The 122,281-nt window shown below is 48.8% G+C and overlaps 3 protein-coding genes and 1 pseudogene across 13 annotated transcripts; 2 read left to right on the forward strand and 2 right to left on the reverse strand.

Moving 5' to 3' along the window:
• Positions 1-14,232: 14,232 nt before the first annotated feature.
• Positions 14,233-16,781, reverse strand: LOC102399191 (annotated as a pseudogene).
• Positions 16,488-37,208, forward strand: XCR1 (X-C motif chemokine receptor 1). Of its 2 annotated transcripts, none has more exons than XM_025272175.3 (2): positions 16,488-16,620; positions 34,831-37,208. In XM_025272175.3, the coding sequence occupies exon 2, from the start codon at positions 34,848-34,850 to the stop codon at positions 35,847-35,849; it is 1,002 nt and encodes a 333-aa protein (XP_025127960.1). In that variant the 5' UTR covers positions 16,488-16,620; positions 34,831-34,847; the 3' UTR covers positions 35,850-37,208. The 2 variants fall into 2 exon arrangements, with proteins under 2 accessions (XP_025127960.1, XP_006071612.1); XM_006071550.4 differs by lacking the exon at positions 16,488-16,620 and adding an exon at positions 30,175-30,360.
• Positions 37,209-41,695: 4,487 nt separating this feature from the next.
• FYCO1 (FYVE and coiled-coil domain autophagy adaptor 1) lies at positions 41,696-121,686 on the forward strand. Of its 8 annotated transcripts, none has more exons than XM_044933872.2 (19): positions 41,696-41,848; positions 52,035-52,177; positions 55,776-55,882; positions 57,605-57,730; positions 60,808-60,914; positions 64,166-64,309; positions 67,474-67,564; positions 68,508-70,874; positions 71,856-71,948; positions 72,733-72,851; positions 73,701-73,868; positions 76,379-76,528; positions 77,246-77,445; positions 80,095-80,239; positions 99,568-99,663; positions 106,033-106,243; positions 115,779-115,888; positions 117,908-117,989; positions 119,021-121,686. In XM_044933872.2, the coding sequence occupies exons 2-18, from the start codon at positions 52,123-52,125 to the stop codon at positions 117,981-117,983; spliced, it is 4,365 nt and encodes a 1,454-aa protein (XP_044789807.2). In that variant the 5' UTR covers positions 41,696-41,848; positions 52,035-52,122; the 3' UTR covers positions 117,984-117,989; positions 119,021-121,686. The 8 variants fall into 8 exon arrangements, with proteins under 8 accessions (XP_044789807.2, XP_044789804.2, XP_044789808.2 ...); XM_044933871.2 differs by adding an exon at positions 46,212-46,361 and having other exon boundaries at positions 41,736-41,848; positions 117,908-121,686; XM_025272659.3 differs by lacking the exon at positions 41,696-41,848 and adding exons at positions 43,829-45,575; positions 46,282-46,361 and having other exon boundaries at positions 117,908-121,686.
• CXCR6 (C-X-C motif chemokine receptor 6) lies at positions 88,390-93,588 on the reverse strand. 3 transcript variants are annotated; one of them, XM_025272673.2, is made up of 3 exons: positions 93,452-93,535; positions 92,776-92,924; positions 88,390-90,035 (listed from the first exon to the last, which is right to left on the reverse strand). In XM_025272673.2, exon 3 carries the CDS (start codon positions 90,012-90,014, stop codon positions 88,992-88,994), a length of 1,023 nt encoding a protein of 340 aa, XP_025128458.1. In that variant the 5' UTR covers positions 90,015-90,035; positions 92,776-92,924; positions 93,452-93,535; the 3' UTR covers positions 88,390-88,991. The 3 variants fall into 3 exon arrangements, with proteins under 3 accessions (XP_025128458.1, XP_006077576.1, XP_025128459.1); XM_006077514.3 differs by lacking the exon at positions 92,776-92,924 and having other exon boundaries at positions 93,452-93,588; XM_025272674.2 differs by lacking the exons at positions 92,776-92,924; positions 93,452-93,535 and adding an exon at positions 91,876-91,951.
• Positions 121,687-122,281: the final 595 nt, after the last annotated feature.

Consider the following 122,281-nt stretch of genomic DNA (forward strand, 5'->3'; position numbering starts at 1 on the left):
CCAGGGCACTGGCATGTCTGGTTCCCGCTTCGTGGCTAGCAGACGGCCACCATCTCTCTGTCTCCTCACACGATCTCTTCTTCTGTGTGAGCGCAAGTGGGGAGAGAGAGTATGAACCCTGGTGTCTCTTCCTCTTGCAAAAAATGCATTAATCCCATTATGGTGGGCCCATAATTATGGGGGCTCTTTCACAGTGAGACTGGAGAATGAGCAGGCTTCCATGAGGGAGCGAGACCCCAGAAATGAGGCAAAGATCTGGTCCCAGAAGTGGAGTAGGCCTGCAGCCAGAGGACACAGGGGCCTCCATGGGTGTGAGCCCCGGGATCTAGGCTCTAGCCTCCTTAGAGTTGTGCTAGAAGGGAGCCAAAGGTGTGATGTCGGCTGTGGAAAGAAGGAGGCTGCAGAGGCGGAGAACTTGGCCAAGCCTCACAGCTGTCAAGCCATCCCAGCAACGCCCCCAGAACCACTACAAGGAAATGCAACAAGATTAGAACTTGTGGTGCCTCTCTCTCCATCAGCAACTTTGAATCATCGCCCCTTCTTTTCACTGATCAGCACTTTCAAGGTAATTGCAAGGACTCTAGAGGAAATTTTTTATCTTTGTAGCTGCTGGCATGAAAACTTCTTGAAGGAGAAAGGTCTTTGAGAAGTCCACTTTTCAAGGGTAGAAAGGGACCTTCCAGCCTGGCCTTGGAGCTGCTATCCAGTTTTCTGCAGAAGGAAGGAGATTCTTATGGAGCATGAAAGAGGAAGGAGAAGAGGAACTGGGTGCTGGGGCAGGAGGCCCGGGGAGAAGAGAGAGGCCACCACGCCCCAGAGGAAGTTCAAGGGGCTTGTTGGGTACATACGTGTGAGATTAACTTTGCCTAGTGCACTCTGCCCAGCTGAAATCTTTTTTTTTTTTTTTTTTTTTGACCTTGGTGTGCGTCCTGCAGAATCCTCGTTCCCTGACCCGGGGATCAAACCTGCACCGCTGCAGTGAACATGTAGAGTCTTAACCACTGGACCACCACGAAAGTGCCTCAGCTGAAATCTTCAGTCAGTTCTCCACTGCTCATTAATGCAGCTCCTATCCCTGCGGTTAGAACTGACCAAAATCAATTCCACCATGTATAATAGTACAGGTCCTTTTGGTTAATAACAGCAGCCACCAAGAGTTAAGGGAGTTGAAAATCACCTACTCCCTGTAACCTCACTCCATAAGGTTACCGTAAGAGCAAGTTTCAGGATGAATTAGGCCCTGAAAACACAAATTTGTGAGCAAGGAGGTAGTACTTTCAAGAGCAATCATTTGGGACCACAAAGAGGTGGTGAGGATGAAAATGAAGACTTCAGGCAAAGATGAACAAAACTTAGGGGGAACTACTATAAATGGGTTTTCTGCATGTTTATTTATATACATGTTACTTCATTCACAACCTCACTAGATGCAGTGACGACTTGTTTGGCTTTAAAAATCCCTATGTGACCTTATTCTCTGATCAGCAGGGAAGAAATACAATAAAACATGAATGGCATACATATGTGCCCTGTGCACTGAAAAGCATGAACAATTTTTGTTCTCCAAAGGTGTCAACATTGCAGATGAAAATCTAGGATGTTGTAGCTCTCAAACCAAGCATTCCCCTGCTGCTGCCAAGGAGGGTCTATACAGAGATTCCGTCCTGAAGACACAAAGGGAATTTTGGGAGCAGTCGGTTTCACCTGTCCAGCGCAGGTGCAGGGAGGAAGTCCAGTCCAGCAGGTGGGGCCGGGTGTCTGGAATCTAGTACAAAACCGTGCAAAAAGCAGACCGAAACCAAGAGAGCATCTGACACTGGGGTCCAGCCAGCCAGGCGCCGAGAGGGGTAGAACTCAGAAAACAACAAAGAGAACCCCGAGAGCAGTGGTCTTCCCAAATCCAGGGAGATGGGCAGCAGGTAGGAGGGCACCTGGGACAGCAGTAGCTTATAAGGCTGCGGTCACCGGAGTGAAATTTTGAAAGAGCCCTGAGCAGAAACTGAGAAAGACAGGAGTAATAAGAGAGGTTCTGGAGGGACTGTGCCACTGTGAGGTAGAGACTGCGTGCAGAGAGTGAGAGAAAAACCCCAGTTACTGAAGGCAGGTACAGGTGGGGGCACCTGATCCCACCTGAGGAGGAGGCCCAAGCGGTCAGCGAGCTCTCCTTAAATGCCACTTCTTAATGTTAGAATTAATCTCAGAAACAAAGAATATTTTAAATAGGATACATTCAGCTAGAAGTAAGCAGAAACTGAACTGAAAGTAGTGACACAATAGGAGGCTGTTGACTCATGGCGAGTTCGGCAGCACAAGGCAGTCGCTCAGAGTCCCCGTGCTGGTGACCTTCTCGACTCTGCCTCGCTCAGGCTGCAGGCGGAAGAATGGCCCCTGTCGTGTTGGCTTTGGGCGTGGGCAGAGCAAACACAGGGCGTATAAGCCATGCAGGCAGGGTGGGTACCTGCACGAAATCATCCTGTTAGAAAGAAGGAATGGGGAGCGAGGCCAGCAGCACATCCCAGAATCCACCAAGGGCAGGAGGTAGCACAGGTGAGCAGCAGACCAGATTATCCATGCTGTGGCATCTCTAACCAGCTGCATGATTGATCTGGGGTGAGCCACCTTGGCTCTTGAGGGCTCCATTTTTTTCATCTTATGTTAAAGTGATGAAACAAGAGGATGTGTAAGATTCTATCCAGCTCTAAATAATCTCTGACTCTGTGAGTTCTGATGCTCATGGCTTACTCAGTATATAAGCCTTCAGGTATGGGACATGATTCTGGTCTTTTGTAGAAGATTCCATTTTCTATATATGGCCAGAGTAATTCCTCCCACCCCACATGCCCCCCAACTTGGGACCTTGCCACTCCATCATCAGGATATTGAGTCTAATTCTCATTCCCTTGCATCTGTGCCAGCCTGATGACTTGATTGTATCCATAGCAGCTCATAACTAATAAACTATGGGAGAAGTAACGCTGAGAGACTTCCCAAAAGGCCATGCAGAATCCACTTGGTTCTCTCTGAACACTAGTTGCAAGGGAATCCAGCACCATATAAGAAATTCAACTATTCTGAAAATGCCACGCTAGCGAGGCCAAGAGTAGGTGCTCATGTCGACAACCCAGCCGAGCCTCCAGTCCACAGCCACCATTGGCTGCCAGCCATGAGTGTGCACCATCTTGGGCATCTATCCTGGGCTGACCTTCAAATGATTAAAGCCTCAGCTAACATCATACTGCAACCCCATGAGAAATAATACAAGTAGAGGGCCCAGCTGCCTTTCTAGAATTCCTCACCCAGAAAATCAAGAGCAAAATAGAAACAAGTGTTGCTGGTCTGTACCCCTATGTTTCAGAGAGATTTGTCAGGCAGCAGAGATGACCAGAGTAACCTTATAAAAGAGTGGGCATAAAGGAACAAGGAAGGATTTAGAGTCAGCTTTAAGAGATTGTTTCTGATGGTTGCAAAACACTGAACATATCTCAGTTCCTTTTTTCTTTTTTTTTTTAATTTTTTGGCTATTTAAGGAAGCAATGGAGAGATTCTTTGGAGACATGATCTGTGGGCATCTTACCAGGAGATAATAGCAATGAACTTTCACCTTAATTCAGCCCTTTGGAGCTTGTAAAAAGCAAACCAGGTCAATTGACTGTCAGAACTAAGGGGTAGGACACAACTCAGCCTTCATTTCGGCCCAGCAGCCCTCCTGGAAGTCCTGAGACTGTGACCCGCCTGCTTTCCTCAGAAAGAACACTTAAGGTTGAGCAAACCTCCCTTCCATGAGCACTATGTGTAATAGGCACACTGCCGGGCACTTTCCTAATTGTCTCCGCACCGTGCCTTCATACGGGGACAGCGAAGAGGCCTAGAGGCCTTGGAGCTACCACATTCCTATATTGGCGCTCCTGTACTTGTTATAGAGTTTCCTGTGATGGCCTCAGAGTCCAATCCCCAGCAACCCTTTTTACAGCTGTTTTTAGCTGCTGCTGTCTCAACTCTTACCAGATGCATCCTCTGGTTAATGGTTTTTCTTGCAGTGGGTATGCAAACAAAACTGCATGATGGCTCTGTGAGATGGGCACAGCAGATATTACTAATTACTACTAAGGTGGTAGGCAGCCTTCACAATGGTCCCCAGTGGTTTATACCTCTGGGTGTTCACATCCCTGAGCTGGCCTGACTTGGGTAACAGATGAGATAGTGCAGAAATGACAGTGCTTGACTTCAGAGGCTTGGTCATAAAAGATACTGTGGCTTCTGCCTTGCTCTCTTAGATTGCTCACTGTAGGGGAAGCCAGCTACCATGCCAGGAGGATACTCAAGCATCTCCATGGAGGACTCGTGTGTTCAGGAACCAGGGCCTCCGTCCAGCAGCCGTGTGAACAAAGCTGTCTTGGAAAGCAGATCCTCCAGCCCCAGTCAAGCCTTCAGATGACTGCAGCCCCAAAGGAGATCTTGACCTCTTTCCACCAAACACTACGAGCCAAAACCACCTCAGTGAGTTGGTGAGTTGCTCACAGATATTCAAACCACAGATACTGTGTGAGATAATACTTACTGTGTAACCCACTAGGTTCTGAAGAAATGTTTAAGACTGGCAGATAATTAATATACCCATTACACAAGTGAGAAACTGAGCCTCAGACACACAGAGTGACTTGCCCACAACTGCACAGCTTAGAGCTATGGGAGAACTGGGAAGAGAGCCCTCATCTTGTGACTGCTGATCCACAGCACACGGGTTCTCTTACAGCCCCATGATTCAGCAGTTTTCCAATCTGCGTTCGAAAGAGGCAGACAGGAGGCTGCAGGCACAGTGCAGCAACTCCCCAGGCAACCTCGGCCACACCCAGGGAGGGAGGGGGGCTGAGACCCTCTGCTCCCACGCATGTGCAGCCCTCCTGAGCAGGAGGCACCAGAAACAGGGACTTCTTCCCACCAAGGCAGACCCATACCCGTGCAGGCTCACACATGTGTTTTGGCCTCAAGCCCTGCTACAAAGCAAACTGCAGCCGACCCACGGTGCTGCTGGTCCTGCAGGGCTGCGGTGGGAAAGATCTGTGGTGTCAGGGCTTGCGTGTAAAATCCTGCCTGAGACACAGGGTCTGGCCTTGCCTCCGAGCTTCCTCCCTGCTGATTCATGCATCCACTTCAGAGAAGTCACCCCTCTGAGGGGCATTTTCAGTTCCATGTGACTCACCAGCCATGTGACCACCAGTCCCCCCTCTGCAAGCAGCACCCATGGGCGACGTGAGCCCTCTGTACTGACAGAGTGTGGTGGACACGGGGTCAGCAAGTGACAAGTCTAGCTGGTTCTGTTTTCTTATCCTTCCAGCTGGGTTGGATTTATTCCAGCAAGAGCTATGATGGTCCCCTGGGAGGCGGGCGGGACTGCAAGTGGGTAAGTCTGGAGGGTAGTTGAAGATAAAAGGGCAAGGATTATGTAGTCCCTGCTAGTCTCCAGGGTTCCTAGCGAGGCTGTCAGCCAGGAAGCAATGAGATAGAGCCCTAGGCAGGGCTGGGCTTCCCAGCAGAGACATGCTTATGGTGGGCCAAGGATGCAACAGAGAGTAGCCCCTGGCTGTGCAGGAGACCTACCTGTGGAAACGTGAAGGAGAGACCTGAGGTGGTGAAATTCCTTGATAAGGGGCCTTAAAGGTCCAGCAGCGAGTCTTGTGCCTATGTCCTCCTGTGGCGTTCAAAGACCTCCACAATAGGAGAGGTTTTTTAAGAACAGGGTATAAGACACCTGCATTCTAATCTAAACCCAGGATCATATTACCTGGATCACTTTGGTAAAGTTGTTGGCGCATGTGGGCCTCAGTTTCTTCATGAGCGGAGTCAAGTGAATGATTTTCTGAGTTCCTTGGAGCCCGAGGATTCTGCAGACCTCCCTTAGAGTTTGCCATTGGGAGGGAGCCTCTCAACCTATATTGTCCCACAGAAATAATAAGTAAGCCACACATGCAATTAAAATTTTCTAGTACACATATTTTAAAAATTCTAAGAATAGGTAGAATTAATTTTAAGAGTATCTTTTATTTAATCTATCTAGAATGTTGCCATTTCAACATGTGGTCGATTTATTACATTTACTAATAAAATATTTTACATTCTCTTTTTTTGTACTATATCTTCAATATCTGGCTTGTAATTTTGTACTTAAGCACATTTCAGTAGGGACCAGCTGCATGTCCCCTGCTCGGTAGCCCGAGTTGTGAAGAGGGAGGAGACCTCCCCCTGGTGGACAAAACAGGAAAGTACATGGGAGACTGAGGTCCTTTGGACTTGTGAACTCTCACGTCCATTTTCTTGACTCAGTAATCACGTGTGATGTCAGCAGTAACCGTATAGTGAGGGCATTTGGAGAGAGCACGTACCAATCAGAGAAGCAGGCTAAGGCCAGACTCCTGATGAAACTGTGAGTGAGAACTGATGGCAGCCTCCCTTGCTTCTGCGAAGAGAGTTGAGTGTGGACTGTTGTTTCAAGGAGTGTTACTCTGAAGGGGGATGGGGCACAGAATAGGAGGGTGTTTTAAGTGGGAGAGAAGGTATTTGGACAACAGTACAGGCCGAAGATTAACTGTCATGATCGGAGCAAAGGAGCCAGAGGCGTTCCAGAGGCAGACCTGCAGAGCTGGTTAGCAATGCAGCCCTTGCGGCCAGCTTCGCTGGCTCCTGTGACTTCAGTCTAGTTACTGACCTGCCTGTGCCTCTGTTCTCACATCAGTACAGTGGCACCTGTCTCTTGTGTTTGCAGCATGGTGAGCTGTGTTTGCTATGAGGATTGATTCATTCTTTTTTTCAAAATAACATATTCAGATGCTAACAGTAGACGTAAGAAAGTAGCTATAGTGACTAGAGGGATTCCTTCAGAGGGGTGACATTTTCTGTGAGTGCTCATACACCAGTCTACCTCTTCCTCAGTGAGTTGAAGTTCAGATGCTGTTAGATGGCAAGTCTGAGGATTCTCTACTCAGAAGTGACAGTATCATTTCAACAGGGGGCAGTGGCCAACAACATATTTCTCTAGCATCTTTAACCTGAAACCACCAAGACCAGCTTCCTGACCTAGCAGGGGCATTTTGAACCAAGGAGGGCCTGCCTCTTGTTATACGTCCTTCCCAGGGAAATAGAGAACTTATCAGGAGTCACAATTCTATTTTTTAACTTTGATGCTGATGAATTCAATGATCTCCTTTTTCTTTCTTTCTTTTTTTTTTTTTTCAAAATAACGGTTACCATCTGTTGAGCCACTAAGTGGCAATCGATGACCAATATCCTGTCTAATCCTTTCAGGTCTGCAAGGTGAGATTAATTTACAAAAATCACATTATGCCGTAAACATCATTCAGAATACTTTTTTTTTCAACACGATGTTTTTGAGCTACAACTGTGGAGCTGTAATAATAATTAACATTATTATTACTATTTCTGATTGCTGCTTTGTCTTACTGTGTGTGCATGTACCAACATTTTATGTATCCCATTTCCTAGTGACAGACACCTATGCTGTCCCCAGTCTTTGCCATCACAAACAGTGTTGCCGTGAGCATCTTCCCACCTGTCTCCTTAGGCCTGTGCAGAGTTTCTCTGGATGAGGAACCCAAGAGTGGAACAGCTAGAACAGAGGGTATTTGCAGCCTTACTGTCTCCAGGTTGCCCCTCCAAATGCTATACCAGTTTACTCTCTCACCAGCTTTGCCTCCAGGGTTCTCCCTTTCCTCTTTCTCATGAGTCCTTGATATTATGACTTTCTAATTTGGGCCAAAATTAGAAAATGGGCAAAAAATGATGTCTGGCAGCTTTAGTTTATATATGCCTGATTGCTCCTAAAGCCTCCTTATATTCCTTGAGCCATTCCAGACTTGGATTCAAAAGGCAGCTTCTGCCCAGGAACAGGTAATGTTTTCTGATAGACGTGCGGCTCTTCACCAGGTGACCTGGTGTATTTTGGTGTAGCTACTGCTCCCACCAGCCCTGGGAAGTACTCACAGCACAGGAGACTCAGAGAGCTTACTGACTGACCCTTGAATTTTCCAGACAGTTATTACTGGAACTGGGATGAGAATCAAGGTGTGCTGACCCCTCACCAAGGCTCTTCCTACTCGACTGTGTTATACCCGGAGCCCATCAATAAGAGATGGCCTGTCCCCCAAAGCACAGGGTTCATTTGTTTGTGAGAGAGCTGGGGGTTTTGTTTTTCTTGTTTCTTAAATCAGCTTCACTGAGGTATCATTTACATGCAATAAAATGCTAAATGGGTGTTAAGTGGGTGTCTCCACCAGTACACACCCGTACACAACCACCACCAACCGAGATATGAAACGTTCCTGACACTCCCAGAACCTTCCCAGATAATCACCCACCCTGGCAACTACTTATTTGCTTTTGGTTGTAAATTAAATCTGTTCTTACCCAGATTTTCCAAAGTTTTGTTCAGAATGTGTACTCTTTTGTGTTATTCAGCATAACGTTTGTGAGGTTCAACAATATTGTTGCAAGGACTACTAGTTTGTTCGTTTTTATTGCTGACTAGCATTTAACTGTATGTCTGTACCACAATTTATTGTTCCCTTCACTAGTCGATGGGAAGCTGGTTCCTTCACCAGCTTGGGGGTATAATGAATAAAGCTGCTGCTAAGACTTTAAATCCAAGTCTTTATGTAGAGAACAGAATCAGGACCAGGTGGAGGAACCTAAGATGAAAAATTTAAGAAGACACTCACTCTCAGGTTTAGGAAATGCAGTGTGTGTGTGCCGTTCCATTTTATCACATATGTGGATTCCTCTAGTCACCACCTTCATCAAGATACAGAACAATCCTATCATCACAAAGATGTCCCACCCCCCACCCTTACCCTTTCTAGTAACAACTGCCCCCAGCCTGCCTAACCCTGGCAACTACTGATCTGCTTTCCATCTCCGTGATTTTATCACTTCAGGAATGTCATGCAAATAGACTTGCTCAGTATGTGACCTTTTGAGATTGCTTTTTTTTTTTTTAACAAATCTTAAACCCCCTGAAGTCTATGCATAGCTTGCTCCTTTTTCTTACTGAGTAGTATCGCATGGTATGGAATTTAGCCATTTGCCCATTATGGGACCTCTTGATTGTTTCCAGTTTGGGGCTATTAAGAATTTATTTTTGTTGTTAAGTTGCTCAGTCGTGTCCGACTCTGTGACACCATGGGCTGCGGTATGCCAGGCTTCCTGGGTGTGTGCTCAATTTTTTAACTGTCACACCCTTTTCCAGAATGGCTATGCCAGTTCCCATTTCCTACAGCAATGGATTGTTGTTTAGTTGCTCAGTCGTGTCCAACTCTGTGACCCCCTGGACTGTAGCCCACCAGGCTCCTCTGCCCATGGAATTTTCCAGGCAAGAATACTGGAGTGGGTTGCCATTTCCTTCTCCAGGGAATCTTTCTGACCCAGGGATCGAACCCGAGTCTCCTGCATTGGCAAGCAATGTGCTTGTCATATATGTGGTTCGCAAATGCTTTCTCTCAGTCTGTAATGTATCTCACCAGTGTCATTTGCAGGCAGAGGTTTTTCATTTTCATGAAGTCTAGTTCTGTCTTTTATGTATGCTTTTGGTGTTCTGTCTAAGAATTTGTCAACAAGCTTTCAGTTCAGTTCAGTCACTCAGTCGTGTCTGACTCTTTGCAACCCCATGGACTGCAGCATGCTAGGCTTCCATGTCCATCACCAGCTCCCAGAGCTTGCTCAGAGTCATATCCATCGAGTTGGTGATGCCATCCAACCATCTAGTCCTCTGTTGTCTCCTTTTGCTCCTGCCTCAATCTTTCCCGGCAACAGGGTCTTTGCCAGTGAGTCAATTCTTCGAATCACATGGCCAAAGTATTGGAAATTCAGCTTCAGCATCAGTCCTTCCAATAAATATCCAGGACTGATCTCCTTTAGGATGGACTGGTTGGATCTCCTTGCAGTCCAAGGGTCTCTCAAGAGTCCTCTCCAACACCACACTTCAAAAGCATCACTTCTTTCATGCTCAGCTTTCTTTAGAGTCCAGCTCTCACATCCACACATACGACTGGAAAAACTAAAGTTTTGACTAGACAAACCTTTGGTGGCAAAGGAATGTCTCTGCTTTTGAATATGCTATCTAGGTTGGTCATAACTTTTCTTCCAAGGAGCAAGCTTCTTTTAATTTCATGGCTGCAATCACCATCTGCAGTGATTTTGGAGCCCAAGAAAAGAAAGTCTGACACTGTTTCCACTGTTTCCCCATCTATTTGCCATGAAGTGATGGGACCGGATGCCATGATCTTAGTTTTTTGAATATTGAGTTTTAGGCCAGCTTTTTCAGTATCTTCTTTTACTTTCATCAAGAGGCTCTTTAGTTCTTCGCTTTCTGCCATAAGGGTGGTGTCATCTGCATATCTGAAGTTATTGATATTTCTCCCGGCACTCTTGATTCCAGCTTGTGCTTCATCCATCCCGGCATTTCGCATGATGTACTCTGCATAGAAGTTAAATAAGCAGGGTGCCAATATACAGCCTTGACATGCTCCTTTCCCTATTTGGAACCAGTCTGTTGTTCCATGTCCAGTTCTAACTGTTGCTTCCTGACCTGCATACAGATTTCTCAAGAGGCAGGTCAGGTGGTCTGATATTCCCATCTCTTTAATGATTTTCCACAGTTTGTTGTGATCCACCTAGTCAAAGGATTTGGCATAGTCAATAAAGCAGAAGTAGATGTTTTTCTGGAACTCTCTTGCTTTTTCTATGATCCAACGGATGTTGGCAATTTGATTTCTGGTTCCTCTGCCTTTTCTAAGTCCAGCTTGAACATCTGGAAGTTCACCGTTCAGGTACTATTGAAGCCTGGCTTGGAGAATTTTGAGCATTACTTTACTAGCATGTGAGATGAGTGCAATTGTGTGGTAGTTTGAACATTCTTTGGCATTGCCTTTCTTTGGGACTGGAATGAAAAGTGACCTTTTCCAGTCCTGTGGCCACTGCTGAGTTTTGCAAATTTGCTGGCATATTGACTGCAGCACTTTCACAGCATCATCTTTTAGGATTTGAAATCTCTCAACTGGAATTCTATCACCTTTACTAGCTTTGTTCGTAGTGATGCTTCCTAAGGCCCACTTGACTTTGCACTCCAGGATATCTGGCTCTAGGTGAGTGATCACACCATGATGGTTATCTGGGTCATGAAGATCTTTTTTGAATAGTTTTTCTGTGTATTCTTGCCACCTCTTCTTAATATTTTTTCCTTCTGTTAGGTCCGTACCATTTCTGTCCTTTATTGTGCCCATCTCTGCATGAAATGTTCCCTTGGTATCTCTAATTTTCTTGAGGTGATCTCTGGTTTTATCCATTCTATTGTTTCCCTCTATTTCTTTGAATTGATCACTAATTCAAAATTTAAATTGAGGTTCTTTTTTTTTTTTTGACCTATAAATATCCAGTTGCTCTAGCACCATTTGTTGAAAAGTCTGTCCTTCCTCCAGTGAATTAATTTTGCACTTGTGTCAAAAATCAGATGGCCTCACTGGTGTGGGGCTATCTCTGGGCTTTCCATTCTGTTCCACTGATCTTCACATCCACCCCTCTACCGATACTACAGTTTAAATTATGACTTTTTTAAAATTTAATTTAATGAGTCCTGAAATAGAGTAGGGTGCTTACTCCCATTTCTTTCTTTTTTTCAAAATGTTTTAGTTATTTTAGTTCCTTTGTTTATTACATAAATTTTAGAATAAGTCTGACTCTGCCTGCAAAAAATCTTGGAAGATTTTGCTAGAAATTTCATTATAATCATATATCATTTGAGGGAGATTTGACAATTTTACTATGATGAATCTTCCAACCAATGAATGTGTCTTCATTTATATAGCTTTTTAAAAAAATTATTTTATCAGTATTTTGCAATTTTTAGTAGACATATTTTGTACATTTTGGTGATTTATGCACAGGTATTTCTTTTTTGAAAGCTGCTAAGCTGACAGACTGGTTCCAAATAGGAAAAGGAGTACGTCAAGGCTGTATATTGTCACCCTGCTTATTTAACTTATATGCAGAGTACATCATGAGAAACGCTGGACTGGAAGAAACACAAGCTGGAATCAAGATTGCCGGGAGAAATATCAATAACCTCAGATATGCAGATGACACCACCCTTATGGCAGAATGTGAAGAGGAACTAAAAAGCCTCTTGATGAAAGTGAAAGTGGAGAGTGAAAAAGTTGGCTTAAAGCTCAACATTCAGAAAATGAAGATCATGGCATCCGGTCCCATCACTTCATGGGAAATAGATGGGGAAACAGTGGAAACAGTGTCAGACTTTATTTTTCGGGGCTCCAAAATCACTGCAGATGGTGATTGCAGCCATGAAATTAAAAGACGCTTACTCCTTGGAAGGAAAGTTATGACCAACCTAGATAGCATATTCAAAAGCAGAGACATTACTTTGCCAACAAAGGTCCGTCTAGTCAAGGCTATGGTTTTTCCTGTGGTCATGTATGGATGTGAGAGTTGGACTGTGAAGAAGGCTGAGTGCCGAAGAATTGATGCTTTTGAACTGTGGTGTTGGAGAAGACTCTTGAGAGTCCCTTGGACTGCAAGGAGATCAGCCCTGGGATTTCTTTGGAAGGAATGATGCTAAAGCTGAAACTCCAGTACTTTGGCCACCTCATGTGAAGAGTTGACTCATTGGAAAAGACTCTGATGCTGGGAGGCATTGGGGGCAGGAGGAGAAGTGGACGACAGAGGATGAGATGGCTGGATGGTATAACTGACTCCGAAAGACGTGAGTCTCAGTGAACTCCGGGAGTTGGTGATGGACAGGGAGGCCTGGTGTGCTGCGATTCATGGGGTCGCAAAGAGTTAGACACGACTGAGCCACTGATCTGATCTGATCTGAAGCTGCTGCTAAGTCACCTCAGTCGTGTCCGACTCTGTGCAACCCCATAGATGGCAGCCCACCAGGCTCCCCCGTCCCTAGGATTCTCTAGGTAAGAACACTGGAGTAGGTTGCCATTTCCTTCTCCAATGCATGAAAGTGAAAAGTAAAAGTGAAGTCGCTCAGTCGTGTCCGACTCTTAGCGACCCCACGGACTGCAGCCTACCAGGCTCCTCCGTCCATGGGATTTTCCAGGCAAGAGTACTGGAGTGGGGTTTTTTTGAAAGAGAGGTTTCAAATATAATATTGTACTTTAATTTTGCTTTCCATGTGTTTCTTGCTAGTATATAAAAATGCCATTGATTTCTATGTTGATCTTATATCTTGCAGCTTTGCTAAGCTCACTTACTATCCTAGAAATTGTTTCCGTTTTGTTTTGTTTTTGGATGTTATTAGACCATTATGTCAGCTGCAAACAGAGATTCATTTATGTCTTTTCATCCTGTATGTCTTTTATTTCCTTTTGCCTTTTTGTGCTACCCAAGGCTTCCGGTACTGTACTGAACACAAGGAGTTAATACAGACACCCTTTCCTTGCTCCCAATCTTAGGGAAAAACATTCAGTCTTTCAACGTTAATATTTTAGTAGCTGCTGGTTTTTTAATAGGTACTTTTTTTTTTATCAAATTGAGGAAGTTCCCCACATCCCTTATTTTTTTTAAGTGTTATCATAAATAGTTGTTGAATTTTTTCAAATTATTTTTCTGTATTGATTGATATGATTATGTGGTTTTCTTCTTTAGCCTTTTAATACAGTGAATTTCATTGATTGACTTTAAGTATCAAACCAGCCTTGCATCTCTGGAATAAATCCTGTATTCTATTTGCTAATATTTATTAAAGGTTTTTTTTATTTGTATTTGTGAAGGATATTGATCCATGGTTATACTGTGTACTTTTTGGTACCATCTTTATCCAGTTTTGGTAGCAGGGTAATACTGGTCTCACAAAGTGAGGTGTGAAGTGTTGTCTCTTCTTCTACTTCCTATAAAAGATTATGTAGAATGGGGGATAATTCTTATTTAAACATTTGAAAGAATCCTCCAGTCAAATTATCTGGAAATTTCTTTCTCAAAAGTCTTTAAATTGTGACTTCAATTTCCTTGAAGGGCTATTCAAGTTATTTATTTCATATTGAGTGTGTTGTGATAATCTGTATTTTGAGGAATTTATGTACTTCATCTAAGTTATAGATGTTCATATGATTTGATTATTACCTTTGATGTCTGCAGAATCTGTAGTGATACCCAGTTTCCTTCCTGTTATTAGTGTTTAATAATTTGTCTTCCTCTTTTTTAAATACAAGTATTTATTCAATTAATTATAAAACAGTATAAAAAGTAAGGTACAATCACACCAAAATTCATCCAGAATGCCTCTTTATAAATTATGAGATTGACACACTACCTACTGCACTAACAAGGTGCCTGCCTCTTTAAAAATTAGTGCTACGTGTTCGTTTTACAGTGAGATTAAGCCTTCGTGTGTGTTAACTCAGATGTGAGTCTGTTCTTGGTGGTTCAGTTTACATGATTTCGGATGCCATTAATTTGCTTCACTATTTCTCTTATGTGCTCACCCTTCTCCTTCAGGATGGACTGAATGCATTTCCACTGGCAGGTGCTGAGAGTAATGGTGGGCTTTTGAGGACTCAGTACCTTTTCCATCTTTCGTTGTTGATAGTCTTTTTTCATAGTAACCCATTTGACAGCATTGCCCAAATGTCGAAGTTGATGAGGTATCAGCTATAATTCTTTCTTCATGTCTCTCTCACTGTCAGAGAGAACTGGGAGCTGAGACTGAAAACTGTGAAGTAATTTTTTCATTCTGTTCTGATGTCTTCTTGTTTTTCCTTGGCTTCCTCATATTTGTCAGCTAAGTGCTCAGCCATTTCCCGTAGACTTTTCCTCTCCTCTCGAGTAATTGAGATCTTCTAATTGTTTCTTTTTTGGTCACATAACAATTTGACCCTCCACTGAATCTCATTTGCCGGGTCCTGTTTAAGAATGTAGTATTCCCTGAACACCTGGGTGGCTCTGCTGATGAGCTGAAGACATTCTTTGGGAGGAGGAGCCGTATCTTTTCAGATGATTTCAAAAATGCTGGATTTGCAACACTACGTTGCAAATGCTTCTAATATGCTTTTCAAAGGAATCCGGGGTTTAAGCCAGAATACGGAGGGGAGACTCTGCCATTTCAACATCTTCTCGGGTACAAAGCAGGGGAGGAGACGCTGGATGGACTGTGCTTAGTAAAGGCCTGAGGAGGTATTCATAGGTACTGGTGATGCAGATCATTGTTGGCCCCAGGATGTCAGGGATGATCCAGAATCCTTGAAAAGGAGCTGGCTGACTGCATGGCAGTGGCTTGCTACAAAGAATGTGTTGTACAAAGCACTTCTGTTCTGTAGCCAGTTCCTGTAAACTGTCCTTGTCTTCTTCATCTGATCCAAGAAACTTGTGAAGTTTATGAATCCAAGGTAGCCCAACACTATGTACAGCAGCTTAATGAGTATAGTGGAATCTTAAGGGACACTTGGGATCTCTATGAAGTTTCATTGGACAAGAAAAGTCAGAATCAAAGGGCTCATTCTCTCCGGATGCCAGTTTCAGAGCAAGCTCCAATCAACACACTCAAACACATACAGTGATGGAATGAGGTCAGCCCTGGAATCCCAGGACTTTTCTGATGTGTGGTCATCTTCTTCTTCCCCCTCCAGCACAACGCAGTGATGAAGCATTCCTGAATTAGTAGTAATCACCAGGATGTTGGCGACACACGGTAAGCAAAGCACAGCACAAGCATGGTAGCCATAGTTATCTTCAGCAGCAGGATGCATGGGCAACGGGCCCAATAGCTTACCCACACTCCCAGGGCTGTGCAACAGACTAACAAACGTAAGGCAAGTCTCCTCATTTTCATATAAGATGTACAGGGAGTAAGCCACTACTTCTTCTTTGCCTTTTTATCCAAATATATGCTTTGGGACTGCTGACAATGGCCCAAAGTCAAATGCAACTACTGTCTCTCCCAGAGACGCGGTATACGCCCTTCCTTTGTTGAGTATGAGACTTTCCTCTTCTGCTTCTGAAAGTACGATGACCTTAGTCGGTGTCTGGGGCTCACGCAAAGGGTAAATTCTTATGACGTTGTCTGACGTTAACGGCACAATTTGAGTATCTAGCAACTCGCTCGGACACCAGGCAGCATGCTTCAGAGTCAGAGAGGTTGAACTGGTGAAAAATCTCTCAGCAACGGGAGTCGTGCTACAATTCACTGCTGATTTTCCACCTTCAAATTCAGAATTCTTTCCCCATCTTTTAGGTAATTCTAATATAAGTCCTTTTATTCCTACATGACGCTACATGATGTTGTGCTGGGCTTAACAAGGCTTGATAGATTTCAAACAGGGGTGCATTTATGCAAAGCCATCTCTGGTACTGCGAGAGGGAGGGCTCCTCACCGGCGCAGCTGGGGCCCCGAAGGCACATGACTAAGAAGGTGCTGTCTTCTGCACCCCACAGAAAGAGCTCTTTGAGAGGCCCAAGACCAGGTTTCTCATCAACAACTGAGGAGGCAGTGGCGGCGACGAAGGCAATGATGAAGCAGGCTTCTCGGTTTCAGCTGAGCTCTGGTTTTTCCGTCCCTCTCGGAGCCGCAAGAACACGGCGTGGTTGGGCAGCCAGGTATGCCACAGCTCACCGTCCCCGGGGCCGCCCTCGGCGCCCGCCTTCTTGAGCCCACAGCTCTCCGTGGCCTCGCCGCTGAGCGCGCAGCCAATCCGCTTCCAGCCGTCCACTGCCTCGGCCCCGTGGTTTTTTTTGTTAGTCTTTCTAAAGGCATACCAATTTTATTGATCTTTTCAAAGAACATAATTTTTTGTTTCGTTTCTCTGTTGGTTTTATGTTTGCAATTTTATCAGTTCTCTTCGTTTTTCCCGTCCTTCTACTTGAGTTTATTTTGTGTCTCTTTCTCTAGGTTCTTAAGATAAGTGCTTAGATTATTTATGTGAGATATTTTCTCTTTCTTAGTGCTAAAAATTTCCCTCTTGGTGCTGCTTTTAACTGTGTCCCACAAAATTTGATGTTGTGTTTTCATTTTTATCCCATTCATCGTTTTTGTTTTGTTTTGCCTTTTTTTTTTTTTTTTTTTTTGTAATTCCTCTTAAGTCCTCTTTGATCCTTAAATTATTGAAAAAGGGTGCTCTTTATTTTCTGGTAATTCACTTGTTGAAGATTTTTAGGCACAGTATGTGGGTTTACTATTTTTTATTATATTATTTTCAATTGTTGATTACATAGTGAGGATGGGTTGAAAGGAGACCCATCTTTATCATTGAGGGAGCCCAGAACTTTGTCAGCTAAGTTGTGTTGATATGAAAATCTATATGAACCACCCCACCATACACACACAGGGGCACGCAACCACACATATGCAAGCCCACACACATGCCCATGGCATACTTATACCCACACCTAACCAGTGGAGCTCAAGTTCTCATTTTCAAAAAACAAAGCTAATGGCAGGGACCATGATTTAAAAACAAAAAAACAGGAAAAGGAAGCTGTTTAGGAAGAAAAAAAAAAGCACCAAATCAGCATCATATCTCTGAAAAAATTAGGTCAAACCAGAACCCTCCAGCGGAAATAGAGGTATTTCAGGTTCTGGGTTGCCTGTAGGCAAGCTGAATTTCTTTTATGTTGGCAGCACCTGCCTTCCTGGTCAGCCTCTTCTCCCCTTCCCACCATCACTGCCCCCATCACAACAAGGCCAGTCCAACAGATTCTGCTTCGGAAAATTGAAAGGAAAGAAGACACCACACTGACTACAACAATGGAATAGAAATTCCAGGAACTGAAGATGTATTGAGAAGAGAGAAGGCTATGTTCTGCAAACCAGTTCAATGTCGGAGCCATAATAATGCCCTTCTCCAATGACATGTAATGAAAACTAGGTGTATATCGTATTTGTGTTTATATGTAATATATGTACATATGTAAGTATGTTCATTCCCCATCTGATAACTATTTCTGTCTTGCAGGTTGTTTAATTTTTGTTTCTTATATTTCAATCTATCTAAAAATTTATATGGTTGTAGCTTTGTAATACACAGATATATCTGGCAGTGTTTCAGGTCCCTCAGCAGCTGAACTGTGAAACTGAATCTTTGGGCAGGCTGTTAGTTCCAAAGGTCCAGTGAGGGAGGCAGATCCACCACCCCATATAAACTAAGGGCACTCAATCAGTTTAGACCAGGGTTTTTCAACCTCGACACAATAGCTGTTTTGTTAATTTTCTTTTGTAGGAGTTTGTCCTGTTTGTCAGCATCCCTGGCCTCTACCTGCCAGATGTCAGTAGCTTCCCCAAGCTAAGATGACCAAAAATGGCCACCAGACATCACAAAATTGCCCCCAGTGAAAAGCTGGTTGTTTAAACATGTTTCCTTATTTCCTGCCCTCAATGCTGTACAAAGCTGTGATACTTGGTACCGTAGCAGGCATCTTGCAGGCATGAGGGAATGATATTACAGAGGCACTGAGGCTAGTACATGAGGTAGCAGGGGCCATGGTTTTTGATGACATTGCCAAAGTACTACACCAACCCTAGCATTACCTCCCTATGGGAAATCAATAGCTGCCACCACTTAAGCCTCTTTGGCCCTGTGTTTTGTCACTTACACCCAAGACCATCCTAGTGAATCCAGTGATCATCTTACTCCTCTGCTGAAAACCCTTTGCTAGTTCTCCATTCAGGATGAATTCTAGACTCCTGAGCTTAGCACCCGAGGGCCTTTGTCTCTCCCTCCTGCTCATCTCCCACCGCCCTCTTAGCACATATCTTCCCCTCTTGAGCCTTAAGTAGAGTCCTCTGACCCAGCCTGGAGACTTCCTGTCCCCTGTCTTTACACTTGCTGGTCCCCGAATGGCACATCCTTCCTCCTCTGCTCTCTCCCTTCACTCCTACTCCTACCTTTCAAGACTTAGCCCATGTACTCTCCTTCAGGACCTTGTCCCCAAATCTCCATGTGGTGGTTTTGAAACATGGACTCCAAATTATTAATATTTGACACTTGTCTACCTGAGAGTTGCTGGGCAGGGATTTGGACCTCAGTGACTTTTTATATTCTGGACGCTGAAGTAGGGTGCTAACTGACTGATCCAGGGAAGTGTTATTCAGTGATACACAACGCAACCTTCATGATAAGGACGTGCAGTGCGTGAGATGAGCTAGTCAGACCTGCAGGTGTCGGGCAACCCAAGTCAACCCAAGCCTCTGATGCTGCTCATATTTCCAGCCTCAAACCCTGGCAGTCTGCCACTTCCACCACACACCTCTCTCGGTGTGAATCATTAGGAGGCTCAGAATGTGCCCCATTGCATAAGTGTTCCCCCACACCTGGCATTTAGCCACCTTTTCCTGCATAACTCCTACTCATCCTTCAGATCTACCTTTGACATCACCTCCTCTAGGAAGCCTTCCTCACCTCTCCAAGGCTGGCATGCCCAGAGCCTTTCCCTCACACTGCACTTAACACATTGCCTTCTACCACCCGTTTCCACCTTTGTGAGCCTGTGAGCATCTGAAGGGCAGAGAATGATTTATTCCTTTGTGAGCCACCAGCCCCTAGAACAATGCCAGAGGCTGCTATGAAAATTAATGTTCATGGCATGGTTGTGCCAGTGGTGTGGCTGGCTGTGTCCTGCTCTTGTCCTCCATTCAGCCAACATTTATTGAGCTCTGACCCTGTACTGAAGGTACAGCTCTCTGCATTTCGTCTCTTGCTACTCTCTGGGGAGCTGGAGCTCACAGTTATAGAGCACTCACTGGGGGTTATCCTCATACCTAACTCATCTGCTTTGTTTGATCCTCTTAACAAGCCAGTAAGGTTGTAATTATCTGCAATTGATGTTGCAGATAATTGTAATTCTCTGCAATTCATGTTGGAAACTGAGGCGCCAGAATTATTAAATGGGCACTGAATCCTGGAGTCCACGTTTGAACCCCTGCAGCCCAACTCTAGAGCCTGTAGTGTTAATCTCTACACTGCCTAGCTTCCTTATGAACCCCCAGACTTGTCACGAATGCAGAGGCCCAGGCCTCACCTGAAGCCCTTGTTTCTGTAGGTCTGTAGGCAGGGCCTGGGGATCCCCTGTCCTCATGAGCCCCACATGGTGCAAAAACGACAGTGGCCAAGAGCATCACGGAGGGGCTGAGGCTCCGTGAGGTCCAGCCCTGATGCGCCTGTCTCACTGCATCACAGACACCTCCTGTCCCCAGTCTTCTCCAGACCCTGGCTGCTTCTGCCAGGAGAAGGGTCCCCACCTCACCCACCAACCCATGTACTTGAGGAGCAGTGAAGCAAGTGAGAAGAGGGAGCCCTTGTGGCTCAGGATGGGCTGGCAAAGCCCCAGGGACATCCCAAGCGGCCCCTTCCAGAGTCCCTGGAGAAGGTCAAGAGGTCTCCCGCTCCTCAAATGTCTCTTTAGTCTGGTGCTGCCAGACTCGTCCAAACAGCTCCATCCAGAACCCTCCACACCTTCTGAGCACACCCTGGGGTTCAGTCCTCTAACCGCAGCCGGGCCCTCAGAAGCTCCTTGACGACAAGTCCTGGTGATGCCAGCGGAGTTTGCTGTACCCAGGACAGGCCTGGCCGGGGAGCAAGTCCTCAGTGAAAGCAGGGCAGCCCCGGCCAGTGGCTGATTTCCCCGACTCTCAGTGTGAAAACCGTCCACCCAGGCCTGTGGGTGAGCAGAGCGGACCTCCAAGGAAAGGGCCTCTCCCTGGGAGTTGGTGACTTCACCATCACAAAAGGTTGAAGGGATCAGCGGGAAAATTTGGCCCTTGACCCAGAACAACTCAGCTCTCTTCACTACCTACTAAACAGCCAGACCTGCTCTCAGGGGATTTCCCAGCCATGTTCAAATGGAAGCTCAATCGAGTAGGCACCTCTGTTAAAGCCACATCAAAGGTTAGTTTCTGGAGAGTTAGTAAAACTCCGGATGGTGATAGTCGTCAGGGGGCACGTAGAGCGTGGGATGGGCGAAGGTGGAATGGAAAATCAATGTAGGGATTTCCCCGAAACCAATATTACAAGTTCTGACTCTTGCTCTGTAATGAGGCACCCTCCAATACAGAGGTCTAAAATAAGAGCCATTTTACTGTGTCTCACAAATTGTGACTTGGAAGCTTGAGCAGCACTCAGCTGGGTAATTCTTTTTCAAGTGGCATCAGTGGGGGTCCCTTAATGCCACTGAGCTGGAAGATGGATTGCTCCAAGCTTCCCCACCAGGTCTGGTTCCAGTAGAGGAGGCCAGAAAGCTGGACTGGGCAAGATCAGCTGCCCCACATGCAGCCTCACCAGTGTGGTGGCCTCATGGAGCTGGACTTCATAAATGGTGGTTCAGGGCTATCAATGAGAACGGTTGGGACCCAGCTGAAGGCTGCTCAGCTTCTTATGACCTAGGAGTCCCAGAATCTCACGTCCACCAAATTCTATCCATCAAGCAAGTCACCAAGACCAGCCCACATTCAAGAAGAATGGAGTTAGACTCTGCCTCTCAATGGAAAGAATGGAAAAACATTTGTAGCCATATTTAATGTCCCTACTACAGAAGAGCTAGGAAACACTTGCTGCGCTTACTGAGGGGATTTTACTCCCCATGTTGGTCTAGCTCATACTGTGTTCCAGGCTGTGTCCTGGGCAATGGAGAGACAGAGCAGTGACCAAGGCAGAGACATGATGCCTGCCCTCTCAAATACAGCCATAACCCAGTGCCTGGCATGTGGGAAGTGCCAGGAAATCCGAGCTGCTGGTATTTTAATTGTTAAATGAATCATTCTTGGATTAAAAATAATAAGCACAGTGAGCATAAGCAGAGAACTCTTTTGGAGAATGACAAGGTGCAAAAGAACACAGTCAAGAGAGTCTGACCTGTTCAGGAGGGTGAAATCTAAGCCAAGGAGGAGGAGTAATGAACTGGGGGGAGGGGAGCGGAAGTAACGTGTGTGGCCACCGAGTACAGTGGACAAGGGAAGCGTGCATCCCACGAGCTGGCCAGGGTCAGGCCATCTAAGGCTCTTAACTGAGTGCCTTACATCCATCCTTCCAGGCCATGGCTGATGTCTAGCAACCTTCTCCAAGAGCCCATCTCACCAGGTCCTCCAGTGGCTTTTTCTTCCCCAGGCCTGGGCTCAGTAGCCACTGCCTGCCCTCACTGGTCCAGGGACACCTCCCCATCTCTGCCTGCATCCCACACCTTGTCCATGCCTTTGTGAAAGTCCATTCTTTGCATTATCCTCAGTCACTCTCTTGAAAGGACCATCTGTCCCTTCCTGGAATCCTGAATGATACCACTACACCAGCAAGAATAGGAACTTGGGACATTATCTCAGGAGCAATTCTAGGAAAATGATAACCTTCTATCCAGGTGGCCTGGTAAATTGTAACAACCAGCTCTCCAGAGGGTAAAGCCCTGATTTGCATTGACTTCCAGATTCCATTTTCCAGTTTCCCCCTCAGTCAGTCTCTCCCATCAGGAAGCTTCCATAAGCCTCTTATCCTTCTCCATCAGAGGGCAGGCATACTGAAAACCACAATCATAGAAAACTAACCAATCCAATCACATGGACCACAACCTTGTCTAACTCAATGAAACTATGAGCCATGCCATGTAGGGCCGCCTAAGACTGACGGGTCACAGTGGAGAGTTCTAACAAAACGTGGCTCACTGGAGAAGGAAATGGCAAACTACTTCAGTATTCTTGCCTTGAGAACCTCGTTAACAGTATAAAAAGGCAAAAAGATATGACACTGAAAGGTGAACTCCCCCAGTCAGTATGTGCGCAATATGCTACTGGAGGTCAGTGGAGAAATAACTCCAGAAAGAATGAAGAGACGGAGCCAAGGCAAAAACAACACCCAGTTGTGGATGTGACTGGTGATGGAAGCAAAGTCCAACGCTGTAAAGAGCAGTATTGCATAGGAACCTGGAATGTTAGGTCCATGAATCAAGGCAAATTGGAAGTGGTCAAACAGGAGCTGGCAAGAGCAAACATTGACATTTTAGGAATCAGCGAACTAAAATGGATGAAATGGGTGAATTTAACTCAGGTGGCCATTATACCTACTACTGTGGGCAGGAATCCCTTAGGAGAAATGGAGTAGCCATCATAGTCAACAAAAGAGCCCAAAAAGCAGTACTTGAATGCAATCTCAAAAATGACAGAATGATCTCTGTTCGTTTCCAAGGCAAACCATTCAATATCACAGTAATCCAACTCTATGCCCCAACCAGTAACGCGGAAGAAGCTGAAGTTGGATGGTTCTATGAAGATCTACAAGACCTTCTAGAACTAACACCCCCAAAAGATTTCCTTTTCATTTTCAGTTCAGTTCAGTCGCTCAGTCGTGTCTGACTCTTTGTGACCCCATGAATAGCAGCACGCCAGGCCTCCCTGTCCATCACCAACTCCCAGAGTTCACCCAGACTCACATCCATCGAGTCAGTAATGCCATCCAGCCATCTCATCCTCTGTCATCCCCTTCTCCTCCTGCCCCCAATCCCTCCCAGCATCAGAGTCTTTTCCAATGAGTCAACTCTTCGCATGAGGTGGCCAAAGTACTGGAGTTTCAGCTTCAGCATCATTCCCTCCAAAGAAATCCAGGGCTGATCTCCTTCAGAATGGACTGGTTGGATCTCCTTGCAGTCCAAGGGACTCTCAAGAGTCTTCTCCAACACCACAGTTCAAAAGCATCCATTCTTTGGTGGTCAGCCTTCTTCACAGTCCAACTCTCACATCCATACATGACCACAAACAGGGAAATTTGGCCTTGGAGTACAGAATGAAGCAGGGCAAAGGCTAATAGAGTTTTGCCAAGAGAACGCACTGGCCATAGCAAACACCCTCTTCCAACAACACAAGAGAAGACTCTGCACCAGACATCACCAGATGGTCAACACCGAAATCAGATTGATTATACTCTTTGCAGCCAAAGATGGAGAAGCTCTATACAGTCAGAAAAAACAAGACCAGGAGCTGACTGTGGCTCAGACCATGAACTCCTTATTGCCAAATTCAGACTTAAATTGATGAAAGTAGGGAAAACCACTAGACCATTCAGGTATGACCTAAATCAAATCCCTTATGTTTATACAGTGGAAGTGACAAATAGATTCAAGGGATTAGATCTGATAGAGTGCCTGGAGAACTATGTATGGAGGATCATGACCTTGTACAGGAGGCAAGGAGCAAGACCATTCCCAAGAAAAAGAAATGCAAAAAGGCAAAATGGTTGTCTGAGGAGGCCTTACAAATAGTTGTAAAAAGAAAAGAGAAAGACAATGGGGGAAAGGAAAGATATACTCATTTGAATGCAGAGTTCCAAAGAATAGCAAGGAGAGATAAGAAAGCCTTCCTCAGTGATCAATGCAAAGAAATAGAGGAAAACAATAGAATGGGAAAGACTAGAGATGTTTTCAAGAAAATCAGAGATACCAAGGGAACATTTCATGCAAAGATGGGTTCAATAAAGGACAGAAATGATATGGACCTAACAGAAGCAGAAGATATTAAGAAGAGGTGGCAAGAATACACAGAAGAACTATACAAAAAAGATCTTCACGACCCAGATAATCACGATGGTGTGATCACTCACCTAGAGCCAGACATCCTGGAATGCGAAATCAAGTGGGCCTTAGGGAGCATCACTACGAACAAAGCTAGTGGAAGTGATGGAATTCCAGTTGAGCTATTTCAAATCCTAAAAGATGATGCTGTGAAAGTGCTGCAGTCAATATGCCAGCAAATTTGGAAAACTCAGCAGTGGCCACAGGACTGGAAAAGGTCAGTTTTCGTTCCAATCCCAAAGACAGGCAATGCCAAGGAATGTTCAAACTACTGCACAATTTCACTTATCTCACAAGCTGGTAAAGTAATGCTCAAAATTCTCCAATCCAGGCTTCAACAGTTCACATGAACCGTGAACTTGCAGATGTTCAAGCTGGATTTAGAAGAGGCAGAGGAACCAGAGATCAATTTGACAACATCTGTTGGATCGTTGAAAAAGCAAGAGCATTCCAGAAAAGCATCTACTTCTGCTTTATTGACTACGCCAAATCCTTTGACTGTATGGATCACAACAAACTGTGGAAAATCATTAAAGAGGTGGGAATTATCAGACCACCTGACCTGCCTCTTGAGAAATCTGCATGCAGGTCAGGAAGCAACAGTTAGAACTGGACATGGAACAACAGACTGGTTCCAAATAGGGAAACGAGTACGTCAAGGCTGTACATTGTCACCCTGCTTATTTAACTTCTATGCAGAGTACATCATGAGAAATGCCAGGCTGGAAGAAGCACAAGCTGGAATCAAGATTGCCGGGAGAAATATCAATAACTTCAGATATGCAGATGACACTACCCTTATGGCAGAAAGTGAAGAGGAACTAAAGAGCCTTTTGATGAAAGTGAAAGAGGAGAGTGAAAAAGTTGCCTTAAAATTTAACATTCAGAAAACTAAGATCATGGCATCTGGTCCCATCACTTCATGGCAAATAAATGGGGAAACAGTGGAAACAGTGAGAGACTTAATTTTGGGGGGCTCCAAAATCACTGCAGGTGGTGACTGCAGCCATGAAATTAAAAGATGCTTGCTCTTTGGAAGAAAAGTTATAGCCAACCTAGACAGCATATTAAAAAGCAGAGACATTACTTTGCCAACAAAGGTCCTTCTAGTCAAAGCTATGGTTTTTCCAGTAGTCACATATGGATGTGAGAGTTGGACTATAAAGAAAGTTGAGTGCCAAAGAATTGATGCTTTTGAATTGTGGTGTTGGAGAAGACTCTTGAGAGTTCCTTGGACCTCAAGGAGATCCAACCAGTCCAATCTAAAGGAAATCAGTCCTGAATATTCATTGGAAGGACTGATGCTGAAGCTGAAACTCCAAAACTTTGGCCACCTGATGCAAAGAACTGACTCATTTGAAAAGACCCTGATGCTGGGAAAGATTGAAGGTGGGAGGAGAAGGGGACGACAGAGGATGAGATGGTTGGAGGGCATCACCGAGTCAACGGACATGAGTTTGGGTAAACTCCAGGAGTTGATGATGGACAGAGAGGCGTGGCGTGCTGCAGTCCATGGGTTCGAAAAGAGTCGGACATGACTGATCGACTGAACTCACTGACGAGATTCCAAGGTGTCAATACTTCCACCATGGTTGATTTCAAGCCACCAATGTGACAGCAGCCACTTCACAAAAGTCCTAAAAATAAAATGCAGGGTGGTAAGCTAGCTCCATCATTCCTCTGCCCAGATCAAATGCTAGCTCCAGTCTCTCCATTGGAGCCACCTCAGCCAGAGGCTAGATGTTCCAGCAGAGAGGTGGGGGGCCTCTGAATGCTGTTGGCCTCTTGCCTCCTGGGCCCTATGAATCCCAGTGAAGCCAGGATGCTCTCTCTAAAGGCTCCTAAAAGTGCAAGACCTTTCATGTGCCTCTGCCTGCTCTCATGTGCATGGGGCTGAGACCAAAACAACTATCCCTCTCCCTGGATTTGGTCCAATTAGGTCATGAGACCCTGGGGATCTAGAGTCAGCAGTTCTCTTATTAAAAGCAATTCATTCCCACCAAGAGCTGCACTCTGATGCTGATGCCAGAGACCTCTGATGCTGATCTCGGCCCTGAATCCCGCTTCCCCACAGAGGGATCCAGACCTTAACTGTGATAACCAGACCTCTAAATACTTTGTGCTTCACCCAGAACTGAACTTCCCCCTCTGTATGTTGAGTCTGTATGAGGCTGAACCTCAATTCCATCTGTGTCCAGCCCAGCCAGTGTTTTAGAACTTTCTGTTTAAGGTGAGAGCATGAAATTCTTTCATAATGAAACCAAATGTGAGGAAATGTGAAATGATACTTTCAAATTGTGTCTTCAGATTTAGGGAACAGACATTTGTTAAACACTTGCTGTATGAGTCCTTTCAGTAATTACCTACCTTGGCAAAGAGCAGTTATTATTACAGACATGCATACACACACACTCACACACAATTGGGAGAGTAAATTTGTAGAGAAAATTCCTAACTCAAAACAACAAAATTTGAATCAAAACAACATAATATTACAAGTATCCTTTCAGACTGACAAAACGTTTTAAAGTTACTAATACCTGATTTTGACTAGGTGTACACTATTGTGGAAATGTAAATAAATACAACCATTTTAGAGGACGTAAATAGTATTTTGGCAACACTTCAGTTCACTTCAGTTGCTTAGTTTTGTCTGACTCTTTCTGAGCCCATGGACTGCACGCCAGGCTTCCCTGGCCATCACCATCTCCCAGAGCTTACTCAAACTCATGTCCATCGAGTCAGTGATGCCATCCAACCATCTCATACTCTGTTGGCCCCTTCTCCTCTCGCCTTCAATCTTTCCCAGCATCAGGGTCTTTTCAAATGAGTCAGTTCTTTGCATCAGGTGACCAAAGTATTGGAGTTTCAGCTTCAGCATCAGTCCTTCCAATGAATATTCATGGCTGATTTTCTTTAGGATTGACTGGTTTGATCTCCTTGAGGTCCAAGGGACTCTCAAGAGTCTTCTCCAACACCACAGTTCAAAAACATCAATTCTTCAGTGCTCAGCTTTCTTTATAGTCCAACTCTCACATCCATTCGTGACTACTGGAAAAACCATAACTCTGACTAGAAGGACCTTTGTTGGCAAAGTAATGTCTCTGCTTTTTAATATGCTGACTAGATTGGTCATAACTTTTCTTCCAAGGAGCAAGCATCTTTTAATTTCATGGCTGCAATCACCATCTACAGTGATTTTGGAGCCTGAGAAAATAAAATCTGTAATTGCTTACAATGTTTCCCCTTCTATTTGCCACGAAGTGATGGGACCAGATGCCATGATCTTAGTTTTCTGAATGTTGAGTCTTAAGCCAACTTTTTCACTCTCCTCTTTCACTTTCATCAAGAGGCTCTTTAGTTCTTTGCTTTCTGCCATAAATATGGTGTCATCTGTATATCTGAGGTTATTGATATTTCTCCCAGAAATCTTGATTCCAGCTTAAACTTCATCCAGCCTGGCATTTCACACGTTGTACTCTGCATAGAAGTTAAACAAGCAGGGTGACCATATACAGCCTTGACGTACTCCTTTCCCAATTTGCAACCAATCTGTTGTTCCATGTCTGGTTCTAAGTGTTGCTTCCTGATCTGCATACAGATTTCTCAAGAGGTAGGTCAAGTGGTCTGATATTCCCATCTCTTTAAGGATTTTCCACAGTTTATTGTGATCCACACAGTCAAAGGATTTGGCGTAGTCAATAAAGCAGAAGTAGATGTTTTTCTGGAACTCTCTTGCTTTTTTGATGATCCAATGGATGTTTGCAAATTGGTCTCTGGTTCCTCTGCCTTTTCTAAATCTAGCTGGAATGTCTGGAAGTTCATGGTTCATGTATTGCTGAAGCCTGGCTTGGAGAATTTTGAGCATTACTTTGCTAGCGTGTAAGATGTATGCAATTGTGCGGTAGTTTGAACATTCTTTGGCATTGCCTTTCCTTGGGGTTGGAATGAAAAGTGACCTTTTCCAGTCCTGTGGCCACTGCTGAGTTTTCCAAATATGCTGGCATATTGAGTGCAGCGCTTTTACAATACTTGCCAAAATGTAAAATGCACATTCTCTATGATCCAGAAATGCATTGCTTCTAGTAATCCATCCTACAGAAATTCAATACCGGTACATTAAAAGTATATGTATTATAATCCTTGCAGCATTCTCATAATTTTAAAAATTGAATGCAAAGTGGATGTTCGTTGAAAGGAAAAGAAGCAAACCCTAACACCATAATGCAGTGGAACACTTTCTAGCCATTGAAAAGAATAGGATAGGCTTGGAGAGACTTTCATGCTGCTGCATTGAATGGAAAAAGGATAAATCAGTGTACATGATAGGATCATGTTTTTGCAGAGAAAGACTACAAAATTGGAGCCTTCATACATTATTGTTGGAAAAAAAAAAATTTGAAGCAGCTCTGTGGAAGACGATTTATCAGTTCCTCAAACAATCAAACAATCCTGCTCCTCAGTAAATACCCAAGAGAATTGAAAAAATTTATATGCATACAGAAACTTACAAATGAATGTTCAGAGCAGCCTTATTCATCACATCCAAAGAGTGGAAACAATCCAAATGTCATTCAATTGACAGCTGGTTGAAATGTGGTTTATCCATACAGTGGACTTTTATTCACCCATAAAGAGGAATGAAGTACTGACACATGCTGCAACATGGATGAACCCTGAAAATATTGTGCCGAGTAAAAGTATCTAGACACAAAAAGGATCACATACTATATGGTTCAACTCACATGAAATTTCTAGAATAGGCAAACCATAGAGGCAGAAAGTAGACCAGTGGTTGCCAAGAGATGGAGGGAACTAGGGAGTAAGATTGACTACTGGCAAACAAGCATGAATTTCTTTTGAGGGTGATGGAAATGTTCTGAATTGGGTAGTAATGGCTGTGTACAACACTGAATATGCCCCAAACCACTGAATCGTGCAGTTTAAAATGGTAAATTTTATGTTACATGAATTATTTCAATTTAAAATAATAATAGTCGTGCACTACTGGTATTTATACATTACTTTAAAACATTTAGCTATTTTTATTTATTTTTGGCCTCAGTGAATCACTGTTGCTGCGTGCGGGCTTTCTCTAGTGGCAAGTGGGGACGGCTCTTCGTTGCAGTGCACAGGCCTCTCATTGCGGTGGCTTCTCCTGTTGCAGAGCGCAGGCTCAGGATGCAATGGCTGCAGTTGTTCTGGAGCCATGGGCTCATTAGTTGCAGGATTCGGGCTCAGTAATTGTGGTATATGGGCTTAGTGGCTCTGTGGCGTGTGGAATTTCTTCTTGGACCAGGGATCGAAACTGTGTCCCCTGCATTGGCGGGTGGATTCTTAAACACTGGACCACTAAGGAAGTCCCAAATATAGTTTTTGATAAAATTTAAAATACCACTTTAAAAAACACATTACTTTTAAGATCCCTAACTGCAAAGTTACTTTATCTGCCCTTGGTGGCACTGAGGGGCTCAGATGACCTCTAAGTCAACAACTTAGGAAAAGACTCATTGGAAAAGATTCTGCTTCTGGGAAAGAGCCTAATGTTGAGATGGTTGGATAGCATCACCCACTCAATGGACATGAGTTTGAGCAAACTCCAAGAGGTAGTGAAGGACAGGGAAGCTTGGTGTCCTGCAGTCTATTGGGTCACAAACAGTTGGACGTGACTTAGCGATTGAATGCCACCACCACCTTCCTCTAGCCTACTGAGAGGGTGTCTCAGTTTCTTTGTGCAAAATAAGGAACAGAGAAGCACCATTTCTGCCTGAAGGCGCTTGTGCAGAGGTGCACATATAGGTGAGTTCCTTTACAGCCCTTTCAAACGTATGTTTTCCTCTACTTTTAATAGCTGATAGCTGGAATTCTTAAATACTGAGTAGGTATCAGAAGCACCTGGATACCAGGTAAATAACGCAGATTCCTGAGCCCTCCATCCAGAGGCTCTGATTCCCTGAATCTGGGTTTTCCCAAAAATCTGCAATGCTGCAAAGCATGTCAGTAGACCATGCTTTGAGTAGGACTGTCATACATAATCCTTTACTTTTTCTTGTGCTAAAGAAAGGGGAGGTGTTTGATTATAAATCTTTATGTAAGGCATTGTTATTATTAGTGTTTGAATAATTTAGAGCTGTATTTCTCAATGCAAATTATTCTGTGGACCAGAAAGCTAAAGTTACTCTGTTAGAATTGAAGTGGACTTCGGAGATCTCAAGGTGGGAGGGCAAGGACATGCAAAGGGAACCCCTAGGATGAAACTCTGAGAAGCTTGGGGTTTGGCACCATTCTCCTTTCTGTGCCCAAGGCCCACCATGCCCAGACCAAGAGCACCTCTGAAAACTTGAGTAAACGTATTAATAACTGACAAAACATGGAATGATTTGTTTTTGTAGGTGCCTGATATCCCTTTTATTTCTAGTTTGCTGAGTTTATATCATGAATTGTTGAGTTTTGTCAAATGCTCTTCTGTATTTGTCAAAAAGGATCATATAGTTTTGTCTTAGTATGATCACTTAAATTGATTGATTTTCAAATGTTAAACCAACTTCATACTTTTGGGATAAACACTTGGTCATGAGGTATTAACCTTTTAAAATATATTGCTGGATTTGATTTGCTAATATTTGGTTAAGGATTTTTATGTCTGTCTTCATGAGAAATATTGTTCTACTGGTCTATAGTTTTCTTTTACTGTAATTTTTATCTGGTTTTGGTATCAAGGTTACGTTGGTCTCATAAAACAATTGGAGAACTACTCCATCCTGTATTTCAGGTAGTTTGTATAAGATCAGTGTTATTTCTTCCTGATATGTTTGACAGAATGCACTAGAAAAATCTGGTTCTGGAGTTTTCTTTGTAGGATAGTTTCTTAGTTTTTTAGAGTTGACAAAGTTTCTGTAATAAAGGTAGGATTATGTCGTATCATTTCATGTCAGTTCTGGTAGGTTGAATTTTTAAAGAAATCTTTCTATTTCATATATGTTTTTGAATTGGTTAAAATTGATCATAATATTTCTTTGTTATTCTTTTAAAGTTTGTAAGACCTGTAGCAGTAACCACTCTTTCATACCCGCTATTGACAATTCATGTTCTCTCTTTTTGTTCTCAGTCTAGCTAGAGTTTTCAGTTCAGTTCAGTTGCTCAGTTATGTCCAACTCTTTGCAACCCCATGGACTGCTGTACTCCAGGCTTCCCTGTCCACCACCAGTTCTCAGAACTTGCTCAAACTCATGTCCATTGAGTTGGTGATGCCATCCAACCATCTCATCCTTTGTTGTCCCCTTCTCCTCCTGCCTCCAATCTTTCCCAGCATCAGAGTCTTTGCCAACGAGTCTGTTCTTCACATCAGGTGCCCAAAGTATTGGCGATTCCGCTCCAGCACCAGTCCTTCCAATGAATATTCAGGACTGATTTCCTTTAGGATTGACTGGTTGGATCTCCTTGCAGTCCAAGAGACTCTCAAGAGTCTTCTCCAACACCACAGTTCAAAAGCATCAATTCTTTGGCACTCAGCTTTCTTTATAGTCCAACTCTCACATCCATACATGACTACTGGAATAACCATATCTTTGACTGTATGGACCTTTGTTGACAAAGTAGTATCTCTGCTTTTTAACATGCTCTCTACGTTGGTCATAAGTTTCCTTCCCAAGGAGTAAGCGTCTTTTAATTTCATGGCTGCAGTCACCATTTGCAGTGATTTTGGAGCCCAAGAAAATAAAATCTGTCACTTTCCATTATTTCCACTTCTATTTGCCATGAAGTGATGGGTCCAGGTGCCATGATCTTAGTTTTTTGAATGTGGAATTTCAAACCAGCTTTTTCCCTCTCCTCTTTCACCTGCATCAAGAGACTCTTTAGTTCCTCGTCACTTTCTGCCATTAGAGTGGTGTCATCTGCATATCTGAGGTTATATTTCTCCCGGCAATCTTGATTCCAGCTTGAACTTCATCCAGTCAGCCATTTCACATGATATGCTCTGCACGTAAGTTAAATAAGCAACATACAGCCTTGTATATAAACAATATACAGCCTTGACATACTCCTTTTCCAATTTGGAACCAGTCCATTGTTCCATGTCCGGTTCTAACTGTTGCTTCTTGACCTGCATACAGATTTCTCAGGAGGTAGGTAAGGTGGTCTGATATTCCCATCTCTTTAGGGATGTTCCACAGTTTGTTGTGATCCACACAGTCAAAGGCTTTAGTATAGTCAGTGAAGCAGATGTTTTTCTGGAATTCTCTTACTTTTTCTATGTTTTAGTACCTCTTTTAAAACTTTTTCCAAATAACCAGTTTGGGCTTTGTATGACAGGAAGTGTGCTTAACAAACTCCCGTCCCAAAATATCTCCACTTAAACTTGTCAGGAAACTGTAAACTTCTTATAGATAGAAACTATTATGTTCGCATCCTAAAATCCAACATCTATCATGGTACCTGCTGTGTGTCACTGATCATTATGGGCTGTTGTATTGAGTCAGATAAACTCTTCTTTAAAATGTAAGCACTCAATTTCTAAATGTCAAAAAAATAAGACCATGAGACATGATTAAAAGCAGAATGGGTTGACCAGTTTAAGTAAAGGGCTCTTAAAATCCATAAGGAAAACAGCATTATCTCAAGTAGAAAAATAAATAAAATCCATAAGTACTTTTAAAATAAGAACCAGAAGTGGACAGTAAACATGCAAAACTATCTGTATCCCCCTATATAGTAAAAGAATACAAAACAAAACAACCATCTTAATATTTTCAGTTATCTTCACTTTTGTGTTTCAAGAGGCAAATTGACTTACCTACCTAAAGTAGGATAAATTTGGAGACTCCCTCCCCTCCTTATTAGTCCTCCTATCCCGAACTGGAAAATGGGGAACTATTCCTCCAGTTCTTCTCAAAATACAAGGACATAAAGTCTGGGTTCTAGTGTTGGCCTTCCTGGCTGTTTCCTGGCTTTATAACATTGAGCAGTTCGTTTTACCCATCTGAGCTGGTTTCCTCTTCTGTAAAGTGGAAATGGTCCCATCTCATGAGAGAGCGCTGCGGGATGAAGGGAGCAGATGAGCAGTGCGAGTCAGCACGGGGCCTGGCTCAGAGTGGACGCAGAGAACTCTTACAGTGCGCTCTGTTTCAGGCAGCTGCTTCATCCAGGTCTCCCATCCTCCTCTGAGGCCCTGCAGCTTCATCTGCCTCTCTCAGTGAAATTGCCAGCTCTTCAACCCCTTTTCCTGTCTCCTTGGCTTTCTAGTCTCACTGTTTCTAAAATCTCACTAACCCAGAGGACTGAGTCAATTTGCCTTTATGTTTTCCTAGCCACTCACCTTCTATTGGACATAGGTTATTTCCACTTGCTCATAAGATATTCTATAAACCAAACTCCTGGATGATGAAGCTTTCTGCTTTGGGAGTTAATCCTGTGTTAGTGGGGATCTGATCTCCCAGATTCTCAACATTCATTGACGTCTTGAGATTATTTCATAATTAGATTTACATGAAACAGATGTTTGCTTTGTTTGTGTCTTCTCTTTTTTGACTGGTTCCAAGAGACTGCAAGTGTCCTGAAACAATCCTGCTGTCAGGATTTCTATGCTTTCTGGGAATGAGGAAGGAAAGGAAGGAGCAGAGGAAGAAAGGAAGGGAGGGACAGAGGGAGAGGAGACAGGAAGGCAAGTAGGATTGGTAAATGCTTACTAGGTGTTTGTTGAATAAATGAAGGAATGACTCTGGGATCATTAGCCCTGCTTTGAAGATAAGGACCTAAGGTTCAGAAAGGTTAAAAATCATGTCCAAGAACACAATTTTGGGCCCTACATTTGATCTCAGGTTTTTCTCCAATATTTTGGCCACCTGATGTGAAGAGCTGACTCATTTGAAAAGACCCTGATGTTGGGAAAGATTGAAGGCAGGAGGAGAAGGGGATGACAGAGGATGAGATGGTTAGGTGGCATCACCAACTCAATGGACATGAGTTTGGGTAAACTCCAGGAGTTGGTAATGGACAGGGAGGCCTGGCGTGCTGCAGTTCATGGGGTCACAAAGAGTCAGACATGACTGAGTGACTGAACTGAACTGAACTTTGATATCCAGTTCCACTGTCTTTCTGTTACACCTCCTGGGACACTGGTCTACCTTAGTGCTACTGAAAAGTTCCTAATTCCATTATAAAGTTCACCAACCAGTAGCTGGGCCATGGATCACATCTTTTTGTACCTTGGGTCCTGTTGCTCTCTAGCCTAACCACGTGGCTTTGAACTCCATGTCTCTATCACTTCAGATGCTCTCAGCGTCTAGATGGAGCCCTCAGACATCCCGGAGTCCACCACCTCTTATGAGTATGATCCTCAGAGCTTTCTGTGTGAGAAGAGGACCTTTGTCTTCGCCACCGTCAGCACTACCATCCTGTACTGCCTGGTGTTCTTTCTCAGCCTGGTGGGCAACAGCCTGGTGCTGTGGGTCTTGGTGAAGTATGAGAGCCTGGAGTCCCTCACCAACGTCTTCATCCTCAACCTGTGCCTCTCAGACCTGGTGTTCTCCTGCCTGTTGCCCGTGTGGATCTTGGGGTACCACTGGGGCTGGGTGCTGGGAGACTTCCTGTGCAAGCTCCTCAACATGGTCTTCTCCATCAGCCTCTACAGCAGCATCTCCTTCCTGACCATCATGACCATCCATCGCTACCTGTCGGTGGTGAGTCCCATCTCGTCCCTGCGCGTCCACACCCTCCAGCGCCGCGTGCTGGTGACGGCCGCCGTGTGGGCAGCCAGCATCCTGTCCTCTATCCCCGATGCCATCTTCCACAAGGTGTTCCCTTCGGGCTGTGACTATTCGGAACTCGAGTGGTTCCTCGCCTCCGTCTACCAGCACAACGTCATCTTCCTGCTGTCCGTGGGGGTCATCCTGTTCTGCTACGTGGAGATCCTCAGGACCCTGTTCCGCTCACGGTCCAAACGGCGCCACCGCACCGTCAGGCTCATCTTCACCATCGTGGCGGCGTACTTCCTCAGCTGGGCTCCCTACAACCTGATCCTGTTCCTGCAGACACTGTTGAAACTGGGGGTCATTCAGAGCTGCGAAGTCAGCCAGCAGCTGGATTACGCCCTGCTCATCTGCCGCAACGTGGCCTTCTCCCACTGCTGCTTCAACCCCGTGCTCTACGTCTTCGTCGGGGTCAAGTTCCGCAGGCACCTCAAAAGTCTGCTCCGGCGCTTCTGGCTCTGCCGGCAGCAGGCGCCCAGCCTTCCTCCGTCACCTCACCCCCCAGGTGCCTTCACCTACGAGGGCATCTCCTTCTATTGAAGGGGAGTTCGGTGGGGCAGGAAGGAGACGGAGGGCACCAGGCTGGGAAACGCTACAGCTGCGGCTGGTGGATGACAGCAGTACGTTACACCAGGGGTCCTACGGGCCCCCTCTTCTGCGGGAAAGTTCCCACCTGGAAATCTTACATTGCCATCCAGAAAAATGCTTCTTAGATTTTGAGGAAATCTTTTCTTCTTTATTCCTTCATTCAAACATGGAGTTCTCATCCTTGCTGAGGTCAGGAGACTCTCAAATATGAAAGGCTTCCGGGAAAGGAGCGTCCTTCAGGACTTGATGAGGGTCTGGAATTCAGTTGTGCAGCTCTAGGCTGCTGGCGAGACGGTGTTCCCTCCCTGACTATAGGATTGTCCCCCAGTGTTGGAGGTGGTGGCTCTGGATGGGGCTGTCTGCAGAACAGAAGTGATCACACCTGCAAACAAGCACAGTCAGAGTGAAACATGGATTCTGAATTCCCACAGCTGGACCAGAGATGTGCCCTGTACCATAGCTCCAGCGTCAGGCACATGAACTGGCTACTTGCATATTTAGTCTGTAAATCATTTATTGAAAGAATGATTGCAGTAAGTGCCACCTTCTACAGGCGTTTATGTGGAAGCTATAAAGATGAATGAGATGCAGATACTACCCTCCAGTGCCAGCAGTCGAGCCCTGAGGGTCCAGATGACTAAACACCCACCTTGCTGAAGGCATCCAGGATGAAGATTCCTCCAGCACCTCCTCCTCTCCAAGTCCATATTGAACTGACGCTTCCGATCCATCACGTTCCACCTCAAGTGTTCCCCTGCTCCTGGTTGATGGTGCCAGCTTTCCCCACAAGCCGGGTTATCTTGGAGCCGTGCATTTCCTTTCCCTCTACGCCCACGGCCAAGTCCTGTTGATGTTACCTTCCCAGTATCTCTCACATGCCTGTGGCTTCCTCCCCAAACAGCCTCACATCCTCAGCGTCTTCTGCTGCTCATTTCTTTCCCCACCAAGTGTCCTCTGCATTGATATCACGGCACTTCAAAACCCTCACGTTATGTTCAGATAAAGCCCAAATACCATAGGCTTTATTTGCATGTAAATAAAGATCCCTTCAATCTGGTGTCAACTAACTTTTCCATTCTTTCTAATTTTTGTGGTCATTCAGTCGCTAAGTTGTGTCTGACTCTGCAACCCCATGGATTACAGCACACCAGGCTTCCCTCTCCTTCACTACTTCTTGGAATTTGTTCAGACTCAAGTTCATTGAGTCGGTGATGCCATCCAACCATCTTGTCCTCTGTCACCCCCTTCTCCTTCTGTCCTCAGTCTTTCCCAGCATCAGGGTCTTTTCCAATGAGTCAGCTCTTTGCATCAGGTGGCCAGAGTATCGGAGCTTCAGCTTCAGCATCAGTCCTTCCAGGGAATATTCAGGGTTGATTTCCTTTAGGATTGACTGGTTTGATTTCCTTGCAATCCACGGGACTCTCAAGAGTCTTCTCCAGAGCCACAGTTGGAAAGTATCAGTTCTTCGGCTCTCAGTCTTTTTTATGGTCCAGCTCTCACATCCAATTTTGATCCAACATAAATCTTCACCCCCAAGCAGCCTAGAACCCAATCACAAAAGACCACATTGGTCCTTTCCCAAACACCCTTCTCCCAGTCTCCTCTGGTCCTCTGTCATGCTGGGCCTTCTACTCCTTAACCGGCAGGCCCTATCTGAAACACCAGCACCCTCGGTAAGGCATCTGCAATCCGTACATTAGGAGAACGGTCTCTGTGGTGTCGAGGCACTCTGCCTGTTCCCTCTGAAATAGCACTTGTCACCTTCCAGTGTGTTGTAGTAGCACCCACGGATGTCTGATCTCCCTGCCCCATCACACTGGAAACTCCCAGATGGTGGGAACCTGGGCCTGCACCTGCCAAGCAGGGCCCCGGTGTCCGGTCACTGTACTGGGTGCAAAGAAACAGTGACAGCTGCCGTCCGTGTTCTGATGTGCTTGTGGGGGAGCCAGGACCAGGTGACACATTCTGCCTTGTTTGCCCCAGCCTGCTTCTTAACCAATACTAACTTCTTTGCTAGTCTCCACTCTCAGAGCACACTGCATCTCTCTCTCTCTCTCTCTCTCTCTGTGGCAGTGGCTTACCTTGCCCGTCCTTTTTATTTAGTGGTACACTGCCTATTTCTTACAATATCCCAGAGCTTCACATCAAAGGACATAGATGAAAACCACCCTCTAAGCTTTCCCCTACCCCACAGACCTGATCCCAGTCTGTGAGCCTGATTCACTCTGGAGTAGGGCGTTTGGAAAAGCTCCCTAGGTGATTCTGACATGCACCCCAGTTAAGAACATTTGGCTGCAACTCCTTGAAAATGGGAATTCCAGAGACTTCCACAGTCCCCTGAGCAAGACTTTGCACTCAGCAGGCATTCAACACATGCTTGTTGAATCTGCCTGCCAACGCAGGAGACACAGGTTTGATCCCTGGGTCAGGAAGATCTCATGTAGAAGGAAAGGACAACTCACTCCAGTATTCTTGCCTGGGTAATCCCCATGGACTGAGGAGCCTGGCAGGCTACAGTCCACAGGATCGCAGAGTTGGATATGACATAGCAACTAAACAACAGTATAGCCCTCACCTAGAGCTTAGAGAGTTTATACAGCATTTCCCCTGAAGTTCCTGCTCCAGTTTCAATGATCTCTTTGCCCCTGGGCAGCCAGTCTTGAAGGAGTTTGACCTGACTGGGGAAGAGTGAGGGTCTAGTTTTTAGAATTAGGCCTGTAGCATCTGTTGGGGAGGGCTGGCTGGTGCAGCTGTTAAACAACAAAACTCCCATGGACTTGCTAATCAATTGGTGTGGCTATCACTCACCATGAAAGAAAGGAAGAGCAGAGGAAGGAGACAGATAGCTATGGGGGCAGAGCTAAGCCTATGAGCTGGTCAGGCTCATCATTCCGCACTCCTTCAAGCTGATGTTATTAAAACTGTATTCAAATTCTGTTCAGAGGGCGGACTGAGCCCAGGGAGCAGAAGGGCAGAGGACTCCATCACCCACCTACTTTGCTAAATCAGAGCTGGTTTTGAGCCCACTCTTCTTAGAAGGCAGGTTTGGGGATCTTGCATCACCGCTGAGCACGGCCTTTGAGAACCTCACTCCATGGTTCCTCAGCCCATCCCATTCCTTCATATCCCAAGATACTTCTCTGAGTCAACACATACAGCCATATCCCTGGGAGCACTTCATCAGTACAATTATGTTTGTCTCTGCATTTCTAGTGATGTTTTAGGCCCTCCAGTAGTCTCGGGTAATCTTTAATCCAGAGTCTTCTCCTAATCTAGCTCCTAGAGAATACAAAGGAAGAGGCACAGGGAGAGAGAGAGAAATGAATGGGAAGATGGAGGGGCACCCATTCTACCAGAAAGGGACCCTGGGTTGGACTGCTGAAGGAAGCAGCCTGCAAGCCGCAACCCAGCGACCACACTCCATGTTCGTTGGCCACACTTTTCATGGACGACAAGCTCCTCTTTTCCCCTCCCTCTACCACTGAAACCACTATTGAACCTGAGCTGGGCCACTATGGGCCTGTCCCTTCTTATCCAGTCAAAAAAGAGATGCCCTGGACCCAGGGCTGCAGACCTCCTGCCATTCCTGGAGCATTAAAAACCCACAACAGCTCCAAGGGAAGAAACTCCTCACAGCATTTCCACCTCCACCCTCTCTCGGACAAAATCAGCAAGAGAGAAACCATGCTGATCTCTAAATAGGAACATGCCTCCAAGCCCAGGGCAGCCCCGGACCTCAGATGACTCCAGGTGACCCCAGCCAGAGTGGAGATTCCTTGAGGGCCCAAACCCCATTGTGCATATCTAGAACCTCCCTCAGTGCCCAGCAGTGTTTATGGTTGGTTAAGTGGATAGGAGATCATCTTTTTAGCTTTTTTCCACTTTTGTTTCTTCTGCCTACACTTGCTTACATTACATCTTCCACTCAACAACAGGCACCAGCCAATGGGCTTCCCATGAACTCTTCTCTTGGGCTCACCAGCCCAGACAGTGCCTGGTTTGTTCAACGCATGGCTTTCATTTGTGAAACCTGCCTGTAACAGAACAAATATGAATTACTCTTAAAAATCATCTCATAAAATATAGAAACCATCACTGTATCATGTATGCAAATAAAAGATTAGCATGTACTGACTTACCTTGGGCTGTTTATGTTCTCCTCATTTCTACCCAAGATGATTATTTAAGATTCTTTTATTATGTATTTACTTGTCTGTGCTGGATCTTAGTTGTAGCCCTCAGGGTCTTCAATCTTCATTGCAGCAATCAGAATCGTTAGTTACAGCACACAAACTCTTAGTGTGGTATGTGGGATCTAGTTCCCCGGCCAGAGATCGAACCTGGGCCCCCTGCATTGGGAGCATGGATTTATAGTCACTGATCACCAGGGAAATACCATTATTTAAGATTTTTAAAAGCTCTCTGTTTATGAGGGATCTGGGTTAGGTTCTTGGGTGAATGGAGTGATACAGAAGGAGGACTAGAGATAAAGCATGGAACAAGCTCTGTATGGGTCAGGATGGTAGGAAATTGGCTCCGCTCAGGCCTTAGGTGACATTGCCCAGGAGGCCAAATTTGTTTTGAATGCTCCTAGCCTCAGTTTTCTGTCCCTCCCTATCTCTCCCCTGGCCTAGCACTTGAGTTTTCCATCTTCAGTGTGTCTCAGGACCCACTGTGCCTGAACAGGGACCTAGCAGAGGTCAACCCTCCAATCAGAAGGAATGCTGGGAATTTCAGGCATCCTGAAAACTTGGTAGGATATATTTGACAGATTTGGAGGGACGTTTGGTACAGGGAAGAAAGTTATCCTAAATCCTCACCAAGTTATTCTAAGCACAGTCCCCTCTTCACCTTGGGGTCATCCCCGATCTTAGGTGTGGGGTTATTGCAAACCGTCCCCCCCATGCGACCCCCTCCACAGAAGAGTGTGGCTGGAAGGACCAAAGGATGACAAAGGTGGCCTGGCTCCTTGACTTTATCATTTTCAGAAAATTAGCCTTGAGCATCAGAGAGAACACATGGACAACAGATGGGCAGGTGGAACTGGGAGGTTGCAGGGATTAGAGAAGAGGGTGGCTAAATCCTGTGGGGTAGAAAAGTGTTTCAAGAGAAAATGGTGAGAACGGGCCAAGAGAAAAGGATGGTACTGCCAGGGCCAAGGAATGGAGGACAGTCACAGACTGAAGTACTCCACGTACTGTTGCTCTCCTCTCTTGTGCCCAGTCATTACTAATGAATGCATTTTGTTCTATTGAGTGTAGACTCAGAGTGCTTCACAACTTACCAATAGAAAATATACCATGAATAGAAATTGGGCGGAGAGCATGGAGAAGTTGGGGGAGGTAGTTCATTAACAGTTTTTGAGCACTGCTTTTAAGCAGGTCCCTGTGTTAAGTACCAAAGGGGATGAAAAGACAGACCATTAGGCCCAGCAATATATAATGATTTTTATTTAGCCCAATAAATTTTTTAAAAGTTATCATTTCAACATGGAATCAATATAAAAGTGTTTGTGAGCTATTTTACACTTTTTTGGAACTCAGGTGTATTTTGTACTTAACAGCACATGTACAGTTCAGCTCTAGTCACAATTCAAGTTCTTAAAAGCCACATACGGACAGCACTGCCTGCAGGATCCCAGGCATATGCTTATAGACCGGCATGCCCCCAGAGATTACAAGAGTTAATTTAAGGCCGGCTGCCCCCATAAGACCTGTGTGAGTAGTAAACAGCAACTCTGCGGGGCATGCTGGGAGTTGTAGTTTGCGCTCGTCTGCCCATGGAATCCAATGGGAGTTGTAGACAGCGGCCCTGTGGAGCACGCCGGGAGTTGTAGTCCGCGCCTGTCTGCGGAGGGGTCAGCGTATCATGGCCGCCTACGCTGAGCTCTCGTACTCTTCCGCTTGGCCGCAGAAAGTTTCGGTTCTGTCACGCCTTGGACCCACGAGCGAGTAAGTGCTGCCGAGGGCCGGCCAGACTCAGGGGGCACCTCTAGCTGCTGTCTCCGGAGCGGAGACCTTCCCTCCGGGCGCGACTTGTCACCTGTTGCCCTTAACGTCCCTTCCCATCCCGAGTCTTCCACAGACCCTGTCGGAGCCCCGAACCCTTGCCCAGCGGGCTTAGGAAGCACCTCGGGCTGATGGATCTGACGCTAGAACCCAGACCTCCTCTGATCATCAATTAGAAAGACAGACACCCTCCGCCCCCTCCAAGCGCCAGTTCCAAGACTCCCCTCGGCCGTGGGGTCGCCAAGGAGGCCACCATGTGTGGTCCCTAAACGAGTCTTGGAGTCTGTAAGCACAGGACAGGTCCCGAGTTTCTGCTTGCCTCGTCAAAGAGGCCGCTGACCTTAAGAAGCGTACTTCCTGCCTCAGCTGGGCGGGGACAGCCCACCCCTTAACTTTGCAAGACTCCAAAACTTAACTTTTGCCGCGGTCCCTCCTCCCGTCGGTCAGCGGACAGTTTATTGATCCTGGGCCATCCCAGGCCACGGCCTAGTCTGTTGACCCTCAGCGGCTTGTGTTCCGGTGCAGAGTTTCCAGATAACCCCTAGGTGATTGTTCCAGAAACACCTGTGGATTTATGAGTAGTGGGGTGGCTGCTCCGGACTCAGGCTAGAGTCCATGTGGTTAAAAACCTAGGTGGGAAGGCTGGGTTTTATTTTTGTGAGAAAAGCGTGTGTGGTTGGCACTTGGACCACGTGGCTCTCAGTGCATTTGTATCCTCCGATGCCCTTTGTCACTCTTCTCAGTTCCATCCGCTGTCCCGTCCGCAAAAAAAAAAAAAGGAGCGCTGCCTGCGCTGGCCACAGCCTCTCTGCTTCTGTACTTGTCTTACCACAGCAGTTTCCTTCCCAAACTGAGAAATGGGTCAGGGGCTCTTTGAGGGCAGAGGATCAGGCCTTAATCTGCTCGCTGCTCTCCTGCCACTTCCAGCCTTATGGTCGCCTCTGCACAAGCTTAACTGTGCCATCTGCCTAATGCGGGCTGCTGGGTATTGTAGGGGGTTGAGGGAAGAGCGGTCACGCTGAGATTTTCTGCTTTCAGTGGCTCCTGCCCTCTGAAGTGGGCCCATACCGAGTAAGTTCCACTTGAGCCTCCCTCCCATGAGAGTTACGCTCACAAGCTGTTGAATGTCTCTACCCGTTATCAGCCTACTACTGTTGTTACCCTGGAAATCCGAGGTAATTGTCTCAGTGATGGGACGTGGTCTTCTTTGATTCAAAGAATCTGAAAAGGCTTTAGGACAAATATTTTCTGCTTCTGTTAAAAGTGTTCTTTGTGTGATGCTTCATTTAGTTTTTATTTTCTTTTCAGTCACTTTATTAGGAAAATAAACATACAGAATCATTGAAAAAATTGTGCAGTGAATGTCCACTCACCTGTTTGAGTCTACAATTAATATTTTACTCTGATTATTGTTGTGTTGGTTTAGAGTCAGTCCTCTAGTTGCTCTTCGGAGGGTCTTTGCTCCTTTGCCTGCTGGTTTGGGGATACCAGATGGGTTCAGGAGCCACACTTTTAACCTGGTCCTTTGGGAATGAGATGGACCCCGCAGATGTGTGTTATGAGAGGAACCACCCAAAACAGTACAAGATCAGAGCAGCTGGTGATTTTGTCCCGTGTTGATCACTGAGGCTGTGGGCTGCTACCTCTAGAACATGCAGTAGGCACTCAAGAAATGGCAGGCCCCCTGTTCCCTTTAGGGGAGAGGCTTGGATAATGGGTAACCTGTGTTTTCAGGTGATTCCAAGGGCAACTTTGGTGACTCAAAACCAGAGTGTCTTCAATCCTGAGGCAGAGGCAGCGTACTGTCCAGCTGTGGTGCTGTGGTGAGAGTCACTGATGGAGCTCAGGCTGGAGCCGCACTCACTAGAGCAGGCCCAGGCAGCAGAGCAGGTAGGATTCATTAACCAGAAGCCTCCTGTGAGCACAGATGGAGTTTGGCCTTGTCAGCATCTGCTCATCTACTGATCTGCTCATCTGCTGAATGTTACTGTGTTGCTCAAAAGATAAACAGTATTTCCCATTTGTGATCTTAATGCCAGGTTTCTGTTTTTGTTTGTTTCTAAAGCTCTTGGTTTAATAGCATCTGTTTGAATAACTAAAGAAATCAATAGGGTGAGTTTTGAACTGTTTCCATGGTTTTGTGTTTATCCTGCTGTTTTTGGAGGTGTCACGATACTCTCTCCTTAAGAGCTTCAGCCTCCACGCACATGGGCTCCCTGACTTTCAGAAAATCAAGATGACAGAGCCGTGCTGCGTTGGGTAGAAGATGGTTTTCCCCTCTTCCTCACTTTGGAGTCAGTTCTCCTGTTAAGGTTTTAGTGGCTCCCAATGGTCCTTCCTGTTGACACATGTCTCTGTGGCATTTGAAAGAACCCAGGTGCCTGTTTCTAGTTGGGCCAGATCCTCTGCAGGGATGAGGATGTGGGTGTCAGTGTGTTTCCGAGGACAGACTTAAGCAGAATCTGTGGTCGTGTGGCTGGTTCCAGGGCCCAAGGGCAGGTACTGGAGTACTACAGCCTTGGCCTGGGGCAGAAAGCCAGGTTAGGGGAACCCTTGGAATCCAAAGGAAAAACTGAAGGGAAAAAGCATTCCAAGCAAGACATTGGTCTGCAGAGGGATAGGCCAAGAGGAGAATCCGTGTGAGAGGGGCAGGGTGGGCTGGAAGCTAAATCAGAGGTGGTGGCTTCATGCGGAGCTGGAAGGAACTGTAGCCCCACGTACCTTTTCCAGGGCATCTGCAGCCTGGGTCAAGAGCAGGGCTTAGAAGCCTCAACCAAAGGTAGCCACTGAGAATGTCTGTTCTTCTCCTTGCCCATCTTCTCTGTGGAGGAAGGTAAAGGGTAACACCTCTCTACACTGCACATGAAAACACACCCACACACACACGTACACACACACACACACACACGCACGTAGGAAGAGGTCAGAAAACTTCCCGAAAACAGATAAGCTAAAATTGCCTCAAAATAGTTTGAACCGAATGTACCATGGGTTTCCCACAGTCGTGGCATGATCTTTACTGCATGATTTGGTGCACAATAGGGAAAGGACATTTCACAAGGTGAACCCGATCCTGCCTTCCTAGTAGGGTTCTGGATGTTTCCTCTGGGATTTCCAGTGGCCAGACATTAGCCTTGCACCCCCAAATATGGATGTATGGCTCCTTCCTGAGCAACTGCCCACCTTCCTAAAAAAGACTGCTTTCTCCAAGCCCAGAAGCAGCACCTCACACCCCCAAGTCCCTCTTGACCCTGTTCTGGATCAGCCAACTAGAATTGGGGCCAGTTTTGTTCCAGGAGGAGTGACCAAGAAATCTGAAATTGTTGGTGGGAGGGAGGGGGCCAAGAAAGGGTGCAAGAAGTGATGGCCAAGGCTCAAGTCTTCATTTCCTTTAAGAAAAAAGAGATGACTATGAGGAATGAGTGTTTGGGCTAGATGACCCAGGCCCGCGGTTAGTCAGTGCTTCAACTGTAGGTCTTCAGACATAATTGAGTCACCTAATGAGGCTTTGTTCTCGTGTGTTGAAGCATCAGCCTCTGAACTGGCCTCTGACAGTCTCTCCAGCACTCTCCTAGGCACTGTCTTGAAGCCCCGGAGAGGGCAACTTGCCTGCCCACTGACTGCTTCAGCGCTGACTGACCCCAAGACCTCCAGGCCTTCACAGCCGCAGGTACCAGCCAAATGCCCCCCTTCCCATAGGTGGCAACTGGATAGATGCTGTTGGGTGTGCTGAAGCCAGTCAAGGCAATGGACTCTTCAGAAAGAGTTTTCTGCTTTTGACTGATCCGAACTGTCCTTGTTCACATTCTTTCCTGGTCAGGGTGGAACTGACAACTGGTATGCTCCACCTTGTCCAGGAGTCGGGGAGGAGCCCGCCATATGGTGCCCTGTCTGGGTCACATCTTAGCTGTTGTGTTGGGAGCAAGCAGAACAAATCTGGCAGGCCGGGCGAGGTTGTCTCCTGTGCCCACACCTTCTTCTTCCTTTCTCATCCGTCTTTCCCAACATGGCTACTCAGATGGCTGTTGTCGACTGAAACAATATATATACACAACGTGAGAGTTATGAGTTAAGTTTTACCTGGGGCAAAATAAGAAGTTTAGTCTGGGAGACAGCGTCTCAGGTAGCTCTGAGGAAGTGCTCCACAGAGGTAGCGGCTAAGGTCAGTACTAGACATGATTTTAGTGGAAGGGGGTGCATGCAGTTGAGCACGCATCTTGGCAAAGGCTTGCAGCCAGTCGTGAGCAGCAGATGTCACTGTGAACAACCTCGTCTTTTTCACTGTGAACAACCTCGTCTTTTCTAGATATGAGAAGATGTAAGATTTGGGCTCGTAAAATCTCCTCCTGAAAATATCTGTTGATACCTATCTGCAGGCCTGGTCTGCTGGTTTCCCAGAGTACAGAGCGCCTCATTCCTGATCTCCATCCTGAACTCCAGTCAGAGTGTGTTGAAGGTCAGTTACTGCAGTGGCTAGAGTGACTTAATCCTTGTAGAGGCAGATGGCAAGTGCCCATTTCCAGTTGGCATGGTGTTGTTCCTGCCAGAGTCAGCTTCTGAGCAACATTAGGAGTATTAGTCATTTGTACCATAGCGTGAAGAAGTTTATATGAGTCAGCGTCTTTGTATCTTAATTTGAGGTTGAACTGCTGTCTCTGTTGTTTAAGGCATTAGGGCAACTGGGCAGACGTGGGAGGACGAGGAAGGTCCTTCACCTCTAGAATAATACCTCGGTTGTGACTTGGAAGCCAGTCAGTAGTCCCAGGTAATAAATAAGAATTTTTAAAAATGTGTTTAGTCCCTTTTTGTCTTTATCAGAAGATTGGATGCTTTCAGACATTCTGGATAAGCTTCAACATAATTTTGTGTTGCTGGCAAGAGACTTCACTGTTCCCTCAAATTTTATAAAATAAATTTCTTTGGTATTTGAAAGAGCTTGCCAGAAACTAGTGAAGGAGGTGTTTACAATGTCATCCACAAGGACACTGGGTTCCTGGAGGTGATGTGCTCTGTGGGGGCCTTGCAAGGTGCTGGAGCCCTGGAGCCCATGGCGTGGACCGAGCAATCTCTGAGTGTCTCCCGAGTTAGGCGAGCAGTTTGCAGTGGGTTGTAGAGGTCAGGACCATGCTGGTTCATGCCAGAAGTCTGGGATCCCCATAATATAGTAGGAAACACATATTTGGTCTCTGTCCCTGGTTCCTGGCACAGAACTTCTAATACTGTTGGAATTTCCTGTGTAATAGGAGTGTCCTTTGTTATTCAAAACAAAACCCTTTCAACCACACAGGCAGTTTATGCTAGTAAGGTTGACTCTTCCTGGGCCCCTATAGGTGGTGTCTTGGTAAGGGCTGGTTGCTAGAGGACTTTTCAGCCCCATCCTTAGACCCCCCTTCAGAAAGGCTGAAGTTAATCACCAGTAGCCAGTGATTTCATCAGTCATATATTAAGTAATGAAATGCTCAAAATTTTCCAAGCGAGGCTTCAACAGTATGTGAACCGAGAACTTCCAGGTGTTCAAGCTAGATTTAGAAAAGGCAGAGGAACCAGAGAGCAAATTGCTAACATCCATTGGATCATAGAAAAAGCAAGAGAGTTCCAGAAAAACATCTACTTCTGCTTTATTGACTACACCAAAGCCTTTGACTGTGTGGATCACAACAAACTGGAAAATTCTTCAAGAGATGAGAATACTAGACCAGCTTACCTGCCTCCTGAGAAATCTGTATGCAGTTCAGAAAGCAACAGTTAGAACTGGACATGGAACAACAGACTGGTTTCAAATCAGGAAAGGGGTACGTCAAGGCTGTATATTGTCACCCTGCTTATTTAACTTCTATGCAGAGTACATCATGTGAAATGCCAGGCTGGATGAAGCACAAGCTGGAATTGAGATTGCCGGGAGAAATACCAATAACCTCAGGTATGCAGATGACACCACCCTTATGGCAGAAAGTGAAGAGGAACTGAAGAGCCTCTTGATGAAAGTGAAAGGGGAAAGTGAAAAAGCTGGCTTAAAACCCAACATTCAAAAAACAAAGACCATGGCATCTGGTCCCAGCACTTCATGGCAAATAGATGGGGAAACAGTGACAGAGTTTATTTTCCGGGCTCCAAAATCACTGCAGATGGTGACCACAGCCATGAAATTAGAAGATGCTTGCTCCTTGGAAGAAAAGTTATGACCAACCTAGACAGCATATTAAAAAGCAGAGACATTACTTTGTTGACAAAGGTCCATCTAGTCATGGAATAGATCCACGGTTTTTCCAGTAGTCATGTATGGATGTGAGAGTTGGACCGTAAAGAAAGCTGAGCACTGAAGAACTGATGCTTTTGAACCATGGTGTTGGAGAAGACTCCTGAGAGTCCCTTGATCTGCAAGCAGATCAAACCAGTCAATCCTAAAGGAAATCAGTGGTAAATATTCATTGGGAGGACTGATGCTGAAGCTGAAGCTTCAATACTTTGGCCACCTGATGTGAAGAACTGACTCATTGGAAAAGACCTTGATGCTGGGAAAGATTAAAGGTGGGAGGAGAAGGGGACAACAGAGGGTGGTCAGAAGTACAGGTAGTGACAGGTACTGGGACTTGTGACTGGTGTCTGAAGCCCGGGCAGTCTTGTGGACTGAACCCTTAACCTGTGGGGTCTGCACTGACTCCAGAGTTAGAATTAGAGTTAGTTAGAGTTAGAATTGAATTGAGGGACTTCCCTGGTGGTCCAGTGATTAGGACTCCGAGCTTTCAGTGCTGAAGGCCTGCATTTGATCCCTGGTCAGGGAACTAAGATCCCATAAGCCATGTGGCATGGACAAAAAGAAAACCAGTTGAATTGAATTGCAGGGCACCCAGTGGTGATAACTAGATATTGGTATGGGGGAAAAGCCACACATTTGGTGTCAGAAGTGTTAGGCGTAAAAACAGCTCATCGCTAAGCCAAAGGGCAAGCTCGTCTAGAGATACGAGGAAATAGAGTGGAGGGGGACTGCCCCCATTCTGTCTTTTGAAGTTCTGTAATAACCTCAGGATCAGGAAATGGGAGGCCAGAATACTGAGAGTCATTCTTTCAAATCCATGAAGCTAGCATTCCTATGGAGAACATTGGCTTCCTGAAACCCTGGGAGGTGTGACCCACAGCCATGTGGGGAAGCCTGCTGTGACCTATAGACCCAGGGCTTTTACCTTGGTGGTGACGCAGGCTCTTGTAATCAGTGCTTGGGCACAGCTCACCCCATGACCTGGGAGCCTGGCCTTGGCAGAGGGGGCAGCGCCAGGGTTCAGGCAGAGAAGGCCTCCTGGGCTCGGGCTGACACTTGCAGCTTCACCAAAGCACCAGGAGGTCCAGAAGGAGCATGTTTCTGTCTGTTCAGGCTCATCCTGCCAAGATGCCAGTTTGGTTTACAGATACTGTTACCCTTGTGCCAAGCTCCAAAGAGGGCTGGTTTCTAGGAAATCGAGGTTGGTTGTATGGTTCGTGCGGTATCCCAGCCAGAGCCTGGATGAGGTGACTCAGAGTGTGTGGTTGTCAGGACTTCCTTTCCAGGTTCCGCCCTCCCCCTCCTGTTTGGGTCTCCCCCTAGCTCTCAGTATGCACACAGACCCAGTGGACTCTCCAGGTCATCATCTTTCAAGGTTATTTCCCCCCGAAGCTACAAGGCTCTCTGTTGACCATAATCGAATAAGAGGCATGCAGGTACAGACGTGGCCTCGACACCTGTCACGCCCTTTCCTCCTCAGGTCTCTTCGATGACCTCCTGTTCATTTTTTAGGCCTTGCCCAACCCAGTCGCCATCGCAGAGTGTCCACCACACTTGCCCTTCCCCACGTGGAATGAACGTTCCCTTCCTCGGGTCCCATTGCATCTTGTTAAATTCATCCCAGTGCTGCTCTTTGTTTTGTTGAGATAAAATGCACAGTAAGTGAGGTCTGACACATACGTTTGTCAAATGTACACAGTCACGTAGCCACCACCATAATCAAGACAGAACAGAATTGGTCCCCAGATTTCTGCATGTTCTCCTGTAGTCAGACCCTCCCTTTCCCGTCCATCCTCGGCAGCCTAGGTCTGATTTCTCCCCAGAGCTTCCCCTTTGTAAGAATAGCACGCACGTGGAATTGTAAAGTAGATGGCTTTTCAGTCTGGCTTCTTTCACTTGGCAAACATCATGTGTTGTGTGTATCGCTGGTTCATTCCTTCCCCTGAGTGTTCATAACTTTTCGATCATATCTCTGCGTGGACCTCTTCTGCCTTATCTGCATATCTGAACGCTTTCCTGTCTGTCTTGTGGGCACACAGCTGAGCTCCTCCAGGGCTGGACGGTGCCTGCGTGCCCTGAAACCGCAGACTGAACTGGGCAGGGCGGTGCTGGGCAGCTGCGTGTTGACAGTGGTGGTCCTTGACCGGCTCCTCCTTGCTGGGAGGAGCCAAGTGTCTCAGGCAGCAGGGCCGCTGCGCAAGTCTGACCCGTCCTGAGCTGCTGCTCTCTAGGGCCCTGGCTGGTCCCTGCTTGGGCTTTGTGTTCAGCAGGGACCCAGAGAGCCGCCCAGGGAAGGGCAGGCTGGCTTCCGATAAACCAGCCTGCCCTCACTTTGATGGTGGGATGCCAGCACGTTTACTGGGGACTTTGGCAGAGTCTGTGGATCCCGTGGCCCTCCGGGTCTCTGTGTCTGAAATTCCTGGGGGTGTGGTGCTGGCGTGTGCCTGTCTAGTTCCTCTAGGCAGGAGAAGCCCTCTTTGGGCCTTGTTTTCCCTGAGTCACAGCCACGCCGGCTTGTGAGTTAAAAATAGGCCTCGGGACATCTGCGCCATGACAGCCCCTCCCTGGGCCCCAGGCTGACCTGGAATGCTTTTGTAAATATTTGGGAACTTGCAGTTCTCAACCGCTTTTCCTCCTGCCTAGTCTCCTGGGCCAGCTCAAGTTTGAAGCACTCAGGCTGGCGGCACATGTGGAGGCCCTGGGGCTCGGAGCCGCTCCCAGAAGCCAGTGGAAGTGGGAGCGTTTGCTGTAGGGACAGTGGCTGGGGGTAGAGCTAAAGGGGTTGAGTCCAGACTGAGCAGGGTTCCCCTCCCTGCCGGCCCGGCCGTAGACGAGTTACACAGCTTCTCTGCACCCAGGTTTTCCCTTGCACGTTGTCTGCCCCTCCCCCGGCCCCAGGGTACTGCCGAGGGTTAAAATGACTGAGTGTGTAAAGCACCTCACAGGCCCAGTGCACAGGTGGCTACTCTGGCCACCTCTCGTCTTGCCAGCCGATTTTGCCAGCAAACATTACACCTTTGCATCAGCCATCGAAGGCAAGGATTAGAGGTTCTGAAAGGAGGATTCGGTGGCGTCCACACCTCCTTCCGATGCTGCTCGGATTTCCTCCTCTGTTTTGGTCTCCTGCCACCACTGTGTCTTTACATCACTTCAGCAGCTGCCCAAGTGGCACTGGTAACTCGGGACTCACCAGCCGAGAGAGGACTGTAGCCATGCTTAAAATAGACACGTCCCGTGGCTCTGCAGGCCCCCGGTAGCCCGTGGTGTCTACCCTCCCCGGCTGAGCCGGACTCTGGGCGGCTGGAGGCCACAGACCTCCCCAAGAGGCAAGCCAGGCTCTCCTTGGTCCAGAAGCCCTGAGGGTATGTGTCCTCAGCCTCTCCCTCCATGGCTGCTGCTGGCCAGAGGTTACCAACCATTCCTCCGAAAGCAGCCTGGGAGGGTGTGGGGCCGGGCACGGAGGAGACAGAGCTGGAATGGCCGCACCTTAGGCCTAGCTGCAGTGAGTTGGGGGCTGGACTAGTTCTGGCCTTGGTGTAGCGGGGTGAGGGGAGCCGCTGGGAGGTTTTTAAAGGTGGAAAGTCAGGCAGGCCTGCCTAAGAGGGCAGCCTGGGAGGGGAGCTCGGAAAGAATAGATGGCTGTATTTAGTTGATCTCGTTTCTTCTGAAGCCCCAGACCAGGTCATTGTGCCTGAATGTAAGTGTCTCAGAGAATGTAAGTGTTTCAGAGCAAGGCTCTCGCAGAAGGGTTCAGCCCTTCCCATTCAGAGGAGACGCCCAGACGGGGTGACGTTGCTCCCGGAGCAGCGTCCCTCTCCTGCTGACTTTAAGTCTGTCTGTGACCCCTTCCTCCACGGCCTCCTCCCCCTGCAGGTGCCACCATGGAGTCTGACTGCTGCTGAGCGGCCCCGGGCAGGAAGCGCGCAGCCAGGAAAAGTGGCCCCAGACGGTCACGGTCACCATGGCGTCCACCAGCGCGGAGAGCCAGCTGCAGAGAATCATCCGCGATTTACAAGGTACGGCTTAGCGCTGAGGGAGCTGTGGTTGTGCTTTCCTGGGGCCAGCTGAGTTTCAGCCCTGTGATCTCTGTTTACACCGACGGTAATCGGAGCCCTCGGCACACATCACTGAAATATTTGGGGCTCAGATGTCCACCCCGTGTGAGGCTGGAGGAACTTGCCTGGCCCTCGTCTCAGACACTGTACAGGCAATGTGTAGAGAAAATCAGATACCCGTTTTTGTGTCTGACTGTAGTGTGTGTGTGTGTGTGTGTATACACACACCACTGGGCAATGCTGGAGCTGGCTCCTCTGTGAAGGAGGATTCACCCGCCCTCTGAGTAGGAAGACGACATACCTGCCTTTCTTGTTTTGCTCTTCCACCTGGTCCCGGGTGAACTCACTCCAGTTGGGCCTGCTGCCTCCCAGCCTTTCCTGAGCTTGGTGTTGCCCAGCGAGAGAGACTGGCTCGTGGGCCTTGGCTGCACAGAGGGAGAGTGGGCAGGGGTGCCTGCGAGGAGAGCAGGCTTGGAGAAGTGGGCTGTATTCTCTACTGACTGCGGAGTCCAGGGCCCAAGGCCACCTTTTGGTGCCGTCCCGAGGATCAGAGTTTTAGCAAGTTTTCCATCCCTCATGGATCACCAGGGCAGATCTTGTGAGCCTCTCTGGAGCACCAGCGCATGTGCTGTGCCCCCTTCTTCCACGTCACGGGGGCCCTGGTGACACTCCTAATAAACTCAAGGCCCAGGTCCCTTACTGCTCAGACCTGTGATGACCAACTGCAGTCGCTCCAGGCCAGCGGAGGCCGCAGGAGTGTTCATTGTGAGGTCAAAACTGGATGAGATAAAAATCACTTTCTCAGGCTTCTCTCCTATTTATGTAGAGCTTTGGGCCTCTACTAGCTGATGATTACGTGGCGTTTCACTGTGCCAGGCACGAGTCTCATAGATAATAACTCACTGGGTCCTCACGTTTGGTCCTGTGAGGCAGGAACCATTTCATTCCCATTTTGCAGATGTAGAAACAGACCCAGAGAGGCTAAGTGACTTGCTTAAGGTCACACATCCCGTCAGATAGAGCCTAGGTTTGCACACACAGCTGGTGCCATGGGCTGCGCTCTTAACCACACCAGTCTACATCCAGCTGCAATGTGAGATGCCTCTTTTCTTTTTAAATCTACACACACATATGCACACACACACATATGCGCGCACACACACAGAAGGTACAGTGACAGTCCCTGCAAATCCGAGTTTGCCCTGGTCTTCAGAGCCTTCTCCACAGAGTGGACCGTCTTCTCTGTGTTTCAGTCTCGGTTCTCTAGGATGGACTCTGGGACCTGGGTCCTGATTGGAGGGAAGAGAGAGGAAGGGAGGAGCCCGTGGCAGAGCTCGTGAGCCTGGGAAGAGGACAGGCAGCTGCTTTTGTTCAGTTGCCCTTCTCCACCCCGAGAGCTGTCCTTGTCTGTCATCCCCCACGTCCCAGGTCATCTCAGTGTCCAGTACACAGTGCTAAGAGCACCTCAGTGGGAAGTTTCAAAAGGCATCACACTTTGTCAAGACCCTTTCCTTTCATCTGTTGGTAACGGGCAGAGTTTAGAGCAGGAAATTTCATATTCCATATCCAAGGCTTCTTTCTGCATTTCAGGAGTTCCCACGTCAGATTGTGAGCTTTGCCCCTGCCTGAGGGTGGAGGAGGAAGGCTCTGTGTCCTTCCCAGTCCCTGGCCCCTGGCCCTTGGAGCCCCCACGGCAAATGCTTCTCATCGGGCACACTGGACATTGGTCATATGTTGTGAGACTCAGTCCCAAAGAACCTGTCTTTGCTGTTGGCTCCCTTTGCCTGAGGGGTCAGAGTTGGTTAACTTTTAACAGCTCAGGCCCAGCTTCAGTCCTTGGCACATCTGCTTTCTAACAGCTCCTTTTCTTTCAAGAATTGTCAGTGAAGGCAGTTTTGTCTTGCATATCTCAAACCATCTCAGCTGAGGATGTTTTTCTCAGGGTCTAAACCAGACCCAACTTCTGACAGTCCGTCTGTTCCACAGAAGAGCTGTGAGTGTCAGAGGGATTTCTCCTCTTTTTCTGCATTAGTAAGTAAATCGTCTTAGAAGTTAAGAGAGGACCTCTGGGGTCAGAACCAGGATTCTCTTGAGAGAACGAGGGTTCTTGTTCCAGCTCTGCCATTTGCCACCCTTAATCTTTGACCAAGTGCTCTGACCTCTCTGTGAGCTCCTTGTCTGTGAAGTGGGGATGAAAATGCCGACCTTTGTCAATTCTATTTTGTACCATTTTTTTTTTCACATTTTAACAGCTATGAAATTGGGCTCATCTTAAAATCAATTGCATCTTCAGTTCAGTTCAGTTCAGTCACTCAGTCATGTCCAACTCTTTGCGACCCCATGAATTGCAGCACGCCAGGCCTCCCTGTCCATCACCAACTCCCGGAGTTCACTCAGACTCAGGTCCATCGAGTCGGTGATGCCATCCAGCCATCTTATCCTCTGTCGTCCCCTTTTCCTCCTGCCCCCAATTCCTCCCAGCATCAGAGTCTTTTCCGAGCTTCGCATGAGATGGCCAAAGTATTGGAGTTTCAGCTTTAGCATCATTCCTTCCAAAGAACACCCAGGGCTGATCTCTTTTAGAATGGACTGGTTGGATCTCCTTGCAGTCCAAGGGACTCTCAGGAGTCTTCTCCAACAGCACAGTTCAAAAGCATCAATTCTTCGGCGCTCAGCTTTCTTCACAGTCCAACTCTCACATCCATACATGACCACAGGAAAAACCAACCTTTGTTGGCAAAGTAATGTCTCTGCTTTTGAATATACTATCTATGTTGGTCATAACTTTTCTTCCAAGGAGCAAGTGTCTTAATTTCACGGCTGCAGTCACCATCTGCAGTGATTTTGGAGCCCCAAAAAATAAAGTCTGACACTGTTTCCGCTGTTTCCCCATCTATTTCCCATGAAGTGATGGGACCAGATGCCATGATCTTCGTTTTCTGAATGTTGAGTTTTAAGCCAACTTTTTCACTCTCCTCTTTCACTTTCATCAAGAGGATCTTAGATTTGTTGAAATAAAGCAATTCCTGCCTCGCAGTTCTCTGTTGAATAAGGAAGACACACAGAGGTCTGGCCCCTAAGCGGCACTCAGTTGGCAGAAGCAGATGGTGGTGTCGCTCTTGCCATTGTCGTCATGACCACTGTTCGCACATTCTGGGTCCTCAGGAAGCCTGGATCTACCTGTACTGAGCAGTGGGGTTATGGTGAGGAACAAGAAACATGGTGGGGTAGAGGATAAAGCCCTCAGGAAGTCTGTGTTAGGGACTGCTGTAGGATTCGTCCATGCAGCGGGCGTTTTGTCCAAATACTGCTTGCAAATTATGAGGCCTTCTTGGTGGGCTTCCAGGGCCAGCCGAGAAAGGTGCCGAGTCAGCAGGCTCTCAGGACAACCTCGTGCCTTCTGACCCGGAGTTCCAGCCCATGGGTGTTTACACAGCACACACATGTGCACAGTGCTTTGCCATCGTGGACCACTTGCTCCTGCTTCCCCGGGTCATCCTGCTGCTCTCTCTGAGGCCAGACTCCATCTGGTTACATGTTCCTGTTTGTTGTCTTAAAGATGCTGTGACAGAACTAAGCAGAGAATCTAAGGAAGCAGGGGAACCCATCACAGATGACAGCACCAACTTGCATAAGTTTTCTTATAAACTTGAGTACCTCCTCCAAGTAAGTGACTCCCGTCGTGTGTTGCTTTCTGCTCTGTTGTCTCTTGTCTCCCTCTTGGCTGCCTCATCAATACACAGGATGCAGCTCCGAAAGCTTAGTGGAGCTGTTGAGCCCTCCTGGTTAGACTGAAGGTCAGAGCTATCCCCAGCCTCCAAGTGTGATCATCTGGTGAATCAGATTGTTGTCCCTCAGGATGGTGTTGGGAACTGAGAGCATTCTTCAGAGATTTTGGCTTCCCTGGTAGCTCAGCTGGTAAGGAATCCACCTGCAATGCAGGAAATACCGGTTCGATTCCTGAGTCAGGGAGATCCCCTGCAGAAGGGGACAGTTACCCACTCCAGTATTCTTGCCTGGAGAAGTCCATGGACAGAGGAGCCTGGCAGGCTGCAGTCCATGGAGTCACAAAGAGTCGGACACGACTGAGTGACTATCGCTTCACTTCAGAGATGTACGTCCTTTTAATGCAGGTCACAAGGTCTCTGTATAGCAGAGATCTTCACTTTGAGGCAATCCCATACCCCTTTGGCATCCCAGTGAAAGCTATGGAATCTCTCCCCAAACATAGTTATATGTACCTGGTCACATATTTTCCAGGAGGCTGTGGGCCCTCTGAAGACTATCCAGAAGTCCCCATTTTAGAGCCTTGCTCCTCAAAGTGTGGTCATAGACCAGAAACATCTGCATTACCTGGGAGCAAGGCAGAAGTGCCCTCTTGGTTCCCACCTTGACCTGCTGAATCAGGACCTCTGAGGGCAGCCCAGGAAGCTTTCTTTTAACACATCGACTGTATAACCGAGCTTTTATCTGCTCGGCTCAAGAAACACGGATCTAGAGAACCTGCAGATGTGGAAAAATATAGGCAACTACAATAGGTAGGAAGGAAATGGACCAATACAATAACAAAACTTATCTCAGGGTGATGGTGTTAGGCATTATAATTTTTTCTTTTCTATTTTAGTTTATTTTATCCAGACCTCCTAACAATGTATGCACATGTTTTATAATCAGAAAAAATGCCATAGAACGTTAGGTTATAGGAGGATACCCTCCATCATTTGAACACCGTAAGTTTGCATCATCACCTCCCACCAGAGCGAGTGGCGTGAGAGCCCACTGGAGGACGTGTCGCAGTGTCTTGAAGTCTCACCTTTCACGTGCCTTTTCAACTGCTTCTATTGTTTTACACTGTGGAAGTATTAATGGGCTTTTTTTTTTCCCTGAATTCACCTATTTTGGTTTGGGTTTTGAAATGACTCATGGCTGACATTTATTTGGACTTATTCTATGTATATTAAAACAGTACTGAAACTTGAGTTGCGTAACTGGGGTAAGATGTCACTAACGCATTTCCCTATGTCGAGGCACTGTTAATAACTCTTCATGTTGCCCTGGAACTTTTCTCTTGCATTTCTTTTCCGTGTGTTAATAGCATCTTTGGAGGCTTCCATCCAGCTGTATGCACAGAGGTCACTTTGGGGGCCTGTTATTCCTGAATCTCCCTGGTCATATGACCTTGAGCTAGTTGCTTAACCTCTCCTAGTCTGTTTCCTCACCTATAAACTGGGGACTAAAACACCCTCATTCATCAGTAAGTAAAAATAATGCCAATAAAGAGCCTCACTCAGTGCCAGGCAACTAAGCACCTGTTGTTATTACCCATCATTAAATGGTGGGATAAACAGCAGTGTGTGTGAACGTCCTCTCTCTCCTTTCTCTGCCCAGTTCGATCAGAAAGAGAAGGCCACCCTCCTGGGCAACAAGAAGGACTACTGGGACTACTTCTGTGCCTGCCTGGCCAAGGTGAAGGGTGCAAACGATGGGATCCGATTCGTCAAGTCCATCTCAGAGGTGAGTGAAACAACCAGCGATCTCACCTCTTCCCCTTTCCGGCTTAAGCCTCTCACAGAAGCCTGCCGGGTGAGCGTTTACTATGCCGAAGAGCGGCTGAGTCCAGCCTGTGTGTGAGACCCCAGCCCACACGTCACTCACAGGGTGGGCTGTTCACATTGCAGTCTGCTCGTGGTACCCCCAAAGAGATGGACAGCACAGGACACCTTCACCTTTTTTTTGAAGAATTGGTTTCTTAAAGAAAATCTTTACAGTTTGCTAGGCTACTTTCTCTACGCCCAGAAAACTTGGATTTGAGATGAAGAGAGTGTAGTGGGATCTTGAGAGACATTTCTTAAAATGCCAGCAATAAGCAGCTTCCCACATTAAGTTCTAAACCCCCCAAGAGCAGAATGCCATTGCTTTGCTGTTTTACAAAACTCCAGATCAATAACAACACACATTCTCTGTCTCATCAGTCTAGTCCATTTGTTAGTGAATGACTTTGCACGTTAGGGAATCCACCTAGATTTGAGACAGGAGGTTTATACATTTCATCTTTCTTTTCTGTATCTCGTCAGTAAGTCTAAGGTCCCTTTAAAATCAGAGCACATGCTCCTAGGCTGGCCTCCCACAAAGGCCACAGGGTCATGTGCTCTGGGAAGGACTCCCCAGCTGTAACACCTGGAGCTGGGTAGGTTTCCTCTTATAGAGAATGACAGCGTTAGACATGCGGACCCTGAGGGCTGGGCATCTTCCACCAGCTGTACCTTCCGACAGCTGAGAAAATGAGGGAAGATCCTGGCTCAGAGGAATTGGTTTAATGTCCACATGTACAGACAGGTCTTGTGAGATCGTGCCTGGTGGGACACTCGGGTACATGATGAAGTGTTGTATTGCTTCTCTATGTAGTGCAGTGAGTTTTGATTAGATGCTAACAAAACTTAAGGAATTGAATGATGAAAGTGGACCCGTGATCTCAAAAAGTTCTTAAAAAAAGGCTATGCAGTATCTTCATTTGATATACAAAGGAACTATTGTTGTTCCCTTCCCCAAAGGATGTTTAAAAAGACCTTTTAACATAACTCCTTTCACACATATAATGGATTCAGTTAATAGGCCTGACTTAAAATGTAGCCTCAAGTGTTTGCCTTTAAAATATTAAATGTTCTAAGTGCTGTTACTATGGCCATTTTATTAATTAGGACAGGCCCTTTCCTTGGGAGCTTATTGACACAAGCTGTTATGTGGAGTTTTTTTTTTTTTAGATTCAGCGGGACCTGGGTGTGGATGTGTGTACGTGTGATCGATACGCTTCACTTCACGATGCCTTGCTCAGCTGTTCTCAGCTGCCTGGGTCCCTGGTTGTCACCGCTAAGCACTTTGTTCTCACCTCACTCATAAGTGGAAAAGCATTTGGATGTGGGGATGTCATCTGTCAGGATCCACTCCCTGTGCACATGCCATGGTGGATTTTACAAAACCAGTGGGTCAGGCTGCTGCTACCACCTTCATTTCCAAACCCTCTGGCTGTACCCCAAACCCACAAAACTCACATGGAGAAATGTCCTACAGACTCTGACAGAAATGTCTTATGAGGTTTCACACCTTCTCATTTTTTAAAATTACCTCATGTTGTGGTATCATTTCCTCAAGTCAGCGATGAGAAGGCATGGAGCCCTGAGCTTAAAGGTGCTGGGAACTGAGATGTTTATAACATCGTGAGCATGCTGGTGCTGGAGGCCATACCTCATGTTTCCTGTCTCAGCCCAGCGCCGTGGTTAGCTTCTTAATAGGATGGAGGGTTGTTGTCATTGTTCAGTCACTAAGTCCTGTCCGACTCTTTGCGACCTCACGGGCTGCAGCACACAGGCTTCCCTGTTCTTCACCATCTCCTGGAGCTTGCTCAAACTCATGTCCATTGAGTCAGTGATGCCATCCAACTATCTCATCCTCTGTCATCCCCTTCTCTTGCCCTCAGTCTTTCCCAGCATCAGGGTCTTTCCCAGTGAGTTGGCTCTTCACATCAGGTGGCCAAAGTGTTGGAGTTTCATCTTCAGCATCAGTCTTTCCAGTGAATATTTAGGGTTGATTTCCTTTAGGATTGACTGGTTGGACCTCCTTACTGTCCAAGGAATGCTTAAGAGTGAAGTGTTAGGACCATCTTTTGGTTAGACCACTGCCACCCTTCCCCAAGCCGCCAAGGTAAACACTTCTGACCTTTGAAGAGATGAGAGGGAATAAGTCTTGGCTTACCCTGGTCAGAGCCAGTGGCTGACAGAGCAGGCGCATGTGGTAAGTTGGCAGGTTTTGAGCTCCTGCCTATTATCCTGAGCGTCTGAGGCTGGATCATCAGGAGCATGAACCCTGATTTGCATACTGATCTCAAGTGTCTTGCTAGGGCCGGGCTCTCTGACCAGTTTGCCCCACCTCTATCACAACAAGCCAGAAACCTCTTTAGAAGCCATGTTTTGTCACTGTGGCGAGAGGTTGTGAAGGCAGGCCTGTACCTGGACCCTCTATCCACCTCAGGGTTATTTGCACCCCCTCCCGCTTCCACATGGGCTCCAGCCAAGCCCCCTTGCCTTTTCTGCTGCCTCTCTTCTCCCAGCACTTCAAAACCCAGCCCAGACATGTGCTAAACAGAGACCATCTCTCGCTCCTCAAGGGTACTTCTATGAGGAGCCCTCCATTTATCTCCGGCTTGTTTTCTAAAGATTCCAGATTAAACCAGACCATTTTCATCTCTGACTCTAAACCCAGGGATTCTGAGGGAGCAGAGGAGGAAGAATGACCTTCCAGTAGATCCACAGTAGATGCTTGAGCCTCTCATGACTGTGTCTTCTATGGCACGTTTGTTGGAGTCCACAGATTATTCTCAGATGGAGGCCTGCAAGACGTCCACACACTTGAGGCCTTTTTCTCTGAAGCGACGTTCTCAAATGTTTTGTGTTCTTTGAGGGACTTGAGTGAAGCTTATGTGTAGGGAGAACTGGGTGGCATTTTCCGCCCTGTTTCTGTTTTCGCCAGGCATCCTTGGAGGCTTGTTTGGAATTAGGCTAACAGCTCTTGGTTTCTATTTTATCTACTTTTTCCAGCTCCGAACATCTCTTGGAAAAGGAAGAGCATTTATTCGCTACTCCTTGGTACACCAGAGGTTAGCCGACACTTTACAGCAGTGCTTCATGAACACCAAAGTGACCAGGTAAGTGCGTGGCAGTTCTGGCTTTACCCCGCGTGATTCAGAGGTGACCTGAAGGCCCCTCATGAGCAGTGCGGGCACTAGTTACAGTGGACAGAGAAAGACAAATACCGTATGTCTCTCATGTGGAATCTGAACAACAGTATGAATGAACGTATTTATGAAACTGTTGAAACAGGCTCACAGACACGGAAAACAAACTTCTGGGGGAGAGGTAAGTTGAGAGTATGGGATTAACACATACACAGTACTATATATAAAGTAAACAACAAAGATTTACTGTATGGTACAGGGAACTATATTCAGTATCTTGTAATAAGCTATAATGGAAAAGAATTTTTAAAATATAGACAGGTACATATATTGTTGTTGTTCAGTCGCTAAGTTATGTCCAACTCTTTGCGACCCCATGGACTAAAGCACGCCATGTTTCCCTGTCCTTCACCATCTCCTGGAGCTTGCTCAAACTCATGTCTATTGAGTTGGTGATGCCATCCAGCCATCTCATCCTCTGTTGCCCCTTTCTCCTTTAGCCTTCAGTCTTTTCCAGCATCAGGGTCTTTTCCAGTAGCTCGGCTCTTTGTATCAGGTAGCCAAAGTATTGGAGTTTCAACTTCAGCATCAGTCCTTCCAATGAATATTCAGTGTTGATTTCCTTTAGGATTGACTGGTTTGATCTCGTTGCAATCCAAGGGAGTCTCAAGAATCTTCTCCAGCATCACAGTTTGAAAGCATCAATCCTTTGGCACTCAGCCTTCTTTATGGTTCAACTCTCCCATCTGCACCTGACTGTTGGAAAAACCATAGCTTTGACTAGACAGACCTTTGTTGTCTATGTCTCTGCTAATTTTAATATGCTGTCTAGGTTTGTCATAACTTGTCTTCCAAGGAGCAAACGTCTTTTAACTTCATGTACATATATGTGTGTAACCAAATCACTTTACTGTACTCGTGAAACTAGCATAGTACTTGTAAATCAACTATCAAAGAAAATTATGATGCTGTTTATAATACACAAAGTGGAAACCGTCAATGTCCAATGATAGAGGGCTGTAAAATTACAGCAAATTAGTTTAAATGGCATAGCATGACATCATTTAAAATTCTAATAAGGAAGTCTATATAGCTGCTGCTAAGTCCGTGTCCGACTCTGTGCTACCCCAGAGACAGCAGCCCACCAGGCTCCCCCATCCCTGGGATTCTCCAGGCAAGAACACTGGAGTGGGTGGCCATTTCCTTCTCCAATGCAAGAAAGTGAAAAGTGAAAGTGAAGTCGCTCAGTCGTGTCCAACTCTTCGCAACCCCATGGACTACAGCCCACCAGGCTCCTGCGTCCATGGGATTTTCCAGGCAAGAAGTACTGGAGAGGGGTGCCATTGCCTTCTCCGGTCTATATAGCAACAGTGAAAATAACAATGTAACGATCAAGGGAAAAGAATGCAAATCTTATTTATTCTAATGACAACAATGAAGAAATTGCAAAAAACATATAAAAGGATTAGAAAGTATATGAGAACATGACATGATAAATAAAAGGTAGGAATATGTCATTTTTTTCTTTTTAAATTATTTTTTTTGCAGTGAACATTTTTTTTGAACACTTTTCACCAGGCATTAAAGTGTATGAGGCTTCTGAAACAAGTTCAGTTCAGTTCAGTCGCTCAGTCATGTCCGACTGTTCACAACCCCATGAATCACAGCACGCCAGGCCTCCCTGTCCATCACCAACTCCCGGAGTTCACTCAGACTTACGTCCATCGAGTCAGTGATGCCATCCAGCCATCTCATCCTCTGTCGTCCCGTTCTCCTCCTGCCCCCAACCCCTCCCAGCATCAGAGTCTTTTAAGGAGCCCTCAAACAAATGTGATAAACTAAAAGATGATAATAGCAATAATGCCAGCTGCAGTGGCAGTGCCTGTCTGTGCCACGTCCTGGCACAAGCAGAGGCCTCCATCTGTCATCCTCTCCTCCCCTTCCTGACCACAGTCCTTGGCGCACACGGAGCAGGAAGCCCTGAACTGTCACAGGTGAGGAGACAGAGGCCTAGAGAGGTCAGATGCCTCTGTCTGGGCCCCACTGATGCTCAGGTGGGAAGCAGAAACTGGGGTTCAGGTCTTAGAACTCTAATGCCAGGTGCTTTCACCTGGTAGATGGCATGTCCTTGGTGCTGGCAGACATGCCTCTCCGCAGAACCACCTGTGGAATTTTTAACACCAGCAAGCCTGGGGCCTCACCAGAGACACTGAGTCAGTGCCAGCCCCGTTGGTCTGGGCTCCCTGGAGCTTGTGACAGCAACCAGATGGGGGGCCTTCGGGCCCCTCGTGCCCCTTCCACCCCCTCAGCAGGGGGAGGAGGACAGGACGGAGAGCAGGACTGAGCACGTGGAGCTGGGAGAGGATGTCAGATTAGGAGCCTGTTAGCTGAACCTCTGTGGCTGGCCCGACTGCCCTGTCCACCTCTGCCGCCCTTCTACCTCTAGAGCTTCTTCCAGTTAATCAAAGAGATACTTCTGAATAAAAGAAAAACTATTGGGGGGAAGTATTTTGTTTCATTTTGTGTCACCTTTAAGATTGGTGTAAATGCGTATTTCTCTTGTAAGTGCTAAGCTTTGTGAATTCATGTGCGTTGAAACCTTGGCACGTTGGATTTGAAGGTGGTTGTGGGGTTAGTCACAGCTGCCATAAACCCACTTACAGTGTCTCCCAGTTCTCAGAGCTCAGCCACGTGGCTCCTTAAACTCATCAGTGTTGTCTCTTTCATTCTTACCGTTTCACATGAAGTAAAACAGCCACCACCTCAAAGTGGAGATATTTTGTTCTTTGACTTTTTTAATACATGTCTGGACAGAAATTAGCAGCGAGTTCAGTGTCCTGTATTGCATTCTCCAGAAGGGATAGAAGACAAGATGTTCTTATGGAAAGGAAGTGTTCTTTCCTTTACAACTGCCCTTTCCTGGACGGTAATTCAAATTTAAGGTTTCTCACATTCTTTGGGGGAATAGATAAGATATAAATAATAAACAAATAAGCATCTAGTTCATTTCAGTAATTCCTTGAAGAAGAGTGAGTTTAAGAGTTACATACTTCAGTGGTGAAAATCACATTGGGATGTGTATCTTTCTGTCTGTCTTTAATTAATTTAGTACCCTGAGTTGCAAGTTGATGAGGCAAAGCCGTGCTAGGAGGATGACTAAATGTACTCTTCCATTATCTTTATTGTTCCTGTACTTGACCCCTTTCCATATTTTTCTGCAGTGACTGGTACTATGCAAGGAGCCCCTTTCTGAAGCCAAAGCTGAGCTCTGACATCGTGGGCCAACTCTACGAGCTGACTGACGTCCAATTTGACCTGGCATCGAGGGGCTATGACCTGGATGCTGCCTGGCCAACGTTTGCCAGGTACTTTGAAGAATTAACTGCTTGGTTGAAAAGAGGGGAAAGAGGTGTTTGATTTTGAAGCTTGCCATCAGTCCGCTCAAAGCAGTTTTGCTAATGCAGTAAATGACCTTATGCTTGCTCCTTTTACAGACTTGGTTGCATCATGACTAGCGATAACATCTGAAGGCTCCAGCCTTAAACTTAACCTAGTTGGTTAGGTGGTATGAGTCAGTGGAGATGCATATGCAAAACACAGGGTTTTCAGATGTGTTAAGGAACTCAGTGTGGGAGCGAAGTGGAAGCAAGTGGGCTTTTCCCAGTTGTGTTCTCCTAGATACAGTTATTATCATGGACGCCAGTGAGAGGGATAGAAAGCTCATCACATAAGGGTTGTTGGAAAGTTTGCTTTGCTGTGTTTTCTTTTCCTACACCAGTACAGCGCCCACACAACTGCATTCACACAATACCCATTTCAGGAGTGAGGTGCTGAGGAAACAGGCACAGAGAGTGGAGGGACTTGCCCAGTGCCACACAGCTGGCAAGAACAGGGCCAGGGCACCAGACTTGAGTTCAACTCAAGCCCAGCACTCTTCATTTTTTTTTTTTGCTTTCTGTAAAAAAGGTGTGTTTTGTTTTTAATTCCAATTTTTTGAATTTCTTATTAGGGACTTCTTTCTGTGGAGGAAAAAGTACTGACTATAATGGAACCCATATGCCAACTACTGGGGCTTAAGAGCCAACATTTTTGCCATATTTACTTCACACGTCCTTTTTAGAATGGTTCAATTTTAAAATCATTTCAGAATTACAGAAAAGTTGTAAAAACAGTACGCAGTGCTCATCTGTCCTTCACCTCAGTTCTCTAGCTATCAGTGTTGTATTACAACTGTTTTTATCATTCTCTTTTCTTTTGACATTTTTTGGCTGCACCTCATGGTTTGGGGATTCTTAGTTCCCCAACCAGGGGTTGAACCTGCGCCTTTGCAGCAGAAGCATGGAGTCTTAACCACTAGACTGTCAGGGAATTCCGTATCACTTTTTCGCCTTATGTAAATGTGGTTTGTTTCCATTCTCATTTGAGAATATGTTACAGCCCTGATTGCCCTTTACTCCTAAGTATTTCATTGTATATTTCCTTAAATCAGGGACATCCTTTTATACAACCTCAGTACAATTGTTAAAATCGGGTAATTGACACTGATACAATACTGCTATCCAATCTACAGAACATACTCAAATTTTAAGAATTATGCCAGACACGTCTTTGAGCCAGTCCAGGATCACATCAGTGAATGGTCAGGGGTCTCTAGTCCTTGTTCATTTGGGATAGTTTCTCTTCTTTGTTGTTTATAGCATAGACATTTTTAGAAGTAGAAGCCAGTTATTTTGTAACTTATTCCTTGAATTGAGTTTGTCTAGTGTATTTTCCTATTACTGTATTCAGATTAAGCATTTTGGGAGAAATACCCCAGGCGTTGAGTCCCTCTCGGTGTATTGTACCCAGAGGTTTCATTACTAGTGAGGTTAACCATCATCGTTTGGTTATGCTGGTGTTAGCCAGGTTTCTCCTGAAGTTTTGTTTTTCTCTTTATAATTAATATGTATCTTATTGGAAGACATTTGAGACTAGGTTTTTTTTTTTTTCTTTATCCTATTTCTTTTAAATCTCTCTCCTGTTAACATCCATTGGTAAATCTTTCCTGAATCAATTACTGTCGTGGTTATCAGAGTGATTTTCTGAGTCCATTTTCCCTTCTGCATTAGTAGTTGGCATTCTGTTTGAAAAGGAAGATCTTTTCTTTCTTCTCCATCAGTTTATTCATTTGCTTATTTATAGCGGTATTGACTTGTGGATTCTTCTTGTATTCAATAGGTTATATTCATCACTGTAATAATTTTAAAGCTCAAGTTATCTCTTATTTGGCCAGTCAAAGCCCCTTCAAGCTGGTTCTAATACCTTTTTTTTTAGGAAATAAAATATAGATTCAAACAAAGCCCCACCCCATGGCCATCCTTTCTGATCTCTCCCTTTCTAGAAGTAATTACAACTCTGTAGTTGATGCATGTCATTCCCAGATATTTTTGTGTTTTACTGTGTGTTCTCATAAATGTATATATAGTTTTATTTTATAGATATATATTTTTTGCATTTGCATACATTGAATCGTGAAGTAGCTATTCTTTTGCAACTCGCCTTTTTCATTCCACTTTGTTTTTGAGGTTTTTAGCCAGTTGCACAGGGAGTTCTACAGATGTGGAATGGGACTGGCAGACCATGGCCCACAGGGCAGTGTGTGACACACCTTTATTTACCCCCCGTCATGGGTCTGCTTTCAGGCTGCGGTGGCAGGCTTGAGCTGTTGTGACAGAGCCCAAGGCTTACAGACCGAAAATACTCACTGCCTGGCGCTCTACAAAACAGGTGACCCGTGCGTGGGGAAGTGCTCCTCTGTGTGAGGAAAGAGGCTCTCTGTCTCTCCAGTGATACAGAGGCAGACTGGTTCTGCTTTCTCCACCACGATACACTGCCGAGAGCACCCACACATCACCTAACACACGTACGTGACTGTCTTCTGGGTAGACGCTGACAAGTGCAGTCGCTGGGTTGTAAACTGCAGCAGCTGTAGATTGAGGGACAGATTCTGGTTAAGTGAAAGTACCTTTCGTTCGCAGTGACTAGTGCCATCAAATAGAACTTCCCGCAGTGTAGAACGTGTCCGGTGTGGTCACTTGAACCAGAAGAGGTCTTCCCGCCACATCACCCGTGTAACGTACTATAAAACAGTGACCTCACGGCCCAAAGCACAGCGTGACCTCTGTTTACCAGACTGACTGCTGCTGGTTCCTCACTGGCAAACGAGTAATGGCTGGCACCAAAGTTTCTAGGAGAGCTTAAATCTCAAACTGGGAAAATAGTATATCGTTCCTTTTTGACAGTGGGAGCAGAGCCACCATGCTTAGACTTCAGCAGTGGAGTCCAGCTGGCACAACCAACCTGAATGTGTGCTTTGGTGGAAATTGTTGGACTTTGCCCCCTTACTCTACCCGGGTGGGCATCACCCCTGCCACCACCTGGTTGCCAGTTGACAACCAAGGCCTCCCCGAGTGTGTGTGTGTGTGTGTGTGTGTGTGTGTGTGTGTGTTTCCTGCGCTGATGCAGGCGTGTCTGTTCTGCGGCCCCACAGGAGGACCCTGGCCACCAGCTCTTCCCCTTACCTGTGGAGACCACCCAGCCGAAGCTCAAGCATGAGCAGTTTGGTGAGCAGCTACCTGCAGGTAATGCTGGAAAGGCTGGGGCCTTCCTGTCTGTCATGTCCCTGCCCCGCCCAACTCGGGACGTTTTCAGACACCTGATGTTCCAGTCCCAAGCCGCATAATCCCTCAGTCCTACCCGCTGTTTCCTAGAGTCCAGGTTTTTACAACCAAAAGGAATTTAGATCTTTTAAAAAGTAAGTTATTTTTTAAAACTTTTTGAAGTGTTTTAGAAGAAGTGATTTAGCACTGTGGTTAAAAGTGGCAAGATCATATTCTGACTGTCACTCGCCACCTGTGTGACTCTGGGAAGGTGACTTACCTTCTCGAAACTTGAGCTCTCTCATCTGTAAAATGGGATCATAACAATTATCCCAGCCCTTAAGATGGTTGTAGGGAGTAGACAAAGGTATGCACGTACTGTGCTTGAGGGCTTGGCACAAGCCTAGTGCTCAGTGAATGCTAGTGGATAAGGTCAGTTTGGTTAATTTTGTTATCTATGTGAATGGAATGTATCATATAGTTTAATGGGAAAGAACACAGAAATTATTCAGCAAAGCAAAATAAAGAGTAATCAAGACAAGAAGCATTCAGAGTAGCATCTTTACCCCATTTTGAGATATAATCGCAGCAGGAATTGTGGGTACAGTGCCGTGGGTGAGCAGTAGTTTACATATAACTTAATTTCTCTGACAGCCAACACCCGCTGTGTTACCGACACTAGCGGCGGCGGGATGGGAAACGTCGATTCTGGGTCTCGGGGGAACTCATGCATGTGGCATCGCATCTGCTGCTGACCTCTGGCAGCTGCTTTGAGCGAAGGGGTTCCAGTCCTCCGAATAGCTCCATAGACTTTAGGTCACCGAATTGCTGTAGTTTTCCTTCTGTTCGCATTAAATTCTAAAGCTTGACCAAACAGCTGTGTAGCTTCATCCCCAAGCCACTTATTTTCCATGTTTCTGCCCAGACTCAGGAGATGGCCTCCAGCCTGGACCTGAGCAACCCCTTAAACAGCGAGTCCCTGGAGGGCTTCGACGAGATGCGGCTGGAGCTGGACCAGCTGGAGGTGCGGGAGAAGCAGCTGCAGGAGCGGATGCAGCAGCTGGACAGAGAGAACCAGGAGCTGAAGGCGGCCATCAGCCTGCAGGGAGAGCAGCTGCAGGTGGAGAGGGAGAGGGGCCGCGCCACCGCCGAGGACAACAGTCGCCTCGCGGACATGGTGGCTGCGCTCCAGAAGCAGTGGGAAGTCTCCCAGGCCATGCAGAACACCATGGTGGAGCTGCACATGTGCCTGCAGGCCCTCGAGCTGGGGGCTGCGGAGAAGGAGGAGGATTACCGCTCGGCCTTGCGGCGGCTGGAGTCCTTGCTGAAGCCCCTGGCTCGGGAACTCAAGGCCACCCATGACTCCCCGCGCAGGAGGAACCAGGACATCCCCGCGGCCGATGTCCCGGAGCAGCCGGCCGCAGCCGAGCAGACGGCCGCTCCGGCTCTGGATGCAAAGGAGAGGGAAGAGCGTGTCTCCAGTGACTTGGCCCTGGAGACCCAGGAGCTGGCAGTGAGGCTCCAAGCCTTGGAAAGTGAGAATCCCCGCATCCAGGAGCTCAGCAGGCAGCAGGCACCGCAGCTGGAGCCGCTGGCTGGGGAACTACAGCTGAAGGAGGAGGCCCAGACCTGCCTGGAGCGCCTGGTGGAGGAGACAGCCCGGCTGCGGGACGAGCTGTACCGCAAGGGGCAGGAGGCAGCCCAGCTCCGGCGCCAGCTGCAGGAGTCGCTGGGCCACTTGGGCTCCCTGGAAGAGGAGCTCACGGAGGCGAGGCGTGAGGCACGGCGGCGGCTGGAGGAAAAGGAGCTGCTGGAACAGGAGGCCCGCTCGCTGACACGGCAGCTGCAGCTCCTGGAGACCCAGCTGGCCCAGGTGAGCCAGCACGTGAGTGACCTGGAGGAGCAGAAGAAGCAGCTCGTCCAGGACAGGGACCACCTCAGCCAGAAGGTGAGGATGCTGGAGCAACTTGCCGCGCAGCCAGGCCCAGGTCTGCCCGACGCGGCTGAGACGCTTGAAGCTCTGAACTCTGCCCCACAGCAGGCCTGCGAGATGCCAGAGGAGGAACAGCGGGGCCTGCGGGAGGGACAGACAGACAATCCCAGGGTGCATGGGACCGGCACGGAGGACCAGCTCCAGCAGGCCCACAGGGAGCTGGAGAAGGAGCTGCAGAATGTAGCTGAGCGCAACCACATTCTGGAGGAGAAACTTCAGGCCCTGCAGGCTGATTACCAAGCGCTGCAGCAGCGGGAGGCGGCCAGCCAGGGCTCCCTGGCCTCTCTGGAGTCAGAGCAGACAGAGGCAAGCCTGCGGGCCCATGTGGCAGAGAAGGAGGCTGCCCTGCGGAGCAAGGAGGCCGAGTGCCGGCGAATGCAGGAGCAGGTGGAGCAGGGCCAGCGGCTCACCGAGGCCCGGGATGGGGAGCTCCAAGCTCTTGAGGGCCAGTGCCAGCAGCAGACCCAGCTGATTGAGACCGTCAGGGCAGACGGAGGCCAACAGGGTCTCAGCCCACCTGAAGACCATGCGCCGCAGGAGCTGGCCGCCCAGCTGGCCCTGTCTCAGGCGCAGCTAGAGATCCATCAGGGGGAGGCCCGGCGACTCCAGGCCGTGGTGGTGGAGCTCCAGGCCAAGCTGCAGGCCGCCCTGGGGGACCAGGAGAAGGTGAAGAGCCAGCTGAGCGTAGCTGAGGCTGCTCTGACAGAGCACAAGGCCCTTGTGCAGCGACTGAAGGAACAGAACGAGGCCCTCAACAGGGCCCACGTCCAGGAGCTGCTGCAGTGCTCTGAGCGCGAAGGGGCGCTGAGGGAGGAGAGGGCCGAAGAGGCAGAGCGGAGGGAGGAGGAGCTCCAGATCCTGCGGGAGGAGCTGTCCCGGGTCAGGTGCAGCTCCGAGGAGGCCCATCTGGAGCACACCGAGCTGCAGGAGCAGCTGCACCGCGCCAACATGGACATGGCGGAGCTCGGCATCCAGGTCTGTGCGCTGACTGCGGAGAAAGAGCGGGTGGAGGGGGCGCTGGCCCACACCATTCAGGAGCTGCGGGAGGCCAAAGAGGCAGCCTCCAGGGAGCGGGAGGGCCTGGAGCACCAAGTGGCAGGGCTGCGGCGAGAGAAGGAGAGCCTGCAGGAGCAGCTGAAAGCGGCCGAGGAGACAGCCGGCTCACTGCCTGGCCTGCAGGCCCGGCTGGCCCAGGCTGAACAGCACGCCCAGAGCCTCCAGGAGGCCTCACGCCAGGAGCTCGACACCCTCAAGTTCCAGCTGAGCACCGAGATGATGGACTACCAGAGAAGACTGAAGGTAAGCCTCCCCCAGCCGTCTGAGCTGCACCCACCCCCTGCAGCAGGGCCTGGGGGCCCGCGAGTGAGTGGGAGGCGCCTTGGGCCATGTGGCCCGCGAGGGCCCGGGAGTGTCCTGTTGTCGCAGCTCACAGCGTCCTTGTCGTGCGAGAGCCTGTCAGGGACCCAGCACCGGGGAGGGTGCCTTCACTCAGACATCTGATGCCATTGCAGACAAGTTGGGCCCACACAGAATCTTTTTTTGTAATTAGCAGCCAACGTTTAAAGAGCAAGTTGCTTGTAGGTTTAGTTCGGGGGCTTCTTTTGAAATCTTAGGAGGCCTGTAAGCCTGTGCCCTCATTCCTGCATGGTAGCAGGAGCAGGGTGGGAGTGCCTGCTGTAAGGAAACATGAGGCCTCTGGTGTTTTCCTTACCCTCGTTTATGTACTTGCTGTCCAAGCCCTGTGGGCTTGTGAGTTCCTGACTGCCTCAAATCTTGTCCCTGGATTCTCTGTCCCTTAAGCTGCCTTCTGATAACAGTGCAGTTGTAATAAACCAACTCAATTCATTTTCACAAGATCCTGGGGTAGACGGGTTTACGTGCGCCCTAGCCTGCACGGGGGAGAGGGTTAGGAGTGAGGACACAGGCAAACAGACGGGGCTTCGGCCTCCGATGCTCGTCGCGTGCCTGTGCGCTCGCAGCCTACTCCTCTCGCTCAGGCCGCTGCTGCCTTTCCACAGATGTGCCTCCCACCCTGTGTCGCTCTATCCCGTGTAGCTCCACATGGCTCATGCTCCACCTTCCCTCATAGAAATGAAATGCTAAGCTCAGAGGCCAAGCTAAATCTCTTAGCTTGACAGGATTGTATTACCAGTGAAGCCCAAAGCTTAATTTAGTTTGAGAGAAAGAGAAGTGGCTTGTTTTTACCCACTTCGGTGAATGGGGCTGAAGGAGTCTCAGAACAAGGACCCCACTTTTCTGATCCCTTTCCCATCCTCTCAGACCTCCAGTGAAGAATGCAGGACCCTCAGGGGCCAGCTGGAGGAGCAGGGTCAGCAGCTGCAGGCCACCAAGGAGGCCGAGGGGAAGCTGAAGGTAGGCCCGAGCCCTGGGGCCCAGGGGAGGTGCTCCTGCCTGCCTGAGCAGGGCCCGGCCCCTCATCCGCCTGGTCATCCTACTCCCGGGCTGTGGGTCTGTCAGGGAGGGAATCTCACTTGTCTCTCACCAGACCATCAAGAGGCCTCCCTGAGGGAGATCCAGTGTCCTCACTGAAGCTGCCATCAGCTCACCTTTTTAGACACCCAGAGTCTGTGTCATGGCCCTGCCACTCCCTGGACACCTGGCTGGAGCTGCCAAGTGTGTTTTTTTATACCACCCCCCACCTTGTCTTTGGAGAAGGAAATGGCAGCCCACTCCAGTATTCTCGCCTGGGAAATCCCATGGACAGAGGCGCCTGGCAGGCTACAGTCCATGGGGCCTCAAAGAGTCAGACACGACTGAGTGACTAACGCGCACACACATCGCACATGTTCTCCAGGTCAGTGAGTCTGACCTGAGCTGGAGCAGGGGTGGCGCTGAAATCTGTCTTCAGGGCTGTGACATTTTTCAGAAACCCCCATACCCTACAACCACACCTCTATCCCCACCCTGGAGCCCCTACACCCACCACAACTGGCCCTAGTTGATGCTCAAGGGACATAGTTACAAACGGGAATCTGTCCTACTCCACACACGTACTAGTTCTTGGCCTCTTACACTTAAACAAAAGCCCCTCCTGTTAGAAGTGCGCTGGCCAGATGGGGTGGAGCAAGCCAGTCACCGGGTGGCACCTCGCACGGCTTCTGCAGCCAGGCGTCTTCTCCCTGCTGTCCTGTGCCAGGCTGCCCAGGCAGACGTGCAGGAGAAACTGAGCTGCGCCAGCAAGCACCTTGCCGAGTGCCAGGCCGCCATGCTGAGGAAGGACGAGGAGGGGGCCGCCCTGCGCCAAGACTTGGACAGGTCAGTTACACAGTCTGCCCGCGGGGCCAGTGGGAGAGTCCGCACGGAAGGGGTGGGTTTGGGCCAGTTGTTTAGAAAGTCAGCCACTCATTCAGCTTTAAAAAGTCCTTTTGCAAGAAAAGCTGTAGACCCAGGGAGTGCTTATGTCGGAAGCATGCCACAGAGCATCCTTGGAAAGCCACTGCCTTTGGGGACTAGTGAGCTGAATGAGAAGTGGCCAAGGATGGGCAGACTCTGGTTCAGCCAGCCCCTCTCATAGCCTGAGACTCTGCAGTACCCAGAGCAGGATTCCGTAGGCCTCGAGGCCTCAGGTTGAACTCCTGGCCATTCAGAGTTAGTGCCTGCTCTGTGCCCAGTGCCACACCTCATGTGTAGAGTCCCAGAGAAACGTGGGGGACAGATGATCCTCTGCCTGGTCACCTCCAGGAAGCTGCGCCTCAGTTCTTCCTGTTCTGACTCCTTTTTCCTCTGCATATCCACCCCCCATCACCAACCCATGCACCTCACCCATTGGGCTCCTTTCACAACCTCAGTTTTCTCCAAAGAAAAGTGGTACAGAGTTTGACCCACCTGGGGTGCTCTTAGTGACCTGAGGTCAACCTCCTCTCCTGAATGTCCCTTGTATTTGTTGTGGGGGGTAGCAATGTGTGAAGAGTTTGGGTGTGTGAGAGGAGGTTTGAAGGCTTAAGGTTTGAATATACACCCTGTGAGCGGAACAGTGCAAGGGGCTCCCCCAAGACAAAGGCTGGTAGGGCAGCGGGACTGCTTATTAGAGGCTGGGGTTAGCCCGGGGGAAGGAGGGAGCTGGAAATAGTGGGTGATCAGGACTACTTACCACTCCTCCACCAGGACCCAGAGGGAACTTGAAAGAGCCACCACAAAGGCCCAGGAATATTACAACAGACTCTGCCAGGAGGCGGCAGAAAGGGAGAAGAATGACCAGAAGATGCTCGCTGACCTGGATGACCTGAACAGAACCAAGAAGTACCTGGAGGAGCGGCTGATAGAGCTGCTCAGGTGAGTGTCAGGACAGACCAGGGGCCGCGGGCTTCCCCTGAGCTTGGCTTTTCTTGAAAGAAGTGTGACTCTTCTTGAAGGGACTGTTCAGGGAAGTGGGCCCCTGTCTGCTTGTGTTCTGTTGTAAGGGCACACACACGTGAACAGGGTCTACTCAGGTCCTTGGCAGCCTTAAAAGACAGGATTTCATTGTTCCCACTAGTGTGCGTCTGGTTTGTGTTTTCGTACTGCTGTGTTGATTGTTTTCAAACTCTCCATGTACTCAGCCACAGAGTGACAGTCAAAGACGATTAATATCCTCAGGGACTTCTCCACTCCCTTGCCCCTCTCTCATGAGTCCTTTTCTCCTTCTCCTCCATCCGACTCTCCCCAGCGCCTGGGGCCCCAAACTCCAGTGCATCAGGTAGCAGTTGTGTGCTTAGTCGCTCAGGCAGCAGACAGTGGTGTAAATGTGTGAGCCGGGCTGGAGGGGCTCTGAGAAACCAGAGGGCATGGCTGCGCTGCTACTGCCAGGTCCCCTCACTTCTTCAGAGAAGGTAGAAATCTGGATTTTTATGTGAAACTGATCTGAGTTTTAAATGTTGGCAAGTCATTCCAAAAAATTTGTAAAGCTTTTTGTATGGAAATCTTCTTTCTTTTTTGGCTGTGCCCTGTGGCTTGTGGGGTCTTAATTCCCTGACCAGGGATCGAACCTGTGGCCCCTGCAGTGGAAACCCAGAGTCTTAACCACTAGACCTCCAGGGAAGTCCCAGAAGTTTTCAAAAATACAAAAGTAGATAGCAGAATGCACCCCTCTGTACCTGCAGCCTCAGCATTATGCTCATTACCAAGTCTTGTGTTTCCTGGAGTCCTACCCATTTCTCCCACCTCCTCAGACTGTTTTGAAGCAAATCCCAAACTTCTTGTCATTTCATCCACAAGTATTTTTGTATGTGCCTTCCTAACACCGGGACTGCTTATTTTAAACAACCACAATATCATTACTATGCTTAAAAATATACTAATTCCCAATGTCATCAAGTATCTAGTCATTTTGAAATTTTTCCAATTGCTTTATAATTTTTTCTAGTCAGAATCAAAATTAGATCTGTGTGTTGCATGGTGATACGTTTCTTGGATCTCTCTTACTTAGGCATGGTTTCCCTACCATCTCTCTTCTTTTCCTTTGCAGTTTACTTTTAAAGAAAGCAGGCCATTTATCCCGTAGTTTCCTGTAACCTGGGCTTTGCTGATTACATCTCTATAGTGTCATCTAACATGTCCTTCCATCTTCTGTGTAGCCTATAAATTGATAGTTATAACCAGAGCAGTGGTTCTCAACCCTGATGCAAATTGGAGTCACTAGGGGAGCTAATGACTAAAGTAACACTCAGGTCTGGACCCCACCCAGACCAACCAGAGTGGAATTCTTGGGAGTGGGGTCCAGGTATCAGTGAGCAAGAGTTGAAAATCCCTGCTCCACTAGACAGTGGCTCAGACTCAAAGTTTTGTCCAAAAAACTCCATAAAATTGGTTTATAGTTTTGGGTCTTTCTTTCAAGAACCACATAAGATCTGGTTAGCCCTTTCTTTACAGCGTCAGCAGCCATGCATAAGCAATGCCTAAATGTACTAATTCATTTGGGGTTGCAAATTGGGAATAATAAATTTTGACTAATTTGGAAGCTTGAAAACTCTGCCCATGTGCCATCAATTTGTAGACTAGGGACTCGGCATTTGTGACCTCTGCGTTCACACACCTTCCAGAAGTTTGTATTGGAAAAGCCCAGGTCCTGACACAGTTGCCACGTTGCCAGGGCCTGGGTGCCTGGCCTCCCAGGACCAGACAGAACAAGCCATGGCCCAGTTTGGAGAATGACTCTGGTCGCAAGAATGAGTCTTTCTGCTTCCTGACAGTGTCAGGCATTCCTGAAAAGTCCATGTTCTCGTTTATATTTCAGGGGAACAGTCTTTGGTTGACTTGGAGTCCCTGACTGATGAGAGTGCCAGCTTCTCTCAGGGCCTGGGTGGCTCTGGTGTGGCTCTCAGTCATCAGTGGCTCACATGTTGCCAGGGCCATTAATTATTACTTAAACCGTAAAAACAAGAAGGGTCCCAAACATACTGAAGATTTGGGTGGGCGGTACATTCCTGGTTATTTGGCTCGCAGCGCACTGGCTGTCGTGTAATTGTGGCAGCACGTGACAGCCTAACCTCCCGGTGGCCGTGCACACTGTCATTTAGACCCCTGGGCAGCTGGTGGCCCTTGTTAGTGCTAGCAGGCCTCTGCAGTTGCCACCCCACAGGCCCCCATACCTTCACATGTGCCGTGTCAGATCAGGACCCACACTCTGGGGGACTCCTGCTGAGTCTGGATCTGCTGTGGGGTGACAGGTGACCTCAGTATCAATAAAAGTGAATTCCCCTCCTGTCTTGCACAATTCAGAAGCAGTGTTCTGAAGTGAATCCGGAGGCAGTTGCATCATTTTCATGGATGCTCCCTTCTGTTTTTCTGACGTGGCTCTGTCCCAGGGACAAGGATGCTCTCTGGCAGAAGTCAGATGCCCTGGAATTCCAGCAGAAGCTCAGTGCTGAGGAGAAATGGCCCGGGGACACGGAGGCGAGCCACTGCCTCGACTGCAAGCGGGAGTTCAGCTGGATGGTGCGGAGGCACCACTGCAGGTCAGCGGGCGGCTCGCGGGCAGGGCCCAGAGCCAGAGCAGAGGGCTCCGGGCGGGGAGTTAGGGCAGGCGTTGGCGTGGCAGCCACTTGTCTAGGAAGAGCATGTTGTCTTTTAGTTTTGAGGGAACCAATTGAGGAGGGGGTGTTAGGCAGGGTCCCAGCAGGACACTCAAGGATCCCCAAAAGGGAAGAGAGTTGAATACAGGGCATGTGGGCAGAAGTAAGGGGGCCCCCAGGGATGTGGGACACCCAGAGACCCAAGTCTCGATGCTCGCTTGGCCTGTGGGGATCAGAGGGGAGATGGACCATGGAGAGAGCAGGGGCCGAGGCTCTGCCAGAGGAAGCAAAGACCTCCCTGCCCCCAGGACCCGAAGATGGGCAGGCAAGAATGAATTTCAAGTTGGGACGGGGGCGTGGAGAATCATCTTTGCTTTTAGAGCCCAGCACCCAGGTGTGGGATGCCCACCTGCATCATAGTGTCAGGGAAGGGAGCTCAGCCTGCCTGCTAGGACCCTAGGAAGTAAAACTTCCTCCCATCAGGTGTCACCCAGGCGGCTTTCTTGGAGTCTTAGGAAAGGGGCCTTGAGGCCATGGTCCAGAGCGGACAGAGTTGGGTGTGATGAGCCGTGTGGCGTCCGGAGCCCAGTTCCAGCGCCGGGCAGGGCGCTCGCGGCCCCTGTGCGGCATCCTTACAGCCCGTGCCCATGTCGTCCCCAGGATATGCGGCCGCATCTTCTGCTATTACTGCTGCAACAACTATGCCGTGAGCAAGCACGGTGGCAAGAAGGAGCGCTGCTGCCGGGCCTGCTTCCGGAAGCTGAGCGAGAGCCCCGGCTCTCCCAACAGCAGCAGCTCGGGCACCAGCCAGGGGGAGCCCAGCCCCACGCGATCCCCGGCCCAGGCCACCGGAGGCCAAGGTCAGCTCCCCCACTGCCTCTGTTCCCCGGGGCCACCCTCCCCACCGCCCCACTGTGGCTGCTTAGCTGAGCCACGCCTAGTTCAGTACTTCCAAAGTGAGGCACTGAAACTTTCTTTTTGATGTAATTAGGATGGAAAGTGAATTGAAAAGGGAATAACTTTCTCCTGATATGATGCAGCATTATTATTTAATGTGAGGTCTGTTTGCCTCTTAACTCATGTACCACTGGTGGAATGCCACCCCACGCTTTAGAAAATGCTGTCTCCCAGGCCCCAGCCCTGAACTTCTGTCCCGGGATAACCGAAGGCCAGGCGTTGAATCTGGAAATGAGCGCATCCTTCCCTGTCTTCCCAGTAGCTCGTGTTCTCACTCAGTGACCGAGAAGGGCGCATTGTCTTTCACCTCCTCTCACTCAGCTCAGTAAAAGGAAGCGGGATTTGGTCCCTGCTGCTGCTGCTCGGAGCACAGCCTCACAGACCTCAGCCCAGGCCGCCCGCTCAGGACTGGACTGTGGTGTAGAGCACAAGGCGGGCAGAACTGCAGTGACTCGGGCAGCAGTGAGCGCCGTCTGTGCTCAGACACCTCTGCCTCCTGCAGCCAGAGCCCTGCCCTCCTCGGCTTCAGTCTGGATCCAGGCCAGCCAGCCTTCAGAGACACTGTTAGCTCCTCTGTTGTTTAAATGGATCATCAAGGAGGTTGGCCGGCGCCATTATTTATACTAGATACAAACAACTGCTCAAGGATGGGAAAGTGTACTTTGCACAGCATTAGTGTGTTATTTAAAATTTACTGAATTTTGAAAGCTCTTTATATATCCTGAGTATGATTTATTTATCATATATCTGTTTTACAAATGTTTTTTTCCCAACCTGTATCCTGTCTTTTAAAATTTTCTTTTGATGAGTATAATTTGGATAAAGTCCAGTCTATCAGTTTTTTTTCTTATGGGTCAATTTTTTTCTGTTCTTTTAATATCATATCTCTTTTTGTTTGACTCAAGAACTCAAAGGTCTTCTTTTGTTTTCTCCTAAAAGTTTTATAGTTTTAGATTCACATTTAGGTCTATGGTTCATTTTGAGTTAATTTTTTTATATGATGCAAGCTTTGCCCAAAGATTCATTTTTTGTAAATGCTTGTCCAGTTATTCCAACACCATTGGTTGAAAGGTCTATTCCCATAGAATTGCTTTTGTGCTTTTCTCAAAAATAAGTTGCCTTTATATATGATTCGGTATCTGGACTTTTTGTTCCACTCCATTTACCAACGTGCCTTTTCTTTCACCAATACCACACTGTTATGATTGCCATAATTTTATAATAAGTCTTAAAATCAGGCAGGGTGAGTCCTCCAATTTTCTTCTTTATTAAAGTTTGGCTATTCTAGGTTGTACGCTTTTCCATATAAATTTTAGAATTAACTAGTCAGTTTCTACAAAAACATCCTGGTGACATTTTGGTTGGGATTGCATTGAGTCTCTACAGCAGTCTGGGGAGAATTGCCAAAGTACCAGAGTTGAGTCTTCCAGTCTACACATGGCAGAGCACTCGATTTAGGGCTCCTTTGGTTTCTCTCAGCGGGCATCATTTTAGGTCCCTGTTGGTCATTTTCCCTTCCCTCCTCTTCCTTCCCCCTTCTTCCTGCCAGCCTCAAAAGGCAGGTTCAGGAATGTGGCTGGGCCTGTGGAAAAAAGCCAGTCCCGGTCCCCCTTTTCAGCCTGTGCCTCAAGCCACCCTCCATTATGCAGACTTCAGACCAGAGGAAGAACATCCCTCCTAAAGCCCGGCCCGTCCAGGAGCTGTGAGGCAGGGCCCACTGGGAACTTGCAGCCCACATGAACTCTTCTCCTGACACGCCTGGCTCATTCTGGGTGTTTCAGTGACAACACAGGGTGGCATGGTGCCAGCATGCTGAGGTTGCTTGTTTTGATTTCTGACATTTCCTGCCTCCTCCCCTGCCTGTCTTTCTGCCTTACTTGCCTTTTCTTCATCTCAGGCCTGCCATCACAGCTTCCATCACATGCAGGAGGGTGCTTGTTGGCGGGGTGGGGCTGACTAGAACAGCAGCATCCACACGGCGTCCTTCCGACCCAGTGCTCTGCAGGGTTGGGCACAATTCTGTCGAGCTTCAGGGGTTGGTGGGGTTGGGTGGGGTTGGTGGGGTTGGGTAGGGGGGTGGGGTCAGTTCTTTTCCACCCTCTAGTGGACTGAGATGGAAATGCAGGTCACACAGAATCCTGCTCTCAAAGAAGCATGCATGAAGTGTGTGTGTGCTGAAGCAAGGATCAGCAGCAGGGAAGTATGTTTATCTTTTTGTTAGGTTCTTTCCTGATAAGGTTTTGATAAGTTTTTTCTGTCTAAGTAAGGGGCCTCAGAGAACATGTTAGAGCTTAAAACCCCTCCACGCCCCTGCCTAAGGGACTTCAGAGAAAACACTTACTTTGTGCGTTCACTTTCACCTGTAGCCCCCTCATCTGCTTTTCTGAAACATCCCAACAGCCCTTTGTTTCCATCCCGACAGAGTTGCTGTCGGTTGAGCGAGCGCTGCAGGGTGCGTCCTCCTGGTTAGTCCTGTGCGTAGCTGCACTCCCTCCCCGTCCTGTGCATGACCATGCGTCTCTCCTCTCTCTCTGCTTGCATCTGTGCCCCAGGTGCAAACACAGACTGCCGGCCGCCGGATGACGCCGCCTTTGACATCATCACAGATGAGGAGTTGTGCCAGATACAGGAGTCCGGCTCCTCCTTGCCAGAAACACCTACTGAGACTGATTCTCTTGACCCAAATGTGGCTGAACAGTGAGTAGACATCACCTCCATCTTCTGAGTTCTCATTAAGTGCATGGTATTGTGCCTTCTTTCTTTTTTAAAAAATATCTATTTGGGTGCACGGGGTCTTTGTTGCAGCACTCAGGGTCTTCAGTCTTCGTTGCAGCATGTAGGACCTTTAGTTGTGGCGTGTGAACTCTTAGTTGCGTGTGAGATCTAGTTCCCTGAGCAGGGATTGGAGCCAGGCCCCCGGTAATGGAGCTTGAGTCTTAGCCACTGGACCACCAGGGACATCCCTGGCCTAGTGCTTTCTCATCGGAGGATTAGTAAAGCTCAGAAGCAGGGTCGCCTGTCTTTCATTAAGGGAAGGTGCCTGAGAACAGTGCTCAGGGCAGGTGGCCCTTGAACAGCACCGGGATTTGGGGAGTGGTCAGCGTGGAGCCTTGTCAGAGAGTTTCTGGGCGTTTCTGTCAGCAGTCCTCCTGATTTCAGCAACTCCATGAAGCCTTTTTTGTCTTGGGCAACTATATTAATCCACTTAGGCTGCCATGACAGATGCCATACACCAGATGACTTCAACAACAGAAATCTAATTTGTCAAGTTCCGGAAGTCCAAGGCCAAGGTGCCAGCAGGTTTACTTTCCCTGAGACCTCCCCTTGGTTTGCAGACGGCCGCTCTCTTCCTGTCTTTGCATGTGGTCGGCCCCGACCCTGGGCATGTGCACCCTTGTCTCTCTGGGTCCTAATCTTCCTTTCTTATAAGGACACCAGTCAGATTGGATTAGGGCCCACCTCATTGGCCTCATTTTAACTAACTTCTTTAATGGTCTTGGGCTTCCCTGGTGGCTCAGATGGTAAAGAATCCACCTTCAATGTGGGAGACCTGGGTTTGACCCCTGGGTTGGGAAGATCCCCCGGAGGAGGAAATGGCAACCCACTCCAGTATTCTTGCCTGGAGAATTCCATGGGGTCACAAAGAGTCGGACACAACTGAGTGACTTGTCACTTTTAATGGTCTTATCTCCAAAAGCAGCCCCGTTCTGAGGCGCTGGAGGTAGGACGTCAGCACGGGGACTGAAGTGCATGTGCTCGCATGCAGCAGAAATCCGGGATGACTTCTGCTGGATGATTCAGAAGAGCAGCCCTTCCTGGGCTGCCACAGCCGTGCTCAGAGCAACACACTGCTCTTTAAAAACCACGTCATAGAACCACTCATCAGGCCTGGTGATGGTGCCACAAGAAAGGAAGCTCAGATTAATTTCAGTTCTCTCAAGCGGTTTCTCTCAGAAGTTCCTCTGGCTTCAGCTAAGGCCTCTTCGAGCCCCAGAGTTCTAAAAGCAATAAAAAATATAGACAAGTCTGTTACCCAGCACTCCATGGAACCGAGGGACTTTCCCCCAACCAGCCTGGGCCCTGTCCCATCACCGTGACCCAGACCCTCCAAACCTTCCACTGCTGTAGATGGATGGCGTCCGGCACAGGGCCATCCATCCTTCAGCGCCAGCTCTCCATCGGCCTCCCCAGTTTTTCTGGGCCAGCTGTTTTCCAACAAAGCTTGTGAGGAGAGTGGTGCAAGGGCTCATTTCTAAATAAATGAAATAACTGCATCAAGTGCCACCGTACTCAAGCATCGAGAGTTTAAGTCAGGGGACCCCAGCAAAGGTCAAGTTCCCCTTCCTGGCAGCCTCACTTGGTGTTTCTCAGCCCCGGGGTCCGGCTGAAATGCAGTTTCTTGTGCGAAGCGCTGCCTGCTCAGAAGCTCGGGGGAGAATTGATGGCCCCCGTGTGGGGGGCACACACTGAGTGGGCACAGTTCGTGGCCCACTCTCCATCCAGGCAGGGAGCTTCGTGAGCTTTTGCCCACTCATGCTGAGATCTCTGTTCCTTTCTTCATGCCCAGAATTCAGAGGAGGGCTGGCACCAGTCTGTCAGATTTATCATCTGGGGTTTCTGCTGCATGGGAGGAGATGCACTTAATCTTGGGAGGCTCTCAGCTCAGGAGATTTTAGGCTCCATCGTGTGTCCCTATACTCGGTTATGCTCAGGCTTGAGGGTGAGTGAACTCGCGTCAAGGATACAGCCAACCCCATCACCCAAGCAAAGGTGCTCACTGTGACCGTGGGCCTTTGCTTTTCCTTCTGAAAGGCCCACCTTGAAGCCTTGCCTGACTGCGTGAGCCTGCAGTGTCCCCCCTGACCCCCATGGATTTGCACTAAGCCACCCTTTTCCTTTGTCACCTGGCAACTCTTCTCTGACTGTGCCTTGACTCCTGGTCAGGTGGGTCAGGGGTCAGGTGAGCCAGACCAGAACCTCAGGGCCTTGGAGATGGCCTCGGGCTCTCAGGTGCATGAGAAAGTACCCCCGTAGCTCCCCTGTCACATCACCCCTCATCTTCCCCTTTCCTAGTAGGAGCAAAAGCAGAAGGTCTTTTGACCACTGACAAACGTGTGTGTTTCAGTCGTGGGAAATCAGGAAGCGTTCCAGGGAAAGGAAACTGCCAGCATGCTGGCCTCAGCGTCCAAGGCAGATCTGGGGCTAATGGATGGGTCTGCAGTCCCATGCCTAGTCTGTTTGGGCGAAGGGTAAGCCCTCCCAGTCAGTTCAGGGCATGCCCCGTCTCACACCTTGCTTGTACATTAACTGGAGGCAGACACCCGTGTCTCCTGCAGCTTTTTCTTAGGTTTAAAACCACCAGGAGTCTGAGAAAGTGGCGGTGGGGAGAGGGGTGGTACAGAGCCTGGGTGTGTGTACACGCCCTTACCAAGAGATTTAGAGAAAGAAAACAGCAAGTCCAAAGTAAGAAGTGGTCCAGGGTTCTAATCCGGGGAACAGAGGCCGCCTGGAGGTTATGTTGCTGAAAGCCCTTGTTGGAGCTTTTTCCCTCTGGAGCTGCGTCTGCGCGCCCTCACTTGGTCCCCGCCCAGCCCTCCACAGGGTAGGGGTTATGGTCCCTGTTTCTTGTATCGAGGCACTGAAGCTCAGGAGGCCAGGTAACTCGCTCCAGGTCAGGGGGTTGCAAGCGTCAGAACCAAGCTTTGTACCCAGAACCCCTCCCTCTAGTCACAGGCACGAGATGCATTTTGCAGCGTACTGCCGCCTTCTTCTGGCCCCGTTTCCCCATCTTCCCATCAAAGAGCTGCCCTCCTTCCTTACCTTTCGTCCACTCCCCGCTCCACACACGTGTCCTCAGGACAAACACAGTTGTCTGCCCTGGCCCCTTGGCTGTGACAGGACAGGAAGAGGTCCTAGAACCCAGGCGCTCAGGGAGAGCTCGCAGGATGCCTCTGATCCCTTAGCAGCCTCCGAGTGGCCCCGGGGCACAGGCCTCACCAGATGGGAAGCTGACATTCTCCAGACCCCGCGAACATGCACACCCCTCTCCACAGTCATCCAGGCCCACCTTCAGCCATCTCCCTGACAGAGGCCCGGCTGTTCTCAGGCCTGAAGCGGGCTGAGAAGGAAAGAGAGCTCCTTTCGCCCACAGCAGGGCTGGCCTTGAGTCCTTGGCCTCCCCCAGGCCTGCCTCCCCTCTTGAGCAGACCATGTCAGTGAAGAGCTTGAGCTCCAGAGTCGGACGCTCCTGGTCAGGTCCTGATTCGCTGCCTCTAGGTTCACCACAGCCCCCTGAACTGAACTTCCTCCCTGGCACATACAAGATGGGGCTGTACCCACTCCCACGGAGTTAAGAGGCTCAGGTGTGTACCATGTGGGAAGCCTTCCATGCAAGTGCCTTGTTTTTGCGATGTTTTCCCTGAGCTGTGAGGTCAAGGATCACGCTGTGGTCTCTACTGCATGGGCCCTGGTTTGCTGCACCTCATAGCTCAGGTGTCTTTACCAAAGAACATCCTGCCTGATGCCCAGGATTACTGAGTCCAAACTCTAGAGACTGCGCCAACCCACAGAGTATCTTAGCTAGCACCTACTTTAGAACAGGTGCTCTGTGGTCAATGCTTCGGGGAACTGTTGTGGGTTTATCACCAACCAGGAGATCCAATGCCTGGTATTTCAAACAAAACGAGAACAGAAAATGGTGAACATGGTTAAGGTTAGAAAGCCACCTTTTGTTGTTGTTCATTTGCTCAGTCATGTTTGACGCCATGGACTACAGCACGCCAAGCTTCCCTGTCCTTCACTGTCTACCGGAGTTTGCTCAAACTCATATCCATTGAGTGGATGATGCTAACCCACCATCTCATCCTCTGTTGCCCGCTTCTCCTCCTGCCCTCAGTCTTGCCCAGAATCAGGGTCTCTTCACATCAAGGGGCCAAAGTATTGGAGCTTCAGCTTTAGCATCAGTCCTTCCAATGAATATTCAGGGTTGATTTCCTTTAGGATTGACTGGTTTGATCTCCTTGCTGTCCAGGGGACTCTTAAGAGTCTCCTCCAGCGCCACAGTTCAAAAGCATCAAATCTTTGGTGCTCTGCCTTCTTTGTGGTCCAACTTCCTCATCCGTACATGACTACCAGAAAAACCATAGCTTTGACTGTATGGACCTTTGTTGGCAAAGTAATGTCTCTGCTTTTTAATACACTATCTAGGTTTGTCATAGCTTTTCTTCCAAGGAGCAAGCATCTTTTAACTTCATGGCTGCAGTCACCATCTGCAGTGTTTTTGGAGCCCAAGAAAATGAAGTCTGTCACTGCTTCCATTTTTTCCCCATCTATTTGCCAGGAAGTGATGGGACTGGATGCCATGATCTTCGTTTTTTGAATGTGGAGTTTTAAGCCAGCTTTTTCACTCGCCTCTTTCACTGTCATCAAGAGGCTCTTTAGTTCCTCTTAACTTTTTTGCCATTAGGGTGGTGTCATCTGCATATCTAAGGTTATTGATATTTCTCCTGGCAATCTCAATTCAAGCTTGTGCTTCATCCAGCCCAGTATTTCACATGATGTACTCTGCATAGAAGTTAAATAAGCAGGATGACAATATACAGCCTTAATGTACTCTTTTCCCAGTTTGAATCAGTCAGTTGTTCCATGTCCAGTTCTAACTGTTGCTTCTTGACCTCCATACAGTTTTCTCAGGAGGCAAGTAAAGTGGTGTGGTATTCTCATCTCTTTAAGAATTTCCCACCATTTGTTTTCATCCACACAGTCAGAGGCTTTAGCATAGTCAATGAAGCAGAAGTAGGTGTTTTTTGGAACTCTCTTGCTTTTTTGATGATCCAATGGATGTTGGCAATTTGATCTCTGGTTCTTCTGCCTTTTCTAAATCCATCTTGCACATCTGGAAGTTCTCAGTTCACATACTGTTGAAGCCTGGCTTGAAGGATTTTGAGCATTACCTTGCTAGTATGTGAAATGAGTGCAATTGTGTGGTAGTTTGAACATCTTTGGCATTGACCTTCTTTGGGATTGGAATGAAAGCTGACTTTTTCCAAAAAGCCTTTCTGCACCTGGGTTAACCTGGCATCTCCGTCTTCAGATGAGTACAGAGTTGTCAGGTTCCCTGGTCTATCTTAGCCAACATTTGAGGGAAGAAAAGAGATTTTTCACCAGGGTTTTAGCCCCAGCTCTGCTGTGTGTGCTTTGTGAGGTAGTTATCTCTCTGAACTGTTTCCTCATCTGGAAAATGGGGTAGTACCAAACCTCCTAACAAAGGGCATTGGGTACCGTGGGCCACGAAGGAGTGGTGCGTGGAAGGGGCGCTGCCCCAAGAGGATAAGGGGAGCCAGCGCCCTGTCTCCGGTGCTCTCCACTCCACCTCTGCCCCTCCAGGACAGGCAGCTTCTGTTTTTTCTGTCCCGCAGCACCATTTCCTCATTGCAGGATGCCCGCTGGGCTTCGGGCTCCAAGTAGCCCCTGGAATCAGGGTCAGCCTGTGTTCTCCGCATCTCGGATCATGTGGCCCTGCCCTGCCCCTGGGCTGCAAGTGCAGGGAACTCAGTGGAGGGGGAGACCCTGAGGCCTCACCCAAGGCAGCCACAGCCCACCCGACCTCCTCCTGCCAGTTGCACCCCAGGCCCCTTAGGTCAAGCCATGGGTGTGAGTAGAGGCGAGCGCTGCAGGGAGGGGAAGGGCGGCTCTGAGACAGGGAGCCTGTGCTCCACGGGGCTGTCCTGTGGACAAGTGCAGAGTGAAAACCCTCAGGAAGCTGCATGGGCTGTGCCAGGGTATGCTGCCCAGGAGGGGGTTGGGGAAATGATCGCTGCTCCCCAGGGCAGCAGGTAAGGCCAGAGTGTGGGCCCAAGCAGTGCCTGGGGAGGCAGAGAAGCGGGAAAAGATGGAGCGGCCATGCTTTTCCTCAGGACAGGCAGGCAGGTATTCCTCAGCTGTGGAAGGGCTAGTGCAGAACCTTTTTGCGGGGAGCCTGGACAGAGGGCACATAACAGGCCTGGGGTGGCACGTGGCCTGAGGGGACTGGTCTTGTTTGACTCAGCCAGGCTGGCACCCAGGAGGGGAGGACCCAGAGGACCCAGCAGTCCCAGCAGCTGCCCTCCGTTGCCTGAGCAACTGCCCCCAACATGGCTCCGAGTGTGTGGTCACCGCCTCCCAGTGCTCCTGGACGGAGGGCGTCATCAGCCAGGGGTACGGGTGGTGAAACAGGCTTGGGCAGGGGGGTGCGCCTGCCTTGTCCTGGGGTGCACAGACATGAAGCTATACTCAAAGCAGGATCTGAGTCACCCCAGAGCCCTGCCTTTCTCCTCACACCACACTGCTTTCCTCTGTGTGGTCAGAGGCCCTAAACTGGGCCAGGCACTTCACCCATTCCTTCCCAGTTAGGGCCTCTGCTTCTTGTTCTGGGGGTATTATTGGGGAGGCCAGGGGCTCATGGCCTCTCTAGCATAAGTGCTCAGCATTAAGGTGACCGCACAGAGGAGGGTGACCAACACCCACCTCTCTGAAGCCAACATAAACAGGTTAAAGGTCAGCCTTGTCACAGTGAAAAGGTCAGCTTTTGGTGTTTATGGAGCACTAGATGGTCTCTGTGGCCTGAGCAGAGCTCTCTGCTCTCCTGCGCTCTCTGTAAAGCAGCTCTCCCCATGGGTGTATTTAGCGTGTTTATCAAACAGTTGGTGGGGCCCTGTGGGCCCTGCAAGCCCAGCCTTTACACAGCTGGGCCATGCCCAGCACCTCTGCAAGGCACGAAGCCAACCCTCCCACACCTCACCAAGGCACTGCCACCATCTGGGGGGCCCTTCCTCCCCAAATGCAAAGAGTGCCAAGTGTTTGCTGTGTGTCCTCTCCAGCCCTCCGCATGCCCGGCCTAAGAGGCAACACTGTTAGGGTGCACGCTGCCCCAAAGTGGAGGTGGCTAAGGCATTACCAACTGGTCTTAACCCGGTGGCTCAGCGGTAAAGAATTGAATCTACCCATCAATGCAGGAGACACAAGTTCGATCCCTGGGTCAGGAAGATCTCCCGGAGAAAGGCATGGTAACCCCCTCTAGTATTCTTGCGGGAAGTTCCCATGGACAGAGGAGCCTGGCGGGCCCTGGTCCATGGGGTTGCAAGGAGTCAGACACCACTGAAGTGACTGAGCAGCATGCAGCTGGTCTTAGCAGCCCTTGACTCAGGTCTCCCCAAGGCTCAAAACCTCACTGTTCAGCCTGTTCTGACCCCCTCCCCAAGGTCTCTCTCTAGCTGTTCTCAAAGTATTCTCCATGTTCCAGTGAGTGGTTTTGCAACATGTGAGTCAAAAAGGCCACTTTAAGCCTGTTGAGCAGGTGCTGGGGTACAATAAACGTACACAAACCAGTGACTGACATTTAAAACTCCGTCTCATCCCGTGACCACACTTCAGAGGTAAGACGTGCTCCTCTCGTTCTGGGCAGGAGGTTAGAAGCCGCAGTGAAGAAGCTGGTTTGTTACCATTGGTATATCGATAGACCAGTGCCCTCAAAGATGATAGTCGTAGACTTATTTCCTGTTCCCTGAGCCCACGAGTGATCACCTTGGTTTTATTCAGGAATACCGCTTTAAGGTAGAATGTGTCTGAGAGTAAAAGTAGTTTGGAGACATTTTAAAAGTTTTATTTCTCAGTCATAAAAATCATATGCTATTTGATATGCATGTATGTGTATAACATACACATTTATACATGATTTGTATGTGAGGCATTGAATAATTCAGATTTTAAGAGCAAACCCACTGAGGATCCATTTCAGAAGTGCTGCTTAGACTCCTGACAGTCTGCACCCAGCTTTGCACACTTTTCTAGCCTTCTGTGGCCCACTGGAATCTTCAGCCAACCCTGTTTTGCTTTAGCCCATTCGTGTTTCCTGGTGCTAGTCCTTCCAGGATCAAGCAAAGATAGCAGGATTAACCATCTATTTCTATAAAAACAAAATGAAAGATGTGACAGAACCTAAACTCATTTCTATCAGGCACCTGGTGATGAAGGCCTAAGACACCAAGATCAGCACTGGTTTTCATGGCTGCTCTAATGTCCCCTGCTTACCAGCCGTCAGAAAAGTTTTCGGAACTTGGAAACCCAGACTCTTACCTGCCTTCAAAACCTTTGTTGGCCATGTCCCCCTCATCAACTCTGTCCCAGTCCCATTCTCAGTGAAGGAGAACCTGGGGTCTTGAGAATCACATGTCATTTCCTGGCATCAGTATTGTTGGGGTGGAGGAAGGAAAGCCCGGGCAGCTTTCAGACTCCCCTTTGAGCTTAGGCTAGGCTGTGAAAAAGCAGATCTGTTCATGCCTGAGAAGCAGCAGCCCGCCCCAGCTGCGGTGTTGGGTAACCTCTCCGTGAGAACGCACGCGCTATACACAAAGCCTGCCTCATCCGGAAGACACAGCCGTGCTCCCGTGACGTCCGGGAGCCTCCCCGAGCCCTACAGGTGGAACATGCTGGTGGCCTCCACGTTGTGAGACGCTGAAGCACTCCTGGAAGTGTCCTCCGAACACATGTGTTGGCCTGAGACACCCAGGTAAGGGAGGCAGCCTGCGTCTTTCACGAGCTTCCAGAAATTCTTCCGAAACTTGAGGCCAACAAAGGCATAGAGCACAGGATTAAGGCAGGCACGCAGGTAGGCAATGGCCTCTGTCACCATAATGGCGTAGTCGAAGCTGGTCATGGTGTGGTACTCCCAGCTCGTGCTGCGGATGAGCTTCACGAGGTTGAAGGGCGTCTGGGTCAGCAGGAATACCGCCACCACCAGGAAGATGATCTTCAGAGACTTGTGCTTCCGGAAGCCTCGAGCCTGAAGCAGGGTCTTGATGATGACTGAGTAGCAGACAATCATGGCAAGCAGTGGCAGGAAGAACCCCAGGGTCATCTGGATGGCCAGCACCATGGTGGAAATCGCCTCGTGATAACCGCAGAAGGGCTTGTCGTGGTAAAGGACATTGCCATAGATGATCTGCGGCAAGGAAACCAGCAGGGAAACCACCCAGATGGACGAGCAGATGGCCTTACCCCAGGCCATGCGCTTGGCCTGCTGGTTGTAGGCCTTGGTGGCCCGCACCACCGCGACGAAGCGGTCCATGGTGATGCAGGTGAGGACGAGCATGGACGTGTAGAAGTTCAGCGTGTAGATGCCCAGCAGGGCTTTGCACATGACGTTGCCAAAGACCCACTCGTGGATGCCTGCGTAGGCCCAGAAGGGCAGAGTGCAGACGAACACCAGATCAGCCAGGGGCAGGTTCATCAGGAACACGTCTGTCAGGCTCTTCAGCTTCTGGTAGAAGATGTAGATGACCAGCACCAAGGAGTTTCCCACCAGGCCACAGGTGAACACCACCACGTACATGCACGGCAGGAAGAGCTTGCTGAACCGCAGGAAGTCTTGGTGCCCCTGGCTGCTGTCGTTGGAACCATTGAAGAACCCGAGGTCTTCGTAGTTATACTCGGCCATGTCGTCTGTTCTGCTGGACCCCTGGGAGTCAGACCACAGGAATTACATGCATTTGGGTTGAGGGTGACCCCTCCTGTCTTCCCACTGTCCCACTGCCCACATTCAGGGCGCAAATGTGCGTGTATGTGTGCTAAGTCACTTCAGTCATGTCCGACACTTTGCAACCCTGTGGACTGTAGCCCACCAGGCTCCTCTGTCCGTGGGATTCTCTAGGCAAGAATACTAGAGTGGGTTGCCATTTCCTTCTCCAGGGGATCTTCCCCACCTGGAGATCGAACCTGCATCTCTTAAGTCTCCTGCATTAGCAGACGGGCTCTTTACCACTAGTGCCTCCTAGGAAGCCCCCTTCTGTCTTCCCACTGCCCTGTTGCCCACATGTAGGGGGCGAATAGTCAGCTTCTAAACGCTCCCACTGTTCTGCTGGGTAACAGCCCAGGATACTGGGGACAGCCTGTTCTGGGAGGAAACTGCTCAGCCAGGGACCCTTAACTTGCAATAAAGTTCTCAGGACCCCACCCACATTCCAGAAAATCCTGTGCTGAATGGCCTTGGAAGCAGAGGTCATCACATGGTGAAATGGGGAGCGTGTCCTTTCGGAAGGACTGCACTGGTCTTCACTGGGGAGGCTGTCTTCATCTGCCTGGGCCTCACAGCAGGTACCTATACAGCCTGTGCCCCATGTTTTGTGAGGTTGACCCCTGGACCTGGAATTGTGAAAGCCATGGCAATATCCCCCTTAGAGGGGGGTCCACCTTGATGGGCCTGGAAACCGAGAGGAGTTTGGTCCTTCCTGCCCCAGGTGGCCTGTTCATCCTGCCTCATCTTCCTGTGATGGGGAGACAGGTCGGGGAAGAGCCCAGGCTGCCCAGTGCTTCGGCTGAGTGGCTTCCTGCCCAGGGAACTGGGCGGTTCTCCTCACGACCAACCCCAGCCTTCCCCCTCCTTGTCTGTGTATGATATTCCACCCTTAGGGCCTCTGGTCTTCAGGAATCTCTTCATGGTAGAGTACCTGAGAAGGGAACATTGCTCTAGCTTTTACAACCAACAGTGTAGAGCTGAGGGGTCTCCTTTAACAAACGGAAGAGCTGATGGAAATGGGATGTCAGGGGGATGGGCAGCCACAAACAGGGCCGATGGCCAGCCTTGCAGTGGGGCTGCTTATAGCAGAGATGAAATAGCTGTCTTTCTTGCCTGGGGGTCCTAGCCCTTCAAGATTATCACCCCCTGTGACCCTGCTCTGGGCCCTGTGTCCCCGCTGGGGACCACAGAGCAGCCCCAGGGGTGACGTAGTCTGGTGTGGGAGCAGGGGCAGCTTTGGCAGCATCAGCCTTGGGGGGTCAGGTCAGTGACCTGCAGACACTCAGCATGCAGGGGCTCGTGCAGTGACTGGTGCCATAACCCACTGGCACCTCAAGGAGAGCTTTAAGAAGAACAGGCCTTCATCCAGCAAAGGCAGAATATCAACCAGCCAGATAAGAGGGTGCAAGAGAGATGATTTCTCCTTTTGGTCTCCTCAGAGACTCGACTTTTCCCCATGCTGGGTCCTGACTAGAAGGGATGTCCACCTTAGCGCTACCACCTTGGTTGTTCGTGGAGTCAAAGCACCCTCCTGCTCCAAGAAAGGACCTTGCCTTTGGGCTAGGACTGCTTAGTGCTAAGCCCCTCCTCCTGGACCACAACCGTTGGCTCAAAGAGTGAAAGGCCGGCCCAGAGGCATTGTGCCCCACCGTCTCTGGGCTGTAGGTCAAGTGGGTCCAACAATGATGTGTCTGTGTTACTGCTTCACATGGGGGCAAAACCATTCATCATTTAGAACATGACATTGAAGGTAATGTCACATCTGCATTATTGCTGGACTTACTCTTCCCTTGAAAAATGCAGTACACTGGCATTGCAGTTTCCTCAGAGGACCCGTGCAGATCCATCTGTAACAGTTGGTAAACTTAAACAGTATTTAACAGATTGGGACTGCATGGTTGTGTGCAGATAGAGTATTAAAAATTACTTTCTCTTCTAGAAATGTTAAAAGCACTCATTTCTGTATTTTCTCTAACCAAAGTCCTAGGTTGATTTGTGAAAATTTAAAACAATAATAATATATCCAACTTTGGAAATAGTAAATATTTGATAATGAATAAAGAAAATATAATCTCAGCATAAAATAGAATATGATTGAAACGTTCAGGAAGCACCCTTGACTTTGGAAAATGCAGTGCATTAAACAGTGTTTTATTGGAGCACGGTTGGTTTACTGTGTTGCGTTAGTCTCGGCTGTACAGCAAAGGGAGTCAGTTACACATACACATATGTCCACTCTTTTTTTTTAGATTCTTTCCCCATATAGGCCATTACAGGGTATTGACTAGAATTCCCTGCACTATACAGCTATATAGTAGTGTGTATATGTCAGTCCCAGTCTCCCAATTTCTGCCCCCTCCAAAATACATTTAAATTGCTCAAAACAATGTAAGCACAAAGTAGATATGCGAAATACTATTTGGCTGTTACTATTACAACGAACAAATGACAAAGTGAATGTGAAATTGATCATGATCTCAACCTTCTTTGATAAGAAACCGCTTTGAGAGTCTCCTAAAAGCTGCACATCGTTTCCCTCAGTGATGATGTACATACATGCCTGCAATTCCGGGGATTCATGAACTCTAAATCCCTCTGTTCCATACTCTATGGACCTTGTTTAAGAACCTACGATTAGCTCTATGGTTTTGACAAAATTTTTTTTAAAACGAACAAAAATTACATTTCATCAGCAGTTCACCCCTGACTTGTAGAATTAGTAGTGACTTATTTCCCTTCCTCATTTAAAATTTTCTGTATTTTCAAAAGCTGTTACAGTTGTGTATTGATGTACATGGAGAAAAGAAAGTAGACCATAAGCTAACAACGGTCCTATAAAATGGGAAAGAAACAAAAAAAAAAAGGGAAAAGAGATTAGTCAGTGAACAAACACGGGTAGCTAGCCTCCCTTTATCTCCTGGGGAGGCGTGATTGTACCGTTCCTGTCAGCAGCGTGTTAAGTTTTTAGTTTAGTTGCTCAGTCATGTCCAACTCTTTGTGACCCCCTAGACTGTAGCCCACCAGGCTCCTCTGTCCATGGGATTCTCCAGGCAAGAGGACTGGAGTGGATAGCCATTTCCTTCTCCAGAGGATCTTCCTGACCCAGGGAATGAACCTGGGTCTCCCACACTGTAGGCACATCATGTTACCAGCATCATCTTACAGAAACAGATTAAGTCACAGTCCTCTACTCTAGCCCTGTGGCAGCAAGTGGCTGAGCTGGAGTTTGAGCCAAGAGCAGTTGAGCTTGAAAACCCGGGCACTTGACTGTACCGTGCTGCAGGCAGGACTCGGAGAATCCCCCCAAAATGTGGAGCTAGCCCCTCTTTTAACTATAAAGAAAAAGATAAATGACTCACCGGTAGAGCTGCCCTTTCAGTTTGTTGATCAGATGAGGTTGCTCACAGCAGCAAGGTCTGCCGTTGTCTCTGATGTGGTCCAGGTTTCCGTTGAGTAGTTGTGAAGAGTCCTCAGTTGGTGATAGGAGACCCAGCCCTTCCCCATCTTGCAGGTCAGAATCCACATGACCCAGCCTGCACATGTGTAATTTGGGGGTCAAAGAGACAAAGCAGTGGCTCCGATGCTGCACAACCCCCGCATCCTGGCTGGGGTCTTACCCTTTACCAGGATCTGAGAGGGTTTTAATTTGTAACCGAAGGGGAGCCATGCGCAGGTCTGGCAGTGCACTGAAGATGGTGGCCTTTATACCCTAAGATTATTTCATCCACTAGTTGTATGTTCCTTTGGAGGAGTTTGGGTCTGGACCAATGCAAAGTTGATGGTATGGCCTGGGTTCTGTGTGTGTGCACCTCCAACATACATGACAGCCCTGATCCCCGTAGCAACCCTGCAAGTAGGTATTATCCCATTTTATAGATGGGAATACAGAGGACCATAGCCAGAGAATAACCCTCACAGAGACTCACAGCCAATAACTGCCACTGCCAGGATGCAAGCCCGGGCGTCTATCATCGGCAGGCCAGTGGGCCAGATGGCCTCTAGAGATGGGTCTGCCAGAGGGCCTGATGTCGCCCTGCCTCCTAAACCCACTCCACTCGGGTGGTGCTCACCGCCCTGCTTCTCATGGCTCGGGTCACCAGGAACAGGCTGAACCAAATCCTGAAGGACTTGTCTCTCTCAACAAGACATCCCTTCACGGGGAGCCAGCCTCACATTTTGGAGTCTTTGAGCTTTGAGAGATGAGTTCCTCCCAGCGACAAGCCAACCGTGTCACTTAGGCCCAGTTCACAGGGTGATGACAGAAGGGCCTGAACCTGGTCAAACACACTGACTTGGCTGTGCTTGTCCCCCTCAGCGTGTCCTCCCTGGGGAGAAACAGCCCAGTGCCCTCCGTGACCGCGTCCATGTGTGGGAGGGAAGAGAGATGTGTATCTCAGAGACAGCATGACTGTACTTGTCATAAGCATTCTCCAGTGGAGAGTTCTCCAGTGGAAAAGTCACAACTAAATTAGAGCCCCTCCCAGTTTGAGGGCCAGAATTTTATTTCTGTTGTCTTCCAATTTGGAGTGTCGGTTGCTTTTCTTTGAAACAAAAGTGAACTTCTTGACGGCAAGTACCCAGTCATATGTCTTGGGTTTTCCCCCAGAACATGCAAACAGTTCCTGAACAGAATCAGGGAAGAATAAAAGGGCCGTGGCAGCTGTGTCCACCGCAGGCTCTCTTGGGGTCAAACTCTTGACCCATTCCCTTTTTCTGAACGCCTGACATTCTGGAGCCAGAGCCCTGGTTCCGGCAGCAGCCCTGGCACCAGGGATGGGGCAGTGGCTGCTGGGAGAGGAGTAACTGCCAGGCGGTGGTGGGTGGTGGGGGCTGTGGAAGATGAGTGGAAAGACCCTTAGAAAAGCAGCCTGCCCAGAGGACAGCAGGCGGCGGGCCAGTGGTGAGGACAGGGATGTGGGTCTGCATAGTTACCAAGTAATCAGACATCAAAACCAGAAGTGCCGTTCGTCACTTGGTTTTTCGGCAAAAAGGAAGCCAAAACCAAAAGAAAAACTGGTAAGAATTTAAAAGTCAAGTAAAAAGATGCACGCGAGCCCCGCAGTGAATGTGGCCCACCGTGTGGCTTAGCCTCTCCTTCCAGACCTGAGCTGTTCAGCAGAGCCTTCTGGAATGCTGGGCGTGCCCTGTGTCCACCTGTCCAACAGGCGAGTGTAGGCATCAGGCACTTGGCGTGTGGCCACTGAAACCATGGAGCCAAGCTTTGAGTTTTGTTTTAATTCTGATGAATTTAAGCAGCCACTTGAGGCCAGTGGTACTGTACTGTACTGGGCAGACCAGTCGTAAAGCAGAGACCTCTCCAGTTCACAGGAGGCCCCGTGTAACAGGCAGAGCGGCACTCCTAGCTGCTGGCCTGGCCTGGCGGAGGGCTGGATGGGGCCCTCTGAGGAAGGCTGTCACCAGACACGCAGGCCAGCAGGCTCTCTAGGCTCCATGCCTTCCTCAGACAACCTGAGCGTCCAAGAGTCTGCTCCTCAGGCAGTTGGCAGGATTGAAGTTAAAGAAGCAAGTGGCTGAGGCATTTTGATTTGTGACAGGAAAATACTGTAGATTGCAGCTGCAGATACTGAGCTGGAGAGAGCCCCACTGTGACCTCTCGTCCAGGCAGGCGTGGACCCTGGACCACCTTGCTGGAGACTTCCTCAGCGTCCTTGCCTGTGGTCACCAGTTCATTCTTGCTTGCTTCTGAAGTGGAGTGAGCCTTGCTCATGTCCTTGAGGACATTAGGGACAGAAAACCACATTGGCTGTGTGCAAGGCAGGTGCCCAGGCCAAATGTGGCAGGGGCGGCCAAGATGAGCACCCCCAAGAGGGCAAGGTGACATATATACGTGCCTCAGTACGGGTTCCGCTCGACTGACCACAGGCTCGGGGACGGGAACTCAGATGGACAGGATGGGGTGACGTGCCCTCAGCCACAAGAGGCCACCACAGCTGGTAGTCGGCTCCCACGGCCAGAGCAAGGGGAGGAGGAAAGTCACTTGTGGACAGTGAGCTTTTCTGAAACGTCTCAGTGGCAACGAAAGGAGAGAGGCTGCCCCCTAGTGGCCATGCATTTGTTCCGTCCTTCTCAAACTTCAAAATCTTTTGACATCTTCCAGCAGACTTGCTTGAACATTTTCTGCTGCGTCCCACAGGCAGAAATTTACATGACTACCCAGGTGTGTATGTGTGTAGACATAAAGTCAAACAAGAGCCTCTTAAAAACAATAATGCTTATCCTTACCACATGCAACGTGATGCAAAAATGTGTTGACATTTTCTATTTTATTTTTAATATGCATCATAACTTACTCAGCTGATTCGCAACTCACTGATTGGATTGTAACCCACAGTTTGAAGAGCCATTGAAGGGAAAGTCTGTGTCCCTAATCATCGCCTTTGAGACTGCATCACCCACCCATGCACACTCCCCCCTCCTCCGCCCACCCCACCCCCGCCCGTCACAGAGCTCCCCGACACGGGGCCTCAGCCAGGACTGGCAAGGGTCGTGGGACCTACTCTGGTAATACTTGCAGGTAATCAGGTTGTCTGTGTCATGATGGTCAGAGAGGTGAGATGGAGGAGGAGAAGAAATAATAGATTAAGACTTTTTTTTTTCGATCGCACCCCACGGCTTGTGGGATCTTAGTTCCCCAACCAGGGATTGAACCTGTGCCTCCTACAGTGGGAGCAGAGAGCTGCTACCACTGGACCACCAGGGAAGTCCCGGCATCTTTTATTTATTCACTTATTATTATTTTTTTAATCGTTTGGCTTTTTCTTTTTTAAAAATTCCTTTTTCGTTTTTACATTTAGGTCTGTGATCCATTTCTGAGTTAATCTCTTGTATATGGTGCAAAGTATGATCAGTTGTTGTCACTGCCCTTTTGCACAGAGGTGTTCAGATTGTTTTCTAGCACCATTATCTCATGGCATGTGGGATCTTAGTTCCTCAATTAGGGATTGAACCCGTGCCTCCTGCATCAAAAGGTGAAGTCTTAGCCCCTCGGGGAAGTCCTCTGATGTCTTTTATTCTTAATGCAGGAAAACTGAGAGAACGAACCACAGTTTTCAGCATTCGTTTTCCATGTGTTATTTATCTCTCATTTATGGCTCTTGCACTTTGGACAAGGTTGAGAGCAAATGAAACGAGACAGGCTGACTGGCCCTGGGACTCCCGACTCCTCTCCCCTGTCCCCCTGCTTCCCCAGCTATTAAGTGGAGGTTGGACTGGATGATTCTTTGAGCTGCTTCTCGCACTAACATTCTGTGGTGGGAATCTGGAAGCCAGTGGTTGAAAGATGAACAGGAAGGAGGTGTTGGACAGGAAGGTCAGAGGTGGGCTGGGCCAAGGAGGAAAAGGAGTGACAGGCTTGCCCTTGGTGGCAGCAGACACTTCAGGACATGTTCTTGCTGCACCTTCCCTGAAACAGTGCCCGCCAGAGCGAGCCCGGCTCCTCCCGGCCAGTGGAATGCCTTCTCCAAGTCCTTTGAAACTTACAGCCTTTGTAAGCCAGCAGAACTGGGGTCCAGCTGGTTCCTTCTCCTCCCTTTTAGAGAGGAAAACATGGAGAAGGAAGTGGCTCGCCCAGAGTCAGAGTTGGTCATAAAGCCAAGACTGGAACCGCCTTGAGTGATGCCCACCCCTTCCACCTGCGTGCCCCCCTCTCTCACACACACACAAGCCATACTCCCTCTGGATCCACTCCATGCCCCAGCCACAGGGCGCCCACTGCTCGGACCTCAGGGCACTCAGACCCAAGGGCAGGGTGTCTGCAGACAGGCTCTCCCACCTGTCGTGGGCTGATGGAGACTGCACAGACATCCCTGGCCAGACACCTGGGCGCTAGTGGCTGTCTGATTATCTCGGGAGCCCTGGAGGCCCCCTCCATGCCAGCCGCCACCTGCACCCTCACAGCAGCGCCCTGGGCAGCCTGTCGCAGTCAGTGGGCTTGGCCCCCCAGCAGTAGACAGGAGCGGGGAGGGGAGTGGGGCCATGTGGTGGGGCAAGCAGCGGCCCAGCCTTGTGGGGGGCAGGTGTGGCATCCAGCTGTCTGAAGGAAGCCAGGTCTTCTGCCAGAGGTCTCCTGAGGGGAGAGGCCCCTCGTGCTGGGCTGTCCTCCAGAGAGAGAGGCTGTGTAAGTTGGCAGGCTGCAGTCTGTTTTGTGTGTGAGAGGATCCCGTTCAAGGTGAAGGGGCTGCAGTTTGGCCTCAGGTGTGGCTCTGCTAACCCAGCACCCGCCACCCTGTGAGCCCCTCGGAGACTTCCTCCTTCGGGATCTGTCCCCGATTCTTCTCTTGACTTCGTCAGCTTTCCCTCTGCCCTCTCATCCTGAATTTACACACTAACGATTCACTCCCCTGTGTGTATTTTTTCACAAGTATCATGGACGTGCTTTGATTCCTGCAGACAGCCGTGGCCTGTCCTTTGGGGCAGGGACAGTCCCTCCGCAGCCCGTTTGCAAGATCTTGTGGGCCAGGGGGAGATGAGACCCCTGCGGATGGGCAAGGCCCAGCGTGCCCGGGGGTGGGGATGAGTATGCAGTGCAGGAGCACGGAGGGGTGGGAGCGGGCGGCGGCTGCTGCGTGTGTCAGCCCCTGGGGGAGGCACCGGGCACCCCCCCACAGACTCCCAGGGTGTCGTGGTTACTGCAGTGCACCACGTGTTGCACAGACATTCCTGCCCCCAGAGCCGCGTGAGAGCCAGTGAGGCCTCTGTGTCCCCATCAGTGACCTGTGGCCACTGACATCTTAACCAGTACGCGCCAAGGAGCGGCAACTCAGTAGGGTTTAAAAACGTTCCTTGGGAACACTAAATGTAAAATTCAGAAGGTGCCTTTACTGCAGGACACTTCAGAGCCTTGAATTTACTGTGTAAGAACACCGTGAGTTTCGGAGAAAGAGTACGGGGTTCCCCTCCCCAGGCACTGGTGTTCCACAGAGCACACTTTGGGAACCTCTTTCCTGCCAGGCAGCTCCGGCAGCTGGTTCTCTGGACAGCAGACCATGATGGGAGGGAAGAGGAGATGTGGCATGGGTCTGCCCCCCTTATACGAGGGGGCCCCCACCACCTCCCTCTCGGCCCGTGCCATTTCCTGCCCCTTCACCCTGTCCTTGTTCCTCGGGGAAGGGCCAGAGCAGGCTCGTGGAGTCAGGGACAGGCGCTGTGAAGTCGGCATCCGTGGTGCTGGGCACTCGCCCCACGGCTGTAACCTCTGGTGTGGGAGAGGAGGGCGGCCCATTTGTGCCGGGCGGACGCTGGGGAGCTCACTGCAGCCCTGCTGTCCCCCCGCACCTCGCTGTCCTTCCCACCCTAGCCTGGCCCCCGTGGCTCCCCAGACACAGGGTTTGCGGGCTCTGTCCCAGCGTCTGTGATCGGAAGGGCTCCCTGTGTGTTCTGGGGATGGCTACTGGACTCCAGCAAGACTGCGGGCCTATGTGCTGACAGCTAGCGGGCTGTGTTTGTGACATTTCAGGGACACCACGTCCACCTCCCTCACCCCGGAGGATGCTGAAGACATGCCTGTGGGGCAGGATTCCGAAATCTGCTTGCTGAAGTCGGGAGAACTGATGTAAGCCGTGGGCCCTCGCTGGCCTTGCTGGGGTGGTGGGACCTGGAGGTCACAAGTGGGGAGGAGAGGAGGGACGCCAGAGGAGGCCTGGCCTTTCCGCGCCCCCGGAAAACACCCCTGTGCTCGGACTGGGCACCCACAGTGGCTTTCAGGTGTGCGCTGCTTTTCCTTTTTCCCTTCTTCGTTTTTTTGGTAAGATTTATATACAGTAAGATTTCCCGTTTGTAGTGCACAGTGCTTGGATTTAGACAGATGATACGGCGTAGTCACTGATTGTCTGGCAGCCCCCGCGTCCTGCTGGGCCAGAGGCTTATACAGTCTCGGGCCCCCATGCCCAGCCAGCTCCACTCCCCGTTCTGCCAAAGAGGAAACCTTGATCCAGAAAAGAAAAATGACTGCCCCCGCATGTGACCAAAGTGAAGATGTAGAACAGTCCTGTCACCCTGGAAGGCTTCCCTGTCCTCTCGTAGCCATTCTTCCCGCACTTCTGTGCCCTGTGTATGTTGCAAGGTGGTGCTTACTATGGAAAAGAAAAGCACCCCTCAATTTTAAATAGAAAACACTAAGAAGGTAAGACTTGAAGGAGCTGCCATGCAGATATGTGAGGGAACAGCATTCAGGTGGAGGGAACAGTCGGTGCACAGACCTGGGGCAGGATGGTGTCTGGTGTATATTCAAGGAATCCAGGAAGGGCCAGTGTGACTGCAGCAGAAAGCAGGAGAGAGACTGTGCGAGGAGGAGACAGGGCCCACGTCACATCAGGCCTTCTGGGCCATTGTAAGGACTTTTAATCTGAGGGAAATAGGAGCTTTAAATTAGATTTGGGTTAGAAGCATGACTTAGCCTAACTTACATTAGAAACACGGTCACTCTGGTTGCCATGTGAAGAATGACTCTGCAGGGACAGAAGTAGGGAGACCAGTAGAATTTACGTTTGTAATGTGAGCACTGTAGACAACAGACTTTTTTAAGATTACATTTGAGCAGAGATGGCAAACCCTTACTATCTCGTCATTACCATCTCCCTTAGCGAGACTGAGTATTCTCCTCTCGCTGAGCAGGTGAGGTCTAGAAAGTGAAAAAAGATTAAGGGCACAGTCCAGTGCCGGGGTCCAGCCCCAGCTGATCCAGGGTATTCAAAGGAGAGACGGCATAGGCGAGGGTCAGGAAACAACTGCTTAATTACACTTTAATTAAGGATACAAAGAGTAATAGAATAAGGATAGCTCAGTGAGGAAATTCAGTGGAGAAAAGCGGCTGAAATAAGGATAGCTCAGTAGGAAAACTCAGTGGAGAAAAGAGGCTGAGTAGCTTGGTTTACGCAGGAGACCAATAAAACTTCAAGACAAGAAGTTTGCACCACTTACGTAGGCCGCAGGCGTCCTTCCGTTCTCCCGAAGGAGAGGAGACACTGAGGCCTCCCTGGTCGGATCTTAGAAGCCCAGGCATAATTAGCAAGCATGGCGGGTTCCGCGCTCCAGATGGAGACTCAGCCAGAATTTGAAAGAGAGAGCGACATGGGGAGACCAAGTTTCGATGAACAAGGCCCGCACTTTATTTTCCAAAGTAGTTTTTATACCTTAAGTTATGCATAGAGGATAATGGGGGAAGGGGTGGAGTCATGCAAGGACAGCAGTTCCTGGTTCTAATCGAATCCAGGCTTTCAAACTTATCCTATGCAAAAGTTCAGGTGATTGACATCATCTTCTGGCCAGGAGGCCTGTTAACATTTTAAGAAACTTATTTTTCTCTAAAGGTGATTATTCCAAAGTCAGGCACCAGCCTCCCAAAAAGTACTGGACAAAGCTGCATTTTACATTTCTATACACCCATTATATCAGTCAATACACTGCCAAGGACACAGTAGGTAAGGAGTATGGAGACAGCAGCAAACATTGGCCCAACAAGTGAAAAACCCTTCACCAATACAATTTCTAATCAATCTTTTAACTACTCAAAGGAATCTGTGTTTAGGCAGTTTAGAACATCTCCTGCCTCTCACAGTTGGGAGGCTCTGAACAATCACATGTGGCCGGAAAAACCTATTCAGGCAGGCTAGAGGATTTCCAAAGGAGTTTGTAGGTTAAACACTGTCACACCCAGGAATTATTAACTGGAGCTGTAAGCTAATTCTTTTTTCAGAGAGAGGTAGTGGGGGACAGCCCCCCGTAAAGTCAGAGGTGTAGGTGAAAGCACAAAGCAGAAAGTAGGCAGACTGTGGTTTTGGGGGTAGATGCTCAAGAATTTCCAGGGGGACTCCTGAGGCTCGATCCCGCCTTTGCGTATGCCGAGCCTCCTTCCTCATGACCTTTGCCATGGGCGGAGCTCCTGCTCCCAGCAGTGATAGAATTCCAGTTGAGCTATTCCAGATCCTGAAAGATGATGCTGTGGAAAGTGCTGCACTCAATATGCAATATGCACTCAATATGCAATATGCCGGCTCCTGGCAGTCCAGGTCACTGGGTGCAAGGGCAGAATTCTGGAACGTAAAATGATGGAGGACCCAGCATCGGTGGGGCATCCTGTCAGTGAGTGGTGCAGCAAGATCTCCAGGTTATGACACCTCTTTTCCACAATAGACTCCTCTGCCTACTCTCAGATTCTTGAAAACTGTTAATATTGGACAAGACCTTTTTTTTTTTTCTATCAGTTCAGTTCAGTCACTCTGTTGTGTCCGACTCTCCAACCCCATGGACTGCAGCACGCCAGGCCTCCCTGTCCATCACCAGCTCCCGGAGTTTACTCAAATTCATGCCCATTGAGTCAATGATGCCATCCAACCATCTCATCCTCTGTCGTCCCCTTCTCCTCCCGCCCTCAATCTTTCCCAGCATCAGGGTCTTTTCAAATGAGTCAGCTCTTTGCATCAGGTGGCCAAAGTACTGGAGTTTTAGCTTCAGCATCAGTCCTTCCAATGAATATTCAGGACTGATTTCCTTTAGGATGGACCGGTTGGATCTTCTTGCAGTCCAAGGGACTCTAGAGAGTCTTCTCCAACACCACAGTTCAAAAGCATCAATTCTTTGGCTCTCAGCCTTCGTTATAGTCCAGCTCTTAAATCCATACATGACTACTGGAAAAACCGTAGCTTTGACTAGAAGGACCTTTGTTGGCAAGTAATATCTCTGCTTTTTAATATGCTGTCTAGGGTAATTATAACTTTTCTTCCAAGGAGTAAGCGTCTTTTAACTTCATGGCTGCAGTCACCATCTGCAATGATTTTGGAGCCCCCAAAAATAAAGTTTGTCACTGTTTCCACTGTTTCCCCATCTATTTGCCATGAAGTGATGGGACCAGATGCCATGATCTTAGTTTTCTGAATGTTGAGCTTTAAGGCAACTTTTTCACTGTCCTCTTTCACTTTCACCAAGAGGCTCTGTAGTTCTTCACTTTCTGCCATAAGGGTGGTGTCATCTGCCTATCTGAGGTTATTGATATCTGTCCCAGCAATCTTGATTCTAGCTTGTGCTTTCTCATGATGTGCTCTGCATATAAGTTAAATAAGCGGGGTGACAGTATACAGCCTTGACATACTCTTTTTCCTATTTGGAGCCAGTCTGTTGTTCCATGTCCAGTTTTAACTGTTGCTTCCTGACCTGCATACAGATTTCTCAAGAGGCAGGTCAGGTGGTTTGGTATTCCCATCTCTTTCAGAATTTTCCGTTTTTAACTATAATCAGCCAAAAAGCTAATTTAATTTAACACATGGAAAAATGGTCCATGGAATTAAATTTTTCACCCGTAAATGAGCTGTATCAGAGCTGTTCTTTAGAGTATTTTGGATTTTTAATCATCAGTTAGTCTTCTCATCTGCAAAGCTTGGCCAAGTATTCCCAGCCACCTTTACACCTTTGGAACCTTTAGCACCACCCCTTGAACCCCTATGCAGTCTTAGGCAAGTTACCTACTCTCCGTGAATTTTGGTTTCCACCCCTGTGTTAAAGGGGCAGCAGTATTTTTCTTCACAAAGGGCAGGCTGGTATAGTGGAAAGGCAGTGGCTTTGGCTCAGACCTGTGTGAACCTAGGCAGAGTCTTTTTGAATCTTAGCTTCCTCGTGTGTTGACGAGAACAAACCCGAAGGTGGTGAGCAGAGTCGGCCCTTTCACGGTTGAGGACAGGAGAGGAAGGCCACAGGCTCCCGACCTGCAGCTCCTCGATGGAGGCCCCACCCTCATGGCCTTGACTCACCTGCTGCCTCTGGATTTGCAGAGCCGCAGGGGGCGCGGCCCTTAATGAGGGAGACTGCCCTTCCAGGCAGGTTTTTCCTCTGACATAATTCTCACACCAGCCAGAGGCAGGCATGGTCATCCCTGGCTGCAGCCTGAGGCTGAGCCCTCTGGCAGGAACCAGCACCACGCCCTCCGTCCCAGGGAGGAACTCACTGTCCCAAACCTTTAAGCTTTTGGAACTGGCTGTTAATCCAGCCAAAATTCTCCAAGCCAGGCTTCAGCAATATGTGAACCATGAACTTCCTGATGTTCAAGCTGGTTTTAGAAAAGGCAGAGGAACCAGAGATCAAATTGCCAACATCCTCTAGATCATAGAAAAAGCAAGGAGTTCCAGAAAAACATCTATTTCTGCTTTATTGACTATGCCAAAGCCTTTGACTGTGTGGATCACAATAAACTGTGGAAAATTCTGAAAGAGATGGGAATACCAGACCACCTGATCTGCCTCTTGAGAAATTTGTATGCAGGTCAGGAAGCAACAGTTAGAACTGGACATGGAACAACAGACTGGGTTCCAAATAGGAAAAGGAGTTCGTCAAGGCTGTATATTGTCACCCTGCTTATTTAACTTCTATGCAAGAGTACATCATGAGAAACGCTGGACTGGAAGAAACACAAGCCGGAATCAAGATTGCCAGGAGAAATATCAATAACCTCAGATATGCAGATGACACCACCCTTATGGGAGAAAGTGAAGAGGAACTCAAAAGCCTCTTGATGAAAGTGAAAGTAGAGAGTGAAAAGGTTGGCTAAAAGCTCAACATTCAGAAAACAAAGATCATGGCATCTGGTCCCACCACTTCATGGGAAATAGATGGGGAAACAGTGGAAACAGTGTCAGACTTTATTTTTCTGGGCTCCAAAATCACTGCGGATGGTGACTGCAGCCATGAAATTAAAAGACGCTTACTCCCTGGAAGGAAAGTTATGACCAACCTAGATAGCATATTCAAAAGCAGAGACATTACTTTGCCAACAAAGGTTCGTCTAGTCAAGGCTATGGTTTTTCCTGTGGTCATGTATGGATGTGAGAGTTGGACTGTGAAGAAGGCTGAGTGCCGAAGAATTGATGCTTTTGAACTGTGGTGTTGGAGAAGACTCTTGAGAGTCCCTTGGACTGCAAGGAGACCCAACCAGTCCATTCTGAAGGAGATCAGCCCTGGGATTTCTTTGGAAGGAATGATGCTAAAGCTGAAACTCCAGTACTTTGGCCACCTCATGCGAAGAGTTGACTCATTGGAAAAGACCCTGATGCTGGGAGGGATTGGGGGCAGGAGGAGAAGGGGACGACAGAGGATGAGATGGCTGAATGGCATCACTGACTCGATGGACGTGAGTCTGAGTGAACTCTGGGAGTTGGTGATGGACAGGGAGGCCTGGCGTGCTGCGATTCACGGGGTCGCAAAGAGTCAGACACGACTGAGCGACTGATCTGATCTGATCTGAGGGAGAACAGGGACACGGCCCCCAGAAGCCTCTCTCCCCAGGGCCCTCATCCTACCCTGCATTAGCAAGTCTAGGGCATTTGCATTTAAGAAGTGCACATCAGGGTGCCCCCTTGAAACCTGGAGGCAGGTCCCACTTTCTGCTGAAAAGAGATCACCTACAGAAAGGGCAGGAAGTTTCAGACGATGGGTGTGCATTCTGCGGGTACTAAGCAGATAAAAGCGGGGGAGCGAAGAACTGGAAGGAGAAAGAGAGAGTGAACCGCTGGGCAGAGGGCAGCCGCAGGAGAGCTGTGGAAGCTGAGGCCTCCGCACACACTTCCTGCCCTCGAGGGGCTCAGAGCAGCCCAGGCATCTCTCGTTCCCGCCAGCTCGCAGGGACCACACCAGCTCCTTGAAGACAAGGATTGTCCTCTGTATTTTTCACTCCTGTGTCCCCAGTGCCTCGAGCTGTGCCTCGAGCTATGCCAGGCATCTTTTAATAGTTAAGTGCTCAGGAAACAGCTGATGGCGTGGGCTGCACATCAGGGTTTCTCCCACAATTAAGCCATGTCAGTCATGGTGACCAAAGGCTTGGCCACCCTTCAGCAGCCTCCAGCTGTCTCCAGTCACCTCTGAGTTACAGGCAACATGGCCAGTGGACTCAAGCGCTTTCCCTGCTGTGTTTAAGCCCCTCTCTGCATTCATGTTTCAGGATAAAATTACCCCTCACGGTGGAAGAGATCACCAACTTCGGCGAGGGCAGCAGGGAGCTGTTCGTGAGGTCCAGTACCTACAGCCTCATCCCCATCACCGTGGCCGAGGCAGGCCTCACCATCAGCTGGGTCTTCTCCTCCGACCCCAAGAGTATCTCCTTCAGCGTGGTCTTCCAGGAGGCCGAGGACACGCCGCTGGATCAGTGTAAGGTGAGGCCGGCTCCCTGCCAGCAGGATGCCCGGACAGCCCTTCCCTGGACTGCTCTGAGAAGGACAGAGGGAAACCAGGGTGGAAAAACCCAGGGCCTGCGTCAGGCAGAGCAGGCGATGCAGCTGGGCTTGTCCAGTGGGGACGGAAGGGCCTGAGAACTGTCTCCTAATGTCTGAAGGCCTTTCCTGGGTCAGCTTCAGACAGATGTTGGGATAGGTCGGTAGGTGAAACTGAAAGGAATACAGATGTGTGACTCAGGTTAAGGATCGTATTTTAACAGAGTCGTGGAGAGCAAGAGTGAGTCATCACGGGAGGTGGTGACCAAGATCTCTGCTTCCAGTTTTGAGCTTAGGGCGTTCAGCATCTCACTTCAGACGTCAAAAGAGACTCATAGCCTTTGTGTCAGTTGGGTGGTTGAGTTGGGAACCTTGGTAGCAGACACCAGTTCATAAACTCCTAAGAAATCCTAAGCATGTGACATTGACTGGCTGGTACTGTCGTCCTCAATTTTGGTTGCACTTTAGAAACACCCGGGAAACATTTTTAAACACACCTCTGAGTCCATAACCCAGACGCCCAAATCAAAATCACTCAGGGGAACCCAGGCATCTCTGGGTGATCCCAGTGGGCACCAAGGTTGAGAGTCACTGGTCTCCATCAAGGGAAGAAGTCAGAGGAGAACGGATAGGGTGGAGTGCAGAGCCCAGGACAGTGGATAGGCCTCCGGCAGGGCTGACTCCTTGCGGGCAGCAAGCAGGTGGGGCGGGGAGGCGGGGTCTGAATTCCTCGCCTGAGTCTCTGCAGGCAGGGTGCGAGGGGTGATGGAGGGAGAGCTGGTTTGCGTGGACGTTTGAGTTCCATTGGAATCACTGGGAGTGGAAGGAATGAGGACAGACACACAGGCTGGATTGCAGCTCAGGGTGCATCCCAGGCTTTTAGTACAACGTGTCCATTTTCTAAGAATGAAGCTAGAGAGGAGCAATTCGAAGTGGTGTGAAAGAAGCCTTCTGTGAAGTTTCTGTGATGATATCCACCAGTCCCTCATGCTTGTGGTCCTCAGGGTGTCCTAAGGGGCTCACGTCACGGTCTGGGGAGGGCCCAGGGCCCCAGGAGGGCCAGGCTCTGGCGTGCTGGGTGCACAGATGGCCGCGCCGGCTCCAGCATCCACGTCTGCTATTTGACGTAGGGGGGACGTCAGCCCCTCTGGGCTTGCTCTCCTGCTGTCCCTGTCCTGTGGTACCTGCTCATTACAGATTGCTTTGTCATGTCTCTCCTCTTCAGATTCATGCCTAAAATTAAAATCTGGCCCCCTGAGTTGGCCTTCTTGAACGGAGTTTCATGCTCGTTCTTATTTAAAAACTGCCTTGCCCCTCTTTTCCTTTCGGGGGCTCATGACCTCGCTGCACATGTAGGGAGCCCTTCCTTCCTGAGCAATTCTGAACATCCACCTGGGAGGTCCTGGGCCTGTGGTTGGAGAGCAGTTACAGGCTCAGCCATGCCAGAGCAGCTTGCCTGGACAGTTAGTTGGTCGAGCAGCTTAAGCAGTGGGCTTGTCAGCTCTGCGCTAACAAACAGCTGCACTGCCCAGAACTCACCCCAGCACCTTTGCTGTTCACCTCACGTTCCTAAGGCCCGCTGAGCGCCTAAGCACTGCGTCTGCCCAGATTAGACACAGGTGGGTGTCCATGGTGAGAGAGGGAGGGGACAGATCCTGTGTCCACACCTGTCCCCTTGCTCAGTCACTCACCTGCCTAATCCTCATGGCCCTGAAAGACCTGGCTGGTTCCTCTCAGGATTCAGGAGCTCAGAGTCCTCATCTCGGGCTCCATTGTTGCCTGGAGGGTATGGCAGCCGTTGTCGTTCCCACAGTGGTCGCCAGGGGGCAGAAGAAGCTCACGGTGAGTGAGAGGGTGTCACTCTCTCAGGGGCTCCTCTGCCATCCCCAGCCCGCTGTGGGGTTGCTGTTAAATCTGCCTGAGGTCCTGGACAGACATCAGCCTGGAGAGTCTGTGTCCAGGCTCACTTCTTTAGCATTTCACCTGTGGACTCCCCGGGTGATGCCCTGACCAGCCTGGACCTTGTGGAAACAAGAGGGCATAGTGCACCTCGCAGCACTTAGGTTTCATGGTGACAGAGGCTCAGACTTCAGGAACTGGGCTAGGTCCTTGCACTCAGTTCACAACCATTCACTGAACTTCCGTGGTATAGTGGGCTCTGTAGGGCCCACTGAGGATCAGGAGAGAAGGGCCACGCTGGGATCTGCCCTTGAGGAGCTCAGAGTATCATCAGAGAGAGGCCCTGTGAAAGAAACAACTGCGATTCCAGGTAGTGACTGTCATGACGGGGTGGCACCGGGCGGGGGGTGGGGGAGCAGTAAGAAGGGCACCTAACCCAGCCTGGGGGGCGTTAGCAGACCAGGAGACTCCTGGGCCAAACCAGGAGAAGCTATTGGGAGGGGTGGGAGGGGGCACGGCTTACAGGAGAAGCGTCCAGGCAGAGGGAACAGCGTGGCAGCCCAGTGCCGTCTCTAGAGCATGTCAGATACGCCCCACCCGGGACCACCCTCTCTCCAGAGGGCCCCTCTCCATCAAGGCCGGGCCTGGACACTGAGATGAGAGATGGTGCGTTTGGGAAGCACTTAAAAGAAGCAGTAAATCACGGACCTGAGGCCACCCGTATGCAGACCACTGGTCTGAAGCCTGGGACTAGTCAGGGACCAAGATCCGGGCCCTGCCTGTCTCTTTGCCCAGAGAAGCCAGAGGCCTGCCTGGGGCTGTTAAGAGTCAGGGGAGGAGCAGGGGCAGGGAGCTTTTTATTTTTAAATAACTTTGAAGAGATACAATTTACATACATACATGTAATTCACCCATTTAAAATGTTCAGTTATCTTAGTTATCTTAGCAGTTCATCACCACTGTCTAATTTTAGATCATTTTCATCACTGCATAAAGCAAAAAGAAACCCTGTATCCATTTGCAGTCACTACCTCCTCCCAGCAACTAGCAGCCTGCCCTCTGTCCTTAACGGCTTTCCTGTTCTGGACATTTCATGTGAATGGAATCACGCGTTACGTGGCCTTTTGTGACTGGGTTTTTCCATTTAGCATAGAATCACGGCTCTGTACCAGGGCCCAGGCCACTGGAGTTTCTCAAGAGAGCAGTAAAACCAACTGGACTGTTGTGCAGACAAGTGGTGTAAATCAGGTCACAGCTGTCCAAGCAGGGGAGGCCGATGCGGGATGGCCCCAGAGTTCACACAGCAGAGACTGTCTTGCTCAGGTTTACACGGGACCCCAGTCGTCATCTGTCACCTCAGCTGTATGGGCTTTGACACCAATTGTTGTTCAGTTGCTCACTCATGTCTGACTCTTTGCAACCCCATGGACTATGTACAGCATGCCACGCTTCTCTGTTCTTCACTATCTCCCGGAGTTTGCTCAAACTCAAGTCCATTGAGTCAGTGATAGCATCCAACCATCTCATCCTCTGTCATCCCCTTCTCCTGCCCTCAGTCTTTCCCAGCATCAGGGTCTTTTGCAGTGAGTGGGCTCTTCACATCAGGTGGCCAAAGTGTTGGAGCTTCAGCTTCAGCATCAGTCGTTCCAGTGAATACTCAGGGTTGATTTCTTTAGGATTGACTGGTTAGATCTCCTTGTTGTCCAAGGGACTCTGAAGAGTCTTCGGCAGCACCACAGATCAAAAGCATCAATTCTTTGGCGCTCAGCCTTCCTTATGGTCCAACTCTTACATCCGTACATGACTACTGACAAAATTACAGCTTTGACTATAGAGACCTTTGTCGGAAAAGTGATGTCTTTGCTTTTTGTGTTTTTATTTTATTACTTTGTTTGTTTGTTTCTGCTTTTTAATACTCTGTCTTGGCTTGTCATAGCTTTTCTTCCAAGGAACAAGAGTCTTTTAACTTCATGGCTGCAGTCACCACCCACAGTGATTTTGGAGTCCAAGAAAGTAAAGTCTCTCACTGTTTCCATTGTTTCCCTATCTGTTTGCCATGAAGTGATAGGACCAGATGCCATGATCTTAGCTTTTTGAATATTGAGTTGTAAGCCAGCTTTTTCATTCTTCTCTTTCACTTTTATCAAGAGGCTCTTTAGTTCCTCTTTGCTTTCTGCCATAAGGGTTGTATCATCTGTATATCTGAGGTTCCTGACATTTTTCCCGGCAATCTTGATTCCAGCTTGTGCTTTATCCAACCCAGAATTTCACATGATACACTCTGCATGTAAGTTAAATAAGCAGGGTGACAGTATACAGCCTTGACATACTCCTTTCCCAATTTGGAACCAATCTGTTGTTCCATGTCCAGTTCTGTTGCTTCTTGACCTGCGTATAGATTTCTCAGGAGGCAGGTAGGGTCTGGTATTCCCATCTCTTAAAGAACTTTCCACAGTTTTACACCAGAGCCTTTGTCTCCCCTAGATGGTTTGGTTGATTAATTTAAAGTAATAGCGAGAAAATCTTACAGATTTTGACCATGGTGGAAAAAACAGCAGCTGGAATAAACAAAAAGTCTATAGACTGTTTTAAAGAAATAAAGAGTATTATCTTACATGTCCTCTTCGGAGGATACTGCCTTGACAAGCTCTTGGCTTTTGCTTTGTAATCAAAGTAGTGTGTGGGAAGGCTGAGGAGCGAGGCACACAGGCGTCCCCGTGTAAACCGCAAGCCTTTCTCCCCGGCGCTTCCTCTACATGCGCTTGCTGAAATTTCTCAGGCCAGGCTCAAAACTTTTAGGTTATGGATCACAGGAACAGAGCCAACCACTCAACCTCCCAAGAGTCTCAGTTCCCTGTAGAACTAGAATATTATAAACCATTAATGGAGCTCAATGAGATACCACGTTCTACTTGGTAGAGGAGCTGCTGCAGAGCCCACACGTAGGAGGTCCTCATGCATCTCAGTCTCCTCCAGGCTTGTCTTGGGCCGTCCTGCTCCCTCAGCACCACCAGCTTGCAGTCAGAGCCGGGGTACTGTGGTGGCAGGAGCCTGCTCTGCGCTCTGTCTCTCTCCCAGGCCTTTGAGGTCTCCCTTTTGACTTTTGTCTGACTCATGTGTTATTTAGTTTGGGATATTTGGGGATTTTCTAGACAACTGCGGTTTTTTTCTAACTTAACTCCATTGTCAGAAAACACACTTTTTATAGTTTGGATCCTTTTAAATGTAATTTTTCTTAATGGCCTAAAATGTGGCCCACCTAGCGATTATTCCAAGTATACTGGAAAAGTCTGTCACTGTTTCCATTGTTTCCCCATCTATTTGCCATAAAGTGATGGGACCAGATGCCATGATCTTAGTTTTTTAATGTGGAGTTTTAAGCCAGCTTTTTCATTCTCCTCTTTCACTTTCATCAAGAGGCTCTTTAGTTCCTCTTCGCTTTCTGCCATTAGGGTGGTGTCATCTGCATATCTGAGGTTATTGATATTTCTCCCGGCAATCTTGATTCCAGCTTGTGCTTCATCCAGCCTGGCATTTTGCAGATGTATTCTGCATATAAGTCAAATAAGCAGGGTGACAATATACAGCCTTGAAGTACTCTTTTCCCAGTTTGGAACCAGTCTGCTGTTCCATGTTCGGTTCTAACTATTGCTTCTTGACCTGCATACAGATTTCTCAGGAGGCAGGTAAGGTGGTCTGGTATTCCCATCTCTTAAAGAGGGGTGAAAACTGTGAAGCACAGTTTGTTGTGATCCACGCAGTCAAAGGCTTTGTCAGTAAAGCAGAAGTAGATGTTTTTCTGGAATTCTCTTCCTTTTTTGATGATCCAATGGATATTGGCAATTTGATCTCTGGTTCCTCTGCCTTTTCTAAATCCAGCTTAAACATCTGGAAGTTCTCAGTTCCCATACTGTTGAAGCCTTGCTTGGAGAATTTTGAGCATTACTTTGCTGGTGTGTGAGATGAGTGCAATTGTGTGGTAGTTTGAGCATTCTTTGGCATTGCCTTTCTTTGGGATTGGAATGAAAATTGATCTTTTTCAGTCCTGTGACCACTGCTGAGTTTTCCAAATTTGCTGGCATATTGAGTGCAGCACTTTCACAGCATCATCTTTTAGGATTTGAAATAGCTCAACTGGAATTCCATCACCTCCACTAGCTTTGTTTGTAGTGATGCTTTGTAAGCCCCACTTGATGTAAGGCCCTCTTGACTTCACAGTCCAGGATATCTGGCTCTAGGTGAGTGATCACACCATTGTGGTTATCTGGGTTGTGAAGATCTTTTTTGTCTAGTTCTTCTGTGTATTCTTGCCACCTCTTCTTAATATCTTCTACTTAGGTCCATACCGTTTCTGTCCTTTATTGTGCCCATCTTTGCATGAAATGTTCACTTGGTATAGTGACAGACTATTTTCTTGGGCTCCAAAATCACTATCGACAGTGACTATAGCCATGAAATTAAAAGCCGCTTGCTCCTTGGAAGAAAAACTATGACAAACCTAAACAGCATATTAAAAAGCAGAGACATTACTTTACCAGCAAAGGTCTGTCTAGTCAAAGCTATGGTTTTTCCAGTAATCATGTATGGATGTTAGAGTTGGACCATAAGGAAAGCTGAGTGCTGAGAATTCATGCTTTTGAACTATGGTGTTGGAGAAAACTCTTGAGAGTCCCTTGGATAAGCCAAAAGTTCAAACCAGTCAATCCTAAAATAAATTAGTGCTGAAAATTCATTGGAAAGACTGGTGCTGAAGCTGAAACTCCAATTCTTTGGCCACCTGATGTGAAGAACTGACTCATTTGAAAAGACTCTGATGCTGAGAAAGATTGAAGGCGGGAGAAGGGGACGACAGAGGATGAGATGATTGGATAGCGTCACCAACTCGATGGACATGAGTTTGAGCAAGCTCTGAGAGTTGGTGATGGAGAGGGAAGCCTAGCATGCTACAGTCCATAGGGTCACAAAGAGTCAGACACGAGTGAATGACTGAACTGAACTAATACTGGGAAAGAATGCGTGTTCTGCTATTGTTGGGTGGAGTGTCCTATAAATATCAGTTAGATCAAGTTAATAGATAATGCTTAGGATTGTTATCCCTTGATGAATTGCCGTCTTTATCATTTATGATACTATCCCTGGCCATGTTCTTTGATGTAAAATCTACTTGGATATTACTGTAGCGTCTTTTGACCAGTGTTAGCATGGTATGGGGCTTCCCTGGTGGCTCAGTGGTAAAGAATCTGTTTGAAGTACAGGAGACTTGGGTTCAATCCCTGGGACAGGAAGGTCCCCTGGAGAAGGGCATGGCAACCCACTCTAGTACTCTTACCTAGAGAACTCCATGGACAGAGGAGCCTGGCGGGCTGTAGTCCATAGGGTCGCACAGAGCTGGACACGACTGAAGTGACTGAGCGGCAGCAGCATGGTGTATCTTCTTACATTCCTTTACTTTTAACTTAGTTGCTCAGTCATATATGACTCTTTGAGACCCCCATGGACTCCAGCCCACTGGGCTCCTCTGTCCATGGTATTCTCCGGCAAGAATACTAAAGTGGGTTGCTATTCCCTTCTCCAGGATGTTTTCCCGACCCAGGGATCCAACCTGAGTCTCTTATTTATTTTTATTCGCTGGCCACACCAGGCGGGGGGACAACATGTTCAAAAGCACGGGAGAATGGCTGAGATTTACCCTCCCAAGAAGTAACCAAAACAGACAAAATACGAGAAGCAACGGTTTTCAAGTCACTGCACAGTAGGCGATGATGGACAGTGATCTTTGCTAGAACAAGTTGAGCCCGGAAATTGCCCTAGTTTACTGCTTTGAGAGGAAAAGAGAGCAATCAGCAGGTGGAACAAATAAAAAACAGTGAGATGAGAGACTCAAACCTAACCTTATTGACAATCGCATTAATGTAAGTTAGATAAACATCCCAATTGAAAGGCAGGAATTGTTAAGTTGGATAAAAGTAAGCCCCAACCCCATCATGCCTACAAGCAATAAAATTTAAATGTAAAGATACAAATAAGTTAGACGTGTGTGCACTCAGTCGTGTCTGACTCTTTGAGGCCCCATGGACTGTACTAACTAAATTGTCCTAGCTCAGTGTTGCCTCTTCCAGGAAGTCCTCCCTGATTCTGCCTCTCCTGCCACCCACCGAAAGGCTGGGATAGGCACCCTCCCCAGTACCCCTACTGTGACAGCCTCACCCAGCACAACTGAGTGTTTTCTTATCTGTTATCACCATTAAACCACAAGATCCTTAAGGGCAGAGCTTTTTGTGGGAACTGACTCCACTTTGGGAACTTTGTGGCCACCGTGTAGCGTTTCAAGAAATAGGCAGCTATGTTCAGCCTTGAGGTGAAAAAGTAATCTCATCTTTGTGTTTTGGATTCAGTCATTTTACACAGGTTGACAACGTTCACGTGCAGGTTTTCTCTAGTTGCGGCAAGTGGGGGCTGCTGTTTGTCGTGCGCAGGCTTCTGACTGCGGCGGCTCCTCTTGTGGAGCCCGGGCTCTGGGCGTGCAGGCTGCAGCGCAGGCTTCTCACTGCGGCGGCTCCTCTTGTGGAGCCCGGGCTCTGGGTGTACAGGCTGCAGTAGTTGCAGCCCTGGGCTCAGCAGTTGTGGCTCGAGGGCCTAGTGCCCCTCAGCCTGTGGGATCTTCCCAGACCAGGGAACATACCCATGTCCCCTGCATTGGCAGATGGATACTTAACCGCTGGGACCAGCAGGGAAGCCCTCCCAAAAATGTTTTTAATTTTGACTGGCTCTGTGTTACTTCCTATTATATCTTCAGTTTTAAAGTATCTCACCTGGCCAGCAGTTTGAAGACTTCCCGTGGGGAAGATGTTGGCCATCCCAGGACCCCAGCCCTGGCCCTGGCCAGCTCACACCATGTGCTCAGACTTGGCCTCTGACAGTGAGGCCCTGGGAACAATGTTCTCAGAAAATAAGTGTCTCCTGGGATTAATTTATCATTCTCAGAGGAGATAGGAAGCTGGAGACCTGGAAAGATGAAAGGGCTCTGGGATATACGGACTGACTGGGGCCAAGTGAGAAGCCACGGGTGGAGCCGGGGCAGTCAGCCTGGAGGAAAGCAGACCCAGAAGCTTCACAGAGTGCCCGAGAGACATGGATGGAGGGCTTGGCCTGTCCTCTGACACCCCCAAGGGCAGCAGCATTAGCACCAACAGGAAGGGACCAGGCAGGATTTCACCTGGAGTAAGCCTCTGCTTCCTGAAGCCAGGAAGAAGCTGCTTCTCTGGACAGTAGAGCATTCTGGCACTGGCCATGGTCAGAGGAGGCTGGGGGGACCATTCTTTCAGGATGCTGACCTATCATGATTTTGGATGAAACTCATGTCTATACTGGTCCCCGCCCCTTTGTAAGTTATTGACAAACCCAGGGCATGTGGAAGGACACCGCCCGGAAGTGGGAGCTGATGAGGCTCAGCTGTGACCTCGGACGAGGCATTCAGCCTCCCTGGACCTCAGTTTCCTTCCCCAAATGAAGAGTCTGCCCAGAGGCTCTGTGGTGCCCTCCACTTCTGTGACACTTTCCCATCTGCTTCTCCTCCCAGGTGCTCATTCCCACCACCCGCTGCAATTCCCACAAGGAGAACATCCAGGGCCAGCTCAAGGTCCGCACACCAGGCATCTACCTGCTCATCTTCGACAACACTTTTTCCAGGTAGGCCGCCTTCTCGGTCAGCATCCGGATGAACCCACCCGGCACCCCGCCTCAAGGACAGAGGTGGACATTTAAAAGCAGTTGTTTAATTACCAGTCCCTGATTATCAGTGGTTCATTAATTTTAGACCTATACTCTGGTGTTCAGTGTCCTTTGTAGAGTGTGTAACACACAGCCTGATACTTACAGAGTCTCACCACAGGTTAAGTGTGTTCACTTTCCTCTGCTCTTATTAATACTACTCCCTTCAGCCGCACAGTAGCCCCATGCAGTAGGGACTGTCTTTCTCCTCGTGTTACTGCTAAGGGGCTGAGGACCTAGAAGAGGGGCACTCCCAATCACACAGCTGGTGGTGGGGCTGGATTTGAACCCAGGTGGCCTGGCTTGAGGCTCTAGGCTCTTACCCGGGATGCTCTTCTGCTTCTGCCGTCCTGATGCCCTCTGCCCAGGCCAGAGAAGAGCCCAGCAAATACAGTGGAAGGATTGGGCAGATGGGTAAATGGATGGATGGATGGATGAGAGAGAAGTGAAGTAAAAAGGCCCAGAGCTAATCAGAACTGGAGCTGTGAGGCGAGGCCCTGGGCCCCTCGTCCAGGGAGTGGAGCAGCAGGTACCATCTCTGGGGAGCACGATTTCAGAGCTCCAGGTGCAGGTCCAGGAGTGAGTGCAGGGTTGAGGGGTCAGGAGGATGGGAGTGAATGGAGATGAGGCTGGAGGGGCGTCCAAGAAAGGAAGCAGGACAGCAGACCAGTGTTGGTTGAGCATCTGCCTCGAGCCAGGGCCCTGCTTCATGGAGATGTGCGGCTGGCACGGTGAAGGCTGCTGGGCACCTGTCCCTCTTCTGGCTTCAGTGTAAGCCCTTAGTAGGGGCTCGCTTTGCTCATAAGACCTGTCCGATCAGCATTCAGCCACATCCTCACTGAGCGGGGCCCTGAGCTAGCGGCCACATCCCTCCCCATGGGTGCCCTTGCCAGCCCGCTGGGCTTTAAGCACAGTAACTTAATAGCTATTAAGTAGGTGAGAAGCTGGGGTGCCACCTGTTGGTGAAAGCCGGAGTGCAACCTCTCACCACCTCAGGGCCTTGAACTCCCAGGGCGTGTGGCTGAGGGCGTCCACCAAGGGAGAGCTTGGAAGAACGGGCTCCCCACCTTTCCCCCTCCCCACCCTTCCCCCACACATCCCCAGGAACATGAACACACCCTGCGTTAGCAGGATTCTTGGGCATGGGCTCTGCATGTCCAGAAAGCTGGTCAGACCGGGCATGGGCCTCAGCCCCTCAGGGCAGCGGTCAGGAGACGGGGTGGAGGCCAGCCCAGCAGAGGGTCTGCTCTCCCCTCTGGGTTTTACTGGAACCCCAGTGTCCTCTGTGGTGGCAGCCAGCATTGTTACTACCTCCCTGAGCCCCACCACAGGTTGACAGAGAGGCTGGGAGCAGCGTGTTGAGGGCAGAGGCAGCCGCAGACCGGCTTTGCAGTCGGCATTAGGAGCGGCCGTGGTGCTGAAACACACTGCAGCCCTCGCCACTGACGTCATCTCAGGGCCTACTCAAGGTTTTCAAAGCACGGCAGCGGAAGAGATCCAGATGTCCAGTCAGAATGAGATCCAGGCTCGCCTCCACTGTGTGTGTCCCCTCCACGCCTGCGCCACCCACTTCCCCAGGGCAGCCCAGACCACCGAGACCCCTGAGACACCCCCACCCCAGGGCCCCTTCAGAGCAGCAAGGCAAGGAGGGGTGCTTCACAGTGTGGGACTGAATGGGCATTTCTGCACCCAAGCCCAGGACAGTCCACGGAGGTGTCCTAAGACCCTGACACTTTGCAGGAAGATGTCTCTGCTAGAGAGACAGGAAATGGGGGTGAGGGGACCCGGAAGAGTCCATGCAGTCTGTGAGGGACCCCAGGCTCGGAGCAGAGGTCTTTGCACCAAAGCTTCCCATGCCAGCCAGCACCCACCCCAGCCAAGTCACTGCAGCTGCTTCCAGCCCTCGGAATAACCCCTCCTTCCCCATTTGTCTCCTAGATTTGTCTCCAAGAAAGTCTTTTATCACTTAACTGTTGACCGGCCTGTGATCTACGATGGAAGTGATTTCCCGTAACCTCAAGTACCTGGATTTTGCTAGTTTCACATTACCCACAGGAAACACTACTCCTCCTCACTTGTCACGTAAAGCACCTAAAAAACCCAGAAAACAAAAAATAGCTGCTCTAAAGCTCTCAGTATCCATTATGCAACTTTAGGAGACGGGCCCTTGGCTGCTCGTCAGAGCCACGTTGCTCCGAGCGCCGTGTACTCGGCACTGCGCACATCACTCTTAGCCCCGTGGCTCATAAGGGCTCAAGTGATGTTTTCCATTGTCCTCACACCCAGAGGGACACTATGCCAAAGGTTTAAACGCTCAGGAGACCACTGGCCTCTCCAGGGGGGCGCAGTTGGCTCCAGGCCTCCTATGAAGAGTTTCCTAGGTCAGAGGGGTCCCGACTTCCACCCGTGGAGAGACACAGCCCCCCTGTGCCCAGCCAGGCATCACAGGTGACCATGAGCTGGAAGGCCTGGCCAGACCCTGTGGGGCCCTCGAGTCCTCCCTGGGAAAGGACGTCAGGGCACCTAGGGGCCCGCCTGAGATCCCATCCAGCTTCCTCGATCATGCTCCTGTCCCCTCCTGCCCGGGGAGTGCAGGCTCAGAGGGGCCGCCAGCTGCACTTTTCTCCTGGCCCTTCTGTCTGGGCGAGTCTGTCTTGGAGCAAAGCCCTCCACTCAGCTGGGCCTCTCAACAGCTCAAAATACCACCCTAAGAATCAGAAGTGAAGCTAATCCAGGAAACAGAACCCACCGGCTGAGGGTCTGCAGTGCAGTCTACGTCCAGATGGCCAGAGCCCAGATGCTGGGTAACGTCCACGCCATGACCAAAAGGCTGGACGCATCAGCCTGTGGGGCTCGTTCCTCAGCCTGTCTTTGTTTATATTAACAAGAGCTTCTGCAGATACGTTTACTAATGATTACATTCAGGGTGGGAACCACTTTTAAAAATCGGGGGCTTCTTAAGAGAAGTCTTTGCTAACTCAAGTATACACGGGCATAATTCATGAATCGGCTCTTTGCTCACCTCTCGGTCCCTCCTCCCCACCTGCCTAGGTTCCCTGCACCCCTTTTCCACTTCCTGCTGCTCAGCCTGCACCTGACACCTGGGAGCAAATGAATCCTCTGTCCTTTTCCGGGACAAGAAGCAGATGATCTTCCTGTTCTCTGTGGCCCTTTTCTCCCACCACAGGGCGCTCACCTGTGATGGCCTCTCTGTGCCCTGTTCACAGGGCAGTCAGGACCCAGGTCCTTCCGCGGTGAGCAGAGATCTGACCAAGCAGCCCACCTTAGCTGTGGTCAGGAGAGAGGGTACCTGGCAAGGCAACTGCAAGTCCAAGTACCCCACCAGCCCTTCAGCTAGCCCGGTGACTAAGCCGAGTCACACCACGTCGAAGCTTCATCTCGTCATTCACGAGCCTGGTCTGACTGGTTTTGAGAACTGACGAATGGGTCAAGAATCCTTGGCCAAGTTCAGTTCAGACCCCATACCCCCAAGGCGCCAGCAGAGGTAGGAGGAAATGACTTTGGCAGTAGACTCAGAACTTCCATTTAAACAGGAGACATAGGCGCTTCCAGGCACTTGAAGTGGGGCTTGAGACACGGTGAACAGAACCTTCCAGAAAAGAGCTGGCCCTCTCGTGCTCTCTTTCCTGAGAGCAGCCGCCTGTGGCAGAAAGCCAGAAGTCTCTAGCACCTCATTGAGCAAGGTCCTGCCGGTGCTTAGCACCAAAACAGAAATGGCCAGGCCCCCAGAGACTTCCTGGATTCGTGCTTGTCCTTACAGAGTGCCACACTGCTTGAAAGCAAACTACCCTGCCTTTAAATCCATCTCCCCCTTGAAAAGGATAATCAGATGTAGCTGGCTCACCACTTGAGAGAAACAAAAGACCCTGAAGCATCTGGAATCTCGGTTTGAGTGCTTAGCTTTCCCAGGATACCCTGGAGACATGGCCAAGCAGACGGCCCTCTGCTCATGTCACCACCGTCACCTGCAGCTCGAATCAGCTTTTCTCAAGTAGCCGATATGTTTCCTGCGGAAGGCCTGAGACATTCCATCTGAGGCTTGTTCTGAACCTCTGTGACTCGACCCCCCAGGGGACCAACTGCAGCTTAAAAAAATCCCGTGGCTCTTGTGAAGCCAACCCAGAGCCACTCTGCAGGAGCTCGCGGGCCCCTAGTGCCAGCACCGCAGCTGGTGACGGCAGTGGCAGAGAGGCCTTCGCTGCCCCTGCGCCCGCCCCGCCTCTGCAGCGTATCTAGTTTTTTGTGCTGAATGGACTCTTGTTCTTCGTTACTTTGCTGTGGGAGCTCGGGTTTGCTGTGCAGCTAGAGATCATCTTGGCATATTTAAGTATAGCTTGTATAAACTGCTTTCTTATTTTAAACAAGTTCCCAACTTTACTGAAGTTTGGGGGTTGAGGTATTCTTTTCAATGCAAACGATAATGAAAAACAGCTATTGAAAGTGGCGGCCCAGGCCAGTAGACTGAATTAACACTAAAAGTCAACAAGTAGGAAGCATTCTTGGGATCCCAGATCACTATCTAAAAAAAAGAAAAAAAAATCCCCCAGCAGCCTCTTTGGGGGCTGGCTGAGCTCTCTGAATAACTGTTGCTGTTTAGTACAAGCTTAGTACCAGCCGCCTTGCTCACCACTGCCTTGGGAGCCACTGATCACCCTCACCCAGGAACACGAGGCCTCTGTCAGGCACCCTCATCCACCGCCAGCAAGCATGTTTGGGAGAAAGCGTAGCCCCTGCAGAGCACTTCTGGCTGGAGCCCACCTACTCCACATCCACTGGATCAAGAGCAGGCAAGGAAATTCTCAAACAGGAATCTGGAACTGAAACACTACATAGGGTCTGAAAAGTATGAATGCACAGCCACGCTAGATAAATCAGAGATAAAGGAGATGGTTTTTTAAAATTATTTTCAGTTGTCACTCACCTTCGGTGGTGAAGCCATTCCAGACTCATCTGAAAAGAAATCCCCATTTGGGGATGAAATCTCAGTCTGTGTTTTATCATTGTGGTTAGCTGTCGACCATACGTTTTTATAGGAGTTTCAGGTTTAGAAGCCCCCCTTGGAGACTCCACCTTGGAGAACCCCAGCCTCAGCCCACAGGTGTTGAGAACGAGAGCAGAGCCACCCTCTGCAATGCTCAGAACCAAGGGTCACCTGGCACAGAGAATGTTCAGTCACCATCTGCGTTTACAAAACACTTACCCAAAAGGTTCTTTTCAGTGGAACCCTGGGTGAATTCTCTGTTGTGGTGCTTCCAAGGAAACAAAGACAGTTAATAATGCCTTTTCTCTCTTAAGCACTTTTTCAAAATAACACAGTACATCTTTAAATTTGGGGAGGCATTTCTGATAAAAAGACTTCCTCAGAACCTGAGGACAAGGGCTGTCCAGAGATGCTCCTGTCCCCCCATGGCTGCAGAGCAACAGTGAAGCCTCAGTTGGGTGGCTTCCAAATCAGAATTGCACTTTAATTGACCAATCCTCAATGCTCGCGGCCTTACGGGGTAGTGGGTCTGGGAACCCATCTCTTTTTTATCTGCCAAATAATTACCAGAAGCACATCAAATGCCAACTCTCCACCTGCCCAGTGGGGGTGAGGAACTTTTGTATCCCAAAACATAGTCCGTATAGCATCTGCTGCACCATTTGGGAATGTCTTATTTTTAATCTCAGGATTTAAATAAACACTATGACATTGAGAGTGGCGTCACCTTTCATTCCATTGAGACATAAGGTGAGAGAGGAAGTTGCACACAGCAGAATGGGGGCAAAGCTGTTGGGCCATGTCAAGTCCTGTGACTTCAAAAGGGAAAAAAAAAAAGCAGCTGTTCTAAGAGGTTGCCAAATTGGCCTGGTATCTGGACCCACAGTCTGCGCTGAGGTCCGAGTTCAGACCTGCCTCAGCCAATGCAGTGCACCAACCCACTGCCCTCTGCCAGAAGAGCTTCTGCGTTCAGTGAAATTCCCCAGCCCTCCCCTGGTCCACGAAGAGCAGCCTGATTTACCAGAATGATGGAGTCGGGGAGGAGGTCACAGGTGGCCTAAAACCACGGTTAGTCAAGCTGGATCCAAATCTAGGCAGAGCTGCTAGAGGAGGCAACAGAGAGGGGCAGCGAAGACCCTGGACATGGGCCCCGAGGGCTGTGTCCCAGTCACTCCTCCCCTGGGCAGACTGAGCTTGGGCCAGGCAGTCCATCTGCACTCACCTCTAGAGCGCCCTGTGCCCCACAGGGTGCTCCCAGCCCTCCTTTCCTCCACTTCCCTTCTTGCAGCCTTCCTCCTGCCTCAGATTCT

This window comes from Bubalus bubalis, chromosome 21 (genome assembly GCF_019923935.1).
Source record: "Bubalus bubalis isolate 160015118507 breed Murrah chromosome 21, NDDB_SH_1, whole genome shotgun sequence".
NCBI lineage: Eukaryota > Metazoa > Chordata > Mammalia > Artiodactyla > Bovidae > Bubalus > Bubalus bubalis.

What these genes read in the sequence shown, in the direction of transcription:
- XCR1 (XM_025272175.3), top strand. Translation starts at nt 34,848, where the DNA reads ATGGAGCCCTCAGACATCCCGGAGTCCACCACCTCTTATGAGTATGAT.
- FYCO1 (XM_044933869.2), top strand. Translation starts at nt 52,123, where the DNA reads ATGGCGTCCACCAGCGCGGAGAGCCAGCTGCAGAGAATCATCCGCGAT. An exon ending in GCCTGGCCAACGTTTGCCAG is followed by an intron (nt 64,310 to 67,473) that starts GTACTTTGAAGA and finishes GCGGCCCCACAG; the next exon opens with GAGGACCCTGGCCACCAGCT. An exon ending in TTCGACAACACTTTTTCCAG is followed by an intron (nt 115,889 to 117,907) that starts GTAGGCCGCCTT and finishes TTTGTCTCCTAG; the next exon opens with ATTTGTCTCCAAGAAAGTCT.
- CXCR6 (XM_006077514.3), bottom strand. Translation starts at nt 90,014, where the DNA reads ATGGCCGAGTATAACTACGAAGACCTCGGGTTCTTCAATGGTTCCAAC.